The sequence below is a fragment of the Sorex fumeus genome, unplaced genomic scaffold (assembly GCF_029834395.1).
Source record: "Sorex fumeus unplaced genomic scaffold, SorFum_2.1 ptg000063l, whole genome shotgun sequence".
Taxonomy (NCBI): domain Eukaryota; kingdom Metazoa; phylum Chordata; class Mammalia; order Eulipotyphla; family Soricidae; genus Sorex; species Sorex fumeus.
Genome location: NW_026606120.1, coordinates 21,570,906 through 21,713,757, shown reverse-complemented (window position 1 = coordinate 21,713,757; position 142,852 = coordinate 21,570,906). Strand labels below are relative to the sequence as shown.

The following is a 142,852-nucleotide window of genomic DNA, read 5'->3' as shown; positions in this document are numbered from 1 at the left end:
AATGGAATTCCTCTGCAGGTCTGTTTTGCTTCGCCAACACCAGTTGTTGGCCTGTAGCTCTCCCCGAGGCCCCACCACGATACTTCCATGGCAGGACTTCCTACCCGGGCTGTCACAACAGGGGGCTTTCCAGGGCAGAGATGAAGTCAGGCTCCACTTCAAACTGGCAATTTCAGGATCATTCCCTGTATGGTATGTGTGTGTGTGGGGGGGGGGGGGGATGGGGGGGTTCAGAGTAATCCCCGGGCCCAGGGGACGCTGGCAAGTGGGGAAATAGATCCAAGTTCTTCTATTGCAGAAAATACGAGAGTTAGGATCCACCTTCCTCGGAAAACATATAACATGTCACACGCTATTAAAGTCAAGAGTGGATCAAAAATCTCCAAAGTAGGAGCATACTCGTGGGTCTAATTATGGCCGGTGAGCACGGTCCTCTGATCTGCAGGCTGATTTCCTTCATTCATTCAGCAGCTTTTATTTGGCATGGAGCATGGAATGTGTTTTGTCTAATGAACGAAGAGATGCGGAAGAACAATAGTGCACAGATAGTGGTGTAGATCAGGATGCCCGCGATGTCGGGGTCTCAGCTGCTGTGCGTGTGGTCAGGGCCCAGCGTGGCACTGGGGGAGAGGACAGCGGGGGGGGGGGGGCGTCTCCGACAGACCAGGCACATACTTCCCTGGGGGTACTGGGGGGCAGTAACCCTGTGGACCAAGTTAAATAATCAGAGTTTGTTTTCCTTTCAACAGCCCAAGTCCAGATGTTTGTGCTTCTAGTGGGAAGGAGCTTCTTGAAAGAGTGCTTGGCTTGAGTCATAGAACAATTCTGTTTTTATTGTTGGTATTAACTGTTCTTTACAGTGGTGTTCTGTGAACCTTGCTCACAGCATCCCTGGCATTAAACGATCGTTACTTTGAGAGCGCGCAGGGCAGGGGGAAGCTCCCCCCCATGGAGGTATAAGTGGTTTTTTTTTTTCGGCATATTCGAAAATATGATACAGAATTGCTTAAAATTGGTCATCAGTGGCAAATCTGCATCATCTTGTAGGGTGCATGAAATAAAAGTTAAACATGCTGACATATGAGTCTTTTCCCCTCCTCCTCTGATGTGTGCACTTTCAGCATTCAGTTTCCTTTCTCTCTTTGTCTGGAGGCCCTATCTGGGTGTGCTCAAGGCTTCTCCCGGCTCTGCACGGGGATCGGAACTGTGGCCCGCCACTGCAGGATAAGCACTTTAGCCACTGGACCATCGCTCCGTCCCAGCGTTTAGTCGTTTTAAAATTCAACATGAAAATATATATATTTTTTATTTTATTATTTTTTAATTTTTTTATTTTTATTAGAGAAGCACCACGAGGTACAGTTGTAGGCTTACAAATTTTTGTGCTTGGGTTTCAGCTATACAATGATCAAGTACCCTACACCAGTGTCCATTTTCCACACCACGGGTCCCAGTATCCCTCCCACCCCCCATCCCACCCTGCCTCTGTGGCAGGGCGTTCCCTTTTGTTCTCTCTCTCCTTTTGGGTGTTGTGGTTTGCAAAAGAGGCATTGAGCGGCAATCATGTTTGGTCTATAGTCTGCTTTCAGCATGCTTCTCCCATCCTGGGAGGATCCTCCCAACACCCTTTATTTGGTGCTCCCTTCTCTATCTGAGCTCCCTTTTCCCCTAGCATGTGTGGCTGGCCTCCGAGCCATGGAGCGAAATTCCTGGTACTAATCTCGGCCATTCTTGGGTGTTAGTCTCCTATTTTGTTACTTTATGTTCCCCAGATGAATGCAATCTTTCTACGTCTATCCCTCTCTTTCTGACTCATTTCGCTTAACATGATACTTTCCATGTAGTACCACTTGTATGCAAATTTCATGACTTCATCTTTTCTAACAGCTACATAGTACTCCATTGTGTAGATGTACCAAAGTTTCTTTAATGAAAAAATATTTTTAAAAAATAAAATCGGGGTCCCTCCTGTGATGCTTGGTCTTGGGTTGCAGTGATATTTAGTCCTGCGGTCCCAGGTTGTACCTGGGGATGGACGGAATCAAAATCAGGACCTCATGCATATCACACGCGAGCTCTCCCCTAAGGCCCCAAGTCACTCCCCCACCCCCTCTTTAGACATCATAGGTGTGGACAGCCAGAGCAATGCAGAGCAATGCAGAGCAATGCAGCCATCCCAAGAGTCAAGATGCTGGGCAAAGCCAACATCAGCCTGACTTCTCTGTGCTTCCCCAGTCTCTGGAAGCCCTTGGTGACCTCTGCTCTCTTCTGTGTCTTTTATTTTGTCTTTTCAGGCATGTCCCAACACAGAATCGTTGCTAGGGATCAAACGCAGGCCAGGCTGTGTAAGGCAAGAAGCACCCTATCCTTTGTACTATCTCTCCAGCCCTGAGTTTTTTTAAGTAATTTTAATAAGTATATGGTTGCATATGGATTTCTTTTGAGTTTTTATTTTTAAGAATACACTAAGTTTATTTCATGCATTTATATATTTTGCCACATCTAGGCAAACCCGGCAAGCTACCAAGGGTATCCTGCCCACACGGCAGACCCTGGCAAGCTCTCCGTGGTGTATTCGACATGCCAAAAACAGTAACAACAAGTCTCACAATGGAGATGTTACTGGTGCCCGAAGGAGCAAATCGATGAACAAGGGGAGGACAGTGCTACCGTGCTACCACATACAGGAAAATTTTAGTAATTTTACCACTTTTAAACATCTGGGACAGGGCTGGAGAAATAGTACGGTGGGGGGTGGGGTGGGGTGGGCATTTGCCTTGCATGTGACTGACCCGGGGTTCAATCCCTGGCATCCCATATGGTCCCCCCGAGCACTTCCAGGAGTAACTTCTGAGCGCAGAGCCAGGAGTAACCCCTGAGCATTGCTGGGTGTGACCCAAAAAGCAAAATAAATACATAAATAAGTAAATAAACATCTGGGACAGTTGGTGTATGCAATCATTTAATTTTGTCTCTTGAATCTATAATTTTTCAATATTTTTACTTTTTACATCGTAATTTTCATTGACACCGTAATCTCAATAGTAACATCAGTTCCATCCACAGAATTGAGATTTTTTTTTCCTACATCCATTGTGCATTTTTATGATAAAGCTTTGGTGTTTTTTTCCTTTGGAAATCTTTGGTTTCTCTGCTGAAACAATCCATGTTCCTCTCCAAGTTTATAAACACCTCTAAGGGTTCAGTCTCTGAATTCCCGTTCTTGCTCTCCCTTTGGTAGTTCTGGATCCCTGGGGATCCTATCTTGAATCTTGTGGCACAAATCCCTGGGCTCCGTTTTCTCCTTTTCTATGTCTCTGCCCCTTGACTCTGCCCATGACCAAGGCTGGGCATTTGGAGGGCACAAGAGAGGAGAGGGCATTTGACCACCTCCGGGAACCCCAGCTGCCCAGCTGGGAATACAGCTTCTTCTTCTTTATTATTTGCAGTCGGCATTGGTTGCCGCTTCCAGGCAGCCTGTGGCACAGGGAATGGAGGATGGAAAGGAAGATCAGAACAAAACAGCAGGTTCTCTATGCTGTGCTACTCACGAGCCATGCATTTCCCTCTCTGTGCTCGGGAGGTCAGAGTCTTGACCCCCTGAGCCTCTTGTGGTGGCTCACTTGTGGTTTTGAGTTCCATTTTGAGGAGCTCACGGAACCCTCCAGCTCACTATTCTTGACTACTGCCCTGTGGGAGCAAAGGGCCCTGGGTGCCCACTCTGTCCTATGCAATCCCTTGGTGCTCTGATCATTTGTGGCATTTTCCCTTCTTTCTGTTTTTTATTAATTTATTTTTTTAATTTTAAGCATTCAAGAATAAGGGGCCCGGACCAGAGCAAGAGTACAGCGGGAGGTCGTGTGCCTGGTATGAGCTGACTCAGGTTCGATCCTCGGCATGCCATCTGGTCCTCCAGGTGCCTCCCGGAGTAATTCCTGAGTGCAGAGCCAGGAGTAACTGCTGAGCATTTTTGAGTGTGACCCCCAAACAAACAAAATAAATAAGGGGCCAGGGATGTGGCTCAGCAGTAAAGCACATGCCCTGCATGCCTGAGACCTGGGTTTTGTCACCAACACAGCCAAAAAGGAAAAGAGAAGGAGAGCTGAGGCTTCCGTGCAAATCTGACGCAGCCTGGGAAGCTGAGGTGGGCGGGAGGAGGGCCCCCGGGCTCGCGGGCATGTGTGGCAGTGTTTGACCCTCCCGCACCCCCAGCCCTCACTCGGAGTAGGATTTGCTCTCTCAGGTTGTGGAAAAAGATCCCATCCTCTTGCCTCAAGTGAAAACACCGACATGCCATGTCTCATTTGGGTTTGTTCCTTCGTCAGTCCTGTCCCGTGGAACCTTCTAGATGATGGACTGACTTCCTCTCCACATGTGGCAGCCATTAGTCTCCTGCAGCTGTTAAGCACTTGACTGGAATTGTGACTGATTGGGCTGATTGTTCAGTCTTCTTTAATTTGAATTAATTTCGGCTTCAGTAACCCCGCGTAGCTCCCGGCTCCTTCTCTGGGGCTGGGTGCGTGAGACGGGGTCTGCGGGGACAGAGTACCCCAGTCCTCCCCGTGCAGTTCACGGCGAGCATTTTCCCTGTGACCCCACTATTGTGAAGTCCTAGCTGGAGTGTTTGGATTGAGGTAATTCAGGAAGTGGCTGTTTTTTCAACATATGTCGCTAAATTTGGATCCTACGTTAATGGGCCCTCCTCTGGAGCTGTTTCAAGAAAACATCTTGTGTAGCACATTGTGGGGTGGGCGCGCAGCCCTGTTCAGCCTCCTGCTGCTCTCTGATCGGGCTTGTTTCAGGGGTCACTGTTGGCAGACTGATCTGGCCCAAAGACGCCAGGGTGCGTTTAGCCCCCCTCCCCCCCAGCCTTTTCCAAGTGAACTACCAAAGTAGTGTTTAGCCCACCATCTCATAATTGCTTGTTTACTCCAAACCTGTGTCTTGGACCATGTTTTTTTTTAATTTCATATTACTTTTTTTTAAAATTTTTATTAGTGAGACATCATGAGGTACAGTTGTAGACTTACATTTTTGTGTTTGGGTTTCAATTATACAATGATCAAATACCCATCCCTCCACCAGTGCCCATTTCCCACCACCACGGGTCCCAGTATCCCTCCCACCCCCCATCCTCCATCCTCCCCATCCCACCCTGCCTCTGTGGCAAGGCATTCCCATTTGTTCTCTCTCTCCTTTTGAGTGCTGTGGTTTGCAAAAGAGGCAATGGGTGACAATCATGTTTGGTCTATAGCCTACTTTCAGCATGCTTCTCCCATCCTGGGAGGATCCTCCCAACACCCTTTATTTGGTGCTCCCTTCTCTATCTGAGCTCCCTTTTCCCCTAGCATGTGTGGTTGGCCTCCAAGCCATGGAGTAAAATTCCTGGTACTAATCTCGGCCATTTTTGGGTGTTAGTCTCCTATTTTGTTACTTTATGTTCCCCAGATGAATGCAATCTTTCTATGTCTGTCCCTCTCTTTCTGAGTCATTTCGCTTAACATGATACTTTCCGTGTAGTACCACTTGTATGTAAATTTCATGACTTCATTTTTTCCTAACAGCTACATAGTACTCCATTGTGTAAATGTACTAAAGTTTCTTCAACCAGTCATCTGTTCTCGGGCACTCAGTTTTTTTTTCCAGATTCTGGCTATTGTAAAGAGTGCAGCAATGAACAAACAAGTGCAGATGTCACTTCGACTATACCTTTTTGCCTCTCTGGGATATATTCCCAGGAGTGGTATTGCTGTTGGACCCATGTTTTGAACTATTATGTACCTGGTTAATTTTTTAAGGGTGGATATCTCTTTCTGGTTTGAAATAAGATTTTTCCCCTAATGGCTCTTGTTTACTTGGGGTGCTGTTAAATATGAAATATGCCCCACCCTCTGCCCATCCGTGTACATCTATTCCTGCAAAGTCAGTGCCTTGATATCCTAATTTCTAAAAGAGGAGGAAAGTTAATGTGATTAAAGTCAGACATTTTTCAACTAAGTAAAAAAGAAAAGAAACAGGTTTCACAATGGAGCCTTTGGTGTCTCTCTCTCTAATCTGGGTGTCCCTGGCGGAGGTGTCACTGTCCATTCAGGGGGCTCTGTGCTGCCGTGACGGGAGATGGCTTGTGCAGGCGGAGGGTCCTTCACATGGCTTCCCCAGTGCTGTCCCCTTCAGGGGCCACTGCAGAGCCTTTAAGCCTCTTATTGCCATATAGAATTACTAGACTTCAAAACTAGACTGGAAAGAACTGAAGTCTTAGCTCTACTCCGGGGATTTGGTGGAGCACAGCCCACTGAGTTGATTGACGACGAGGCTGATGGGGGCAGTATTTGGCAAAGCACAAAAATGACAGCTAAGAAAAATTTGTGTTCATTTTAAATGCCTTCCTTCCTTCCTTCCTTCCTTCCTTTCTTCCTTCCTTCCTCCCTTCCTTACCTTCCTACCTACCTTCTTAACCTTCCTTCCATCCTTCCTTCCTTCCTTCCTTCCTTCCTTCCTTCCTTCCTTCCTTCCCTCCTTCCTTCCTTCCTCCCTTCCTTCCTAACCTTCCTACCTACCTTCTTAACCTTCCTTCCTTCCTTCCTTCCTTCCTTCCTTCCTTCCTTCCCTCCCTCCCTCCCTCCCTCCCTCCCTTCCTCCTCCCCTCCCTCCCTTCCTTCCTTCCTTCCTTCCTTCCTTCCTTCCTTCCTTCCTTTCTTCCTTCCTTCCTTCCTTCCTAACCTTCCTACCTACCTTCTAACCTTCCTTCCTTCTTTCCTTCCTTCCTTCCTTCCTTCCTTCCTTCCTTCCTTCCTACCTACCTTCTTAACCTTCCTTCCTTCCTTCCTTCCTTCCTTCCTTCCTACCTTCTTAACCTTCCTTCCTTCCCTCCCTCCCTTCCTCCTCCCCTCCCTCCCTCCCTTCCTTCCTTCCTTCCTTCCTTCCTTCCTTCCTTCCTTCCTACCTTCCTAACCTTCCTTCCTTCCTTCCTTCCTTCCTTCCTTCCTTCCTCCCTTCCTTCCTCCCTTCCTTCCTCCCTTCCTTCCTAACCTTCCTACCTACCTTCTTAACCTTCCTTCCTTCCTTCCTTCCTTCCTTCCTTCCTTCCTTCCTTCTTTCCTTCCTTCCTTCCTTCTTTCCTTCCTTCCCTCCCTCCCTCCCTCTCTCCCTTCCTCCTCCCCTCCCTCCCTCCCTCCCTTCCTTCCTTCCTTCCTTCCTTCCTTCCTTCCTTCCTTCCTCCCTTCCTCCCTCCCTCCCTCCCTCCCTCCCTCCCTCCCTCCATTCCTTCCTTCCTTGTCTTCTTTCTTTCCCCCCAGCTGTGCTCAGGGCTTTTGCATGGCTCTGTACTCAGGAAACACTTCTGGCAGTGTTTGGGGATTGATCTGGGGTCTGTCACATGCAAGACAAATGACATAACCTTTACTATGTCTCTGGCTCCTGTATTTCCCCCTTTCACTGGGAGTCTCTGTTACAGAGCTGTGAAAGCACCGTCTGAAGGATCCACAGCCTGACCCCTTTCTGAGCAAACAGAAGGAAAGGATGAAACAGATGGTGCACTTGGTTCCCCGCAGTCTGACTGGCCCGGTGACTTTTCCTGTGCTCCTCTGTGAATGTTTCTCCGCCCCCCCCCCCCCCCCCGGCCAGGGCTGCCCCCGTGGACTTGGGGAACAGTAGAGTCTTAGCTCTTTGTGGACAGAGAAGTGAGGGAGGCAGCCACTTTCAGTGAAGGGGACCCGGTGTCCTGCAGGCTTTGATCCCTGTGGCTCTGCCCGCCCAGGCCACGCCTTCTTCTGGCTTTCATCTCTGGCAGTGTTGCTCTGAGACTCTGGCACAAGAATCACGGCGCATCGAGGCTATCACACATGGTTGTCAGACAGGCACGGAACGTCCACTCTGTGGGCTGTGCCCCCATGACTTTGCTCTTCTGCTGTCCTTTGCCTGTGCCCCAGTGTCCAGAGACACTCAGTGGTCTGCACTGGCAATCAGGTTTCCTGTCCTGGCCCAGAGCCACTGGGGTGTGACCAACCTGAGACCCATGTCCAACATGTCACACACATCCCAGGACTGTTGAGGTTCTGTTTTGTGTTCTGAGGAGCACTGTGGGCCAAGCAGGGCCCGGAGACGCATGGGGCACCTGGCGTCTTGGTGGGGGACCTGCAGTCACGGCCAACCTCAGCCTACCCATTTTTTTTTTCTCTTCCGCTTTTCCAGAAATCACCTGTTGGACACTGTGGTCTGTATTTCCTTGCTTTTCTGTCCTAGCTCAGATAGAAGTCAATCTTGTACCCCAACCTTCAGTGGAAGCGTTCTTACTGCTGCCTTGGAATGAGGTATAATTGATATACTGATGTAGTTCACTGTTCAAAGTGCACAGTTCAGTGTTTTATAGCATTTTACGGCATTGTGCAACTATCTCCACAATCAGCTTTACTGTTTTCAGTTTTTGTTTGGGGGCTACACCCAGCGGTGCTCAGAGATCACTCCTGGTGCTCCCCTCAGGGATCACTGCTGGTCACTGAGTGTCCCCTGGTGTGTGTGTGTGAACCCAGGTCAGCTGCGTGAAAGACAAGACCTTACTGCTATACTATCACTCAGGTTCTTTTTGTTGGTTTTTTAATTGATTTTTTTCTAGTAGGGGCCATGCTCGACTGTGCCTGGGGGACCATGCAGAGCGGGGAATTGGACCCAAGACCTTACATATTGCAGGCACCTCTCAGTCAATTCCAGAACATTCTCATCAGCTCAGAAACACATTCCTTTAAGTCATCACCCCTTAACCCATCCTCACCCTGCCCAGGGTGAATCCCTCAAGCCTGCCCAGCTGCCCATGTTGTTTTTTGACTTTGTCTGTTCTGGACATAAGTAGAATCCCACGGGGCTGAGCCGTGGTGACTGGGGTCTCTCACCCAGCATTTGAATGCGCTGTTCCCTTTGATGATGAGTCCTGTTTCCACACGCGAACAGGAAACGTAGCTTAGGTAGTTCCTACCGGTTGATTATCACACCATTCCCATTCTGCTCTCTGAATGGATGTATGTTTTCATCTTTCTTGGGCAAAAACCTGGGAGTAGAATTTTTGAGTTCAACATGGTTCTTGGAGGAGAACCTTGGAGAAGCTTCCAGACTATTCTCTGCAGCGGGGCACACTGTGTCCCCAGCAACCGATTGGGAAGATGGTGGTGTCACCACAGCCTTGCTAACACGTGTTCCTGCGTCTGTTTGGTGTGGTGTGCCTCTCTTCTCGCTGATACGGTGCAGCATCTCACTGTGGTCATGACGAACTGCTCGTGACTCACTGAGTGATGTCTAGCATCCTTTTCGTGGTCTTATCCGACACTTAAAACAACTCAGATTCATTGACCATGGTTTTGACCAAGTCGTCGTCTTTTGTTATTCTGAGTTTGTGCTTGTGTTCGTCACCTTGGGCTGCCAGAACAAAACACCAAGAAGCATAGACATGGCAGCGGAAGCACAGACATTCGCGTCCCACAATGTAGAGGCACAAGAGGGTTGGAAACTGTGCCTGCTCATGAGTCCTCGCTTTGGGGGATGGGAGGAGAGAGAGGGAGAGAGACAGGGAAAGGGAGAGAGAGAGGGAGAGGAAGAGAGAAAGGGAGAGGGAGAGGGAGAGGGAGAGAGGAAGGGAGACAGAGGGAGAGAGAGGGAGAGGGAGGGAAAGGGAGAGGGAGAGAGGGAGAGAGAGAAGTCCAGGGTCGGAGAGATAGTCCAGCAGCAGTTAGGGCATTTGCCTTGCACATAGCCAGCCCTGCTTGGATCCCGGACGTTGCCTCTGTCCCTGAACCCCTCAGGAGTGATCCCTGAGCACAGTGCCAAGTTAAGTCCTGAGCACTACTGGGTGTGACTCAAAGACCAAAAGAACAAAACGAGTAGAAGGACCCAAAATGGGTCGCTCTGCCCCCGCTGAGTCTGAGGGCTTCAGCACTGCAGCTTTGGGGTGATGCAGATGTTCCACCTGTGGCCGCAGCTTTCTGTTCTCCCCATGGTCTCACTACAAGTCTCTCATCAGAAAATGTGATTTACGATATACTTTTTTGCCCACCTTCCAGGTCTTGACTTTCCTGATGATGTCCACTGATGCACACATTTTCAGTGTCAGTAGAATCTCATTTGTGTAGTTTTTCAACCCTTACTTATTGGTGTCGTTTTACGCCCCCAGAACCCCTGGGCCTGGGTAGCTCCCATGATTCCATTGTCCTCACCTGTGCAGGCCTCCAAGGGCCACTGTGAAGGTTCTTGAGTTGTTCTGGGTCCTGCTGGGACTCTGGCTGGCTTTGGGGTACTGAGGAGACACCGGGCACACTTCTTTCTTCCTGTCCTTAGCGCTACGAGCACAGAGGATTGTGTGAAGTCAGACAGTCACTCAGTTGTGATGGGTGCGGTGCTTTCCGAGCACCTTTCAGCCCGCAGAATCGCCCCATGTCCCTGGCCCCACCCAGCGGTGCACTGGCGGCCCCGTTTTGGCACCCATTGCCAGGGGGTGCGTTTGCTGCTTGTTAGTGAGCTACTTGAATCCACCAGGATTTCCCAGACTCCACACTAGGGGGTTTGGGACAAAAGTAGAATGACATCTCTCCAGCCTGTGAGTATCACGTGACCCGAATAGCTGCACAGCCTCGCAAAATCCTCTCTGCTCCCGCTCTGCCATTCCACGCCCACAGCCGCTGATTCTTCAACCCCCTCCATAGTTCATTCTTCCACAGAGTTTTTGTAACTCTGCTGTGGGCAGCTTGGCAGATTGACCTTCTTTTACCTAGGAATTTGCGCTGGAGAGTCTTCTGTGCATTTTCTCACTAGCTCACCGATCTTCAGTGCTGAATAATATTCCATTGTCTGCTTGACTCTCTTATTTTTCAAAACAGCGCTACCTTTCAATGTGGGTGTTGCAGTGCTTCTGCAGTGTTTCCCTAGGGAGCTGGTTCAAGCAGATTGTCCAGGGACAGGAGAGATTCACCCCAATTTGATCCTGGGCACTGCAGATTATCACTTGAGCACCACCAGGAGTGACCCCTGAGCACAGAAACAAGAGTAAACCCTGAGCATTGCTGGGTGTGGCCCCAAAATAAAAGAGAGAGAGAAGAAAGAAGGAAAGAAAGAAAGAAAGGAAGGAAGGAAGGAAGGAAGGAAGGAAGGAAAGAAGGAAAGAAGACCAATCCAGCCCCCCCATCCACGGCAGCTTATCCAGTGCTCCCTGAAGCCTTGATTCTGTGGGCTTGGGATAGGGCTGGGGTTCAGCACCCCTCACAGTCTCCTGGGACCACGACAGCCCAGACCTGTTGTGAGCTGCTGCTCACGTGGGCATACGTGTGCATTCGTGTGTCTCATGACGTGTGTGTTTCTGTGTATATGGGTACACACGTGCACATGTATTTGTGCTGCCCTTGTCACTAGTGGTGTGCATGTGCGTGTCTCTCCATTACTCGGGTGGGCTGTGGAACAGGGTCTCGCTGTGGGGATGGCGGGGGGGCGGGCGGCAGGGGGTGGTTACCTTTGCTTTGCTCCAAGGGGCTGCTCTCCGGCAGGTGCATGCAACCTTCCTTTCCTTCCTTCTTTCCTTCCTTCCTTCCTTCCTTCCTTCCTTCCTTCCTCCCTCCCTCCCTCCCTTCCTTCCTTCCTTCCTTCTCCTTCCTTCCTCCCTCCCTCCCTTCCTCTCTCACTCTTTCCCTCCCTCCCTCCCTCCCTCCCTTTTTTCTTCTTCCTTCCTCCTCTCTCTCCCTTTCTTCTTCCTTTCTCCTTTCCCTCCCTCCTTCCCTCCCCCCCTCCCTCCTTTCCCTGTGCTCATTGCTGGCGTTGAGGGGCTCAAACCCGAGTGTAAGACAGGCGCTTTTCCCACAGTCCTGCGGCTGGGCCATGCCTTGTTCCTTCCTGCTGTGCCAGACTGAGTGTTCAGGGCAGACCAGCCTCCCTTTCCACTTTCTGGGCCCCGTGGCTGCACCCACCCACTTCCTCCCGAATCCAGAGGACCCGTGCGAGAAGCATCCACCCTCTCCCCGTTCACCCCTTTATTTTCTCATGTTCGTTTCGACAGGATTCATGCCTGATTAAGTTACTCCCTTTTATCATAATCAAAGAAAAATGTGCTGGGGAGCTCTTCCAGCTGTGCGCAATGAAAACCAGATTGTGGCTGAGAGGCGGGCGGCGGGGTCCCGTGGGCCCTGCAGCCGCCTCGGGGAGGCCGCTGGCCTCTGCCGGGAGCCGAGTGCCAGTCACTGTCCAGGACCGGTGGACACAGGGTCTGGCCATGGCGGCTCAGCGCTCCCGGGCCCCTGCTCCTGCGGGAGCTGCCCGCGCAGCTGTCTCAGCTGGTCGGCAGGATCGGGGCGTCTGCCCGCTGTGCTCCATGCTGGGGCCCCAGAGCGTTCCCCGGGGACAGGGCAGGAGCTGCAGGATGCCCCTCCGGCTGGCACTGCTGGGTGGGCTCCGAGATGCAGAGACCGCCTGGGCCGGGGAGCCGTGGGTGCTGGGAAGGAACGAGTCCTGCTATGGTGGGAGTGTGAGTGAGCGGGACCCTGTCTTGCGCGCCCGTGTGACTCGTCCGGGCTGCTCGGGACATCATGTGACTGAGGGGCAGGACAGGGGGCGGGAGTTAGCATTGGCGTCCCTGCCACATGCCCTGTGCCTGGACCCATGACTCTCTCTGTCCCTCCCGCTTGTGCCCATGGCCACTGCGCCACCCACCAGCCAGCCCATGGTGCCCGGAGTCCAGTGGAGATCCCCGGGGGGCTGAGGCTCTTCACTTCTGCTGGGCACAGCCCGGGGGTCCCAGCCCTGAGCAGTGGTGGCCCCCTCCCCACCCTGGGCTGCTGCTGAGCTTCCTGGGAGCACAGAGCAGAGCAGCCCCTGACAGTGAGGCTGATGCTGTGGCTGACGACTCTCGGGGGCCCTGCAGTACCTACAGAGCATCCTTCAGCCCGAGGGTCTCGGTGCTCACGTGGAGGAAGGGTGCCCTTGCTCGGGGTTGGCACCTGAGTGTTGATGCCACTCAGAGTCCAGCTGCTTCTAGAGGAGACTTAAGCGAAGGGCTGGAGGGATAGTGCAGAGGTTAGGGCCCTTGCCTTGCATGCAGCTAACCTGGCACCCCATAAAAGCGCTCTGAGCTCGCCAGGAGTGGACGGTCCCCAGCTCAGAGCCAGCAGCTCCATGTGGAAACTGTTCCTCTTTTCAGAAAAATCTTACTAAGCATTTTGGAAATCTCAGTTGTAAATATTACGCATTTGCCTTTTCTTCCATCTTTGCTACGTAGTTACTGGCCGTTTGTACGTGAAGCCCTTCTGAGCTCCCAGGCACTGTCCAGGCTGAAGGGTGGGAGTGGGGGGTGGGGGTGGGGGTGGAGGGTCGGTGGGACCACGTGCCGCTCTCAGCTCCACATTTCCGACTTTCCTCTGGAAGGGTTTGCACTGGGATAGGACTTGCTCCATCATGTTTCAGTGTGAGGAGCTGGAGAGAGGGTACAGTGGGGAGGGCACTTGCCTTGTACGTAGAGGACCCAAGTGTGAGCCACAGAACCCCATAGTGTCCCCTGAGCCCCACCAGGAGTGATCCCTGAGTGCAGAGACAGGAGTCAGCCCTGAGCACCACCAGGCATGGCCCCAAAACCAAAACCAACAAGCAAAGTATGGTCGTGTGAAGGGCTGGAGGGTCTTTCATGCCGCTGACCTGGGTTCAGTCCTCAGAATCACATATGGTCCCCTGAGCACTGCCAGGTGCAACCTCCAAACCACCAAACAGAGAAGGCCAACAAGCGAAGGGACTCCTTGCTCACTGATTTCTTAGCAGAGACCCGGATCCTGTGTTCTAAGGCCACAAAACTTGGGCTCCTATCACAGTGGCCCCTGCTCTGACTTGCTTTTTGCCTTTTCCTTAGAGTTGTTGTTTTTGTTTGGAAGCTACACCTGGCAGTGCTCAGGGCTTCCTCCTGGCTCTTCACCGAGGGATCACTCCTGGTGATGCTTGGGGATCATATGAAATGCTGGGGATCGAACCCGGGTCAGCCCCATGCACGGCAAGTGCCCTCCCCTCTGCCTCTCCAGCCCTTCATAGAAGCTTTGGTAACAACCGGATCAGAGCACAGCCGTGCCCCCTGGGTGGCTCTGTGGAGTGGTGGGAACTTTTGTGAGGATGCCTGTAAGGATCCTTGACTCTGATCAAGTCGGACAAGTGTGTGTGTGTGGCTTGTGGGCCCAGTGCTAGGCCTGGCCTCTGAGGGGGGTCCTCCCATGAGTCTGAGCCCTGTGCACCCCAATTGTCTCTCTGGTTAGCTTAGGTGAGAGGTGAAGACGTCTCAGGATGCCTGGGGGTGTCCCGGGGGTGGGGGTGGGGGGTCTTTGCGAGTGGGGTCATGGCCAGTGGCCTGGGCCCGTGGTGTCAGAAGTGCTGACCCAGGAAGCAGTTTTCCTGGGTAGGGCTGCCTGGCTCATCTCCCCAAAACACAAGTGCGACAGACCAGCCCCGGGCTGTAGACGGTGCCACTTGGCAGACCATGACTGAGACTGTCCACCATGTTTCGTGAACCTTTGCTTCGCCGACACCTCACCCTCTTCCTCCTTTTTTTTTTTTCACTTTTTGGGTCACACTTGGTGATGCTCAGGGGTCACTCCTGGCTCTGCACTCAGGAATTACTCCTGGCAGTGCTGGGGGAACCATATGGGATGCCGGGCATCGAACCCTCGTCAGCCACGTGCAAGGCAAATGCCTTCCCTGCTGTGCTATCGCTCCAGCCCCCCTCTTCTTCCTCGTGTGTCTGAGCCACCTTTCGGTTGCTGCGTCAGGCCTCACGACTCCTCCATCACTCCGTGGTGCTGACGGAGCTGCCATGGGCCTCGCCTAGGCCTTGTCACAGAGGACATGGTGACTGTGCCCCGTGGCACTGTGGGTGGCCCTGCGTGCAGCCCACGCCCTCCGGCTCTCCCACCCATGGGTGGGGACAGGAGCAGAGGCAGGGCACTATCTAGCCATGTCCCCCGGGGGTACGCGTGCGTGCGTGTGCGTGTGCGTGTGTGTGTGTGTGTGTGTGTGTGTGTAGTATCTGAGGACAGACTCAGCTCTAGGGAATGGCCTTCTGCCTCCCTCCACGACAGCCGCTGCCTGCTCTAAGCCCAGACTTGGGGCCTGAGCCGACCTCTCCTCATACTCAAGGCCCGTCCACAGCACCCCGGGTGCTCACCTCCTCGGGGCTTGCCCCCATACCGCTAGGCTCTCGCCTGGGCTCCTTTTGTCCTGGAACCATCTGGAGCAGCTGGCCGTGGGGCCTGACCCCAGGCCCAGGCAGCAGGCAGAGGGTGGATGGCCAGTCTGTGCCATGACCTCCGTGTCGTCCACTCACCTCCCTGATGAAGGCTTCGCCCTTCCTTGCTCTCTCCGCATGGTCATTTGCTCTCGCTTTATTTCTGGTCCCCCCCAGCTGTGCTCCTGACTCTACACCCAGGCGACCATGCAGGTGTTCGGGATCGAACCCAGGTCCTTGCCCGTCTGCGGCTCCATCCCTGCCTGCTGTCTAGCACCTAGCACCGGCCCTGGATCTCTGCAGGTGGGAGCAGGCCAGGGCGTGGACAGCGGCTGTCACCCAGCGGGTCTCGATGCCTCTGCTCCTTGGGCAAGGCAGGGTGGGAGGCCACGCTGGCACCTGCGGGGTCTGCTTCGCCGCTTCCTCAGCACTGTCCCTCCTAAGGAGAGAGAAGCTTTCTTTCTTTTTTTTTTTTAATTTTTATTTTTTTGCTTTTTGGGTCACACCCACCGATGCACAGGGGTTACTCCTGGTTCATGCACTCAGGAATTATTCCTGGCGGTGTGGGATGCTAGGAATCGAACCCAGGTCAGGCCTCATGCAAGGCAAACACCCTACCCTCTGTGCTCTCACTCCATGTCCATGGGAGTCTCATTCCACTGCGCCGCCGCAGGTGATAAACTCTTCCACGTTTCTGCTTGCTCTGAAAGATTCCAAGATATAAATAGACTTGCTTTTATTTTTTCGGTGGGGGTCAGAGGCTCATCTGTTTCCTATTTGGAAGCATTTTTTCAACACTGCTGGGTGGTGGGAGGAGGCCAGCCTGGGGATTGCTGGGAGGCCAGAGCTCATGTCCTTCCACTGGGAGCCGGGCGGGGAGTGCTCTCGAGATCAGAGACGCGCCTCCATGCAGGCGAGCGGAGCCTGAGCTGGGGGGGCGCATGGTGGGCCGCGTGACGCCACGTGGGGCAGGAAGGGGCTGGGTCTCTCTGGCTCAGGAGCATCCTGGGGCTGTTGGGAGAGTGCCCCCTCACGTGCTGGGGGTGGGGGGTGGGTCTGCTGCTCCGGGGGTGTTGGGGCAAGGTATCTAGCCAATCTGGGAGGAATTGGGTGAGGGTTGGGGTGGGGGGAATCTATAGTCAATTTGGGGGGTTGGGGTGAGGGTTGGGTGGGGGGAATCTATAATCGATTTGGATGGGGTTGGGTGAGGGGCTCTCTAGCTGCTCTGGGGGAGAGTGGGGGTTTGGGGTGCGAACACAGGTTGGAGGAGTTGGTGTTGAATTATTATACGCCTAAAGCACAACTATCAGGAACTTTGCAAATCATGGCTCTTTGATAAGAATTTAAAATAACTATATATATATATATTTTTTTTTATTAGTGAAACACCATGAGGTAGAGTTGTAGACTTACAAATTTTTGTGCTTGGGTTTCAGTTATACAATGATCAAGTACCCATCCCTCCACCAGCACCCATCCTCCACCACCACGGGTCCCAGCATCCCTCCCACCCCCCCCACCCCGTCCCCCCATCCCACCCTGCCTCTGTGGCAGGGCATTCCCTTTTTTCCTCTCTCTCTCCTTTTGGGTGCTGTGGTTTGCAAGAGAGGCATTGAGTGGCAATCATGTTTGTTCTATAGTCTACTTTCAGCATGCTTCTCCCATCCTGGGAGGATCCTCCCAACCCCCTTTATTTGGTGCTCCCTTCTCTATCTGAGCTGCCTTTTCCCCTAGCACGTGTGGCTGGCCTCCAAGTCATGGAGCAAAATTCCTGGTACTAATCTCGGCCACTCCTGGGTGTTAGTCTCCCATTTTGTTGCTTTATGTTCCCCAGATAAATGCAGTCTTTCTGTGTCTATCCCGCTCTTTCTGACTCATTTCGCTTTACAGGAGCAGCTTCCCCGCTTTTCTTAAAAATATAGTTATTTTAAGAAAAGCAGGGAAGCTGCTCTGGCAGAGGTCATGCAGGTGGCCACTTGGACCACGTCCACCCGGTGCCATTGCTCAGGCTGGGAGGTCTGGGCTGCTGACTGTTCTCCCCACCCTGCCCCAAGTCCAGCCGTGGAAGCCCTAATGACCCCCTCCCCACACCGTGGTGCTGGGGGTGGACCTGCAGGAGGGAGTGACCACTGAGGGCATGTGGGAGGGGCTGGGCTGGTGTCATGCCCTGAGAACAGAGGAGCCCCCTCCTCCCCCCAGTTCTTGAGGGCCCTGGGCCAGAGCGCCAGCCCAGAGCGGAGTCCCAGCCCAACGTGAGTGAGGGTCAGCCTGGGGAGCTGACGCTCTGCAGGGGTGTGGTAACGGCCAAGCTGTGACACTGAGCAGGTTAGGAAGTCCTTGCTGTCGGCACACTCAGCCTCTGTGGGTGGGCAGCTCTTCCTTCTCTCCCTTGGGTCTCCGGGCGCCCTGCGAGGAGTGAACAGCTTCGACCCCGCGGGCAGAGCCCCGTGCTCTGGCTCCCATGCGTCCTTGCACAGAAGGGCAGGGGGTGAGCTGAGCACTGGGCAGGGGAGCAGGAGCCTGCAGGAGCCAGTTAGAGGGACAGTGCTCTCTAGGGTCCTGCCCCCTGGCAGCCTTGCTGAGGCCCGCCTCCTGCTGTGGCCACTGTCCCTCCTGGCCCCAGAGTGCAAGGACTGGAGAGAGGACCAGCCTTGGTCACTTTCCCGATGGTCATCACCTTTGAGTGTCCAACAGCATCTGGGCCCAGCTGGGCTCATTGCATCGAGCAGGCCGTGAAATGGGGCCTTGAAGGCCACACACAGGCGGGAAGTGCGGGATTCCCTCCAGGCCCCTTTGGACGCAGCCTGGACCCCCGGCAGCAGCTGGGGTACGGAAAGTCACCACCGAATGCAGCCACTCTTTGGTTGTTGGGTTTGGGGCCACACCTGCTGCTGCTCGGGTCTGACACTGGCTCTGAGCTCAGGGGTCACTCCTGATGGTGCTCTGGGGACCCTGTGGGATGCCAGGGGTGGACCCGGATTGGCCACATGGCAGGCCAGCACCCTCCCTGCTGTGCCGCTCTGGGCCCAGCGATCCACCCCTGTCATGGTCTTGTCCTTTCCCTCATCCCAGCCGGGCCTGCTGTGGGGGCGGCAGGACCCCCCGTGGGCAGCAGCCCCTCGCCAGTCTAACCGCAGTGTGTCACAGCGCCTGGCGGGCAGGGGCGGTGGCAGGGCCTAGGGCTTCGATGCCCGCTCGCCAGACACAGAGCCGGTCTGTGGAGGAGCCGAGCCCCGAGCAGCCAACAGTGTGTCTTTGTGCAGCGGCCGCAGGACAAACGGCCGCAAGCCGGGAGCTGCAGTCTAGCCACCAGGCAGCGGTTTCAATCCAAATAATCACTTTAAGGAATGGTAAGGAGCTTTGCTGGGGAACCGTTTCCTCCGCCTCAAACGACTCAAACACCGTGATTTATGCAGTTGGCCTGGGCCTTCCGAGCTCCAAGTTATACCCCCACTCCCTCCCTTCTCTCCGCTGCCTCCCCCCCCCCCCCCCCCGACGAAAACGCGCTTGGGAGGGAGCTGGCGGAAAGCTGTTAGTGCCCAGGAGTGGCTGTTGAAAGGACGGGGCCTGTGGAGAAGTGGGCAGGCCGGGTGGAGGCCGGGCCCTGCGGGGTGAGACAGTCCAGCTCTCCTGTTGGGCCCGAGGTGGGAGGTGGACGGGTAGGAAATGGGGTCAGCACATTTGCAGCTGGACGCTGCCTCCCCTCCGACAAGCAAAGGCCCCACTCTCGCCCACGGTCCCCAGGGGCCCGGATGGCTGTGCCCCCACCAGCCCCATCCAGGGGGTCGCCAGGGTGTTTGTTCGCCCTGCGTTTCCCTGGCTGCTGTGGACAGTGGGGGCGAGTGTGGACGCCCTCCTGGCGGTGGCCAGCACTGGAAGAAGCTGCCCACAGCAGGCTCCTGCCTCCTTGCGCTCTGCACACAGGCTGGAAGGGTGGTTGGGGGAAGGGTCCTGGGTTTGGGGGTTCCTGGCACCTCCTCCCTCTGCCCCCCACCAGCTGAACACACACAGCCCCTTGTGCCTGCTGTCCTTGGTGTCAGGGCTGTGTGCCCCACTGTCCCCCAGTAGCCCGTGAGGCACAGTGAAACAGTGGAGGGTCCACGGCTGCCCAGCAGGCCTGGGGGCTCATTTTCCTCGTGGCTATGACGCCCTGAGTGGGCCGTGTTGTCCAGGCAAGGCGGGGAGGTGGCCGGGAGGTGGCTCCAGCAAGGGCACGGCAAGGGAGATTTTTGTTTTTGTTTTTTGGTTCACCCCAGTAGTTCTCAGAGCCTCCCCCTGGCTCTGCACTCAGAGCTTACTCCCGGCAGGGTGCGAGAACCATGTGTGGTGCTGGGGATGGATGGAGTCTGGTCGGCCGCGTGCAAGGCAAGCACCTCCCCACTGGACTATCTCTTGGCCTAAGTCTGGGATTCCTGAGTCTGCATTTTTAAACCAACAGAGGCCTCTGTGGGGTGGGTTGGTGCATTGCTGAGTCCAGAATGGGACTCCCTGAACTGCTCCCCCCCCCCCCCCCCCATCGACCTCTCACCTGATACCTTTACACAACCCCAGGGAGTAAACTCGGCCTACAGAGCCAACGTTTCTGATTCCTTGCGAGTTTATTTCCAAGCATATATGATGGCCATGTTCAGCCACAGACCCACAGAGTGAGAAGCCGGGATTCAAAGCAGGGCTGGGCCCTTTCCTGCTGAAGGACCCTGGGGTCATTCCCTGGCCGGATGGGCCAAGTGTCCACCTCCATGTTCTTCCGGTCTCATCCTACTGTGGGCGGATCCCCTCAGCCCAGGCCTGCAGTGGGCGACACGTTCTTGTCTGATCTTCCCTCTCGGCAATGAACTCAGTCCCCCAAATTAAAAAAAATTTTTTTTTTAAATGGTACATAGTGTTGACTACAGATGTGTCACGTGGCTCTTATGAAATTACAGTGCATGGCATTAGCTGATATTCCAAACATTCATGGCAATTTGATGGGTCATTTCTAAGCAAACCAAAATAAGAACTCAGGCCTGGACATGGGGGGAGGGTGGGAAAGGCAGTGGCCTGTGGTCACATGGCCTCGTGGTGGGCCCGGGAGAGACAGCCTGGCAGTGGGGTCCCTGCTCTATCACGCCCTGTGGTCACGTGGCCTCTTGGGGGGGCCCGGAAGAGATAGCCTGGCAGTGGGGTCCCTGCTTCATCGCGCCCTGTGGTCTCCCAGTCCACTTCCGCAGGGACCTTGTTCTGCCACGGCCTGTCCCCAGCTGCCACTACCTTCTCCAATGGAGCCACACTGTGCAGGTCCGTCCCCCAGCCCAGGGGCTGCCCTGGGCCATCCTGGGTGCTGGTGTGGGGACAGTCCTGTGAGAGGTGTTGGGGAGCAGCTGCCAACACCCAGACCTCCTATGGGCTGAGGTGGAGGAGTGGACATGGGCTCCTGCAGGGCGTCCAGGCCAAGTGGCATCAGCTAAGATGGGCACTCCGCACACAGACCTGCCAGGGGACGCTCACGTGCACGCACAGGCCCGCAGGCCGCGGGAGGGCTGGTCCTGTGTGGTGTGGGGAGTTCGGTGCCCATGTCCTGTGTCATATATGTGCCCTGCTGGGTCATCTGTGTCTGTGTCTGTATCTCTGTGTGTTTGTGTTTGTGTATGTGTGTCTGGGCCTGTGTATCTGTGTCTGTGTGTCTTTGTCCATGTTTTGTGTGTCTGTATCTGTGTGTCTATCTGTGTCTGTGTGTCTGTGTCTCTGTTTCGTGTGTCTGTGTCACTGTGTGTGTCAGTGTTTTGTGTGTCTGTGTGTCTGTGACATTGTCTGTGTCTATGTGTGTCAGTGTGTTGTGTGTCTGTGTCATGTGACTGTGTCCATGTGTGTCAGTGTTTTCTATGTCTGTGTCTGTCTGTGTCCGTGTGTCTGTCTTTGTGTCTGTGTCTGTATATCTGTGTCCATGTGTCTGTCCATGTGTCTGTGTCTGTGTCAGTGTTTTGTGTGTCTGTGTCTGTGTGTCTGTTCGTGTGTCTGTGTCTGTGTCTGTGTGTCTGTGTTCGTGTGTCTGTGTTCGTGTGTGTGTCAATGTTTTGTGTGTCTTTGTTCATGTGTCTGTCTCTGTGTCTGTGTCTGTGTGTCTGTGTCCGTGTGTCTTTGTTCATGTGTCTGTGTTCGTGTATCTGTGTTCATGTGTCTGTGTTTGTGTGTCTGTGTCCGTGTGTCTGTCCATGTGTCTTTGTGTGTGTCAATGTTTTGTGTGTCTGTGTCCATGTGTCTGTCTCTGTGTCTGTGTCTGTATCCGTGTGTCTTTGTCCGTGTGTCTGTGTCCATGTGTCTGTCCATGTGTCTGTGTCTGTGTCTATCTGTCCCCTCCGTCCATGTGCCTCTGTTCTCTGGTTCTGCCAGGGCTGTGGTCTGGCTTCACTGTGCCCACACGGTAAGGATCTACTTTCCATCAGAATCCACAGAGAAACCTCCTCTCGATCCTGCTGCAGGCCGGGAAGCGTTTTCCTGTTCTTTGTGCTCTTTTATGTAAGGCCGGAGCAGCCCTTGGCTTTCATGAATGCTGGGTTTCCCGGAAATTCATAACATCTGTCGCAGTGAACTGTGTGAGTGCACAGTGCGAGCTGCGGGTCTGAGGGGCTTCAGAGACATCCCTCTGCTGATCGCTGCATCCTGCAGTGGCAGAGCCCTGCAGGGGTCTCCTGTGCCATCCTGGCTGGGCCCCTGGCAGCACAGCCAGCTCAGAGGTGCAGACTCATTGGCTTGCTTGTTCGGGTAGGTCCTTGCTGCTGCTCGGGGCTGTTCCTGGCACTGAGCCTGGGGGACGGCTTGCAGCAGGGGGTGGGATGGGCCTCCTGCACAAGCCCTTTGACGCCAGACATGGAGACGTTTATGTGTGAGGCCTAAGTCAGAGCGGAACACCCAGGGGCTGGGCTTGGTGTTTTGGAGTCCTGTTTGATTTTTTTTTTTTGATGATTTATGATAATAGCATTGGCAAGCTTTTGGAACAATTGGACCTAAGTTGTGGTTCTGGAATGTTCTGGGTGGAAGATGGAGAGTTGTGGCTGAGGAGAAAATCGGGCTGGGGAGTGAACCCACAACGTCAGCATGTGAAGCATCTGGGGAGAGAACCCAGGACTCCAGCATGTGAAGCGTGCTTAGCCCTGGGGCCGTCTCCCTGGCCCATAGATAGTGGGCCCCAGTTGAGGGACCACAGAGGGTCAACGTGTTTCTGCAAGGGGGCCAGGGGCAGACCCCTGGGATCTGCTGGACCGGCCCCCCAAAACTGACTCCACACGGCTGACTCAGCCAAGCAGCCCAGGGCAGGGTCCTGGCCCCTCCCCCGCCCACTGAGCTCTGGTAAGAGCTTCTGAGATCGCAGCTGTCCCTTAGATAACCGGCCGCTCTCATTCCATTTGCTGCCACACACGGTTTGGTGAGGCTGCATTTTGCAAAGGATGCTTTTGCATCTTCCTATAGACACATCTGTAGGGATGCAAAAATTAATTCTGTGGCAGCCATAGGTGCATGGGAGATTTCTGTTTCTGTGTGTGCATGTGTGTGCGCACACGTATGTGTGTATGTGTATGTGCATGCGTGCCTGTGTGTGTGAGTGCAAGTGTGTGTGTGCATGAGTGCGTGTGGCGTGTGTGTGTGCTTGTATGTGTTTGTGCAGTGTGCGTGTGTGTGTGTGTGTGTGTCTGTATGTGTATATATAGGCATGGGTGTGTTTGGTTCGGGGCTACACACAGTGGTGTGCTGAGCACGCCCTGGTGGTGCTTTAGGAAAGAGATGGTGGTGGGGAGCGAACCCAGGACTCCAGCATGTGAAGTGTGTCCAGCCCGTAACCATCTCCTTGGCCCCTCGATAGGAATTATTGTCACCACTTGGCAGTGAGACCCCACGGGGGGCTGTCCCCGGATGAGCCACTGTTAGACTGTGTGAGCAGGCCACACTTAACTTTTCTGACACCTGTTGCGTCATTTCAGGTGAGAGGGCCGCAGAGGTGGTCCCAGTGGTCCGTTCAGCTCATGTGCAGGAGGCCCATGTTCCATATCTGAGACCACAGGCTCCTCTGAGCACCACAGGGAATGATCCCTGAGCACTGAGCAAGGAGCAGTCCCGAGCATGACTGGGTAGGGCCCCCCAAAACAAAAAAACTAAAAAATGAAAGCTAAGCTAAGAGAGTATTCCGCCCACATGGCAGAGCCTGGCAAGTTACCCGTGGCGTATTCAATATGCCAAAAACAGTGAAAACAATGGGCCTCATTTCCCTGACCCTGAAAGAGCCCCCAATACGGCAGTGTTAAGAAGGATGAGCACGAAGAGGCTGATAAAATCTCAGGGCTGAACTAGGCTGCCAAAGCGAAGAAGGACTAAAGTGACTGTACTTTCAGCATGTATACTGGTATCGGAAGCATCCATTGAGGACCTGATCACCAGGAATACAAGTGCAGAAGATCACCAAGAATACTCCATTCAGCTAGATTATCATTCAGATTTGAAGGAATTGTACAGCGTTTCATGAACAGGCAACACCTTAGGGAATTCATAGCCTTGATACCAGTTTTGCAAGAAGTGTTAAAAGCGGGGCTGGAGCGATAGTCCATCGGGGAGGGTCTTTGCCTTGCATGCAGGTTCGATCCCCGGCATCCCATATGGCCCCCAAAGCACTGCCAGTAGTAATTCCTGAGTGCAGAGCCAGGAGTAATCCCTGAGCATTGCTGAAAGTGACCCAAAAAGAAAAAAGAAAAAAAAAGAAGAAGAGGAAGCATTAAAAGAGCTCCTTTAAATGATAGGAGAAACTTCCCCTCATGTAGTATTGAGTATGGCACTCACTGATGTTGTATATGATTGGACTATACTAAATTAAGAAAGGTTAAAAACTTAGCAATTCATCATCACAAATTGACTTTCATTGATTTATTTTCTGGTAATTCTGTTTGCCATTCCTTTGAGTTTTTTTGGACCAAGTAATCTGAAATAAATCTGTTATTTGCCTGCAAAGGGAACAGGCTGGGTCGCGGGAGGGAACCTCAGGACGTTGGTGGTAGGATTGATGTTGGAAAGTTGAGGGAAAAAATTATAAAAAGTTTTTTAAATTTTAGATAAAAAAAATCTCTGCATTAGTGGCAAGCTCATTACGCTCTTACCTTTATATTCAAATCGGTTGTTTTCTGAATATTTAACAAAAATCTTAACAGCATACAATTTTAAGACCTTGTTTGGTTGAAGAATCTTAATATTTTCTATTTATTATAAAACCAAGGACAATCTCATCACATTGTTTTGTTCACAACCATTACGCATAGGCCAATCTGTCTTTAAGTAGAGATAAATTGCTCTAAAAGAGATGAATTCTAGTTTCCCTTTCAGTCAAACACCTTGTCACTTAAATAAATTTTTTCATGAAAAAAAATTAAACAAAGACAACAGCTTAAATAAACTTGTGTTGTGGGGTAAAATGATTGAACCATAGCGGCACCTTAAAAATAGTTTTCTCCTGGGGCCAGAGAGAGAATACAGCAGGTAAGGCGACTGGCTGGCATGTAGCCTAGCCGACTGAGGTTGATTCCTGGCACCTCCTAGGGTACCCCAAGTCCCACCATAAATGATCCCTGAGCACAGAGCCAGGACTAAGCCCTGAGTATGCCAGGTGTAGTCCAAAAACCAAAAAACAAAATTTCTTTTTGCCAGAAGCATATAATCTAAGAACTTGATCCCTGATGGTTTTTTTGTGCACACATGGAATTTCTCTTCCTTTAAACTGTTTACGTGTATGGAAAATGAGACAAGTGGGAAATGAACAATTTCTGAGGACTGTGAGCTGAGGGCGGCCTTTCACACAGCCAGTCACACCGCACACTGACAGCCTCTGTTGGTCCGTCCTTTGGGTGCTGCCTAACCCTGGGGTGGCCCTGGCTGTAATCCAAAGTGGCTTTTACCTTCTGGGTGCAGATCCATCTCAGTTTCTGGTAGCTGGTGACTTCCGCTTGATTTCTACAAATTCCAACTTTTTAAGGGTGGATCTGGTCCGTTCGAATGACCCAAAGCAGTGCTCAGTCCCGTCCGTCCTGCGTGCTGGGTTGTGCTTTGGGAAGATATATTTTTGAATGATGTTCTTCAAAGGACTGGAGAGATAGTAGAGGGGTTATAGCACATGCTCTGCATAGCTGACACCAGTTAAAATCCCGGCATCACAGCAGGTCTCCAAGCCCTGCCAGGCACGATCCCTGACAAAGGCAACGCCAGGAATAGTGCCCGAACACGGCCAGGTCCAGCCCCAAACCCAGATCCAGCCGCAGTTCTTCACGCAGTTCTCAGAGACACGCCAGCTTCAAGCGTCGCTTCATACAGGAGATGTGTCCCACTCCTGTACTGCACAGCAGAACCAGCGTCAATCCCCCGCAGTGCATGTGCTCCCCTGAGCCCACCAGGAGGGACCCCAGAGCACAGAGCCAGGAGTTTGCCTGAGCACTGGCCAGTGTGGCCCCCAAACCAAAAACATAAAAACTAAATAGAAATAATAAAGTGTGCTGTTTGGGGAGCACTGTAGCACCGTCCTCCCCTTGTTCATCGATTTCCTCGAGCGGGCCCAATAACATCTCCATTGTGACACTTGTTACTGTGTTTGGCATACCGAATACACCATGGGTAGCTTGCCAGGCTCTGCCATGCGGGCGAGATACTCTCGGTAGCTTTCTGGGCTCTCCGAGAGGGGTGGAGGAATAGAACCCGGCTCTGCCGGGCCAGCTGTGCACAAGGCAAACGCCCTACCGCTGTGCTATCCCTCCACCTATGGTAAAAGAATGTGCAAAGGGAAAGAGGCGTCGTTACATCATTGCCAGGCAGCAGGAGGCTGGCTGCTGGCTGTCCCTGACAGAGGAAAGACCCATGGAGGGGGTTCTGGGGGGGCTTCCCGGACCTCGGAGCTGTGTGCAGTGTCTGCAGTGGGCTTGCCTCCCTGCACCCCTCCCCTCCCTCCTACAGACTTTGCATGTCACAGGTCTAACCAGGAGACACCCCCTCCTGCTAACACGCTGTGCTCAGCTCCGCCCAGTGACTCCCCTGGAGGAGGAGGGCAGGGGTCAGGCTTGGGGACAGCCCTTTGGCCCAGCCTGAACTCCCATGTCCTCTGCAGGAACAGCCCCCAGGACAAGGAGGGGCAGTGGTTTTGTGGGTCTTAGGGTCTCCCTGGCATCTCACGTCCACCGTGTGAGTCCCCAGCCAGTGCTGGCCCCTGTCCCCTCCACGAGAAGGACATTGGTGGGGTGGGCAGACTCCTGGGCTGGCCTGGGCTGCAGCCAGCCGTAAACCTGTAGCAGAGCCAGCGCTCTCGAGTTTTACTGGCCTGTGGAGCCCTGAGCCCCATGGGAGTTGGGGCTGAGGCTCGAATGGAACATTTCGATACAGCCTCGGGCTGCTCCGCTGAGCCCCTGGGTTGCTCATCATAAAACAGCAAGAGCTTTAAAACTTGGACTCCACTTCAGGGTTTCTTTGGGGACTTGTAAGTGTTTTTGCAAGAAGGCTCCATTGCCCAGTTCTCTTTGGGCTGTAACAGTCTGGCATTTGCTGGCTCCACACGGGCAGCCAGGCTGAGCATGCATCGGGCCGGTCAGAACCGGTGTCTCTGAGGGATGGGTGGTGTGGAAAGCAGGTCTCCTGATTCTGCCGAGATGTCACAGGCTTGCAGACGACGCTCGCGCCCAGCCAGCATCTCTGTCGTCTGCTCTGCGGACTCGGATTCCAGGCAGCCCACACAGCCCCCCTCGGCTTCGACGGCAGTGGCGCTGGAGTGTCGTGTGGGCCGGAGGCTGGAACGGTGGGACGTGGTCCTGGAGCAGGTGAAGTCTGGGGCATTGAGAGTGACTTCCTGGATACCCTGGGACGTTCCAGAGTCAGCAGCTGCTCCGACTGTTTTCCTGCCAGACCCGTTCCTGCTCTCTGGGGAGTGGAATTGACTGGCCAGGGTCTTGTGCTCACTTTGAAGCCAGAGAGAATCTGTTCTTCCCACTTTGAAGAGCAGATTCTTGCCTGTTCAGCCCCGGAGGAGCCCCAAAGCACTGGCCAGTGCCCTGCACCCCCCCGCTGGCTCTCCCTCCCACCTCAGCCAGGGTTTTCCAAGACTGCCTTTTTTCTGTCTTTGGGTCACACCCACCCGTGGACAGGGTTTACTCCTGGCTCTCTGCCGAGGGAGTCAGTCCTGGCGGAGCTCTGGGCCCCCTGTGGGGTGCTGGGTATTGAGCCTGGACTGGTTGGGTGCAAGGCAAGAGCCCTGCAATACTGTTATGCTGTGCTGTACTCGGAGCTTCTAAAGAGACTGGTGGAGGGAAGGGGCACTGGTGTTGGAACATGATATGCTTGAAGCCCAATCATGAATAATCTTGTAATTCACAAGGACACAATTTTTAAAAACTAGGAGAACCACCGATAGAACCGGACCTTCCTGAGGGAGGCGCTCTTGTCCGCCCCCTGGTGGCCGGGCAGCATCAGGGCAGCAGTGGGTCTGGAGTCCAGGGTGGTGGTCTGAGTCTCTCTGCAGGCTGGTGAGGGGGCCCGTGGGCGGTGGACGCCACCCCAGCTGGCTTGCCGCTAACTGAGCTGCGGGCTGTCCGTGGGGTGGCACTCAGGGCTCCGGAGTCTTGTGGGCCCTTGTGTGGGGCCTTGGATGGGGCTGGTTGGCCTGTGCTGGGTCTGGGCACTGACCTGTCCAGGGGCTCCCACTGGGAGCAGCTGTGCACGTGGGGCCTCGCACAGGGTGTCAGGGCCCTCAGGCCCCCCAAGATCAGGGCTGCAGCATGTCAGGTGACTATAACCCCGAGTTCCCCCTCCGTGGTGTGGACGGATCTGGGGCGGGGGGGGGGGGGGGGAGGCAGCCTCCCCTGGTGAGGGCTGGGCGTCCTCATCCCAGGGCCTGAAGGGACCTCGGCTGTCGGAGTTGAACAACAGACAGAGTAGTGGACGGTGAGCACTGAGCGTGTTTCCCTGGAGAGTTGCTTTCGGGACTGCGGGGTAAGAGGACAGCGCGTGGACAGGGCCCCCACCACACAGTCCCTGTATAGCTGCTGGGCTCCCCATGCAGACCCCCATCTCACCCTCCTCCCGGCCAGCTGCTGGCCACGTGGCACAGGGACCACACCGGCCTTCATTGCGGGCAGTAGCCGCGTGGAGCAGTTGTTTGGGGGCCCAGGGTGATTTCCTGTGGGGGTGGGAGTGGTTGGGCCCCACCCAGAGCCATTCCTGGCCTGAGGCTGAGGGGTTGCCTGGCGGTGCTGGCGGGTTGGGGGTGGGCATCGTGTGGCCTGGGGGCAAGCTCAGGGCCTCCTGTGTGCCCGTCAAGGTCCGTGGCCCAGGCCCTGTCTGCCTCGTCAGAGCCTCGTTGCATCTGAACAGCTGTGTGTTCAGGATTAGCTGTTGACCTGTGTGGGTGGGTGTGATTTTTGTGACGATCTCCCACGTTACGTGGTGGGCTCTCATGGATTAGCCACCCGTGCACCCAGTGGCTTCGCTTTGAAAGTGAAGCTGAAGTGACTCAGTGCCTTCTCTTCACTCTGTGCTCAGGGGTGGACAGTCTCCCTCCCCGAGCCCCACCGGTCCTCCTCCCTCAGCTGGCCAACCGCCAAGGGGTGTCGGCGACCCAGAGTACATGTCCCGGTGGCTCACACTTGCAAGGACACAGAGGGTGCTTGCTGACCCCCATCTCTCATCCTGAGCACATCTGATGGGAGTCACTCACGGCCGCCTGAATTTACAGAGGAGGAGGGCAGGTGTGTCAGTGCCGGTTGGTGGACAGTTAAGCTGTCCTTGAGGACATTGTCTGCTCGTGTTTACTTCGTGTTGATTGTGATCATTGTTTTCACGTTTCAATGATGATCCATGTGATACGCAAAAAGCTTTTCAGAAAGTTGATCATATATTTTTAATTAAAAAAATAGGAAACTAGAGATAGGATATTTTCTTTTTAAAAAATTTTTATTAGTGACAAACCAAGAGGTACAGTTGTAGACTTACAAATTTTTGTGCTTGGGTTTCAGTTATACAATGATCGAATACCCATCCGTCCACCAGTGCCCATTTTCCACCACCATGGGTCCCAGTATCCCTCCCACCTCCCATCCCCTCCAGAGATAGGATACTTTTGTGTCGTGCTAATGTCTGTGCCAAATGAAACTATGAGTGTTGTAAACTAGATATTTTCATTAGTTTCAAGCCAATGTAAAAAAGCCATGTGTGATGTTGTTTTGCTGCTTTTGCCGATAAGACACAAGTCAGAAACAAAGGGAAATTTTGTGAATTGTGTAAGAAGTATTGGAGAGCCCGCAAGCTAGTGAGAGTATCCCGCCTGCACAGCAGAGCCTGGCAAACTACCCATGACGTCCTCAATATGCCAAACACTGTAGCAATGATGGTCCTCATTCCCCTGACCCTGAAAGAGCCCCCTATGTGCCATCGGGCTACACTAGCACGTGACAGGGATGAATGGAGACATCACTGGTGCCTGCTCGAGCAAATTGATGAACAACGTAGTGATGGTGTAAGAAGTAGGCATTGTTGATTTTATGAGCTTGTGAGTTTTAAGGCCTTAAAGCAAACAGAATAGTTTATTGAACTCAGTATGTTTGAGTAAAACTTTATATTTTAGATCAGGAACTGTAAGGGGAAACAAAGCAAATATTCTTGAAAAATGAGTAGGCCCTGTTGAAGTATCCTGAAAGTTTCACTGAAGGAAAATGTTGGGATGTATGTGGGATGATGACATTTAAAAAAATGATAATTTATTTATGCTTTGAAATGCCAAACCTCTTAAATATCTCAGATTTTCCCAGAGTAGAAAACTTTTGAACTCATCTGCATGTGTGTCCTGCTGAGACTCGAGGGGACGCTTCTGGTGATGAACATAGTGTGACCTATTAATCAGAACAGGCTGGCCCTGTGAAACCTCTCCGTGTCTCAAACCAGTCTTCCCAGAGTTGGGGAGACAAAATCCAGATTTCCAAAGAACAATTAATGCTACAGCGCAGCCTTTATATGTAACATCCTATAACGATACAGGAGCAGTCTTACAACTTAACAGCGACTTTAACTAAGACACACTATTTTGCATGTACCAGGCTGTGTGCCAAATGCCTGGCCTCTGCCTGAACTCTAGAGCAGGGAACATTTTCCCATTTATGGGGGCATTACGGTCCAGGGAGGTCTAGAATATGGTATCGTTCACAAGCAGCGTAACGGAAAGTCCTGTCTCTGGGTCAGAGTGATTGTACTCTAGGTTGGGCTTTTTGCCTTGCACATGTCTGACCTGGGTTTGATCCTCGGCATTCTCTGTGGTTCCCCAAGCTCTCCTGGAGTGATCCTTGAGCTTAGGACTCAGCCCTGAGCACAACCAGGTGTGGGCCCCCCTGAAACAAACCGAACAAAACTCCCTCTCCAGAACAACGCTGGGATGAAAGGAGTGTCTAAAAGGGGTCTGTCCGATGCAGTGCCATCTTGCCTGGGTCCACCCAGGACAGGAGGATGCTGTCGTTATGCCTTCCACTCATTTCCCAGCTTCTACAAAAGCTGACATAGTTACTAACCAGCGCCCCAGATGGTCCCTGGAGCCCTGTCAGGAGTTATCCTTGAGCACAAAGCCAGGAGTAAGCCCTGAGCACGGTCTGGCATGGCCCCCCAAGCAAAGACAAATTAAACAGAACTTCCAGTGAATAGTGGCTTGGGCCTGGATTCCGCCCAGCATTACTGGTTCCCTCCTCACCTCCTGTTTCTAGGGTACCCTGGGCCCTTGCTCCTTGGAAGCAAGGCCTGCGCCTGTGTGAACGGAGGGAGCAAAGTCTTACTGGGTACTGGCTGCAACTTCCTGTGGAGAAGCAGGTTCCCCGCACAGGGACTTGCCCTGGTGTTACCCGCCTCCTCCAGCCCATTGGCGGCCGTTCCCCACCCTCCTGCCTCCAGGTGAATGTCACCGTGCCTGGCAGCTGCGCTTATGTCCGGCGGGACCCTCTCCTACCCCGCGCCCAGCTCAGCCATCAGTCCGCGTGTCGAGTCGGCAATGTGTGGGGTGAAGACCCCGCGGCTCTGCTCAGCGACACGTCTCCTTCCTGGGACCCGTTTAGAGCTGACGCTCAAGTCCAGTCACACTACCGTGATGTGTGGTGACCCCAGGGCACCATATTGTGGTGGGTGTGTTTCCTCCCGCCGCGCGCAGATGTACCCACCAAACCCCCAAGGTGGCTTCCCAGGGGCGAGCATCTGTGCTCACCCACATCCTAGGACGAGAATGTGGAGAGTAGCAAGGGGCCGGGAGGGCGCGGCCTGGCTCCCCTGTCCTGCCCCTCTGCTGGCTGCTGCGGCCTGGCCGGCCCGGCTCTGCCTGCATCCCCAGCTTTACTGCTCACAGACGTGCTAGGGACAGTCATGTTTCTCTTTCTGTCCTCAAACAGCAGGGCACAGGTGATTCGTCAGTGGCTGAGAGGCCACAGAGCAGCATCCCGGGTCATGGGCACGTGGTGGACCAGCCTGGTGCAGGAGTCACGTCTTGTGCCTCGTGTCTCTGTGTCTCTGTGTCTCGGTGAGGGGGACCAGGGTTACCTGGGACAGCACCGCTCTCGGGCTTGGCGGAGGAGCAAGCTGCCATGGAACACCCTAACTGCAGACCGGGGTCTGGGGAGCCCTGAGTGTCCTCGTGCCCAGAGCCCCGTGTCTCGGCCCTGCCAGCCTCGTTGTTGTCCAGGAAACAAGGTGTCATGTGCCAGACAGAGACAGTGCAGACAGGGCATGCCCCAGTGTGCCCGCCCCAGGCATTCGGGGCCACATCAGTGGAGCTGGAGTTGGGGTGTGTTTCACTCATCTTGGGGCTTCCCCTCCTGGCTGCTGTCTCCCCAGGCCGCTCTACTCTGACCCGCTCGGCTGCCGCCACCCCATCGGGCCCTCCTGACTGCGGACCTCGAGCTCCCTGGGACACCACCGGGCCTGCATCGTGCTGACTTCAGAGTCTCATGCTGTGGCCTGGTGACTGGGCTCGGCGCAGAAGTGACCAGGGAGGGGAGAGTGGACACCTCCGGTCTCCTCCCATCTAGGGCCCACGGGTGGGTGCACAGTCTCCCCGGAGCATGGAACAGCAGCAGGGCCTGCTCTGCTGTGGGTCGGGGTGAGGCTGCCCCCACACTCACTTCCTGCTGCTCTGGGAGTTCCTGCAGGGCAGGGCCAGGCCCAGCTCACACCTGCCGCCCCGCAGATGGGGCGGAGAGGAGCCTGCCTGGGCGGGAACTGTTCATGCGAGCCCAGGGAACTGTGTCCACCCTTCAGTAAAGGGGCCCACACTTCTGGAGGGTGAGACAGTGGGGTGGGGTCACAGCTGCAGCTTACGGAGCCGCTGTTCCTATGCAATATTTGTGTGTGTGTGTGTGTGTGTGTGTGTGTGTTTCTGTGTGTGTGTGTAAGTCTTTGTATGTACATGAGTATATGTGTATGCACAGTGTATATGTCCGTGCAGTTCAGTCTTTGTGTGTTTTGTGTCTGTATGTGAGAGGATGAGAACGCTATTTGGATACATACAAAAAGGAATACATATCAAAGAGGAATTGAAAGAGCTATGCTTGGAGTAACCCGCTTCACTCAAATGAGAGAAAGAATCCGGAGTTCCAACCTCCGTCGACGGTCAAGAATCAGGGATGCTGTCTTGTTTGCCCAGGCGTCGAAAATCAGATGGGCTGGACACGTAATGAGATTTGGAGACGACTGCTGGACTAGAGCCGTTACCGACTGGATTCCATGGGACGTCAAAAGATCGCGTGCCACCCACCTACGAGATGGTCAGACTTCTTCGTCAAGACCCTAAACGATCAGTTTGAGGCTCTTTGTGTTCCTAGAATGAGCAGACGCCATTGGGCTACACTAGCACGCAACAGGGACGGATGGAGATGTTACTGGTGTCCACTCAAGCAATCGATGAGTAACGGGATGTCAAATGATCAAGTGATCAAGTGATGTGTGTATTTACCTGTATCTGTAAGTCTTGTATATGTATGTGTGTATGTCTGTGCATGTGTGTATGTATCTGTGTATTGGGTATGTCTGCTTGTAAGTCTTGTGCATATATGTGTATCTCCACATAAGTTTATGTATCTGTGTGTGTCTATGTATCTATGTCTGTCTAAGTATTCTGTATGTATATGTGTGTCTGTGTCTGGATATGTGTGTTTGTGTATGTGTGTGTCTATGTATGTATGTGTGCCTGCGTATGTGTGTCTGCATGTGTGTCTGTGTTTATGTCTGTCAGTGTGTGTCTACACATGTGTATGTATGTTTCTGCGTGTATGCATGTGTGTCTATGTATTTGTGCAGGTGCCTCCATATTTGTATGTATGTGTGTCTGCATATTTGTATGTATGTTTGTGTATATGTGTGTCTGCGTGCATTATGTCTCTGCATTTGTGCATCTGCGTATACATACATATGTGTGTATCTGTATGTATGTTTGTGTGAGCACGTGTGTTTGTGTGTATATCTGCATATCTGTATTTGTCCTGGTGTCTTCATGCATGTATATCCTGTGTACCTGTGTCTGCACATGTCTGTTTGGGGATCTCTGCACTCAGGGCAGCCAGCAGCTCACGTTGCTCCACTGGGACCCAGGCAGTGTACTGCACCTCCTGCAGCTGGAGCAGGGAACTATCAGGGCAGTTTCACAAGAAGGTCATGATGGCAACTTTGGGGAGGGGACACAGGCCAGGAAGCTGCCACTGTGTTTGGGGCAGGAGTTAGGCCCTGGTCACTGAGGGGATGCTGATGTTCTCCACTTCACACTGGCAAAGCTGCCCGATGGTGGGGGCTCCCTGGTTAGCCAGTTGTCAACCCTCTGGCACACACCATCAGAGAAGCCCTCCCCGCCATTCTGATTCTGGGCTGTGCTTCACAGTAAGTGTGTCTGCATTGGCCCTCACCTCCTGTTCCTCATGGTGGGGACCGGGGGAATCATTCATCTCTCTACTTCTAAATATTTTTTTCTCTAAATCAAAAATGTCTGTAAGGTAGTATATTTCGAGAGAGGCAGAGGAACACCAGTGTCCTCAAAGGAAAGAAATGTGGGAGCTGGTCCGTGAGAGTGGTAGGGAATAGCGTCGAGGGAGAAGCCGGAACTGGAGTCTGGAAGATGTGGGTGTCCAACCTGCTGTCCAGGCCGAGGCTTTGTCAGCCGGGCAGGTGGCCCCAGCTTGCTTCTCTGTTCTGCAGGAGGCCCCTGTCCCTCCTCGTCCTGCCTCTCACCGTGTGTCCACACACAGCTGCTCAGATGCCCCACCTGAGGGGTACACCAAGATCAAGTGCACCTGTGACCTCGGCCCTGGTCCCAGCTCCCAGGGGTGCTGAGTGATGGTGCCCAGTGTGCTGCTGGCAGATAATGTGGACTCTGAGTCCTTGCTCCAAGGTCAGTGCGTGAGGGCCAGCCCTGGGGCGAGCTGCGTGGGAAAGCAGCAGCTCTGGTCACCTGCACCGGCTCTGCACCCCAGCTCGGTTTGCCTGGGTGTGCTGACCTACGCCCGCAAACTAGCAGGCAGGCCGACAGGAGAGGATGATGGTCAGCCGAGGGCAGTTTGGCCAGCAGGGCTGCCCATTAGGGTTCCCTGAGCCCTCCAGGAGTAAACCCTGGGTATGGTCTCAAAACAAAAGCAAAACAAAGAAAGAATAGGATTCTGCATGTTCTTTTGCTATGTGTCCATGCCCTCTCTCCGGCTTCCTTTTTTGTGTTTTGGGACCACACTTGGCGGTGATCAGGGCTTCTTCCTGGCTCTGTGCTCAGGGATCCCTCTTGGCTCTGTGCTCAGGGATCAGTCCTGGCAGGGTTCCAGGGGTCATAGGGTGCTGGGGACTGAGCCTGGGTGAGCCCGGGTTGGCTGTATGCACTGCAAATGCCCTGCCTGCTGTGCTATCACTCCAGCCCTTGTTTTCAATTCTTAAAAAAACTTTCCTTCAAATTTTGATTAAAAAAAAAAAAGAAGAAGCAGAAATAGTCACTGGGACAGAGAGTTCAATGGGCTGAGACGTGCCCTGCACACTGCAACTCTGGGCTCCGTCTTTTCTCTGCATGTTGCTCTGAGCACTGCCAGGAGTGGGCAGAGTCGGGAGTGAGCAGTTAGGAGTGGGCAGTCAGGAGTGGACAGGGTCAGGAGTGGGCAGTCAGGAGTGGCTTCTGAGTCCTGCCAGCTGTGGTTATCACCAAAGTCAAATAGTATGTACTGAAAAGCCCGGCCACTTCTCTAGACTTGAGTGAGGCTTCCTCCTGGTTTCTGGCTTGAGGACGCAGAGAACTAGACACATGAACCATACATATACACAGATATGCCACTCTAGAGTAGTCACAGCAGGTACCCACCTGCATAGACACATGTGACCCTTACGTGCACACGTACACACAGACAGGCCTATCCTGTGGGCACACACAAAAGTAGATACACCCACATAGAAAGACACGCATGGACCATGCATACACACAAACTTGCCACACAGAATGGATACACACAGAGGCAGACACACTCACATACAGACCCATGCATGCACACGTGTACACAGACAGGTTGATTCTGTGGGCACACACAAAAGTAGACACATCCACATAGGAACCATGCACATATAGAGTCATGCCAATCCTGTGGGCACACAGAGAAGCAGACACCCGCATACACAGACACGTGACCCCTAGGTGCACACGTGTACATTGACATGCCAGTGCAGTGGGTACACACAGCTGCACACATCGTGTGTGTGTGTGTGTGTGTGTGTGTGTGTGTGTCTGGTGGGACACAGGTGCGACTGAGGCTGAGAAACACGGCTGCCCAGCAGGGAGGTCTCTGCGAGGGCCGTGGGGAAGGAGGCTCTGCGGCTGAGGGCTGTGGACGGCTATCCTGCGGCCGCACAGTGCTGACCAGGAAGGGAGCTCTAGGCAGTGCCGGAGTCTCATGGTGCCCTGTGTGCTCCCAACCCGTGGCCACCCCAGCAGCGTCTGTCCCACATGGGGCTCTGTGAGGTCCAGGGACTGGGTGGAGTCAGCAGACAGGAGGCCACAGCTCCCAGAGCTGCCCAGCAGCTGTCTCCCTGAGTGCAGGGATGGGGTGGGGTGGGGGAGGCTGTGCCATCCCCTCAGAGACCTTGGCACCCCCCACCCCCTTGCTGCTGACACTTTACATTGGCCCTGGGCTCCTGCCTTGAGTGTGGAGGGGGCCTGGCTCTTCATGTGCCTGCAGGGACGCCCTGGGGACCGCCCCATCAGTCTGGTTCTGGTTTACCAGAACGTCCACAGCCGTTCGGGGCGCTGGGCCAGCACCTCTGCAGTGCTGCACACATGCCCTTCCTTCCACAGGGTGGGGACTTGGGGCCGCCGGTGGGTTTCGTGATTGTGGTGAGGGTCCCAGAAGGTGACTCCAAGGACATGTGGCCTTTTTGTTTTGATCAAAATGCTGCAGTTGGGTGGGGCTGGAGCAACGCTCAAGGAGGAGGGTGCTGGCCTTGTATGTGACCGACCTGGGCTTGATCCCCCCCCCCCCCCCCACACACACACACACACACACACCGGCATCCCGTATGGTCCCTCAATTCCTGCCAGAAGTGACCCGGAGCACAGAGCCAGGAGTAAGTCCCGAGCATCCTTGAGTTTGCTAGCCCCTGCCTCAAAAAAAAAAAAAAAGCCAAACCCAAAACAAACAAAGAACCCAAAGATGCTAGTAGGCCCCCAGTCCTGGGTTGCTCTGGGTTGCTCTGTGGGAACCAGCACGTGCTCTCCCGGACATGATGGAAAGAGGCATTTAGCTGAGACATCTGCCACCTCCGAGGTTGTGCCTCCACGGCTCTGCACCTCCCGGATCTGAGTCATTGATGGATGGTCAGTGGGCATGGGGACCCCACAGGGCTGGTCAGTGTTCACGGAAAGCAGTGTGGACCCGCGGGAGGGCTCGGGAGCCTTTCAAGATCACCACAGCTGAATTGATTTAGTTTGGCAGAAACTGCAAAAACAAACATGGAGTTTAGGAAAGCAAAGGCCCACGTGATCGTGATCCCTGCCCCGCCTCGAGCACAGGAAATGCTTTGGGAAGGCTCATGGGCCTGGCGCTCCCTCCTCCACGCCGTGACTTTAGGATTGTCTGGAAGAGCGATAAGCAAACCCCAGAACCCCGAGCCAGCCCCGGGGGCTGCCTATGAACTGATCATTGGACTGGTGGTTTCTTCCTGGGTTGGCTGCTGATATGTGGCTGCATCTCGGCCCAGGAAGCCCGGGCATCCCTCCATTCCCACAGATGCCACATGGGGGGTGGTTACGTGATCGGTGACTGGCCAGACCTTGGGCGGGCTGGGGGGCGGGGGGGGGGTTGCAGGGGCGTGTCCAGCTTCATCTCCTTTCTTTAGCTTCTTGCAGTGCCCATGGGTTCGTCTCCAAGCCCCTGGCACAGCCATGGCCACGTGACTGGTCCTGACTTGTGTTTCTGCGCAGGGATGGGATAAACCAGGTCATTGGGTGTTGCTGGGACAGCGGAGACCCCTTGAGTCTGGGAGCAGTTCCCCCCCCCCCAGCAGTCCCAGATGCCTTCGTGACTTCTCAGCTCACTCACCAGAGGAAGGAGGGGGCGCCACCCTCAAGCCTGACCCACACTGGCCGGTCACCTTCCTGCTGACATCACCTCCAGAGTGGAGCTGGATGTCAGGGTAGACACCAAGGGCTTCCTGATGCACTGCCCTGGGGGTTAGGGGCCTGCAGGGGTGCTAGCTGCAGGGGGCACCCCCCAGAGGCCATGTATAGCAACCCACAAAGCTCCACCCCACCCCCAGAAAAAAGTGATTGGTTAAAGCAGACGGTCGGTCGGTCGGTTGGTCGTGGGGACTGCAGCGATGACGCAGCAGGGAGGGGCCTTGCTCAGTAGGAAGATCCAGAGTCTATTCCCAGCACCACATAGGGTCCCCCCAGCCCCCACCAAAGGGATCCCTGAGCACAGAGCCAGGAGTAAGCCCTGAGCACAGTCAGTTTGGCCCAAACAGCAAGGGAAAAAAAAAATCACAGTTACCCTTAGGAGTTCTGATGGTGTTAACTTAAAATGGTGCTATTTGCAAGTGGGTAGATTTCCCAAGGCCTTAAAAAAAAAGTGTCTGACATGGGGCTGGAGTGATAGCACAGCAGGTAGGGCATTTGCCTTGCACGTGGCCCGGGTTCAATTCCCAGCATCCCATATGGTTCCCTGAGCACTGCCAGGAGTAATTCCTAAGAGCAAAGCCAGGAGTAACCCCTGAGCACTGCCAGGTGTGGCCCCAAAAGAAAAAAAAATAGTGTCTCACCAAGAATAAACCTGAGTTTCAGCATTACTCTCTCTGCCTGTGCTTCTAGATTTCTTGTCTAAGTTCTCTGTGGAGGATTTCCTTTCTCTCTTTTGGTTTTTGGGGCCACATCTGGTGGCACTGACTTACTCCTGGCTCTGTGCTCAGAGACCACTCCTGGCGGGTCTGGGGACTGGATGGAGTGCCAAGGACCAAAACCAGATTGATGGTGTGCAAGACCAGCTCCCTCTCCTCGATGCTATCTCACCGACTTGCCTTCTTTCTCTCCACCAAACCAACCAATTCTGGGAGGGAGAAGAACAATACCCTGAAAAATCAGCCATGTGCATACTCGGGGTGGGCAGAGGGCATGCCCTTGGGGCAAAGGCCCTGGGGGCACTTTGCCAGAGGAAGATTTTTTTTGGGGGGGGGAACAGGACCCCCAAGCTCTTTCCTAAGCAAGGAAGGAAGGTGGAACTGAGTATCTGATGTGGCCGGTGCAGCGTTTACCAGCAGATGGGCGGGTGGGTGCGTGGGAACGTGGGCGGAGGCCGGGTGAGTGGCCAGCACTGCCCCTGGCATAGCACAGTACAGCTAAGTAGGAGAGAAGAAGCGGCCCGTGGCCTGCATTGAGAGCAGAGCTGAGTTCTGAGCGCCAGGCCTGGAGGCGGGTGGATTGAGCAGAACAGTGGCTAGAGCTGTCTTGACCTCCAGGTTGGGGCCCCTGGACATTTGCTGAGAAACGGTCTCAAGGACAGGGCTTCTGGGAACTGCTCTTGGTTGCCTGTGTTTCTGCACATCCCCCGGGGGAAGGGGCGCTCTCTGCATGCCAGGCTGAGTATTTCCAAGGGGCACCCACCCCTCTTGGTGGTGTTTGGGAAACATCTCCACATTCCCCTGATGTTGGCAGTGATCTTATGGTTTTGCTGTGATCAGCGGGAAACGCCCAGAGCTCCTCTGCCTGGCCACTGGCATCCGTTGGCATCTCATCAAGGCGTTTGGTTTATATTATTGTTGTTTTGGTTTTGGGGCCACACCCAGCCATACTCAGGGCTTACTCCTGGCTCTGCACTCAGGACTCACTCCTGGCGGTGTGCAGGGGGCCCTATGGGGTGCCGGGGATCAAACCCGGGTCAGTTGTGTGCGAAGCAAAGGCCCTCCCCACTGTGTTACAGCTTCAGCTTCCTCGAGGCATTCGGTTTTGCAGGAAATTTCCAGAAAGACCATGCATCTCTCCAAGGCTGTCACTTTCATCAAGAATACCCCTCCATTGCCAGCGGCACTTTCCCAGCAAAGAACAGTATTTAGGCTGTTTATTTGAGGATTAGTGAAAATCCTGTAATTCTCTATAAGCCTGTCAAAAGCAAGAGGTGCTTGATTTAATGCCTCAGTCATGAGTAAAACACACTCATTTTACCTGTAAATATTTAATGTTCTCTTTCAAGCACCTTTTTTGACCCCTCGTATTCTAATTGCCTTGACGTTTATTTTTTAAACTCTGTGATAATTTTTATGATGAATGAGAACGTGTGTGGTTTCTTGCTGCCGAGAAGCAACCGGGCTGTTGTCCTCGTCAGAGAAGAAGGCGTTTTCTTGATGCTGAGAAGCTGCTGTGCCCTTGCTGGAGCGGCAGAGCCTCTGAAATGCCGTGCACAGCATTTTTAATGGAAGAGACTCTGACATTCCTGGATTTCCTTCTTGAAACGTAATCTGCATAACCATGAACTTCTTAATCCCTCACCCAAGTAGACCTCCGGAATGCCCTAGAAGACTCACATTGCGCGCATTCCCTGAGCCCCGGCTGGGACCCATCACCGTTATTTTGTGCCCTGTGTTTTGAGCTGCTGGTGACAGGGGATTTTGCCGGGTGGCAAACACTTGACAAGGCTCTTGGCAGGAAGATGCATGTCTTGCCTCTGCCGTGCCTTGCGGGAGGATTGTCAGCAACTGCCAGTCCCTTGGATGGGGTTTAGCTAAGCCCTGAGAGCCCCAGGGCAGTGTCTGAACATTGTTTCCTTTGTTTGCTCTTTTTAAAAAATTAATTAATGTGTTGTTTGGGGACACACCTCATGGCCGTGCTCAGGAGCAACTCCTGTTCCATCCTGTGGGGTTGGGAGGTGGGGGGGGGGTGTGGAGAGGGGTGTGGGGGCCCAGCCCAGGCCTCCTGCCCTTTGAGTATCTCTCAGCCCCCTCCACCTTTTCTTTGGCCACAGTGACAGTGCTCAGGGCTCCAGGATCCCTGCTGGTGGGCTCAGGGGACCCTCCCAGGGACAGGGTCTTTCCCATCGCACCACACTCCAGCCCCCTCTGGCCCTCTGCTTTGCTCTTTCCAACCGCAAACCTCACCCTGCTGCTAGACAACCCCACTACAGGCATGTACCGGTCAGAACCACCTCCTCATCTCTTCCTACCCCCCGCCCCTCACCGCCCCTGCATATGCTCGAGTGGAGTTTTTGTCCTCCATGGGCAGGTCTCAGGAAATGTGATGGTCACAGTTTGCATGCATGGAGTCTCCTGTACCTCACAGCGGAGCTGGGGGTAGGGGGAAAGTTGAATCACAAAACACACAAGCCTGTGTGTGCACCCGATTGCGGTGGGGCTGCCGGTCCCCTTGGTGGCGACTCTCACCTCACGTTCCGACGAGTCTCTGAGGAGTCAGATGTTAGGTAGAGTCCATGCCCCAGTGGGGGCCCCAAGCGGTGACAGGACTCTAGAATGATGCTTCTGTTCTGGGCCTCGGACCATGCACACCTGTGAGGGTGAGGGGACCCCATCCTCACCAGAGTGCACAAGGCCAGCCCTAAACCTAGAACAAGCACACTCCCACACGCATGCAGACATACACAGCTCAGACAGATACATATGCACATACACACCTGAAGCACACACACATACTTGCACACCTCAAACACACGCAGACCCACGTGCACATCACACACACACATGCACATCTCAAATACATACCAACATATGCACACCTCAAACACATGCACACCTCAAACACATGCACACCTCAAATACAAACCGACATTCATGTACACTTCAAACACATATTCTCACCTCAGACACACACAGAAACACACATAGATACCTCAAACACACATGCGCACACACACACTCCTTAAACACAGACACACATACCTCAAATACGTGTACACTTCAGACAGACACATGGACATGCACATCGCAAACATACAGACACATGCACACCTCAAATATACACAGACACATGCATACCTCAAACATGCACACACACACATACACCTCAGACACAGAGAGGCACATATGCATACCTTAAACACATTCACACTCACACTCTCACACGTGCATACTCACACACATTCACACAAATACACAAGCATGGACACGCTCGCACAGACTTAGATGCACACACACATGCAAACATTGAAACACATGTAGACGCGTGCAAACTCCTACACACTCTCCTACACACACAGCCGCACACACTGACCATTCATTCACAGGCACACTCTCTGACACTGGTGCACGCGCACCCACATGCACACGCCTTGCTTCTCAGCACGCAGAGCTGTGGTGCCTTCTTTGCAAGAGTAGAAATCAGCCGGGATCTCTGGGCCTCTGTCACTTTGACATTTCTTCCCCTTGAATTTCTTTGTCTTGTTTTGGTTTTCTTGGACCCAGCATACTGTTATGCAATTTCATCCCCTTTTAGAGAGAGTACCACACACGGACTGGAGCGATAGCACAGCCTGGTTGAGCCGGGTTCGATTCCTCCACCCCCCTTGGAGAGCCCGGCAAGCTACCGAAAGTATCTCACCCGCATGGCAAAGCCTGGCAAGCCACCCGTGATGTATTCAATATGCCAAACACAGTAACAACAAGTCTCAAAATGGAGACGTTACTGGGCTCGCTATTGATGAACAACGGGAGGACAGTGTTTCAAACAGTGTTGTTTGACCGCGCACGCTAACCAGTTGTGCCACTGGGCTTGAGCAATAGCACAGTAGCACAGTGGGTAGGGCGTTTGCCTTGCACGAGGCCGACCCAGTTTAGATTTCTCTGTCCCTCTTGAGAGCCCAGCAAGCTACCGAGTATCCTGTGTTTGATATGTAACAACAACAACGAACATTAACAAGTCTCACAATGGAGACATCACTGGTGCCCGCGGGAGCAAATTGATGAACAGGAGGACAGTGCTACAGTGCTTGAGAGAGAGAAATGCTGAGTAATTCAAACTCATCACTGAGCGTTGTTGGGGGGTGGGGGTGACTCCTATTCTGCCAGCTCCGACTTTCCAGGGGGCAGTGGGGCTCCTTCCTGGAGGTCAAGGTCAAGGCCTTCTTCGGCCTGGGCAGCCTCTCCCCGACCACACCCTCCTCGGGGAACTGGGTGGGCTGGTGTGCGGGAACCCCCGCATGGCTCGGAGCGGTCGGGCGGCCTCGGGAGGGTCCCGCCATCTCCCTGGGACGAGCCAGGTGTGTGTGCTGATGCCGCTGACGCCCTCGGGAGCCGGCCAGCAGCGCCCACAATGCGGGCCTATTTGCGCGTACAAAAGCCCCTTTCTCGCTGGCCCGCTCCCCACTGCCGCCTCCTTGGCTCCTTTCACATGTGGCTTCTGAGTGGCGCTCCACAGACAGCAAGCCCCGCCGACCCAGACACACCGGCCCCAAACAATCTGGTTACTGTTCAAACAACCGGGGTAAATAATGAGCCCCTCCATGACCGAGAGTATAAATACGCCGAGACAAGTAAGAGTTCTGTGGGCTGAGAGTTTAGGATCTGTGCAAACGCAAGCAGCTGTAATTTGTAGGCCCGCGGGGGTGTGGGGGTGGGTGAGGTGAGCTGCTGTGTGTTTTGTCCTAATGCCTGGGGCTGGCCTGGGGGACCAAGGGTTTGCAGCACCTGCCAGGATTTCCCTGGGAGCCAACCAGGCTTCCACGCTGGGCTCGTGTTAACCAAGCCGGTTGGGGGCCCCAACACTGATGTGTGCCCGGAGCGTCCAGCCGCCCTGTGTCCCGCTCTTCTCCTGGGGCCCGACGAGTCGCTTCAGGAGCCCCATGAAGCAGGTGGTCAGGATGGATTCACCGCGCGGGACAGGGAGCACGTGAGAAGGAGCTCCAACCTGGCTGGAGACTAGAGCCGCCCGCCAGCTCAGGAAGCTGCGTGCTGTAAGCCAACACGTCTCTGGTCGGACCTGTCGGTGAAAGGAGGGGGACAGCCCTCTCTTTGGCATTTTTATTTCAGCCAAGGTGGGATGTCTCTGGAGCTCTGTAAGGAAGTATTTCTGGCTCCCGGGAGAAACAGGCCCGGCTCGGAGCCGCGGGGCCAGGCCTGACGGACAGCTGCGTTCGCCTAGACACCGCAGTCCTTAGCCTGACCTCGGCCCGTCTGAGCACCCCTCTGAGCCAGCCCCCCACGTGAAGCAGCCGCGTGGGTGCCTGTTGGCAGCTGATGTCTGCAAAGAATTGATGTGAGTTTTCACGGTCACCCAGTTCCAGAGCCTTTCCGCCCCCGGGGACAGACCCAAACTGGCAGAGGAGCCGAGGGTGTACTTGCTCCCTGGCGTCTGTCTGGGGAAAGGTGAGCTCTCAGCTCCTTGCTAAACCTGCTGGTTTTTCTCCCGGACACTCGGAGAGGACACTGAGGCATGGATTTCAGGGTGCAGGAGGTGGCTGGGCGGTGTGGCTGGTCGCAGAAATGAAGAGCTGAGTGCGTGGAGCCAGGGGGGTCAGAGCCAGGGCGGCCGGTACTGGTGACAGGCAGGGGGCCTCAGCTGAGGACAATGCTTGCTTTGCCGACTTGACTGGGGGCTTGGGGTGCTCCGGGGCTGCTGTGCTCTGAGACCAGGGGCCGCAGGGTCACGCTCAAGCTCCCGCGGGCACGGCTATTCCCAGGGCCTTGGGGTCTTCTCCCTGCCGGCCCCTGCTTGAGCGTGCTGAAGCTGGTTTGGGTAAGGCACACTGACCACCACGACACAGGACACTCTTCCTGCTACAGGTCCTGGGAACAGGAGGCTTGCCCTGCAGGGCTGTGCAGAGATGCGCCAGGGCAGGCAGAGGGGACGGGTCACAGTAACCTTCCCTGGAGCTCTTGCTGGAAGAAAAGAGACAGAGTGAGCAGACCATGGAGCAAATTGTACCCCATTCTGGGATGGTGCCAGGCTCTGTGGCTTCTGGGGACAGCCCTGTGGGGAGCTGAGGCCAGCAGGGGGTGGGGCTCCATGGCTTCTGGGAACAGCCCTACAGGGAGCAGAGGCCGGGGTGGTGTGGGCAGCTTTGCTGTCCTGAGTCCTCTGGGTTTTTGCTAGATGCGCTAATGCAAGTGCTGGAACACTGGTGGGAGATCACTCTGAAACACTAGGGCTAGAATGTTCTAGAATGCGGATGCTAGAATGCTGGCAGGAGAATGCTCTAGAACACTGGTGCAAGAATGTTTTAGAATGCGGGTGCGAGCACACTGTAGAGCTTTGGTGCTAGGTTGCTCTAGAACGCTGCTCTGGCCCTTCCCGCTTCATCACCCACCCAGTAGAGCTTGTGCACTGGGCAAGTGCAGACTCCAGGGGCTGTGCAGGGGGTCCAGGTGTGCCTACGCCCTGCTGCTCGCGTAGGCCACTGCTTTGGAGAAGAGTAGGGAGGAAGCCCACCCGCAGGGCCATGCTGGGGCCACCGGTCTGCTCGGCATGAAAGGTGTGGGCAGCAGGAGGGTCTGTGCTGGGGAAGGGGCATCTGAGGACAATGTGTGTGTGTATATGTGAGTGTGTGTGTGTGTGTGTGTGTGTGTGAGAGAGAGAGAGAGAGAGAGAGAATATTTACTTTATCTAGGAAATGTGCTTATGTGCATTTTCTTTATTTTTGACTTTGGGGCCACACCAGCAGTACTCAGGGCTCACTTCTAGCTCTGTGCTTAGGGATCCCTCCTGGCAGGGCCCAGGGGGCCTCCTTGAAGTGCTGGGGGTGGAACCTGGCTCAGACACATGCTAGGCAAGCACCGTCCCATGCTCCTACCACTCCAACCCCAACTGGCCTACTTAGGGGATTGTAGTCAGATGCCAGAAATGAGTCACCAGCTGGGTGTCGGCGTTCACCTGTGAGTTCTTTATTGAGTTCTTTATTACGCACACAGTAAGGACACAGACAGAGCTGTGAGCCAAGGGCCTGAGATGTGATTTTCCCCAGGATACTCAGCACTCGGGGCTGCCTGTCCCCCTGGGGCGTCTTTCCGAGCTCCTTCCTACGACACTGACATGAATGACAGTGTGACCTCCCTGGTGGAGGGCCCCAGGGTCCAAGTGCCCCTGTCCCCTTCCCAGGGATGCCTCTGCATGCCCAGCCCTGACACGCCCCAGTCAAGAGCCTGTAGCAAGGCCAGCTGTGGGGAGGCCAAGGGTGGGGGGGGGGGGGGAGGTGGGGGCAGCTGCCTGGCCTACACCACTGCCCACCTTCTTCCTGGCATCTGTGTGTGTGGCCTGCTCAGAGCTGAAGCCACTGAGTGTCAGCCGCCGTGGACGCAGGACGCTGGGAGCAGCCCTGGTCCCCAGGGTTTACACTCACCCTTGGATCTCAGGTCAGTGATCCTGTGGAAGCATCTGCATCAGCACAGAGCAAACCACACCTGTCCATTGACAAGCCTTGGGGGGCTGCCGACGCCCCCACGCCCCGTCTGCCCTCCTGGTGCACTGGTGTACCCGGTGTTCCCTGGGAAATGGGCTGTACAGCCACAGGCTTTCCCGTGGAGTGAGTGGGGTAGGAATGTGACAGGAGACAAAGGGTGAGTGAAAGGGGGCTCATGGTCCAAGGCCCCACCTCTGGGGACTGTTCTGGGACCTCACTTGCATGTCCAGGCTCAGGAGTAGGGTTAGTATCTGGGGAGTGGGTGGGTGTCTGTCGGGGCATCCTGAGCTTGGGGTAGGGATGAGTATGGGTGTGCAGGGACCCTGCGCCTGGGGTAAGGGTGAGTGCAGATGTGCAGGGACCCACTGTGCTGTCCCAAGCCTGGTGGTGGGAGTGGCCCCAGGACAGCTTGTGTGTTTGGTTCTGAGACTCAGGGGGATATCTGAGGGGATTCTGGGTGACCCGGAGTCATTTACTAGGTGGCAGGTATTGGGAAGTGTGCTCAAGCATTAGTGTGAAGTGCTCTGGAGGAGAAAGTGATCCTTTGGAAGCAGGTGGATTTAGGGCACAGCTGTCAGTGTCGTGCTCTGAGCTTCCAACTCACAGAAGAAAGGAAAAAAGAAGCTTCCTGGCCGGGGCACAAGTGGGTCCCCGCAAGGGGGCAGCCCGAGGGACAGGAATCAAACTCACTCGTGATTCTGTTAGTGTCGAGTCACTGGGTTGATGAACTGATGAATTGAAGCGCCACATCTTGCAGTCCCCGGAGCTCAACCCACGAGCTCTTCCTTTATTATTTAGGTCACACCTAGCGATGCTCAGGACTTACTCCTGGCTCTGTGCTCAAGAATTACTCCTGACAGGCCTGGAGACCATCTGGGACCCAGGCAAGGCGAACGCCCTCCCTTTTGCACTAGCGCTCCTGCCCCGTGTGTGCTCCGCTCACAGCCTGCCCGTCATTCCTTCCCTGAAGCTCTGCCCTCGTGGGCAGGTCTCAGGGCTGGGTTCATGCCTCCTCAGAGCCCTGCTGGCAGCTGTGGTTGTTCTGGGGGACAGTGACCTCAGAACTGGGGACGGCCCAGGCTGCCCAGTGCCCACCTGAGAGGCCAGGCTCCCGTTTGCTCCGTGAGAACCGATGGCTGCACTGGTGCCGATCTCACTCGATGTCACTGTCTTTCTCACACAGGACACTTGGCTCCCCTCATGTGTATACTGGGTCTTTCTGGTTGGTTCTGGAGCATTCTGCCATGTGTACCTGTTCTAGTGAGGGCTGCCTGAAGGCTGATGCCTGGGCGCCCACCGTTGCAGCTACTGAGAGGAGACTGCAGAGCAGATTTGCTGGATGTCCACATCTCAGGATATTTACTTGTTTATTTGTTTGTGTCTGGGTCACACCGGCATGTTCGAGGCTTTCTCTGCTCTGTGCTCAGAGATCACTCCTGGAGACGCCTGGGGGACTATGTACAGTTCCAGGGACTAAACCAGGACTAAACCAACATTCAAGGCAAGCACCTGGCCATTGTACTATCTCTGGGCTTCAGAAGTTAACTTTTTAAGGCTGACTAATAGTCTGTTGTGTGTGTGCACATTTTGTTGATCCATTCCTCCACTGATGGGTCTTGGATTATTTGCACCGGTTTGGCTTATGTGTAATGTGACTATAAATAAGGGTAGACAAATATCATTTTAAGAACCCACTTTGGGTTCTTTCCGGGTAGATACCCAGAAAGTAGAGTTGCCGGTTTATATAGTAATCTGTTGTGCCTTTCCTAACAGTGGGAGAATGTTCTTAGAAAAGCATTGTTAGTGATTTGGTTGCATGGATGTCATAGAACGTCATTTCACGACCCTCTGTGGTTTAACCTACTGCACCTGGAGGACAGCCTTCAGGGTCGCTCAGAGTGACGGTTCCTTACTGACCGCTTGTCCCTTGTTGGGGCCCTCACAGCCTCTCCACAGCCCCATGACACCACTCCTGCAGTCACAGGGACCCCTCCGCTCGTTCCTTGGAATCTCAACTTTGTTCCGCATCTCCTCTGTTTGCCGACTCCTCTCTGCCCTGTGCCCATGCTTGCCAGCTGCCCTGAGTGGCAGCCCTGTGTGGTCCTGGAACAGGCCCTCATGCCTGGAGCGATGCCTAGCTGCTTCCTTGGCTGCCCTGGTGGCCGCAACCCCACATTCTTTCCACCTCCGCTCTCTTGGCTCCTGTCACCTGCTCTGGGCTGGCTTCACTCCATCACCGCCGGTGGGAGGGAGGCTCTTCCGGCTCAAGGAGGCTGGGTGGACCCTCCCCTCACTCTCTCCTGCCGGACCCTGACATTGAAACTGGTGCTCCCTTTCCCCCCCGCCCTTGACTCCCGGCACTGTGGCTCATGGTGGTCCTGTAGAGGGCTCCATTCCGTCCGCACATGAGCGGAACTGGGCAGGGGTGCCAGCCGGTCCCCAGGCTGGTGACGAACTGGGCCCAGCAGATGAACAGCTTGAGTGGGGAGATTTTTGCTGCCCCCATGCAAGGCCTTCGTGGTGATGACTGCAGACCTTAACCCGGGAGGAGACGGGGGTGGGGTGGGGCATGGCCTGTCTGCCCAGGAACCCACTCTGTCCCAAAAAATGAAGGAAAAATAATTTGGAAAGACAGTGAAAGACATAAAGGGGTGCTTCGGGAGAGACTTGGGGGTGAGCTGGGCTCTGTGGGCCAGCCTTTACGGGCACCCAGCTTCTGGGATGTAGAGTCTGCTCTGCCCTCCTGTGCAAGCAAGCTATGGGATACGTCTTAATGTCAGGTCATATTTACCTCTGAGTTCAGCTGCTTAGACAGCAAAGGACAGGGCATCAGAAATGTAGAGTCACGGTACTCTGTGTGTGTGTGTGTGTGTGTGTGTGTGTGTGTGTGTGTGCGCACGTGCGCGCTTACAAATCATCCCTGGATATCCTGTGTGTGTGTACATGCATGAGTGTTTTTGTGGCAATGAGAGAGAGGTTTCCAAGAACCGTTTGGCAGCCAAGCAAAGCGCTTTAAAGTACCCAGCTGAGTGCACACCTGCAGCTTTCAGAGACAAAAAGGCAAGTCGGCACGGCGGTAATCGCCCGTGACATGGTTCCTTGATTGATCAGTTTAGGGCTTCTGGCTGTGAAAATGAGAAAGCCTCAAAGGAAAGCCTAAAACAACCATAATTTATGAGTTTCAGAGTCTCAATTAGGTAGGACAATATATTGAAAATGTCTGTTTTTATAGGGGTTGAGAAATAAGTAGGTGTGCTGATATGATTGTCTCCTTGAAACTTCCAGTGAGTTCGTTAAAAGAAACTTAAAAAGAGACAAAAGCTTTCATGGATAAGAAAAACTTCAGTGGGGTAATCATGCATTTTTAATGATAGCAGCTGATGGAAATGTCTATTGTTTTATTATAGGCAATAACAGTGCTCTAATGTTGTAACCAAAATACAAAAAGTTTTGTTGACATAGCAAAATTCTTGCTTTTGGGGTTAAAGAAATCACACATCATTCAAGTATACTGTATGAAGATGGTAGATTGAAATTATTTGCAAAATGTAATATAAAAGTCTCCAAGTTTATAGAGCAGGAAGGGAGGTTCAAATGCAGCTATACCTCTTTTCATGCAGTAGCTATAACATTTAACAGACAACCTTACCAGTCACAGGATAGCTTCAGTCCCAACCTCACACCTTTTTTTCTTGGTTTGTTAATTTTTTTGAAAAGAACTCAACTGAGTTTCCATAGTTTTCTCTTTCTTATTACTTTTTTTTAATGTCTTTCCAGTCTAACATTTTTTTTCTTTCCCCTCCTGGTTTTAAGTCTAGTCTTTGGCTGACACCTTCAGATGTAAAATCAGGCTGTTGATCTGAGATCTTCCTTTCTAACCTATATACTTCTATGAATTTTCCTCTAAGTGTTGATTTAGCTGTACACTGTAAGCTCTGAGACACACTCTTTCATCTGAAATTCTTTTCAAATCTCCTTTGTGATTTCTTCTGTGGCTCATTAGTTTAATTTCCACATACCTATGAAAGCTCTCAATGTTCACATGTTGTTGGTTTCTAAAGTTATTCACTATTTGTTAGAGAAAACATCTGTGTGCTTTTATACCTTTAAATATATAGCAGCTCATTTTATGGCTTAACCCATGATCCACCCTGTGTACACTTGAGATGATCGTATATTCTATTGTTGTCACAGAAGGTTGTACTCATGTCAGTTTTGGTTGGTTTGTAGGGTGTTAAAAACCTTTGATTTTCTTGTTGGTCTGCCTCCTTCTTACATCCACTATTAAAAGTGGGGTATTAAAGGCCCCGGTCACTGCTGAGTTATCTAGTTGTATCTTAATGTTTGCCTGTTTTGCTTTGTGTCTGTCCCGACTTTGTTCTTGATGTCTGCTTGTCTGTAAGAGGTTGATGTGCTGAAACCCATCCCTGTGTAACACCCTGTGGGCCCCGAGCACATACAGGAGTCAAGTCACACCCTGGCACTGTGTGGCTTCATCAGCTGGGTACAATCTTGGGAGTCCCAGGTACTCCCAGCTGTGCCTGGTTATCCTCAACACTGGGGTGTCAGCTCTACGTGTGAATCAGAAATCCACCACAATATCCGTCATTTCATCTTCCGTGACTCTCTTACTATGTCAGGTACAACAGTTGGCTGGTGCTTTTCTCATTATTTTTCTGGAAGTAACCTAATTGTTCCTTCATTTTTGAAGAATACTTTGAGTGTAACCTGGTATCTGGTTGGCAGTCTTTATTGAAGAGACATTGGCATGTTGTTCTTTGCTTGGGTGTGTCATTGCTTGACATCACTGTGCTGTGACAGCCCTCAGTCTTAGTGAATTGCTTCTCTTGCTGCTCTCAAGGTTTTGTCTTCGCTTTTTCATTTGCTTGTGATATATCTGGTTGATGTCCTTGGTACCCTTATACATAGGATAACCTTAGATGTATTATTTAGAACTTTAGATTTTCTTCAGTGTGTAAGTCGATAATATGGTAAGTTTTAAAATATTGTTTCTTCAAATATTTTCTGCTGCTTCTTCTGATACTCTGGATTATGTCTCATTGGTCTCAGTTCATATCGTTATTGTTATTACTGCAATTATTATTGTTTTCTTCTGCAGACTGGTTTATCTCTATTGACCTGTCTTCCAGCTCACTGAATCTTTCTTCTGACAGTCTCTATCTGTTGCTGAAGCCATCAGTGTATTTTAGTTATTTTAGTAGGGTTTCTGTCTTGCTCTTTAAATTTCCGACTGAGGATACTCTGCTATGATAGCTATGCTATTTGTCATTTCCCTTAGTTCTTTTGGTAGACCTTTCTTTTTTCTTTTTTTCTTTTATAAGGTAGTTCACAATATTGATTACATTTAATATTCAAGCACCAATCCCACTACCATTACACCTTCCCACCACCAAATTTCGGATGTTTCCATCTCGAGTCCTGATCCCTAACCCAAAGCACAGCCAAAATAATGTGTTTTGTATTGTCTGTTATGAAGAACCACTGAAAATGCTTACAAAAAAGTATCCATAGAGGAAACAGTGCAAAGATTATTCTATTTTGGCAGGGGCCATTAAGACATTTTTTTGTTTGCTTTTTTGGGGGGGTCACATCCGGCGATGCACAGGAGTTACTCCTGGTTCGTGCACTCAGGAATTACTCCTGGAGGTGCTCAGGGGACCATATGGGATGCTAGGTATCGAACCTGGGTCGGCTGCGTGCAAGGCAAATGCCCTACCCACTGTGCTATTGCTCCAGCCCCAAGACATTCTTAAGGATATCACTAACATGTTGTTAAAGGTTGAGTGATGTGAGCTTTCATGTATAGAAAGATAGATAGATATAGATATATATGAACATATGTATACATGCATAGATATATTCCCTCTATGATTTGTTGCCTACTGTTCGAACCCCATCAAACGTGGTGTGGTACTTATGGAGAATGGGTAGGGAGTGTCTTATAATGTGTTGTGCGGCCGCAAATGCAGCCACGTGATTGGTAGACCTTTTTTAGGCTCTCTGATATTTATGATAATCTTGCCCCCTGTGGGGATTTATTGGCTTAGGTTTCTTTCCTTCCTTCCTCTGTATGTGTACGTGTGTGTGTGTGTGTGTGTGTGTGAGAGAGAGAGAGAGAGAGAGAATGTGAGAGAGAGAGAAAGAGAGATTCATCTCCTTGCTTTCCTTTGCAACAAAGTGGCCTTTTAAAACAATATTTTAACAGCTCAAGGGTGGCCGTTTCCTCCACCCTTCAAAGTTTGTTGCTGCCCTTATGGTTTTGCTTGCGTTTATTTTGTTTTGGTTCATTTCTTATACTTCTCTGGTTCCTGTAATTGTACAGGTCCTATCTTTCCTGAAATGTGTGACTACTGAATTAGCTGCTCTTTTTTGAAAGCCCTTTTAATTGTATTTTTAAGACCACTTTTGCCTTCCAAAATCTTTAAGCAGACATAAATAGTGCTTGCTATTTCACATGTATAACTTCATGAGTTTAGAGATAATTGTACGTTGTGAAACCCGCTACAAATTCATTCTCTGCACATATCCCTCACTCTATACCTGTAACACACATTTCCACCCCCACACCCTTGGCCCACATGCCCATCACCTCATATCTGTCTACACACATGCTCAGGATGTGCATATCCATCACACATGCATGTCCATCACCTCCACACCCACCACCCACGCTTATCACTTCACATCCACCCTTCCATCTAGTCTGGTTCTTATCTTGTATGGATACAAGATCACTTAGACAAAGACTCTTTGCATTCTTTTATTTCTTTGCAGGGGAGAAATCTCTTAAGTGGTGCTCAGGGTTACCCAGGGCCCCTCCTCACTGATCCTCAGCCCTGCGCCCCACAAGTCTGGATATTTCCATGCTTAGGTGCAGTGATTGGGTGAAACTTTGATCCTAGGGTGCTGGGCTCATGAGACAGTGCTCAAGGGGTGGCACAATGCCAGGGATCCAACTCAGGTGGGCCTCTATGTGCAAGGCATGTGCTCCAATCCTTTGAGCATCATTTCTGGCGTTTCCTTCTTGAGGTCTGACTCTGGGGCCCAGTGTCAGCTGCTGTACCTATGGTTGGGTGGACAGTTGCTGGGCAGTATTTTTCCTTCCTTGCTTCCTTTTCTGGCGCCTTCCACGAAGGGCTCTCTGTACACAATATGGCTGACTGCACCACCCCTTCCCTGAGTGCTGGAGCCTGGGACCTTTTCCTTGCCCGGTCTTTCTTGCAGTCATTGTTCTCGTGCCATCTTCTTGAGCCTGGAGCAGGCGGGTGCTCCTGCAGTCCCTGTGCCTCTGTGGTTCTCTGATTCCTTTCAGATTGCAGGCTGGGTTCGTGCTCACTGCATGGTAGGCACAGCATCAGCAGCAGAGGTGTGACCAGCAGCTCGTAATTCTGGTGATACGCGGGACAGCCCCCCCCCCCCACCCCCTTCCCTCTTCCCACAACTCTACCTCCAGCGATCTCTGAGCCAAGCCCGAGGTTCCCAGGGTGCAGCAAGCCCAGGCAAGACCTGGACTGTGTGAGGGCAACTTTAATGGGGCTGCAAAGCGTCAGGTGGTCAGATGGTCTGTGGTGCTTGCTCACGGCAGCGGCACACACCTGCCGCCCGCTGACATCAGCCCTTTCCTTCACCCTTTCCCAGGCTGGGAATCGCCTCTTGGTTCTGTGACTCCGGTTAGCGCACACTCAGTCTTTTCCCGGGCTGAGGAATGGCCCACTTGGTTCTGTGGCTCTGGTTAGCTCACATTCAGTCTTTCCCTGGGATGAGAACGGCCCACTTGGTTCTGTGGCTCTGGTTAGCCCTGCCAGTCCTGAAATAGTTGGTGCTGGTGGTTTTACCCATATTTGGGGATTTTTTTTTTGAGGGAAAGTATATTCATCATTCTGCAACGTGATATCTGCATGGCTTCCTGAGCTCATGTAGCAGGATCCGTCTGGGTCTACCTGCGGGCAGCGGGGTGAGACCACACCGAGTTCCGGGCAGTCTCTGGGAGGGGAAAATCTTTTCTCGTCCCCATGCAATGGTGACTCGGGTCTTCCTGCTGAAAGGGCTGCTTGTCAGAGTCCATGCTTGGTGGCCAGAGGAGGTGGTGGCCCAGCGTGTCTCAGAGCTGTGGGCTGTGGGCTGCTCCGTCTGGCCAGACAGGTCCTCTGAGCACTGAGTAGTGATGTACTTGGACGAGGAAGAATGCCCGCAGTGAGCAGGTGCTGGCTGGCGCGCACTCGCCGCCCCTCAGGGCAGCTGTGGGTCACTCAGGGTCCTCCTACAGCACCTCAAGAGGCTTCCCAGCACTTGCAGCGTCCCAGACCTGGGTGTGGGGTTGAGGGCAGGACTTTCCCCGGCCTGCCCTTGCGCAGACACGAGATGGCATGTGCTTGGAGAGAAGCTCAGGACGGGCATCGATAGCCTGACCATGAGCCCACCGCACAGTGGGGGCTGGGGAGTGAGGCTGAGCTCCAGCGAGGAATGGGGGTCACTATCCAGGGGTGCTGTGAGATGCGGGGGGTGGGGTTAGGATCTCAGAGAAAGATGTGCAGATCCAGGCCAGGTGGTAATCCAGACCGGACAGTGACCCAGACCTGACCCAGACCGGACGGTGACCCAGACCGAACAGTGACCCAGACTGGATGGTCACCCAGACTGGACAGTGACCAAAGATGGAGAAGATGGTGAGGAAGAGTGGGAGACTCACCCGCAGTGGAGGAGGGAGGAGAGGGCCTGACCTACAGGGAGAGGGGTCTGTCAGGAATCCTGGGGTCTAGGTGCGGTGGCTGATCCCTTAGGACTGGGTGTCCTTGGAGGAGCCACACATTGATACTCAGGGACCGACTGTGGACGCAGAGGCAGGATGGCTGGCTGTGTCTTGACCAGGACAGAAGCCAGCGCAGCTCATTTGTCCTGGCCTTGCAGCCTGCTTAGGCCCAGGCAGAAACCCTCACAGCTGCCCTGAGCTCTGTGCCACCATGGCCCATGGGGCAGATGTTTGAGCCTTTTCCATGGGTAGGAAGTGCCAGCGGCCCACCAAGGCCAGGAGGGCCCAGACCCAAGAGCTGCCTGAGCCTGCAGGGCTGCCGTGTGGGTCCCCCGCCCCCCACACCCCCCCTCCCCCTGCCCCGGGCGGTGCATCCTCAGTCATCACCAGGGAGCAGCCCCAGAAGTCTTTCTAATATGATCGTCCTCTTCTTGGCTTGTTTGTTGATGTTATTTTGGTTTAGGGACCAAAATAACACCCAGCAGTGCTTAGGGTTTACTCTGGCTCTGTGCTCAGGGATGACTCTTGGCAGGGCTGGAGGACTGTTTGGAGTACCCGGATGGAACTGGGGTCAACCACATACAAAGCAAGTACCTTAACCTCTATACTGCCTCTCTGGCCTTTGTGTGTTTTGTTTGTTTGTTTGTTTTATTTTGGGGGCCACACACAGTGTGGGCTTACTCCTGGCTCAGCACTCAGGGATCACTCCTGGCAGTGCCTGGGGGACCACCTGGGGTGCCAGGGATTAAACCCCCTGTTGTCAGCATGCAAGGCAAGCACCCGCCCTGCTATCCTATTATTGCTCTGGCTGCCTCTGTTTTTTTTTTTTAAAAGGAATTTCCTCCCTTAAAGTTCCAGATGAGACAGGGATCCAGTGCCTATACTAAGACACTTGCGTTCAGACCCTTCCTGAGTGGATGGGACAGGCAGTGAGGGTGGAGATCACCTGGTATTATCCTGTGCTTTCTGCCTATTTTGCTATAGTGACAAAGGATACGTTAGCAAAAGAAGGCCTTGGGGCTGTGTTCCAGTGAGAAGCTGTGTGTGTGTGTGTGTGTGTGTGTGTGTGTGTGTGTGTGGTATGTGTGTGTGTGTGGTATGTCGGGGTGGGGGTGTGGGTGTGGGTGGGTGGGAGCTGTCTCACCTTGTGTGCTGTGGGTGGGGTGGTGCCTGGTCCGGTTCGGGGGGGCTAGGGCTTGGCAGTGTAGGGGACAGATGTTGGATGAAAGACCCCAATTCAGCCTCCAAGCAGCCTCCCCCCATCAGACCCAACAGTGGGGTCTTTGTCGGGGCGCTGGGTGTCTGATCGGAGGGAGAAAGTGCCTCCTGACGAGGCAGTGCTAGAGGGAGCCTGTTCCCTGGCGCCCTACGGGCCGGGTCTTACGTCTCTCAGGTCGAGTGGGGACTGATCCTTCCTTCAACAAAGGGGACCCGCAGGCCACCTCTGGCTGCTCTTGAAGGTGAACCCGCCAAGTTCCAGGCTGTTGAGACTCCTGGCCGCCCCACTTGAACTGCGTGTGCTTTTCTAGCTGACAATTAAGGCACGGGGTTTCCGTGGTTTAATGGGTGTGCTCCCGGTACATTCTCAACTGTCTTTCCTACTGACACACTTTCCCTGGCCCACTTCCCAGGCCCATGACTCCCTCGCAGGGTCTCAGCCCTTGCGGCCCTCACTCCTCACTCTCCCCTGACTTGCATTTCCAACAGGGGCTGGTGGGTTGTTTTTGATGTGCTGCCCCGAGCCAAGAGGCTGTTTTGAAACTTATGACTCACATCTCTGCAGTCCAAGTGCTTGGGTAGCCAGACTTCAGGGGAAACCTTTTCCTGCTTTTCCTGAGGCTTCTGCCCTCCGAATACTCCCCCACTCGTCCCTGCTCCTCCCCTCACTCCTGTCTGCTGGTCTTTCTCATATCCTCAAAGTTCTTTTCCTAAAAGTAACCAAATTGAAGAAAGCCAAGTTCTGGTGATGAAAATATTAATATTCACTAATTAAAAGGAGATGGGATGGCTTTGAAGTTGTCCAGGTATGACCCTAAGCTGCATCTAATTAAGTCACAAGTTAACTAAGGCGAATCAGCAGGTAGAGAGCAAGAGAAAGAACAAGATGAACAACACAAACCAGAAACAAAAAATGATGCTTGTTTATTTCCACTCCGTAGAAGCCGGTGTTCTCCCGAGAACAGCTTTCCCCTCTTTCTCTCCTCTCACATCTTTCTAAGCAAGTTTCATTTAAAAAACTAGCTTGCTTCAACACCAAATGCAGAAATACAAGGCCCCACCCAGAGAGGAGTGGACCCCTCAGAAAAGGAGAAGCTACAAAAGAATCCAGGAGATGATAAAGAGACCATCAGCAGTGCAAGGGATGAGATGATGAGAAGAACAACAGTGCAAGGCTTTCCTGGGACAACGCCCAGATTTATTTTTATGTGTGCAAAACTAGAAAACGCCATTGAGAAGAATTCTATTTTTTCTTTATATTTGGGGTCACTCCTGGTGATTCTCAGGGGTTACTTCTGGCTCTGCACTCAGGAATTAGCCCTGGCAGTGCTCAGGGGACCATGCAGGACGCCGGGGATTCAACCCAAGTCAGTCACATGCAAGGCAAACAGCCTATCTGCTGTGCTATCACTCTAGCTTGGGAAGAACTATATGAAAAGTCCTTCTGAAACCATTTGGGGCTTGCTCTTCAAGCGCACATTCTCCCTTGAACACACACCTCACTTGCTTGTCTCATTTCCGCTCTGGAGAAGTCTGTATTCCCTCTTGAATACTTGCTTCGACGTCCTCTTACAACTTTCTAAGCAAGTTTCATTCAATAAAATCTAGCTTGCTTCACTAAAATAGGGAAGCAAATAATGCCCTGAATTCAAGTCTCGGGATATGGGTTGAAATCTTATTAGTGAATTCCTGCTTAATAATGTTCCTGGGGTTAATGAAACAGCTAGTGTTCTAAGACTAGAGAAATCAAGGCAGATCCCATCACTGCTTGGTGGGCAGACAATTCTTTTATCTCTTTGATTGTGTTAGTGTGAAGTAGATTTTCCTGAGCTGCTGGGTTCTGGTGTGAAAGAGTTGCATATAAAACTTGAAGGGTTAAGAAGTTAGATTTTATTGTGCAATTTAAGTAGATGCGCCTATGTCCCTCCCCAAATGTTCTGGCCCATTCTTCACCCGTGTGTGGTGCTACTCGCTCTGTCTCACCAGACCTGGTCCCCTGTTCCTAACCACTCAGAATTCACACCCACTGGGTGCTACGAGTGCACTCCCAGCACTACGAGCCTGGACCCCTCAGCAAGCATCATCCACAGGATCCACTAGCCTGGGGTTGAGTCTTTGAATGATGTATAATATATCCAGTGACCCCATGTGCATTCTGCACACGTGCTTAATTCCTGTGCCCAGCTTTGGGGTTCAGCTGATGATTGAGTCATTAAGACTGTAGCTGTTTAGAGAGACTTTTCCTTACTTGTAAATGTGGGTTAGGGCTTAAACAATGGGATATAATGTATAATTGTTTTTCAGTAAACTCTTTAGTTAAAAAAGTCTTACGTTTATACAAGAGTTGTGATGATGGTTGAGAGTTCTAATATGCATTACTGTTTCCCTTAGTGTCCACACCAGATGTTTGTGTGGGCCACTTTTCACGGCAGATGTGCCAACATTGATGTATTACTCTTAACTAAAACCTGCACTCTTTAGACCTTACCAGACACACTTGATTTTTCTGTTCCTGGGCCCATTCAAGCCACATTACACTTAGTCTTTGCTCTGGTATTCAGAGTGTAATTTTGACACACATCAAATGATGTCATTGTAACGAGCCACACTTAACTTTTTGGTTCCTATTCAATGTTCTCTATTTTTAGATCTCAAAAGGGAATAGACTCTAATCAGTCACCACAACTAGCTGGTACTTGCTTCTGTGATTCTGCATTGTCTTTCCAGCGTTTGCTCTGACCATTCACCGAGTCTGTGAAGACCAGTTAGTGTCACATGCTCCACGCTCTCTGTAAGAGATTTGCTGAACGCCTTCCAGTCTTGGCTTAAAATGAGTATGTCGTGTGCTGTTAGCACTTGGGACACAGTATTTCCTTGCTTTACATCTCCCACTCTTGTCCAGCAGTAAATTTTTAAAATATCAGTGTTTATAAAAGGAAAGGGAGACAAGTTGCATATTTCAGAGAATCCAGTTCTCTGGGACTCAAAAGAAGAAAGCTTAGCAGGGGCTGGAGGGACAGTGCAGCGGGTAGGTCATTTGCCTTGCATGTAGCAGACCCGGTTTGATTCCTCGCATCCCATATGGTCCCCCAAGCACTGCCAGGAGTAATTCCTGAGTGCAGAGCCAGGAGTAACCTCTGAGCATTGCTGGCGATGTGACCCAAAAACCAAAAGGAAAAAAAAATAAGGAAGTTCAGTACTGGGGCTAGAGAGAGAGTGCACTTGCATGCAACTGATGCCAGTTAGACTCCAGCACTGTACATCAGAAGCCCATCAGGAGTAAGCCCTGAACACCTCTGGGTGTGTGCTGCCCGATATACATGCACGCATGAGCAGACTCAGGCACACATGCAGAGACACATGCAAATGCATGTGTGTGCACTGGCACAGAAGAGCACATGAGTGCTGATGCACACAGTGGGCGAGATGAGGAGATGTGAAGAGCCCCCTTGCCTGCGGTGCGGGGCTCATCCAGTGAGGCCCAGGTTGTCATGCGGGAGGCGTTGAGGGCCCACATGACCAGGGTCTAGCTACCAAGCAGGAGAGTGGGCTGCACAGGAGGGTGGAGGTGGCGTGTCCAGCTCCAGGCTAGACAGGGAGGCAGCTCGGCCAGATTCCCAGGCCTGTGTCCCCAGCCGGGCTGCTCAGCTCCCTGGGGCCGTTCTTTGCAACTCTCGCAAGTCTTGCCGCCTTTCTGTGTGGAAATGTTGCTCTGTGTTGGGGTCTGTATGCCGCGTGAGCCTTCCTGCTCCTGCCCCACGTGTCTCCTGCCCAGTTGTCTGGGGCTTCTTCGGTTTTCAGCATTTATGTCCCTTCTGGGCTCCCCATTGTTATGGCGAAAGTGGTTTTTCCCGAGCTGGTGGGTTCTTGAGAACCGTATGAAAGATTTGTGTACAATCATATTTGCTTTAGAGACACGGCTTGTTGTCTGTACCTGCCCTGGGCGACAGGCGTGTTGCAGGCGGGTGGAACAAGTCTCTCCAAGGTTTTGTCAATCAAACATCATCAGAATTTAAGGTTAAGGAATTACAACTTATTGTGAGTTCAAATAGTGGTGTCCGTGTTGCTCTCAGCTGTCCAAACCTCTCCTTTGCCTGTGTGTGATGTCACTCATCCTGCCTCTGTGCTGCTAATCTGTGTGACTTCCTAGGGCCGATCGCTGCTCATGTCTGCTTGCCTGGTCTGGTTCCTATACTGTTCTCTATCCAGGGTCTGCTTTCCTGGTCTGAAATCTTGTCTGGGCCTCTCCCAGACTCTGTCTCAATGGTCCCCTGACAGCTCAGCTTTCCTAGTCTCCAGCCACGTGCCCCTGGTGGGCATGGGCGAGTTCCTGTGCTCAGTACCTCAGGGCTCATCGGAGACCCGCCGGAATCTGCCGCCAGTCCGGGCCGGGTCCCTGGGCCGTGTCTGCATTCTCTCACCTCTTTGGGCGCACAAGCCTGTCTGATCCTGCAGTCCACCTGGACGAAAGTGAGTGTGCAAGCGAGAGACTGGCCGAGGGGCTTCTTTATCTGCTGTCATCTCCCACCCCCAGCCATTCCATTATCTGTTTTGACTGGCTGCTTGTTCTGGGCGAGATTTAAAGGGATGGACTAAGTTCACCTGACGCTCCCCCCTAACACCCACGGCAGTCCTGTCTGAGGAGGAAACTGCGCTCCCGACCCCCCACCCCCACTCTCCTGCCTTCTCTTCTGCCCTCCTTCCCACTCCCATGTTTTGACTATGACTTGAGCATACATTTTTTTTCTTTCAAAAGCTCTAATAATAAAACATATATTTGGTCACAAGAAAATGTCCAGGATAGAGACATTTGTCATCAGAAAGTAACTTTATGATCGCCAGGAATTGGGGCGATAAGGATCCAGAGATTCAGGTGTTCTATGGGGGAAAGGAGTGACAAAATGTGTCAGAGTGACATGTGGGAGAACCCCTGTGAGTATACCTCGAACCCGGAATATAGTCGCACTATATCCCTGTGAATATACCCTGAACCGTGGCATTTGGGATAGTTTGAGACTAGCTCACGATAGAGATGTGTATAAGCCAGGTAAACAATTAAATTTACCTGGGTTAAAATCCAGGTAACGAATATGCACGTTTTGAGGTGCACCTGTCCATTCATCTTGTTGGGTTCGTTTAGTTTTGGGGCCACATCCAGTGATGCACAGAGCTTGCTCCTGGCTCTGCGCTCAGGATCATTCCTGGCAGAGCTCAGGGGACCATATGGAATGTCGGGGAATGAACCCAGGCTGGCTGCTTGCAAAGCAAGCACCTTCCCCTCCTGTATTATCTCTGTGAAAGTCTTATTTCATCTTGTCTTTGTGTCTTCTTTGGATTTCATTGTGAATTTTCTTGGAAAAGGAGGGTTCTCACAGGAGTTGAGAGGAAGAAGGGAACATTTTTTTTTGTCTCTTTCTGCAACATCATATTTTGCTGATAAGTTTTAGGAGACAGACTGCACTGTCTTGATTGACGATAACAATTCACTGCTTCAGCTTTATATAAAGATGATATGTTTGAATTTGCCAACAGAAGTGTTGCCTTTAGCTCTCAATTAAAGCTTTTCAACCACCAGTCGATGCACGGTGCCTTCCACAGGTGGAGAAGGAGTTGAAAACCACTGGTCTTGGCTGAAATCCAAGGTCTACTGCCCTGGCTATAACTTCTGATCCATGGCCTGGCGTACAGGAGAGAGACTGGCCCACGGTGTGGAAACGTCCTTATTACAAAGGACACGTTTGTCCATGTGGACACGCAGAGGAAATACACACAACCTCAGCCTGAGGATCCTGCTTCCTCCCACCCAAAACTTGTATCAGCTGAATGGGCTACTTGAATTATTGTTCATTTTTTCTAGTACATGAATAGCCATGACTTTGCTCAAGTACCCAAAGGAAAAGTTTCCTAGCACAGCGCAGTGGACTGAAAGAAACCAAAAACCAGCTTCCAACAGTGGTACCAAAGATCACAACCCATTCCCAGAAAATCTCAGCATTGCTGACATCAACCGACTCTGCCTGCCCAGGTGGAGGGCTGTCTGCTAGGTGTGAACAGACGCCTGCAGGTCACTTCCAGCTCTCCTGCTGGGAGTGTCCCGGGTCTGCCCCCCCAGCCCTGCTGCCGGCAAGAGTAGCTGTGCTTCCAAACTGAGCACTGTTTGGAAGAGCTGGGAAGCCTTCACCCAGGGGAAGCAGACTGATGGCTGCTTATTTTTCTTTAGCATGTGTGTTTATTTGACTGTTTCACACCATTTGTCAATTGCTCAGCAGTTAATAATTTTTCTGCCCCTTTCAGATGTATGTATATAGTGCAAGTGTGTTTGATTTCCTGTGGTCCCCCTGCGTTTAAACAGTGATGAGTGATGTTATATGGAATATGCCAATGTTCCAACTTCAACCCAAACTGAAGTCTGAGTCATTAGCAAATGCAGCCTCTGATGCCTTCTGCACTTCTCTGCAGCGGGTTGGGACCGTCTGTTTCAGCGCGTGGACCCTGAACTCTCCCAAGAACCGTTTGATCCCTGGACAGCTTACCTCACCCGGGGGAAATTAGAGACAGGCCCCCTTTAGCTAGCTGCTGTGGGCTCTGTGGCTAGGGATCGGGTTCTCAGAGCTATCTCTGTGTTGGCCAGGTGCCTACCCCTACTCTTTCCTAAGTCGTGTCAGTGATTCCACTGTCTGTGCCCTGCTAGCTGATGTGCTTTGGTGCCCGGCACCCCACTGCATCCCGAGGCATCGTCAGGACCCCCACCAGGGCCCAGACCAAGTCCTCGATGGGATCTGCGGGCAGGGGATCTGTGCCCGGCTAAGAGAGCCTGGGTGGTCCTGACCGTCAGCTGGGCTGCGTCGCTTCTCTGGGCTCCAGGGTGCAGATTCCATCTCTGGGGCTGTGTCTCCTGAGTATTCAGTGCCCAGGACCAAGGGCCAGTTCTTGCCCTTGGTTGTGGGTGGGACTGGATGGGGCGGCTTCTTTGGGTTGTCTCCAAGGGATGAAGCTGCTGGTGTGAAGACCAGAAGCTTCTGTCCTTGGGGTTCTAAGGGAGACTCTAAGGGGAGATCTGGATATCTGTGCTTCTCTCCCTGTGGGTCTGAGGACCCAGGCTAGGCAGAATAAACTGCTTAGGAAATTCACCCATCTTAATCCATCCCTCTTAAAGCTGCTAAGTGTCTACAGATGTTTTATTTTGCCGGAGCTTTCATGCCTCCCTTTCTGTCTGGTTTGTTTTGATTTGGGGGCTACACTCAGGGATCTGACTCTGCACTCAGGCGTTACTTCTGCTCCCAGGACCCTCTGCAGTGCCAAGGATGGAACCAGGGTTGGCACGAGCGAGGCAGGCGACCTCCCACTGTTATCAGGCCCTTCTCTTGCACTGCCTGACGAGGCTCCGGGCTTCTGCATGCACAGTTGCTTCCACTGCCAGCCCTGCTCTTGGGTGGAACATTGGGATGACCCTTCCTCCAACTCCATGCTGCAGAAGTGCCCGGATGCCCCCCCATGCCTTTGGGGTCTCTGTAGCTAGTGTGGAGTTCTGGGGAACACCGTTGTCCTGTGGGAGGGGCCAACCTTACGCAAAAGACACGACCTGAGGTGCCATCTCTCTCGTCTCACCCTGACATTCTCTCTTCCCAGGAGACATGGAGGTTCCTGATCCCAGTGACCCTTTGGGACAGCCCGAGGGACACGACGGCCCTGTTCCGACTCTGAAAGGTGAGCTGAGAGGTGCGGGGCAGTGTGAGGGTGGGGGAGGCCTCATTGTAGCCCGCAAGGTTGGACCTGCTGGTGCTCCCGTCTGGGCTCAGGGTCCATGCTGCCCAGTGTCATGCCTGTCCCCACAGGGCGTGAAGGTTGGTCTGGCTGAGGGGGGAGGGGCGCTGAGCACACCCCGGGGAGCTATTCTCCTGACGTGGCTCCTTTGCCTCCTGCTGACAAGCACCCCCTCTTCTGGGCTTCTCTGTCCAGTGTTGCGACTGTCCCAGTTGGCAGGTGACGGGGTGCCCGCTCCACCCCAGTGATCTCTGACGGGCAGAAGTGATAATCCGTGCTTCCCTGCAGGAAGGTGTGGGGCAGTTAAGGGGGGTTCTGTTTGTTTTGTGTTTTGGGGCCATGCCTGATGGTGCTCAGGGCCCTGTGTTCAGGGATTACTCCTAGCGGGGCCCAGGGAATTGTGCAGGATGCTGGGGATCGAACCAAGGCCAGCCATGTGCAAGGCACGCTCCCTTCCTACCTACTATCTCTCCAGCCTCAGTTAGGTTCCCAAGTCATGACCCATGCATGCACGCCCGCCAACAGCCTGAGGCCAATGCAGTTCCTGACTGCTCCTCCTCCTGGTGCTGAGTGCACCCAGCACAGGCTGCTGAGTTTCTCCAGCAGAGCTGACCTGACTAGGGAACCAGAGTCAGAAGGGAAATGGGTTCAGTGACTATAATATGAGAGAATGGGAAGTGGCCCCAGGAAGGAGATTGAGGGTTGGGGAGAGTGGGAAGGAAGAGAAGGGGCATCTTGTCTGGGCACAGCTGCGGGGCTGAGAGCATCCAAGAGAAACAGGGAGACACATGTGAGGGCTCTAGATGTAGCCTTTGCAAAGGCACTGAGGCCAGGAGGACTCAGTGCCCAAGTCAGCTATGAGATGGAGGTGACTGAGTACTGGGGGGTCCCGGGGGTGGGGTCAACCCCTCAGCCCTCTTGGTTCCCTGTCAAGTACCATGGAATTCTGTGTGTCTAAAGACCACCAGTGCTGCTGGAACCTCTCGTGCCCACTCGGAGCCCCCTGGCGAGGGTTGGGCAGTGTTGCAGACCCCTCTGGCAGCTGGAGAAAGTCCCCTCTGGTGTGTGGAGAAGGGCTTTGCCCCCGAAATCGGGTACTGCCACGGGAAATGGGGCTCATCTTCCTCCAGGGCACCCTAGGACGTGGACCAGGCTCTGCAGGGCCGGAGGCTCCTGAGGGCAGTGTGCCCAACACAAGGTGCTGGTTCTGGAAGCTGAGTGCATGCATCCAGGTGCCCCTGGGAGCAGCCCCAGTTGCAAGCCTTGCCCCGGTTGAGAGCCCGTGCTAACCGAGGGCAGAGGTGGACAGGGCTAAGCGCTTCTGCCTCCTTCCAGACATGAGTCTGGTGGGTATTGTGCCCTGCGGTTAGTCTTTAGGTAACTTTGCACACCTGGAGGATCATTTTCCAGTGTCCTTCCTTTGTGTAGCGGGAATTCCGTTGCTCAGATCTGTCTGTGCTTTGCTCTGGGCAGGGAAGGGAAGGCTGCAGTAAGCACTCTAAATGGCTGATGTCTAGGCCAGTCAGCCGCGCACATGCGCGCGCACGCATGTATGTGTGTGTGTGTGTGTGTGTGTGTGTGTGTGTGTATGTGTGTTGGTGTGTCCATATGGGCATGTGTGGCACTTTTGCACGTGTGTGTGTATATGTGTTGGTGTGTCCATATGGGCATGTGTGGCACTTTTGCACGTGTGTGTGTATGTGTGTTGGCGTGTCCATATGGGCATGTGTGGCACTTTTGCACGTGTGTGCATGTGCTTTCATGTTCCCATACGCATGTGGTGTGTTTGCGCTTGGGAGTGCATCTGTGGGGGTGTACGTGTGTATGCATGGGCACCCACGTGATTGCCTAGCCGTGAGTCATGGGTATGTGTGTGCGTGTGTATGTGGCATGTGCGTTTGTGCACATGACCCTCTGCTCTCTGGAAGGAACCAGAGAGTCGGTTCGCATTCCCGGGCTCCTGGCCTGGCACTCGGGAGCATCAGTAGGTTGCGAGGGGCACAGTGGGTTGCCTGTGGCCAGAAGACAGTCCTGGACAGAGGGGAGCCTGTGCTGTGGACAGGGCACTGCCCGTGTGTGTGTGGGGGGGGGGGGAGGGATGAGCCTGCGCTGTGGACAGTGCACTGCCTGCGGAGGGAGCGAGCTCTCGCTGCCCACAGGGTTGGGGGGAACGAGGCTTGGCACATGGCAGCCACATGTGCCACTTTCTGGTACTTCCATGTCCAGCCACGGAGACCTGAACAGCTCCCGGCTTAGGTCCGGCTTGGTCCCTGGGCCCGGATCATCTCAGTGACCCATTTCTCTGTCCTGTCATGTGAGTTCACTCCTGAAGGTGGGGTGGGAGCAGGGACTCTCCTGACCCCTGCAGCAAGGGGAGAGGCTCCTGCCTGTGTCCCCGGTTCTTCCCCTCACATGCTAGTTCCAGGGGCTTCAGGGTGCTGCTGCACCTGGCTGCCACCATGTCTGAGAAGGGGCCCTGCAGGGTCGCCTCGCTCCTTCCCGAGTGCACCATCCAGCAGTGGCGCGGCCGAGCCAGGGCCGTGGTGATGGTGCCCATTGCTTCCACCCCGGCTCAGGCCAGCAGGCACTGAGGTCAGCTGGGAGCTGGGAGCTGGGAGCCAGGGATATGGGGGGGGGGGGGAGGGAGGGGGAGGGGAAGGGCGAGAGCCCTTGTTTCCTGGCCTTGCTGATGGGACAGAAGAAGGGGCTTCTCCGTAAGGGCTTTGCCGGTGGGGATGGTCCCCAGGGGTCCCTCCTTGGCCTCGGTGAGCCTCCTGCTGGTGAGCATGCTGTCTGAATTGCTTTGTGAAAAAATGAGTCCATTTGGGGGGGGGGGGTCTGTGCCCAGTTTCGCCCAAGGTCCTATCTACAGTGCTTGGCAGCGGTGTGGTGCGGGGCTGGAGCCTGGACCGCCTGCTCGCAGGCTGTGCCTTGCCTGCCTTACTGCTTCCTGGGCTGGGGTCTCTCTCTGTCTGTTTCTCAGCTCTGTCTGCTTCTCAGGCAGCCACAGGGCCAGCGACACTGTCCCCCCCCCCCCCACCGCCAGACACCCCAGGGATTTCACCAGGTCAGGCTGGTGCCTTCTTGTCACCAGAAGCCCTGACCCTGGCTCTGGAGGCAGGCCCGGCCCCTGGGAAGGCGCCTCCCATCATTTCCTGCTAGGCTTGAACCTCCGTCAGCTTTCAGGGTGCGGGAGACTGCCGACTGCAGCCACTAGAGTGACTGTTGGGGAGACTCAGAGCCCGCGGGCTGGGCTGATGCATGACAGGGGTCCTCTCAGCACTGTGTCCAGGGACGGCTCCTGGCCGCCAAGTTCTTGTTGCTCCATCATGTCTGCAGACATGGTTTGGGAAACCCCTTGGGTGTCCTTGGGGGCCAGGGCAGAGCTGAGGGGACATTTCCTTCCAACCCTATGTTGGTGTGTGTGTGTGTGTGTGTGTGTGTTTTTCCGGGGGGAGGAGGGGCGGGCCAGACCTAGCATTGCTTAAGGCTGACTCCTGGCTCAGTGCTCTGGGATCACCCCTGGCGGGGTTCAGGAGACCCTGTGCTGGTGCTGGGGGTGAAACCTGACTGTGGGCCTGGCAAGCACCTTACCTGCTGCGCCATCTTCCCTGCCCCAGCCCTCTGCTTTACACACAGTGGGATGCAGCCCAGAGAGGCTGAACAGGGCCCTTGTGACATCCAGCCCCTGCAGGACTCTGCCTGCTTGTGCCCACTGCGGCCCCAAGAGAGTTAGAGGTGTTGAACGTGGTCGAACCAACAAACCTTCCAAATAAAGAACTCACGAGAGCTCCTTATGGCAGAATATGGGTGTGCAGAGATGCCCTTGCAGGAGCAGGCAAACAGGCCAGCAGCAGACCTGGGGCCCGGGAACTGAGCAGAAGCCTGGAGACGGGCGCGCCAGCTGGCTCAGGCAGCTCTGGGTGCTGCAGGGGTCCCTTGGGTCTGCCACAGGCCCCCAGCCGTGAAGGGACTGGCCGCCACGTGGCCTCGTATCCATTGGCTCCACGTGAAGGAGTAGAGCGAGACGTGTCGCAGTGCCGATCCCAGGCTGCTTCAGACAGCGGTGGATCCCACAGCTCTTTGAAGCTGAGTTGCCCCCGAGCCCAGCTGCCGCAGCGGAGGGAGTCCCCGGAAGCGGGAACCAGTGATTGAAATCACATGAAATAACCACCTTTGAGGCTTGGCTTTCTCTCGGAATCAGGCGCGCTTGTTCCCTTTAATCAGGAGAAGTGAGGGTTGGATGGAAAGCCAAGCATCGTGTTGGAAAAATACAGGGATTTGTGCGTCTTCCATCCTGATCCAAGGCCCAGGAAGTTTCCTCTTTGCTGCAGACGCTGTTTCGCTTTATTCTGTGGAGCTCAGGGCTGTGTGTGGAGCCAGGAGGCTCCGGGGAGTTGGCTAGGGTGTCTTAGCTGATCTGGGAGACTCGAGGGGGCCGGGGCTGGGCTTCAGTCATCAGCCAGGGGAGGTGGAGGGGCCTCCGGTGGGGTCACAGTTTGAGGAAAGCACCGGCTTTCCCATGAGAAGACTCTCAGAATCACACCCAGGATGCAAAAGTCACTTGGCCTGATTATAATGGGGAAATCCCAGGCAGAGGTCCCTGGCATTACATATCATCAACCATCACAGGGACCGACCCAAGGATGCCCAGGAGCAACTCTCGCAGGAGAAATCACCAAGTCCACTCAGAGGGGCCCTGGGGGAGACATGAGGGAATGAGAGCCACACAGGGGGAAAGGAACCTTTCAGAAATGAAAATTGCATCCTGTGAACGCCAGAGCAGGGAGCTCTCTCTGCACGTGGCCCCAAGGGCATGGTCCTAGCACCACATGTGGGCCTCTGAGCGCCACCAAATGGGGTCCCTGAGGGCAGAGCCACAAGGAAGCCCTGAGCACAGCCAGGTGTGACTCAACTCCCCTCACTCTGCCCCAAAAAAGCCAAAAAAAAAAATGTTCCCTACAAAATGAGAAGTTTGATGGACCAGTTGGGGTGAGTATGTTGACTAGATGAAATGAGCCGAGGGAAGTTCAGTGTATGTGAGGAGTGTGGGGTCTTCTCAGAGGGGGGGCAGCAGCCTGTACTGAACCCCCTGTACTTCCTGACCCCGGCAGCCACGCCACATTCCACAGACAGATGCTATGTAAACTCACTGCCTGGTTAAATATTTGGGAGTTGCTGGAGCTAACGCTACAATATTGACATCCCAGGAGGAGATGGGAAAGTAGCGTAGACGCCAACGAGGCACAGTGAACAAAAACAGTCACACAGAAGGCTCAGCTAGCAACAACAGCTTAGTGAACCCTCAGACCAGGACTTAATGTCCCCATGGTAAGATAGGACAATTTTCACAAATTTTCTTTCACTGAAGTCTTTTTTGACATTTCCATTAACCATTTAGTTGTAACAAGCTGTATAAAATAAATTACTTGGGGGCCTGCTTAGGGGGGCAGGCTTGGGAAGTAACTGGGAAAATGAGTTCAGTGGTGGAAGGAAGCTCACACTGGTGGAAGGTCTGGTCCTGGAATATTGAAAGCCTGTAATAAATGCATCACAAACAATTTTATAAACCGTGGTTTTTAAATAAGTGGGGGGAAAAGAGAAAGTTCAGCATATGCTTGGTAGTGTAGATGAGAGAGACAGGTGGCAGGAGATACTGGGAAAGAATTTTTACAGAATTGGGCTGGAGAAACAATACAATAGGTAGGTACTTGCCTTGTACACAGCTGACCTGGGTTCCATTCGATTCCATATGGTCCCTTGAGCCCCACCAGGAATGATCCCTGAGCACCTCAGGTGTGCCACCCCCACCAAAAACAATTTTTTTTCCAAGAATTTTGCAGAATTAGAGAAAGATTTGACTCTTCAGATGTGAATGAACAGCACTGAAGCCCAGGGAAGGTGAAAGGAAACTTAGTTCAAAGCTTCTTCAGAAGATCAAAGCCAAAGGGGAAATGTGAACCTTCTTCTGAGGGGAAAGACCAGGTCCCCACATGGGGATAAGAATGGACAGGACTGGTATGACTGCACACCGCACTCAGCACTGTCCCTCCAGCAAGTCACTCCTAAGCAGGAAGGGAGCAGGGAGTTACAGACCAGGCCTGGCCGGATGTGCTCCCTTGGCCCAAAGAATCCCCATGGCTCAGGATGGGCTCGGCTGAACCCGCAGGGGCGTGTGTGGTGCCAGCAATATTGGCAAGGAAAGAACTTGGCTGTTGGGTTAGCAAATCTAAATGAATTAGTAAAACTCTTTACAAATAAGTACCACAGCAGGGGGTGGAGGTGGAAGGGAGACTTGGACGTGGCGTAGAGCTAGCCAGAGAGAAGCCATAACTCAGAGCTGGGGTGATGGGAGGTGTGATGCCCGTATTTCGGGGTGCTCGTGTTTGCTAGTATGTGGGCGAGTCTGCCAAGTTAGGTCTGATCCTAAAAAATAGCTAAACTGTTTTTATATGTTCCAAGTAAATGAAGGGAAAAATGGAAAATGGAATAAATGTGGTGGCAGAAGATAGAAAAGGAGTATTAAGAAGAAAATCACTCGATCATTTGATACTTGATATCCTGTTACTCATCGATTTGCTTGAGCAGGAGCCAGTAATGTCTCCATCCATCCCCGTCCCGTGCTAGTGTAGCCCAGTGGCGTCTGCTTGCTTCAGGAACACGAAGAGCCTCAAACTGTTTGTTAAGGGTTTTGACGAAGAAGTCTGACCATCTCGTAGGTGGGCGACCATGCGATCTTTTAACGTCCCATGAAATCCAGTTGGTAATGGCTCTAGTCCAGCAGTCGTCCCCAAATCGCTTTATGTGTCCAGCCATTTTTATTTTTGACATTGGCAAACGAGACAGTGTCCCTGATTCTCGATCATCGACAGAGGTTGGAACTCCGGATTCCTTCTCTCACTTGAGTGAAGCATGATACTCCAAGCATAGCTCTTTTGATCCCTCTTTGGGAGACCCGAATAGAGTTCTCATCCTGTTTTTGTAGGGCGCAGGTCTCTGAGGCGTATGTTAATGCAGTCAGAGTTCCCTGACTGTGGCCCTGTCAGCTTCTTATGAGAGACCCCTGTCCTACCAGTTGCCCCCCCCTTGTCTGGTGCTGTGGACCCTCAATCAGAAATTGACTTTGATGAGTAATGTTACAATAAACCTTAATTGGGTGCCACGAACAACATAGCTTTTATATCACAGCATATTGACCCAGCATACTCACTAATAGCAGCTTGGCAAATGCAGAATCAAATATTACATCTCACTGAGAGCAGTCAACAAATGTATTAAATATTTGTGCGACAGAATTTTCTTTTTTTTTTTCATTTTATTGAATCACTGTGAGAAAGTTACAAACTTTCATGTTTGGGTTACAATCACACAATGATCAAACACCCATCCTCCACCAGTGCACATTCCCCACCACCAGTCTCCCCAGTATACCCCCCTTCCCCACCCTCCCCCTGCCTCCATGGCAGACAATAGTCCCCATACTCTCTCTCTACTTTTGGGCATTATGGTTTGCAATACAGACACTGAGCGGTCATCATGTTTGGTCTTTTATCTACTTTCTGCACACATCTCCCAACCCGACTGATTCCTCCAGCCATCATTTTCTTAGTGATCCCTTCTCTATTCCATCTGCCTTCTCCCCTCCACTTATGAAGCAGGATTCCAGCTGTGGGGCAATCCTCCTGGCCCTTGTATCTACTATCCTTGAGAATGCGACAGAATTTTCAAGCTTAACCTAATTGGCATAAAAATGCCTGTTCTGAGCAAAACCATATTTGAGTGAACAAATGTGGAACATTGACAAGAGTTGACTATCCTTGAGGCTGTAAAGCAAATTTCTGTGGTATCAAAGAATCGTTTCTTGGACCAAATTGTGCAACAGTTGTGCAACCAGAGCACACTTTGAAGAACTCATAACTAAAAGGAAAATTATGATGCCGACTGCAAGCGTGGGTCTTGCCAACCACATGAGATCAAATAAAATAATTTCTTAAGTGGGCAAAGGAGTTGAAAGGAAATGTCATGTGTAATGCATATGTTAGAAAAGGATAAAGCAAATCCAGGAGCTTCAGAAGTTAGAGAAAGAGGAATAGAATAAAGATCTGACCTGGCAGTTGACAGCGGGGGGTCCCGTTGACCTGGAAACTCTTCCAAAGATGCTCCAGCTCAGAAAGGAATCTCAGACAGAGACTAAGCCAGCAGCAGTACTTCATGCCCATCGGATTGGCAAGCACGGAAAGGCCCCACAATACCAAAAGTTGGGAATGTTGTGGTAGTAGCAGATCAGTGTGGATATTGTGAGTAGAGTGAAAACTGGTTTTGAGGCCTCGTAAGACTGACATCAATAAGGGATTTCAGGGCCTAAGCTCTTAGCACTTCTGCATTCAGGTGGGTACCAGGGCCTTGCTCTGTGTGCTGACTCAGACACATATACAGACAGACACACGGAGACACAGACACTGCACCAGCCACGTTTGGAAACAATTTACTCAATGGAGAAACTGCAAACAAATGGCAGATTGTATTGGGGAACATTATACAGAAATTAAAATAAACGAAGATATAAACTTAGATAAATCCCAAGCTGACTTAGGTGGAAAAATAGCAACTAACAAAGATGATCCTTCAGGAAAACTCAGTGAAACAAAATAGTAAAATGTGCAACTGAATTGTGCAGACTGGCTTTCTGGAGAGGGAGGGAGGGAGGGAGGAACAAGGGAAGCATGGACTTCACATTCTAGAATGAATAATTTTTTAAGTGTTTGAAGTTGAATATAGTAAATGCTAGCATCTTTGGAAGAGTTTCCAGGCCAACAGGATGCTCTTGATGCTAACCCCCTTGAGGATATATAATTGTGTTTTTACCTGTACTTTTGTTGTGATATTATTATCTGTGTTTTTGCATTGTGTCTGTGTTGACGTGGTTCAGTTCAGAAGAATTAGTATTGATCAAAAAAAAAAAACGCAGAAGAGAGCTGAGCAAAATGAACTTTGAAAGCAAACATGCTATTATTTGAAGCGAAGGAGATCAGAAACAGCCACAAACCATTATAAATATGATTTATTAAAGTAGCAAAATGAGAGAAAAATATGCATGATGAGCAGAGCAATGGCCCCGTAGGTCCTTACCCTACTCCTAGGATTATCCAGATGGCCCCAGTGTAATTGCAGAGGTACATACATGGGGGACAGGAAGGCGTTGACTGGTCAGAGCTGTGGTGAGGGAGGCGTGGGGGGGCCCTGAACCACACACAGAACAGATAAGGGACTGTTTTCCTTTGCCTTATACAAGAACTGAGAAATCACAGAAATAAAACTAGTGCACAATAGTTAGGAGAATTAGGGGCACCTCCTAATATCCCTAAACAAGTGGGGAGTTCAGCCTCATGAAAATGATGAAGCTTTTCTGAATGGAGCAGAAGGCCTGCAGCTGACGCGTGGAGCTCGCCTTTCCAGTGCTGCCGTCGAGAGTGCTTGGCTAGGCAGATCACCAGTGCATGCAGTGCACCCCATCCACACTCCTCTCTTAAAGCAGAACTTACTGAGATGATTCTAAACAATTTGGGAGAGAGAAAGAGCAGCGAATTGAGAACTCATGAACTCACCCTCTCACTAGTTCCCAAAGAAAGCTCTATACTTTTATATCAGGTATATCATCCCTTGAGTGTCATAATGTGATAAATGTGATGTTGCCGTAGCAAGAGGCCACACCAGTGATGTCAGTGTTGAGTGACAAATAGAACTTGTTTCAGTGGAAACAGCCAGGAACATCCTCTGTAGTGGTGATTCTTTCCACAGATTTGCTCCTAGAGAAATAGAAACACCTTAAACCCGCCCCCCCCAAATAAATTGGGGTTTCAGTTGTTCCCAACTTACTGCACGAGGCCCCAGTAGGATCCCTTGCTCTGCCTGGCGAGAGATTTCCTTCCAGTGGGTATGAGTGGGAGGCATAGGGCATAGCCCTGGCCATGAATGAGCTTTTCATTATAATTCTTGTGTCTTCTGGGAGTTTAGTTTTACTCAGCTCCTTGTTGCTATGAATTTAGGGTGCAACCGAGTTATCCCGCTGTGATTTGGCCTCAAGAGTTCTCAGGAGAGAGTGAAGGACACCGACTCCGGGGGTGGGTCAGGAGTGATCCCTGGGTATCATTCGTGGGGATTCTGCCCTGCCCTTCCTGGATGTTGGTATGTGTGGTACTCTGGGGGAACCATCCCAGCAGGGCATCTCACTGTGGTGTCCTCTCTCTGTTCTTGCTGAACTTGACCAGGTTCACTGAACCGTCCACCTTTTCTCCTTGGCCCTTTAGAGCAGGGTTGCATGGGAGAAGGTGTAGGTGCTCACTCAGAATTCTCAACTGTGCCTTGGGGCCGGCCTTGGCTGCGACTTCATTGACACGGCAGACATCTGGGTCTTCTTTTCTGCAAGCTCCGGGGAACCCAGAGGAGAGGGATGAAGAGTTGGTCCAAACTCAATGCAGAGATTCATCACCTCTCCAAGAGTTTTCTTTTGTTTCCTGCCAGCCGAAGGTGGTGTGGATTCAAAAGTGAGCACTTGCCAGAAAATGAGAGCTAAGCAATTTGGGGTGCCCTGGGCTTGGAGAAACCTAGTGAAAGCCTTACCAGAGGGTGGATCGTTGCTGGGAGTGTTGGCCGGTGTCTGAGGTGGATGTTTTGGCAGAGAGGTTTGGCCTCCAGACCTCAGCACCTGCTCCTGCCCTTCCCACCTGCACTCACCTTGTCCAAGCTCCTTAAGGGGGTTTCCCCTACCCAAGCCTGGGTTTGGGCTCTGCCCTGTGCCTTCCTAGTCAATGCTTATTCCCATTTCCCTCCATCAGTTAGTGATTTCGTTGTCATGAAATCCACATCCCATGCAGTCTGTTAAAGCATCAAATGTATTTACCGTTGTCAGTCATCACCACCTCCACTTTCCATCATGCAGAAGAAACACCCTTAATCCCTTTCCCCCGAGGCCTCCGACAGCCACTAATATGTTTTCTGAGGATTTACTTCTGTGGGGCATTTCTTAGGCACAGCATCGCACGTGATCACATCAACCCCAAGGTGCTGAATTCCAGCACTTGGTGGTTCTTCTCACCTTCAAGCCCAAGACAGTCTCTGACATGTAGATGGTCACCAAATGGGGTGGAATTTGATGATGACGCTGAGTTGGGGGGAGATGAGTGAATAGCGGGTGCAGTTAGGATGTGCCAGGTCAGACCGTGGGGGCATCCCTGGCGGGGTAGGTGGTCTTGAGGTCCATAGATCACCGCTCTGGGTGGCTCCTTCTCTGCAGAGCCAGGATCGTGGCTCTGATCTCTGAGCTGGTCGCTGTTCCTGGAACAGTGTCTGAAAAGACCCGCCCCACCTCTGAACGAAGCCCAACCAGGAAGACAGCTTCCCAGCTGGACGGGCTTGATGGCCATCTGACCATGAGGGCATCTTTCCCACAGGGTGGGCTCAACACCGATCTCCCTGCTCCCACAGAAGCAGGGGTGCCAGGCTCCTTCTTCCTCCAGTACTCTGCTCCACACAGATGCCTGCTCAGGGCTGCCGACGACACCCAGCAGTTGCCTCTCGGCCTGAGTGGAGAAACTACTGATGGGGAAGGGGGCTGGTGGCCCATAGCCATACAACGTAAAAACATCTTTTTTGTTTGTTTGGAGACCACACCCGGCTGTATTAGGGGCTTGCTTCTGGCTCTGCGCTCAAGGATCACTTCTGGCAGGCTCAGCGGTGCCTGGAACCAAACCCGGGTCAGCTACATGCAAAACAAGCACACCCTTTGCTGTACGATCACCCCAGCACCCTAAAAGGCCTCCTGGTAAAGGAGTTGATGCTGAGGAGGTTTCTGGTGATGGGACAGTCCAAATCCAGGCATCTCTCAGATTTGCGTGTGGGGAAAGGAAATTCTGTCTTTATGCCATCCATGGAGACATCAAGAGGAGGTGGTGGAGACAGGTGACCTCCGAGCAGCACCGTGGTGACTGAGCCCACCTGTCCTGGCCCTGAGACCACCCCTCCTCGCACGTGTCTGCTGGTCAGTGTGGAGACATGCGTGGCACAGAGTCCCCCTCGCACGTGTCTGCTGCAGACAGCCTGTCACCAACAGAGATGGCAGTCGTGGTGGGTCGGTGCCAGGAGATGCTTGTTCCTTACACACGTCAGGGCTCTCTCAGATAGCAGCTTGGCACGGCAGCGTGTGCCCTGCTGTGCATTTCAGGTTACGGAGATGTTGAGGTGCTTGAGTTTTAGGCAACTCCCAGGTGTGAGCCTCCCAGTTAAGGCGGGCTCTGGCCCAGACGGTGACGTGGGGGCTGTCGGGAAGCTGCACAACTCAATTCACTGTCTCAGACTCCAGATCAGACTTCAGCCCAGCCACGTGCGGGACTCAGGAGCACAGAACCCAGAGCTGAGCTTGGAGTTCTCAGGAAGGGGCTGTGCCAGGGATGCTCCCCTGCTCTGCAGCCCCTCCCCGACTCTCCCCTGCTCTGCCACACCTCCCTGACTCTCCCCTGTTCCTTCGCCCCTCTCCACCTCTCCCCTGCTCCACCGCCTCTCTCCGCCTCTCCCCTGCTCCACCGCCCCTCTCCAACTCTCCCCTGCTCCGCCGCCCCGCTCTGACTCTCCCCTGCTCTGCCGTCCCTCTCTGCCTCTCCCCTGCTCTGTCGCTCCTCCCTGACTCTCTCCTGCTCCATTGTCCCTCTCGCCTCTCCCCTGCTCAACCACCCCTCCCCGCATTTCCCCTGCTCCGTCGTCCCTCTCCACCTCTCCCCTGCTCTGCCACCCCTCTCCGATCCCCTGCTCCGCCACCCCTCTCCAACTCTCCCCTGCTCCATGGTCCCTCTCCTCCTCTCCCCTGCTTCGTCACCCCTCCCTGACTCTCCCCTGCTCCGTTGTCCCTCTCCGCCTCTCCCCTGCTCCACTGCCCCTCTCCAACTCTTCCCTGCTCTGCCGCCCCTCTCCAACCCCCTGCTCCGCCGCCCCTCTCCTACTCTCCCCTGCTCCGTGGACCCTCTCCACCTCTCCCCTGCTCTGTTGCCCCTCTCTGCCTCTCCCCTGCTCCGCCATCCCTCTCCGCCTCTCCCCTGCTCCGTCACCCTTTCCCGACTCTCCCCTGCTTCGTTGTCCCTCTCCACCTCTCCCCTGCTCCGTTGTCCCTCTCCACCTCCCCCCTGCTCCGCCACCCTCCACCTCTCTCCTTCTCTGCTGCCCCTCTCCGACTCTCCGCTGCTCTGATGCCCTTCTCCCAACTCTCCCTGCCCTGCCAGCCCCTCTCCCAACACTCCCCTGCCCTGCTGGCCCCTCCTTCCCATGCTGTCCTCCACAGTGGACATGCTACCTGGAGGGGTGCCCTCTGGCAACTTCATCTAGTGTGGCTCAGAAAGAAACATGGTAGAGCCTGACTGCGTGGTTAATCATCTCGAAGAACAGTCTACGGGGAGAGGAGCCTCTCTGGGCAGTGTGACCCCACACTCTCCCTTGTGAATGAAAATTGCTCCTTTATGTTGAAATCCTTCTGCCTGAGCCAGGGTGCGAGCATGGGGTGCATTCCGTGCCTGTGTGAGGCCCCGCATTAGAGGAAGAGGTGAGGGAGAAAAGCCCAGCACTGCCCCTCAGCTACCCGCCAGGCCCAGCTTCAGGGGTCATTCCCATCCTGCAGGACTGCTTTGAGAGCATACTATCAATCCTCGTGATGGCATCGGTCATAACACTTCCAGAACACGACGAATTCTATAGTCACTTTCAGCTTTATGATTTTAGTTTCACCGGGTACTTTAGTTCATCTCTTGATGGTTGATGGAGTTCTGTTTAGCCTTAGTTTTTCTCCTGTTACATATTCTTAGTGTGTGTGTTTAACTTCAGAGAAACACCAACTTTGACCTGTATTCTCACTCAGACACACAGCTGCCTGTGCTAAAACGTGCACAGCACACATATCACACATGCACACTCACACACATAAACACCACCTGCACACACATGTGCATGCTAATGCATAGCACACAGAATACCGATGCATACTCAAACATACTCGCACACACACTGCTGCCATGTGTGTCATCCTTTCATTCCTGTGTCACAGCTGAGAGTTTCTGCCTTTGCCGGGAAGGGCCCCACCTGCAAGGCAGTGCCTCGCCTGACTGTGCTGTGGACCTGACCAGTCGGGCTCTGGCCCAGCAGTGCTCAGGGGCCACCTGGGCTATGCCTGGGGGTGCTCCAAGGATTACACAGTTCCAGGGCTCCAAACCAGGGCCTCCTGCATCCTGGGCCTGTGCTCTGGCATGGAAGCCACCGCCACACCCCCTGTCATGTGTCCTTTCCTGCTTTCCCTGCTGTGGCTCTGTGTGGCATCCAAAGAATAGAGTTTGGCCTTTCCTTGCAGGGACAAGTGGGCAGGTCTCATGCTTGCATGGAGCACTGGAGTGTTTGTGAGTTCCACGACTGAGCGGTTACTCACTGCCCAGGGTGTGCTTGTCAGAAACCCTAAGCCCAACCCTTGGGATGCTGATATGGCCGTTCCTAGACCTTTCCGGACCATTGGGCATTGCCACTCGCCCTGTTTGCACAGCTTGGGCTGAGGGGACACTCTGCCTTCCAGTTTCAGCCCAGACAATACAGAAGTTTTATTTCCAAGAGTCTCAGACACCTGTGCTTTCTGATGGTGATTTCCTTGTTTGGAAACATCCCAGACATGCTGCTGAGTGATGCTCAGCTGAGAGGGTCATGCGCTGGCCTTGTGGGGGGTGTGTGTAGGGAAGCCCCTCCCAGCTGGCCTGAGCAAGACGCTAATGGGCTGCACACAGAAGTCAGGAAGGCAGCCCCCCTCAGACACAGACTCGGGCCCATCCATCCTGGTGAGGAGACCATCCACAGAATGCTCTCAGCCTCTCTGTGTCTCACTGTCAGCTGGTCAGTGCTGGTGACCTGCTGGTACCGGTTATTTCCAGTAACGGGAAGGGACTGTCAGTGGCTGAGAACACGGGGACCCTGCAGAGACCCTTCTCCTTGCCTCCACTCTGCTGAAGGGCCTCCACTGTCCTCTCCCTTGCAGGTTACTTCCTGACTTTCCTGGAGCCGGTGAACAACATCACCATCGTCCAGGGCCAGACGGCCATCCTGCACTGCAAGGTGGCCGGCAACCCGCCGCCCAGTGTGCGCTGGCTGAAGAACGACGCCCCTGTGGTACAGGAGCCACGGCGTGTCGTCATCCGCAAGACGGACTACGGCTCGCGGCTGCGCATCCAGGACCTGGACACCACCGACACCGGCTACTACCAGTGCGTGGCCACCAACGGGGTCAAGACCATCACGGCCACCGGCGTCCTGTTTGTGCGGCTTGGTGAGTCTGGGCTCCCTGCAGAGGCCGGGGCGACCCATGGAACACTCATGTGAAACAACCCGCAGAGGCAAGGGGGAGTCAGTCCCCATACCCAGCCCCCTGCACCATGGGGGGGGGGCGGTCAGTGTAAGCCACTGGCCCATTAACTAGCAATGAAAGAAAAGACGTTGTCCCCGAGCCGAGGTGAGCCTGACGGGGGGGGGCAGCAGGCCTCTTCCAGAGGGGCTTCCATGGTCAGGCTGGTAGTTGCAGCGGCTGTGGGCTGCTCCCGGCACAGACCCGGACCCAGCCGGAGGAAAGTCGGGCACCGTGAGCGAGCTGGGCTTTAGTGCTGTCCTGGGTGGTGATGGGGCTCCGTGCTGGAGGGAATGTGTCCCTTCTCCTTCCACTGTGAGCCATCCCTGGCACACCCGGGTCCTGTTCTACAAGCCCCTGACCTTTGTGTCGCAAGGTCAAATCTGTCTTGTGTCACAAGGTTAGGGAGAGATAAAAGAGCAGAGACTCCAAAAATAGCTCCCAGAGTTTCTGCAGAAACAGACTTTCTTTCAGCCTCGCGGCAGTTTTCTCCCATCTGAGCATATAATTGTGGGCAGGGGCAGAGCTGAATCAGGGACGGTTGGCCACAAATGAGCACCCGGACTGTGGCCTCCTTTCCTGTGGGTTGGGTTGGGGCAGAGCTTGTGCCAAGTTGTGAAATATTAATAACTTGTCTTTTTTTGTTGTTTTCATCTCTTCAGGTCCAACGCATAGCCCAAATCATAACTTTCAGTAAGTATCTGTTCTCCCTAACCATTTTCTCATGCGCCGAGAGTTTCCATTATGTAATAACTCGGGTCCTGAAGCCAGCGCGCGGGCTTTGCCGGATTTGTGAGCAGTTGGCAGGACTTCACACGAGGATGGCAGAGGGCTGGGTTGGGACTGGACAGCATTTTCCATGTTTAGGATGAGGAGGGAAAGTCCGAAAACAAACACTGGTCATTCCTCAGAGAGTGTCTGGAGGGATGAAGCACCCAGCTTTTTTTTTTTTAATTTTTTATTTATTGAATCACTGTGAGAACAGCCACAAAGCTTTCCAGTTTAAGTCTTGGTCGGTCATAGGCACTGTCTGTCACGGTCCTCCCGTTGTTCGTCGATTTGCTCGAGCGGGCCCAGTAACGTCTCCATTGGAGACTTTGTTGTTACTGTGTCTGGCATATCGAATACGTCACGGGGAGCTTGCCGCGCTCTGCCGGGCGGGCGAGATACTCTCGGTAGCTTGCCGGGCTCTCCGAGAGGGGCGGAGGAATCGAACTCGCATCGGCCACGTTGGCTGCGTGCAAGGCAAACACCCTACCGCTGTGCTGTCGCTCCAGCCCTACATACAATGTAGGGTCGGTCATACAATGATCAAATGGTCGGTCATACAATGATCAAATACTCATCCCTTTCATCAGTGCACATTTCCCACCACCAAGAACCGCAATATATCCCCCCTCCCACCCCTCCCCCTGCCTGTGTGGCAGATTTCCACTGTACACTCTCTCTCTACTTTGATCACATTCAATATTACAACAAAAGACCCACCATTATTATTTGGAGTTTTCCTGAACAATTAGACCTGCCCCAAAAAAGGCATCATTACATCATTTGTTTTCTATTGCCGATTATGAAGAGCATATGATGTCACGTGGCTGCTATCACGGTGGCGATGTTTTTGGATTTCTGATATTTTAGTAATAAGTCTAGAGGGATTTCTGCCAAAAGCTGCTGGGTTCTGAGGTTGGTTTGTGTGCCTTTGGGATCATGGCTGTTCAGGATCCCAGTTTTTGTCTGCTCCGAACCCTGGAGGTGCTTCTCCCTGAAGCCCAGCCCTGCTGGCTACAGACTCTGTAGCCTTGGGCCACCGACGGGGTCTCCAAGCAGCTTCTGGAGTGAAGAGACAGGAGCTGCCCATAGCTTCTGGCTAGGAGTCTGTTCTCCTGTTGCCTAACACAGGTCCCCGGGGCTGCCTGTCATAGAGGCTCACGTCAGCCTCGCTGCATATCACATATGGGTGACAGTGACTTTTCTTGGGGTCTGTGTCTGAGACCCAAGAGGCTGTAGGAACCCCTCAATCCCGTGTCCCGGCTCTCCCCAATGTGCTACACAACATACGGGCACCCTGAGGCCGGGTATCCAAGGCCTGGGGAGAGGGGTCAGGCAGGACTGTCCCCAGCTGGAGGCCGCCCTCAGAGGCAGGCTTGATAGCTGGTTCTGGGCTTGGTGCTGGCACAGGCTGCTCCTTTACATCATTGGTTCTGAGGAAAGAAATTGCATCGAGGGCACATTTGTGAGACTTCAGGAAAACTATTAGTTCTTGCAAAGGTTGCATTATCACTTACTCGCTTTCCTTTCATAGTTGACTGTATATGATGATAGAACCTTTAGTTTATATAAATATTGTTAAAATAGTCATTACAGTGACAGATATAAATAATCATGAAATAAATCAGACTGGAGGTCAGAGAGGTAGTACAACAAGTAGAGCACTTACCTGACATGTGACCACCCCAGCCAGGTTCAATCCCTGTTAGTCATGTTGTATGCCACATACTGCCTGAACACAGAGCCAGGAGCAAGCCCTGAACTATTGTACTGAGTGCAGCAATGAACACTGGGTATACGTATATCTTTCAAATGAATGTTTTTGTGTTTGGGAATAAAGGCAAAAAATGGTATCTCTGGGCCATGTTCTATAGAACTAAACAGTTCTATTGCTATTTTTTGGATAGATCTTCACACTGCTTTCCATAGAGGCTGAACCAGATGACATTTCCTCTACCAGTGGATGAGGGTTTCTCTCTTGCCATAACTCTGCCAACACTGGATCTTTCCAGACCTTTTGATATGTGCCATTCTCACCAGCTTGAGATACTGCATTTCTCTCACCATCATTGATGTGAGCACTTTTGCATCTGCCTGTTGGTCATCTGTGTATCTTTGGGGAAGTGTCTGTTCATGTCCTTTCCACATTTATGGATGGGGGTGGTCAGATTTCTTGTTGTTGAGTTTTGTGAGTGCTTTATAGAGCTTGGGTATTAACCCTTTATCTGGTATATTGTGTGCAAATGTTTTCCCCCATTCAGTAAAGTGTTATTTTCTTAGAACTTGAGTTCCTTTTGCCGTGCAGAAATTTTTAATTTGATGTAGTCCCATTTGTTTGTTTTTGTTTTTGTTGTCTTTTCCACTGTGGTCATCTTATTGAAGATTCCTCTGTGGTCGGTTTTCTGGAACATTATGTCAATGTTTTCTTCAATGTATGTTACGGTTTCTGTCTAATCTCAAGATCTTTAATCCACTTTGTGTATACATTTGTCAGTGGTACAAAGTCTGGTTCTAATTTAATTTTTTTTTTTATAAATTGTTATCCAGTTTTCCCAACACCATTTGTTGAAGAGATTTTCTTTGCTCCACTTCATATATTTTCTTTGTTATAGATTAATGCCCCTAAGTCTGGGGATTTAATTCAGGGCTCTCAATTCTTTTTTTAAAATTTAATTTGATTTTTATAAAGTAGTTCACAATATTTGATTACATTTAATATTCAAATACCAGTCCCACCACCATTATACCTCCCCACCACCGTATTTTGGATGTTTCCATCCCAAATCCTAATCCCTGCTCAAACCAGAACCGAAATGATTTATTTTGTATTGTTTGTTATGAAAAACCGCTGAAGATGCAACAGAAAAGTATCCTTAGAGGAAAGAGGGTGAAGATTGTTGTATTTCACCCAAGGTCCCTTCTATAAGATATTACTAAAATGTTGTTAAAGAACAAGCAGGTGGGGGCTGGAGCAATAGCACAGCAGGTAGGGCATTTGCCTTGCACGCGGCTGACCCAGGTTCGATTCCCAGCATCCCATATGGTCCCCTGAGCACCGCCATGGGTAATTCCTGAGTGCAGAGCCAGGAGTAAACCCTGTGCATTGCCGGGTGTGACCCAAAAAAAAAACAAAAAAAAAATAAAAAAAAGAACGAGCAGACGCCATTGGGCTACACTAGCACACGACAGGGACAAATGGGGACATTACTGGCACCTGCTCGAGCAAATTGATGAATAATGGGATGTCAAGTGATCAAGTTGTTAAAGGTTGAGCCTTGTGTGCTTATATATATATAAAGGTAAAGGTAAGGTAAAGGCCCTCCCGTTGATCGTCGATTTGCTCGAGCGGGCCCAGTAACGTCTCCATTGGAGACTTTGTTGTTACTGTGTCTGGCATATCGAATACGTCATGGGTAGCTTGCCAGGCCCTGCCATGCGGGCGAGATACTCTCGGTAGCTTGCCGGGCTCTCCGAGAGGGGTGGAGGAATCGAACTTGGGTCGGCCATGTTGGCTGCGTGCAAGGCAAACGCCCTACCGCTGTGCTATAGTGAGTGGTCGCAAGGTCAACCTAAAGTCAACCTGCAGCAAACTATATATATATATATATTTATATTTATATATCTGTAAAAATATATTTCCCTCTAAGATTGCTTGCCTTCTACTTTAAACCCCATCAAATGTGGTGTACTACTCTTGGAATATTGAGGTATGAGATGTTGGGTTCACTCATGGGTGAGGTACTACCCAAGCATGTGGAGAATGCTCATGAGCATGGCAGTGGTTGAGTTATGGAGGTTTTCGGCTGCTGGGGCGGGGAGGGGCCTCACCCACCCCTCTCTGAAACAGCCTGGCACAGGGCCTGGCAGCATGGCTGTGGCATGTTGGTTTATGCTTTCTTCCGAGAGATTTATAATGAGTCTCTGGATCATGGCCATTGGTGAATTTATATGGTGCCAGACAGAGGTGGATTGTGGGTGTGATTTCCAAGTTGCCAGAATCAGAGGAAGATGGGGGAAGGTCACCCAGTCCCAGTTCTGTTGAATCTGGAGTTTTGAGTCACAAGTCCCGCATACTTGAGTTTTCTGCAGATTCACTCGTGGGTGAGGCTCAGCCTGAGCATGTGGAGAGTGGCCATGAGTGTGGTGGCAGTTGAGTTCTAGAGCTTTTCACCTGCAGGACTTGGCTCTGTTGGCGCAGGGGGTGGGAGGAAACTCACCCGCCCCCTCCAGGGTGACCTGGATGAAACAGCCTGGGGTGGGGTCTGACAGCATCGCTATGGTGAGTCCAGGCCTCTCAATTCTTGTTTGATTTTAGGTATTTCAGCAGGGGATGGGGAGAAGATTGAGCTCCTGGGTCTTGTCCTGAGCATCATTCTTTTCTTCTTTAGAATTTAAACTTACATGGAAATGAAAAAAAGTCTTTTTAAATTTTGCTTTGTTTCGGGACTATACCCAGCAGTGCTCATGACTTTCTCCTGGCTCTTTGCTCAGGAATCAGTACTGGCGGGCCTTGGGGGATGGTGCGGGGGATTGAACCCAAGTCGCTACATGCAAGGTCACTGCTCTATCTCTCCAGCCCCCTGAAATGCACAGATCTTAAATATACCATTAAAAATCTTTGAAAAATGTAAATAACAAAAAACCCTTTGCCGTCCCGACCACATTTCCATCTCACCCAGAAATTTTGTTTTACAACTTCCTAGCAGTGGCTCTCCTTTCCAGGCAAATACTCTTCTGATCTTTTAATATAAGAAACTAGTTTTACTTGTTCCTTAACTTTATAGAAATAAAGCCGCACAGCTTATGGCCACTTAATCTTAAGTTCTTACACTCAGCATCATGTTTCGAGATCTACCTTTCCGGTGCATGCCTCGGTGAGTCACTGCTGAATGCATTCCATTGTGTGACTCTTCAGGCTGGCTTATCCACTCTTCTACTTGGGCAGCTTCCAACACTTGATTCATGAGTGAACTGCCAGAGACGTTCTCAGACAGTTATTTTTGGTGTGGATTACTGTCATACATCGTTTAACGACATTTTGGTCAACAACAGCACCACATACCTCTACAACAGCAGTGTAGAATAGTATGAACCATATAGCCTAGAGGTGCAGTGGACAGTACCTTCTAGGTTTGCGTACTTAGACACTAAGACACATGGACAGAATCATCTACCAACTCCTTATCCCTTTTATCAAAAATCCGAGCAAGTTTCACTTCAGTGAGGTAAATTTCTAGGCATACGTTTGCTACCTATTATAATAATGATTTGGTAAGAAATAAGAGACCTTTATCGAAGGTGATTTACCAACTGTCACTGTGGCAGGCAGCAATTCTAGTTGCTTTAGTTTGCCAGCATTTGGTCTTAACGTTCCTTGCAAGTTGAGCTATTCTGCTGTCTATGTAGAGGTATAAGTGATTGTCAACGTTGCTTCTTTAAAAAGTTTCTGTGCGTCATTTGACATTTCAAAATGCACACATCCACAAGTCTCCAGAGTTCCCTTGGAATACTATTTTGGGTGCATTCCCATTCCACCTCCATGTTGACAGGCTTGTATTTTTAGTTGTTTTCTGAGTTTTGTTGCCCTTGCATCATTGAATTTGAGACGTGTTTTACTTTTGGTGATTTGCTAAGATTTTGTGTGTGTGTCCAATTAGATGTATTTTTGTGACTCTTCTCTCTGTTTCAAGACACTTTGTGCTCTGAGGACAGCCTTATTTCTTCATGCATATGATCACCTATGTTAAGTGTATTATTAAAAGTGTCCAGTGAAATGGCACAATAGACACCAGCAAGCAAAGTTCCTTTCTGAAGTACAACCAGAAATCTACTACGGATCACCCACTCCCAGTAGCCTGGTTTTCCTGAGCTCTCCGAGTAGCGAATTGCAGTCAGCATTCCCATAAGCAGACCTGATGAGACGGTGATAGGGACAAGACTGTAGAAGCAACCGTGTACCTTTACGTTTGGGCCATCGGAGGGAGGCCATACTTGGCAAGATCAGCTCTAGGATTAAGACACCAAAACCTGAGTCCTGGAGTTACAGGCTTTCAGCAGCTTAGCCTGCTCTTCATCGGGGAACACCACAGCATCCAAACCACAATCCAGAGACAGAAAGTGAGAAGAATTCTATAGGCAATCATTGCAGAATTAACAGGAAATTCCTTAAAGAAAAGACTAAATCTAAAAAGGCAAACTTTAAAACTCGAAGGAATTATACGATGGAGAGCAGAGGAGAACCATTATGACAACACATAACAAATTTGAGGAGCTCAACTAGCAGATGGAAGCAAGTCCAAGATACTTGAAAAGAACTATAAGAGGACAAGGAATTCTTCATCAAAGAGATTAGAGATGAGAAAAATTGCAATCAGGCTTTTCAGAGGGTTAAAATAAGAATTATGGGAGTATGGGTAATGGAAGGGGGGATGAGAAAAAGAAAAGTAGGGAGGGGAGGAGGGTGAGGAGAGTGGACTTACTTCTGATTTTGTGTGTCACTCCAGGTGATGCTTAGGGAGGCATATGGGGTGCCAGGGATAGAATGAGAATCAGCCACACGCAAGTCAAGAGCTCTAATCCCTGTGTTTAGAGGGATTAATCTCTAATCTCTGTGACCCCGCTGTAAGGAATTGAAAAAATAGAAGAGATGTTCACTCTCAGCTAAAGATTGGCCCCATCTAAACCTGAGATCTGCTTCCTGCTTTCTTCGCTCTGGAGAAGTTCATGTCCTTTTCTTGAACACATACCCCCCCCTCTCTTTTTCTACCTTCATTTTTAAGTAAATTTCTCTAAAACTATCACGTTGCTTTTAAAGGGAGAAGGGAGAAGAGGGGAAGAACTAGAAAAATGCATCAAAAAATAGTATGCTCACAAACTGGAAATGTTTTTATTTTTTTATTTTTCAAATTTATTGAATCACCATGAGATACAGTTACAAATCTTTCATGTTTGAGATTCAGCCATACAATGATCAAACACCCATCCTCCACCAGTGCACAATTTCCCTCCACCAATGTCTCCAGTAACCCCCCACCATCCCAGTCTTCACCCTGCCTATATGGTAGACAATACTCTCTACTTTTGGGCATTATGTTTTGCCTGATTTTTCCCACCACCATTCAAGCCTGCCTGCCAGGGGCAGACGCTAGATAATTTATTTTCTGTTGCTATTTTGAATATCATGAGAGTTTGCTTCTGGAATCCTAGATTGTAGATGGTTGGGTTCCAGAGACATCTCTGTAGGGCACTAATCTATTTTGAGATTCAACTGGGAGTCTCTGGACCAGAGCTGTTGGTGTGCTAAGATGGCGCCCAGTGGAAGCTTATGGGCATGACATTCAGGCTGTGTAGTCGGTGGGGACCTGGGAAGGGACAGTCCAGTGTCTCTGTTGCCATGCGGCCTGGAGATTTAGTCCTGGTACCTGCATACCTGGGCCTTGCTTGTGGAAGCTCTTGGACACCGAGATTCCATCTGGAGTAGGCAGGGGGACTGAACCTGCTCCATCTGGGGTGCCCCAGTGAAATTGGCTCAGTATGGGGCCCAGAGGGATCTCTGGTGCTATGGTGCCACCCAGGACTCACTGCTGTCTTTGGACCAGGGCTGTTGGTGCGCCAAGAGCTGCAAACATTCTTTTATTTTTTTGCGTCATACCAAGCAATGCACAGGGGTTACTCCCGGCTCATGCACTCAGGAATTACTCCTGGCGGTGCTCGGGGGACCATATGGGATGCTGGGAATCAAACCTGGGTCGGCCGCGTGCAAAGCAAACGCCCTATACACTGTGCTATCATTCTAACCTTGGAAACATTCTTAAAATATGCATTACCTTAAAAAACAAACCACAGGGGCTGGAGCAATAGCACAGCGGGTAGGGTGTTTGCCTTACACGCAGCCAACATGGCCGATCCAGGTTCGATTCCCAGCATCCCATATGGTCCCCCGAGCACCACCAGGAGTAATTCCTGAGTGCATGAGCCAGGAGTAACCCCTGAGCATCGCCGGGTGTGACCCAAAAAGAAAAAAAAAACCACAAAGGACCCGGAATAGCCTAGGCAGTTGTAAGAGAAAAGAAAAATGAAGCTTTGACTTCAAAGTATTGCAAGGCTGTGCTTATTAAAGCAGGGTGGCATGGGAGCACAATGCCACATGGATGGTGAAATAGAGAGCCCAGTCATACAGACACAAACTCCACCATCCATCTGTGAGCTAGACGACAAGTGGATAAAATGAAGAAAGGAAAACCTCTTCAGCAACTAGTGCTGACAAAAGTAGACAATCACACTTTAGAGGATAAAAACTTTGATCTGTGACCACATTCACAAAAATTAGTTCAAAACGAATTACATACTTGGTTATCAGACCCAAAACTAAAATACATTCAAGAAAATTACATGACACAGTTCATGACCTCAATATGGAGGTCAGGGATGTATTTATAAAGATTCTGGGAGGGGCTGGAGCAATAGCACAGTAGGGTAGGACGTTTGCCTTGTGCGCACCCAGGTTCGATTCCCGGCATCCCATATGGTCTCCTGAGCAGTACCAGGAGTGATTCCCGAGAGCATGAACCAGGAGTAACTCTTGTGCATCGCTGGGTGTGACCCAAAAAAGAAAAAGAAAAAACCATCAAGGGAAACTAAAGAACAAAATAAGGTCATAATCCAATTTGTATATTTTCACACCAGAAGAAACTGTCAGAAAAGCAAAAAGGAAACCTAGTAATTGAGAGATTTTTATAATTGCATACCAAACTTACAACAAAGTATTTATATATGAAATATAAAGAGAGCTCTATAACTATATATTATACAGAGTTAGATAACTCCACAACACAAAATTTAAGCAGCTCAATTAAAAATAAATTCTAGAGAACAGAACACTAGATGAAGGACAACCATGCGAGCAAGCTGGGTTCCGAAAAGGATTCAGCACCATCGACCATATCCACACGATAACCAAGCTCATTGAGGTTTCTCAGGAGTTCAAGATGCCGCTATGTTTAACGTTCATTGATTTAAAGAAGGCCTTTGATTCTGTTGAGACGGAAGCGGTCATTGAAGCCCTAGCCAATCAGGGCATTCAAACTCAATACATCAGGATCCGCCGTGAGCTGTATTATGGATTCACTACCAGGATCTCACCATTCTACAAAGAAGTGATCATCGATGTCAAGAGAGGGGTTCGGCAGGGTGATACCATTTCACTGAAACTCTTCAGTGCCACCCTCGAGAACATCATGCGACGACTGAAATGGGAAGGAATGGGAGTGAAGATAGACGGTTGGCAACTACACCACCTCCACTTTGCTAATGACATCATTCTAATAACACCAAACATTAGCCAAGCGGCCCAAATGCTGGCCGACTTTGACCGTGAGTGTGGAAAGGTCGGACTACAACTGAATCTTACGAAGACAATGTTAATGAGAAACAGCCTCGTTCCTGATGCTCCATTCGCTCTCAAGGGAACGACCATCTCTGAATGCAACAGTTATGTGTACCTAGGTTGAGAAGTCAACATGAGAAATGACCTGGCACCTGAGTTGTGCAGGAGGAAGAGAGCAGCTTAGAACGCCTTCAAGAGCGTCGAAGAAATAGCTAAGAGGACAAAGAACCTCTGGCTCCGGGCACATCTCTTTGATTCCACTGTTCTTCCTGCATTAACATATGCTTCAGAGACCTGGGCTCTACGAAAACAGGATGAGAGCAAAATTCCTGGTACTAATCTCGGCCATTCTTGGGTGTTAGTCTCCTATTTTGTTACTTTATGTTCCCCAGAAGAATGCAATGTTTCTATGTCTATCCCTCTCTTTCTGACTCATTTCGCTTAAGATGATATTTTCCATGTAGTACCACTTGTATATAAATCTCATGACTTCGTCTTTTCTAAAAGCTACATAGTACTCTACTGTGTAAATGTACCAAAGTTTCTTTAACCAGCCGTCTGTTCTCGGGCACTCAGGTTTTTTCCAGATTCTGACTATTGTAAAGAGTGCTGCAATGCACAAACAAATGCAGATGTCACTTTGACTATACTTTTTTGCCTCTCTGGGATATATTCCCAGGAGTGATATTGGAGGCCAACCACACATGCTAGGGGAAAAGGGAGCTCAGATAGAGAAGGGAGCACCAAATAAAGGGTCTTGGAAGGATCCTCCCAGGATGGGAGAAGCATGCTGAAAGTAGACTATAGACCAAACATGATTGCCACTCATTGCCTCTTTTGCAAACCACAACACCCAAAAGGACAGAGAGAACAAAAGAGAATGCTCTGCCACAGAGGCAGGGTGGGATGGGGGGACAGGGGTGGGAGGGATACTGGGATCCATGGTGGAGGGAAATGGGCACTGGTGGAGGGATGGGTATTTGATCATTGTATAATTGAAACCCAAGTACGAAAATTTGTTAGTCTACAACTGTACCCCATGGTGTCTCACTAATAAAAATTAAAAAAAAAAAACAACAGGATGAGAACGCTATTTGGGTCTCCCAAAGAGGAATCTTGGAGTATCACGTTTCACTCAAATGAGAGAAAGAATCCGGTATATATATGGAGATTCTTAATCTCCATCGACGATCAAGAATCAGGGATGCTGTCTTGTTTGCCAAGGCGTCGAAAATCAGATGGGCTGGACACGTAATGAGATTTGGAGACAATCGCTGGACTAGAGCCATTACCAACTGGATTCCGTGGGACGTCAAAAGATTGCGTGGCCGCCCACCTACCAGATGGTCAGACTTCTTTGTCAAGACCCTGAATCGGTTTGAGGCTCTTCGTGTTCCTAGAACGAACAGACGCCATTGGGCTACACTAGCACGCAACAGGGACAGATGGAGACATTACTGGCGCCCGCTCAAGCAAATCAATGATTAATGGGAAGTCAAGTGATCAAGTGATAGAGAGCACTCTATATCTAACTATATATTATACTGAGTTAGATAACTCCACAACACAAAATTTAAAAAATAGCTCAATAAAAAATATAAGGATCTTGAATAGACACTCTCCAAAGAAGGCATAATTGGTCCTTTAGCAGTTGAAAAGATGCTTATCATTGCTTATTATTAAGAAAACACAAATATAAACACTATACAAATAAAAAAACCGCCTCAGACCTATGAGAATGACTTGCATCATAAAGATCGGCAGCAACTAGTGAGATTGTGGAAAGGAATTCCAGTTCCAAACGGAAAACCATTAGGAAATTCCTAATAAAATAAAAAATGGAAATTCCATATGATCTAGTAATTCCACTCTCAAGCCGAGTTTCAAGTTCATTTTAATCTGGTTTGTCTTGAATTCCATTTTGCCTAACACTAATGTTGCTAGAGCTCCTTTCTTTTTATTTGCATGTGCCAGGAATTCAAATGCCAACAATATTTTGCTAATCTTGTTAAGTTTTCGACGTTCTTGTGTCTATATTACATTAGGCTCTTGTAAACAGAGTTGTATCTTGAAAGTTGGTGAGAATTTTCCTCTACTAATTCGTGAAGGGCAACAAGCAAGCAGTTGTTCCAGCACATTCATTTTGGTATTCTGTAGTCAGTTCCACTAGCCCTTGTGCATTCCTCCTGGGAGAAGGTCCGTGTTTTTATGTCCATGGATCTTCCTCTGTAACTCTGTCCATTGTCCCCCTGCCCCTGTCAGAGAGACTTGTCTGGCAACAGAGCCCCAGGGTTGGACTTGCTGCTGTGTTTCCTCTGGGGAGGGTCCAAGGAATCTCTCCACCTGCCAGGAAAGCAAAGGATTTATAAAGGAACCTTTCTTTCCCCTTAAATCCCAGCATGTGGGTATCAGAACTCAAAAGCTTGCAAGTGTCCAAGGTGTAGAGGAATTTAGATTTTCCCGATAGATGGGAAAGTTGATGATACAGCCATTGCCTTGTCTCTTCCGGTAGAGTTGATCCCTCATTATTTGAAGATTTACTTTCTAAGTTACCTTCTCACTCACCTCCCAGTTGAGGTCAAATGTGTGACTTTCTGCCTTTTGACTTCCTCCCTCGGGTTATTCTGTGGACAAATGTCCTTTACAGGATCTGTTTGGTGCCAATCGTATTTATGTGTGTGTGCTTGTGTGTGAACTTCTTGTTGAGGATTTCACTGTTTCAGGGGCCCCAGGCACAATGCTGAAGTGCTGTCTATAATGTCCTAGTTACATGGAGACTGGGACACTCCTTTGGGAGAAACCAAGTTCTAGAGAGGTTTTGTCTAGATGTCTAAAGAGAGTCACTGTTTAATGAAACTTCCACACTCAGGGACCAGAATACAGTGGGAAGAGCATTTGCCTTGCACGCAGCTGACCCGGGTTCGATTCCCAGCATCCCATATGGTCCCCCGAGCAGCCCTAGGTGTGATTCCTGAGTGCAGAGCCAGGAGTAACCCCTGTGCATTGCCAGGTATGACCCCAAAAGCCAAAATTAAAAAAAGAGAAAGAAGCTGCCACATTCAGTAAACCAAGTGTCTTTAATCAGAGACACACATAGAGTGAGATTGTGACACACATAGAGTGAGATTATGTTTTGACCAGTTGATGAAAATATCACCTGGTCCCAGAGGCTTGTATCTCCTGTCATTGCTATGGGAACTATTCAGTGATTCAGTGTTTACAACAACTTGATAGAAAATAACAACTGCAAATTGAATTTTATCCATTTTTTCTATTGAGATATTTGTCTTTTGGGTATTGGTTTGCTGGAGTTTTAAAATATGTATTTTTCCCTTGATTTGGGTGTGTGGAGGCAGGCAGGGGAGGAGGCCTCCAACTGATATTCAGAGTTTCCGGGTCCCACCAGTGATCCTCTTCCAACCTGGCCCGTGAGTCAGTGCAAGTGCCCGAAGATGTGGTACTGCTTGGACCCTGCAGTGCCAGGGTCAGCCTGGTGGTGCCCGGAGTGGGATAGGGGTGGGGGGGGGCTTTCAGGGTTTCACCTGGCGATGCTCAGGGAACCACGTAGTACCAGGAATCAAATTCAAGTTGGACACATGCAAGTGCCCTCACCAGCTCCTTGAATTATATTTTATGTGCAGACTTTATGTAGGTTTGATTACAAGGAATCAGTTTCCATGTAAGTTATAAGCTAGAGCTCTGCTCTAACCTTTTCCACTATCGATACTTTAAGGCCTTGTTGTCTTCTCTGTAATCGTTATATTTGCTGTCACTTGCCATCTGTGGGCCTATTTCTAGGAGCTCCATTTTGTTCTTGTAGCCTTCTGTTCATAAAATATTACCCTGGAGTACTCTCTTATTACACACAGAGACATAATCACACCTGCTGCTGTGGGTTCAATCATGTCCCCGATTCTTAGGGTGGAGTCTTAACCACCACAATATTCCAGATGGAGCCTTGGCAGAAGTGGCAGCCAAGTCCAGAGTGAGGCCTGCCACGGCTGGGTGGGGTTCCAGGAAGAAAACAGCCAACCCGAGTTCTCCGTCTCGTCCTCTCTGCCAAGGAAGGGCTTGGCAAAGGGTGTTCATGCAGGCTGAAAACTGAATTGACTGGCAGCTGGCAGGACTGAACTCAGCCTCTGGAACTGAAGACTCATACCTGCTTTCTGTATCGCCCCTCTGCTGCAGTAGCAGGGATGGGTTCATCCCCCTGATGACTAGATTGTTTCCTACATAGCCCTGACCAGTGCCTTGGCTCCTGCAGCCACCTGGTGTCTTCAGCCATGGTTGTCTTGGGCTTTTGCTGCATGAGTTTTATCGTGTGTATTTCATATTAGATGTGCAGAGAAGCTCTGTCTTTTGACGATGATCATATAGTTCTTTCCTTTCACGAAGTCAGTGCTGGGGCTCCTGGGAAGGTCTTACAACTCAGGCCGGAACCCGGGCAGGTGGAGGACTCTCTCTCGCTGGCCAATGGCCTTTCCTTGACATCTCCCCTGACCTGTCCTGTCTTCCCAGGTCTGTGATCTTGTCCCTCCCCCCGCCCCAACCCTGCTGGACTGTGTCTGCATATCATGATCTGACTCCCCCTGTGATGTTCCTCTGAGAGTCAGCCAGAATGAAGACAGAAGATGGAGGCCCTAGGGTTTAAGAGAGGATGGTGCACAGTTCCTGTCACTGCAGTGTCACCCACGTGTCCTTTGTGGGATATGCAGCCCTGCTCTTGCTGGCCCTAGGCAGTCCCGTCTGGACTGGAACACTGGGAATGGGAACAGTGCAGGTGTGGCCTTTCAGCCTCGGACATGGAGCTCTCGGTTCCTGCATCCGCACATGGCTTCGTGTGGCTGACTCATGACTCCTTGCTCCTGCCGGGTCCCCACTCTACACCGTGGCCACCAGCGTGTGCTATGAGGATAGTGGCAGTCCTCGGCCGCCCCTGCAGCTGCAGCGCGGCTTTCCCTTCCATTCGGCGAAGGAGTGCGGAGCGTGGGGGATAGAGAACAGAGCTGCGTTTGTCTCTGCGGCCTGGTTCAGAGACGGGTTATTAGAGCTGACGCAGAGAGCATCTGTAATGCGGAGGATTAAATGTGGGTTTCGGCGTCTCATATTTCCTTTTTTCCCCCCTTATCTTAAAAAAATACTTTCACAACTACGGGACCATACACTTGCACATCGTGCCGAGGGGAAGGAGGTGAGACGAGGCAGTGAGGGGGCGGGTGACGTGGTACAGCAAGCAGTGTGGCTTGGGAGTGGGCTGGGGGAGCGACGTGGTTTCGGGGTATCTGAAGGTGACTTGCTGGTTAGTCTGATAAAGAGAGGATGAGGGGAGGCTCCCTAAAATTGAGCCCCGGACGTGCTTCAGCAAACCTTTATGAAGGGATGCACAGCGATCTCCTGGACAGTGGAAATGCTGTTCACTATTGGCTCTAGGAAATCACCTTCCTTGGGGCCACACCCAGAGGTGTCTCGTCCTGTTACTTAACAGACCAGGGGTGATTCTGAGCCTCTGCACTGCTTCACTGTGTGCTTACCGCCCTGGAATCTCCATTTGCAGTCTGACTTCCTTCTTTGCCTCCAATCCCCTTCACAGCCCCCTGGCATGACTCAGAGGCCCCTCACTCCTGCGTGTTGAAACTCAGTCTCCACTACTGAGACTCCTTCCATCCTTATTTTTAGGGAATTGTCCGGCGTCTTGTTCAAACTTTAACCTAATTACAGTAAAATAGCACTATTAAAAATGTCTAGGTCTGCCAGCGGGCAGGCCTATAATTAAACATGACTGCAAGAGAGAGCATGCACTTGGCTGCTGTGAAGTGAACAGAGGCAGGCAATAGGTTGACTTTGCCCCCATGGATGCTGGTGCCACAAGCCAATGGATAATGAACAGGGATGGGGACACTCTGTTGTTGTCAAGAAAACAACCTTTTGTTTTCTTCACCACTTTTTTCTCACGATGGGCTCTGTTTTCCAGAAACCAAATATCTCCTTGAATTTCATAGCACGGAGCCTGAAGAAAGCACAGAAATTTAGCACACTTGGCATTAGGCAACATGAGACATTGGTGACAAACCATTGGCATATTAGAGTATGTGCACATGCCCTTCCTTTGGAAGGTTCAGGGAAGCACGCGAGAGAAAACGTCTGTGCAGGGATGATAGCCGTGCTTGGCATGTAGGAACTTGCTTAGTGCTTTCACCAAGTCTTTTTGTTTTCCCGTAAGCCCACAGTTATTATGCATTATTACGCCTGGGAGAGCTTTCACACACCTCGCTCTAAAACTGCCTAAGGGAACACAAGACGCTCAAAGGGAAGGGGTGTGTGGGACCTGGGAGGGAGATGCTGAATACTGTCAAAGAGAATGCCAGCCGCATTCCCAGAGAATACCAGAATACGAGGCACCTCCCTAGGATGTCAGAGACATTGGCTTATGCCTCGTGCTACTTGATATGAACCTTGCCTCAGAATTTATGAGGCTCAGTCTCATATATGCCAACAACTCAAAAACAGTTTGCTGAGATTCCCGTGACATGAACCTTGGTGTTGGGAATGGTCATCTGGACCAAGTGCACTCCCAGTGACCACTCACAGCCATGCTCTGGGGCTCACACTTGCGAGTCATGTGCTCTGCCACAAAACCTTAGCCCAGCCACAGAATGGACAGTTTGTTTCATTCTTTTTATTTGGTTCTGGGCCACACTCAGTGGTGCTCGAGGCTTGCTCCTGGCTCTATGTTCAGGCATCACACCTGGTGGTGCTCAGGGGACCATACGGGGAGTGGGGAAGCACATGTGTCCATCAGCAGGTGGGCAGAGGACTGTGGTGCTCTTCTCACACAACAGCCCAGCACCAATGGACCTGCTGCCACGGGAAGACTGTTCAGATTTTACACCCGTGAAAGAAGCCAGAGCAAGAATTTCCCAAGGGAAAGCGGGTTCTACTTCATTCACTGTTACAGCCCGGAATGTGGTTGCCTTGACTGGTTTAACCAAGATCACCTTGAAAGTCAGGCACCATGCGTTCTGATTCCAGGATGAAATGTTTCTGTATCCTGCTATGCTGGTGTTAATTTAGAATGTGTCGAACCGTGCAGCCTGGGAGAGGACAGGGCCAGCATCTGGCCTTGTGTGCAGCTGACCTGGCTTCATATCTCGCACTGCATCGGGTCCCCGGAGCACTCCCAGGAGTGACCCCCGGCACAGAGCCTGTCCAGAGAGCCCCAGGCCCCTGTTTTATCCCTAGCAAACGGCAACCTCGCTGATCTACCAAGGGCCACTTCTCAAGAGCACCTGCCTTCTTAGGTTGAGGAGGCCGCTGCTGACGGCCACATCGACAGACAGCAGAGACCCGAGGGCACCTGTGCAGTGCTCCCTGCAGCCCTGGACGAACATGCTCATGGCAGCCTCGCTCTCACTCCCAGGCTGCTCTGGCTAGAGCACTGGCCCTGGAGTCCAGAAAACTTTTACACATTACATCTTAAGGATGTTCTGTAAGACTTTCCTGGATCCCTGCTATTGCTTCTCTCTTTTGAGGATTCTTCTGCCCTACAAATTTACTTTACAAGTTACCATTTTCAGAGACGCCTTTCTTTTGGTTTAGTAACCAAAGTACACTCTAATGTTGCTGCTGGAGTTTAAGGATAAGGCTACACATGTTTGACATCAACATCCTCTGTGTTCCACATTAACTTCGGGGGATTGACTTCAGAAGTGAATACAGACACACACACACACACACACACACACACACACACACACACACACACACACACCCCACACCCCCCACCATCCCACCCCACAACACACCACACCTTTGGGGATGCCAGAATGCTCAAGTGCCCCGTAAAAAGTGGTGTGATTTTTCAAGGAACCTATATAATCCTCCTATATATTTTCATCTCTAGATTACTCACAGATACACAGCAAATAATGTATAAATAGTTGTTAGGATGCTACTTCAGGAATGACTCCCCCCCCCCCCCAAATTTTTGTACATGTTTAGTACAGATGTAGCCAAATAAAAGTACTGCTGGAGAAAATTATTTTCTGAATGTATCACAGTTTAGTTATATCCTCAGTGTTTCCCAGTTCTGGCCCTTTTTGGAAAAAGGTGCTATGAACATCCAAAAGGAATGCAGGTCTGATACATTTTAAACTCTTTTTTTTTTCATTTTAAACTCTTTAAAAAGTATTTTGGCAGGAGGTTAGGTGCTTACCTTGCAGATGACCTAGGTTCGATCCCCGGCACTGCCTATGGTGCCCCAAGTTCAACCAGAAGTGAACCCTGAGCACAGAGTCTGGAGAAAGTCACAACACAACTTTGTGAGACCCAAACAACGAAAATACGCCCTTTATTGATGGCCTTGACTCTTTGATGCTGCCACCAGTCTGGTCTCTGTGTCCATAATGTTGGGTTTTATTAGCTTCCACCAAGGGGACTGGGGACTTCAATGGAAGAGTGCTGACACTGGGGTGGCTTCAGTGTGGGAAGATTGTATTCCTGAGACAGTATTATTCACAACTTTGTACACATCACGGTACCTACACTTTTTAAAAAGTTACACAGTATTTGTCTTTGTCTTGTTTTACTTAGCATAATGTCCTTAAGGTCCATTGATGTCACAGATGCCAAGATTTTTTTTATCTTTTTGATGGCTGAATAGTATTCAATTGTGTGGGTTTTTTTTTTTGTGTGTGTGTGTGTAAATCCACCTATCTGTGGATACTTAGGTTGTTAGTATTGTGTGAACATGTATTTTCAACTCATTTGGATTAACACGTGACACTATCGCTGAGCCAGAAGGTGCAGCAATAGCGTGATGGGAAGGATAGGAAGCCCCTCTATGGGACATTGACAGTCTGTGTTGTCCCCAGAGATGACTACCACGAGGACGGCTTCTGCCAGCCGTACCGGGGCATCGCCTGTGCGCGCTTTATCGGGAACAGGACCATCTACGTAGACTCGCTGCAGATGCAGGGGGAGATCGAGAACCGGATCACAGGTAGGCCCCGGCCCCAGCATTGGAGCACCCAGTGGCCGTGACTCCAGGCTCGCCGTGCTAGGCAGCCAGCTAGTGCCTCAGGCAGCGAGTCCCTCTGAGCTGTCCAGCCCCACGAGGTCTGGGCCATGGCCAGAGCAGCCACGCCTTGCTCCCGCTGCCCGCCACTAACTTCTCTCTGCCTCTCCTCACTCGTGTCCCCTCGTGCAACAGTGACCAGGGGATGTGACAGAGAGCCCAGACCTGCGTCTGGCTTGGCAGGAGCCACAGATCTGTTTCCTGGTCCCTCTTTTCTGCCCAGCAACGAAGGTCACTGTGGAAAGAAGGCTCTGAGGAGGGGCCACATGGCGCTCAGCCTCCAGGCTCCTCTGGGACTCCCTGAGAGGGGAGGAATGAACCAGACTAACCCCAGCAGAGTTCCCTCCTGCGTGCAGACACACACATGCGCACACACCATCACAGCTACACTGCACATGCCGCACAACACATCACACTTCACTGTGTACACTGCAGACACACACCACAGTACACTAAACACACTCCGCGCATACACACACCACACGACCCACACACCATATAACCACACCATCACACCTATACTATACACACCTCACATATGACACACAACACACTACCACATCTTACTGCACACACTGCATCATACCACACATACACTATACACTATCCACATACACATCATACCCCACACACATGTATCACCACACCTCACCACACACTGTGTACCATACCACCACACTTATGCTACACTCCCATCTAGACTACAGATATCACATAAAAAATATATAACTCACACACACACTTCTCTCCTGACTCGAAGGAGCAAGAAGGGGCAGTGGAATGCCTCAGTTTCACCAGGTTCTGTTGATCCAGCAGACCTTGAATGCCAGACTCTCTATGTTTTTCCTTCAGGAATTGTTTAAAGGATTTTTAAAAAGCCTGTTTTTGTAGGACTTTTAGATAAGACTTTAAAAGGTAAAAAAATGGTAAAGGCCCTCCCGTTGTTCATCGATTTGCTCGAGCGGGCCCAGTAACGTCTCCATTGGAGATTTTGTTGTTACTGTGTCTGGCATATTGACTACATCACGGGGAGCTTGCCAGGCTCTGCCGTGCGGGCGAGATACTCTCGGTAGCTTGCTGGGCTCTCCCAGAAGGGCGGAGGAATCGAACTCGGGTCGGCCATGTTGGCTGCGTGCAAGGCAAACGCCCTACCGCTGTGCTATTTTGTGGAATTTTTTAAAAGCTAAATTTAAGGCCATAGGCTGGAGCAATAGTACAGCTGGGAGGGAGTTTTCCTTGCACGTGGCCGAGCTGGATTTGATCCCCGGCATCCCATATGGTCCCCAAGCACTGCCAGGTGTAATTCCTGAGCACAGAGCCAGGAGTAACCCCTGAGCACTACTGAATATGACCCAACAAGCCAAAGCAAAAACATTTAAAGTCGTTTAAACCCAACTTACATTTTATGTTTGTTTTTATTTTGAGGCCACACCTTGAGGTGCTCAGGGATTACTCCTGGTCAATACTTGGGAGTCCCTCCTGACAGTGCTCTGGAGGCTATGGGGTGCTAGGGATTGAATCCAGGTCCTCCACATACACAGCAAACTCCACTGTCCCGGAGCCCTTTCTCTGCACCTGACTGTGTGTCCCGTAGGTTATGGGGTGGTTGGAGCAGGCTTGGTCCAGGTGGTCTCTTGGACTCTTGAGGCCGCTGTGGAAGGCCCTGGAGACCTTCGGAGTAAAGTTCTGGGTACGACAAGAGCTTGGCTTGAGCGTCAGAGAGGAGCCTGGAGTCGGCCAGCGCAGGCCGTGCACGGTCCCCTTGGGTCTTGCTTTGGTGTCTCCCAAGAACCACCAGGACACCAAGAAGTGCTGGCCAGTGAAATTACCCCAGGGTGGTGGGGGGGGAGAGGGAAGGTGGGGAGGAGAGGAAGGAAGGAAGGAAGGAAGGAAGGAAGGAAGGAAGGAAGGAAGGAAGGAAGGCAGGCAGGCAGGCAGGCAGGCAGGCAGGCAGGCAGGCTTGGGAAAGAGGAAATAGTTAGCCACTCCTTCTCTTCTAGCCAGTGACACACCCAACTCAGGACTGGCCTTTCTAAGGCAGTGTCCCTCTTAGAGGATCCCGGGCACTGAACAGCCCCCACAGTAGTGCCCACGGTGGGGTCGGGTGGGAGGGAACCCCCTCTGACTACTGCCTTCCTCCCTCTTCCTCCACTGGGGCTGGACCGAGGGGGCCAGGAGGCCCCAGGATGAGAGGCACGTGCAGGGCAGAGGGCTCCACCTGCGCTGCCCTGAGCTTTAGTCCCAGGGGCAGCTCCCGGCAGGAAAGAAGGGGGCGACTCTCCGCTACCCCCAGGTCAGGCAGCCTGGCAGGGAGCTGGTCCCTGCACTGGCCCTGCGTGCTGCTTGCAGCGCCACCTGCTGGTCGCGGCTCGCATGCACCCCCAAGTCCTGGTGGAGCTGGCGGGCCTAGGACTCAATTCCTGTGTCCTTGGGGATTCAGGAGAAACAGCCACAGCGGGAGGTGTCAGCCCGGGGCCTCTGTTCCCTTCTGTCCACCATCATGTCGCTGCCCGCGGGGCTCTTGCACTGACAGGTGAGGTGGGCTCAGAGCTGGCTGCCCTGTTCTGGCAGCTGCATCTGGGGACGGCCCAGTGGAGAGCCTCACGCAGGCCTGCCCCTCACCCAGGCCTCACCTAGCCCGTGTCCTGCGCCGCTAAACCAGCTCACAGAGGCAGCAGCTTCTCCCCCAGGGCTGCCTCCCTCCCAGCCACCCCGGCCAGCCTCTGCCTCTGCACCAAAATAGCAATCCAGGAGCTGCGGTAGCGGATGCTGCTGCCCACGCTGCTCTCTGCCCCGGGTTCCAAAGGCCAGCAAGAGCCTTCCTGGAAAGGAACCTCCTGCAGCTGTTTGGGACTGCCCCTTCTTCCCCCTCCTCCTCCTGAAACTTTCCTCCTGCCCACTGCTGCAGACTCCTGTCCTTATCTTGCAGAGCAGGGCGTGGGTGGACCCAGCGCCCGAGATGCCCCCTTCCCCCCTTGGACCTCTGGGGTCTGAGCTCCAACAGCCGCGGGGGAAGCGGGCCTAGATGTGCCGGCGGCCTCGTCCAAGGAACTTTCTGGTCTGGGAATTCGCGGCGGCTCCAGTGGCCCCAGGGCCAGAGGGCGGAAGAGATCGGCCGGGCAGCGCAGGGGTCAGGCTGCCGGGGTCCGGTCGGAGAGCGGCTGGGGGCGTTGGCAGGGGCGAGCCCAGGCCGGGGCCGGGAGCCGGGGTCGGGCGGGCCTCTCACCCCTCTGTCCCCGCAGCCGCCTTCACCATGATCGGGACGTCCACGCACCTGTCGGACCAGTGCTCGCAGTTCGCCATCCCGTCCTTCTGCCACTTCGTCTTCCCGCTGTGCGACGCGCGCTCCCGGGCGCCCAAGCCGCGCGAGCTGTGCCGCGACGAGTGCGAGGTGCTGGAGCGCGAGCTGTGCCGCCAGGAGTACTCCATCGCGCGCGCCGACCCGCTGCTGCTCATGCGCCTGCAGCTGCCCAAGTGCGAGGCGCTGCCCCTGCCCGAGAGCCCCGCGGCCGCCAGCTGCATGCGCATCGGCATCCCGGCCGAGCGGCTGGGCCGCTGTGAGTGCCCGCGACTGCGCCGGACCCCGCGCTGGGCCCCTGGACCCCGCAGACCCCCGCCCCCGCGCCCCCAGACCCCCTGCGACGGGCCCCCGGACCCCGCAGACCCCCGTCCCCGTGACCGGACCCCGCAGGCCCCCGCCACCGCGCCTGGACCCTGCGACGGGTCCCCGGACCCCACCACCGGGCCCCGGACCCTGCAGACCCCCGCGAAAGGCCCCCGGACCCCGCGACCGCGCCCCCAGACCCCCCAACGGGCCCCCAAACCCCCGCGACCGCGCCCCGGACCCCGCGACGGGCACCCGGATCCCCGCTACCGGTCCCCAGACCCCGCGACTGCATCCCGGACCTCGCAGACCCCCGCGAACGTGCCCCCGGACCCCACGACGGGCACCCAGACCCCGCGACTGCACCCCGCCCCCGTCCCCAGCGGGCCCCTGACCCCCAGCAGAACCCCCCAGCGGGCCCCTGACCCCCAGCAGAACCCCCAGCAGAGCCCCCAAGTGGGCTCCAGGCCAGCTCACCCCAGCAGACCCCTGCAGGCTGGGAACCTTTGGCAAAGTCCCTGGTGGCCGGGTGACCCCCAGCAGAGTCCCCAGCTGCCCATGCTGACCCCAGCAGGGTCCCCAGTGGGCCCTCAGTGGGTGTCCTGTGCCAGCCCCAGTGGACCCCAGTGGCCTGTCCAAGGCAGCTGATGCCAGCCCCCAGTATAGTCCCCCCAGCCAGGCCTCTCCCCGGTGAGAGCCTCAGTCCAGCAGAGCTGCCCCACCCCCGCAGATCCCTTTGCTGACTAGGCAGCGGGGGCTGAAGGACAGTGCCCAGCACCTGAGTCTTCAGCCCCTGGTTGTGCTCAACGCCCCCCCCCCCCCCCCCACCTCCCAGGCTCTCTCTCTGCCTTGGCAAGACCCCTGAGGGCTATAAGGTTCTTAGAGGGGGTCCAGCCCATGGTGGGCTGGGGGAGGGGGGAGCAGGACAGGGCCATGCACATTTTCCCCAGCCAGGACTTTAAACTCTGAACCTTCAGGGATCGGCTCAGGCCACTCCAGACGGGATGTGTCTCTGGGCTGGGCAGTGCCGGCCATCAGCAGGGAGATCATTGGCACGGAGACAGCCACCTCGCACCAGACAGCTGTCCTCAGCCCTGGCTGGGCCAGGCCCGGGTGCCAGCAGGCCTGTGGAGCCTCCCCCCATGTGACTAGCAAACACCCCCTGTTCGCCCAGCCCTGTGCAGTGTAATGACAGCATTGGGTCCTTACTTGTACAGATGGTCAGTGACACGCACTCCAGTCACCTGCTGGCCATGGTTCCATGGCGCCTAGCTCTGGGGAGCCCCGCAGCCTGGGAGCAGGGCTGACCATGGCATGTACACCTTCAGAGCACTCTGTTCCTCTGGGAGCGAGGGTCCCCCCCCCCCCCCCCCCCAGGCCCCCAGCACCTGCCTGCTGAGTTAGGCCTCCCGGAGCTAGTGGCCAGACTGGGGCTTTACTGGCCTCTTGGTTTCTGGTGTGAAGAGGGAGAGGACATTCTCCCCCAGGGTCCTGCAGGCACTCAGGGTCATGGAATCATTTCTGGCTTGGGTCTTCCTGGCCTTCAGCGTAGCGTGCGGACTGGGAATTGGACCTAGGCGTGACCCACCAGAATCAGAGAGGTCCGAATCCTAAGCAATAGACCACCAGGGAGGTTCCCCATGACAGGAGACACGGCCCATTGTGGCCTCTAGGCCTGACACTCCAGTCTGCTGAGACTCGGCATGGGGTGGACAGGCCCTGGGCTCTGCAGAGGGGGCACGGAGCCTCTGACTCTGTTTCCCTTGCAGACCACCAGTGCTACAATGGCTCGGGCACGGATTACAGGGGCACCGCCAGCACCACCAAATCCGGGCACCAGTGCCAGCCGTGGGCCCTGCAGCACCCCCACAGCCACCACCTGAGCAGCGTGGACTTCCCCGAGCTGGGAGGGGGGCACGCGTACTGCCGGAACCCCGGCGGGCAGATGGAGGGGCCCTGGTGCTTCACGCAGAACAAGAACGTGCGCATGGAGCTGTGCGACCTCCCGTCCTGCGGTACGTCTCCTCCTGGCCCCTTTCCCTCCCTCTGCCTCTCTCTCCTGCTCTCTCTTCCTTCCTCTCCCTCTCTCTCCCTTTCTCTTCCTCAGATTCCCTCTCCCTCTCCCTCTCTCTCTCCCTCTCTCTCTCTGTGCTCTCTTTCTTTCCTGTTCTCTCCTCTCTCCCACTCTCCCCTTTTGCCCACTCTCCTCTGTCTTGCTCTCTCCCTCTCTCTCCCTCTCTGCCCTTTCCTTTTCCGCCTCTGTTTCTTCCCCTGTATCTCTCCCTCTCTTGCTCTCTTCCTCTTTTCCCTCTCTCTTCCTTTCCCTTTCTTCCTCCCCCCCCCCACCCCCCATCACTCTCTCTCTCGGTTGGCTGTCGGGCATTCACTGCTCTGATGCGAGTGATGTGAGACCAGCCGCCTCGGGTCTGGCCCTGTCCCCATTTCATGGTCAAGATGACTTTTTTGTTTGTTTTGCTTCTGTTGGGGCTTGGGCAGTGCTCAGGCCTTACTCCTGGCTCTGCACTCAGGAATCGCTCCTAACGGTGCTTACGGGGCATTGTAGGATGTTGGGGATTGAACCTGCATTGGTCATGTGCAGGGCAAACACCTTACCCACTGTATTATCTTCCCTTGCCCCCAGGATTACTTTTTAATTTTACTATATTTTATTTTGATTTTTGGTCCACACCTGGTAGTGCTCAGGGCTTGCTTGTAGCTCCCTGCTCAGGGATTACTCCTGGAGGGGCTCAGGGGACCATCTGTGATGCTGGGGATCGAACTGAGGTCAGCTGCATACAAGGCCTTCTGTTCTGTACCATCTCTCCAGCCTGGAATTGTTTTAAGCCAAGCTATTATAGTTTGTTGGCATATGAAAATAGCAACAGTTATTCTAGGAATCTTGAGCTAGAGAAGTTTGAAGAATAATGTACCAGTTACCTCTGATTCCAGCAGTCTGTGGAGAGGAAATTCACATCCTAGCACCCTGCCACCTGCCCTTTCTCCCCTGTAGTTCTAGCATGTTCAATAAGGTGTCTTGTTTCTCCCGCAGTTTTGTCCCAGAAGTTTTTCCCTGATGCTTCTTCCTGATGCTTGAACCCGTCCCCACCCCTTGCCTCCCCGCCTCCTCAGCTGACTTGCAGGAACTGCACAGAGGGAGGAGAAAATAGAACTCTGTTCCCCTTGTAATTTCGCTGTTAAACTGTAAGCAGGAGGCCCAGAGAGACAGTACAACAGGTAGGGCGCTTGCCTTGCACGCAGCGAACTCTGGTTCGATCCCTGGCATTCCGTAGGGTCCCCGGAGCACAGCCATAAGTAAATACTGAGCACAGCGGGCACGGCCAGTAAACAAAAATTAGGTAAATTAAATAGATTCGCAAGCAGAAGATGTGGCGAGAGTCCTGGCGGACACAACCGTGCATCCCATTCTCTCCAGCTCCAAGCACCCCAGCCTCAGTGGCGCCTGGAGCAGAGGGCTGGTGGGGAATTCTCTCTCGTGAGGGCTGATGAAGAGAATTAAAAGGCCATGGAAACCACGGCTCTCCTCTAGCTGGGGGAGTTCTCAAGTGCTCTTTCCCTTTAACCCCGTAGTCACTGCACATGTGCGTGGGGGGACCTGGGAGGGGGGGTGGAAAGCCAGTTGGCAAATGGAACTGGCGATGTTTCTTTCGCTTTTGCTGGAATAGTGCAGTTGTTCAAAGAGTTTCCTAAAAGAAGTATACAGTGGGGCCGGAGCAACAGTACAACGGGTAAGGCACTTGCCTTGCATGCGGCTGACCCAGGTTCCAGCCCCAACACCCCATAAGCTCCCCTGAGCCCCACCAGGAGTGATCCCTTATTCCTGGCAGAGAGCCAAGAGTAAGACCAGAGCATCTCTGAGTGTGACCCAAAAATACAAAAAAATATATATTTTTTGAAGAAGAGAATCATACACCAGTCACTGTGTTCTTTGGCCATCTTTCTTTATAAAAAAAAGTCAAATGACTGAATGATGTGTGTGTGTGTGTGTGTGTGTGTGTGTGTGTGTGTGTGTGAACGCGCGCATGTGCGTGTGTGTGTCTGTCCAGAGGAACACTTGTAACTTATATTTTATGGAAGAATTTTTGGAAAGTTGCTGCAAACAAATTTTTTTCTCTGTAAAGTGTATTTTCTTATAGAATTCAAAGGGACTTTAAATGAATTTCAATAATAAGAGCACAATAAAAAATAAATTAAAAAAAACAAAAAAGAAAATAAAGTAAGAAAGTAGACTAAAAATTGGGGCTGGAGTGATAGCACAGCGGGTAGGGCATTTGCCTTGCACGCGGCTAACCCGTGTTCAATTCTCAGCATCCCATATGGTCCCCCGAGCACCGCCAGGAGTAATTCCTGAGTGCAGAGTCAGGAGTAACCCCTGAGCATCGCCGTGTGTGACCCAAAAGCAAAAAAAAAAAAAGTAGACTGAAAAAATCAATAAGAATACTGACCCTCGTTTTACAGCAAAAGGTTGCAGAAGTTAGAGCATCTCACTCAAAGTGCAGTTTGTGGAAATACATGTACACCTAGTGTCTAAGTTCTGGATCAGTTGCTCGAGCGGGCCCAGTAACGTCTCCATTGGAGACTTTGTTGTTACTATGTCTGGCATATCGAATACTCTCGGTAGCTTGCTGGGCTCTCCAAGAGGGGCGGAGGAATCGAACTCGGGTCGGCCATGTTGGCTGCGTGCAAGGCAAACGCCCTACCGCTGTGCTATCGCTCCAGCCCCTGGATCAGTAATCATTTTTTTAATAGATTTGTTTCCCCATAACCCACAAGAGGTTCAAATAGAAGACATTTTTACGAGTGATTTCACTTTGCATCATGATAAATAAATCAAAATGTAAAGAGGGGCCAGAGCAACAGTAGAGTAGGCAGGGCACTTGCTGACCTGGTTTCCATCCCTGGCACCCCTTAGGGCCCCCTGAGCCCCTCCAGAAGTAAGCCCTTAGCACTTCCGGATGTGGCTCAAAAAAACTAAGTAAATATAAAGAAAAACATCTGAGAGCTGGAGCAATAGTACAGTGGGTTGCAAGCACTTGCCTTGCATGTGGCTGACGTGATTTTGATTCTCAGCATCCCATGTGGTTTCCCGAGCACTTCCAGGAGGGATCCCTGAGCACAGAGCTAGGAGTGACCCCTGAGCATTGCTGGGTGTGGTCCTCCAATTTTTTCATTGGGGTCTCCCAAGCAGGGCTGCAGGGGTCTGTCCTAGCAATACTTAGCCAGTGGGGCCTTGGGTTCAGTTTGTGAATCCGAGGACTGCCTGCTGTCGGCCCAGAGGGACCCCCAGCGCTGCCCTGGCAGTGCTCAGAGGCCACGTGGCAAGCACATGGGGGGCGCTTGCCAGGCATGTGTTCAAACCCCTCTCCGTCTCCAGACACTTTGTCTTTAAAATCTGGCAGTTCCAGAAATCATATCGCAGAGCTAGCTTAACTTCCAGGACAGAACTCCAAGGATGTTTGTTGCAGAATCACTTCTGACATGAATAGGAGCCAGGCTCATTGTTTTTTCAGGAATGTTGGCTGCTTGGTGTCTGTCCATCTACTGGCGAGCTGGATTCTGGTGTGTGCAGTGTCACCTGAGATGCATTATTCTCCCTCAGAGCCAGGCAGGGGAAGATAGGGGCCGGATGTGATTGAAATGAATTGTTTTAAACAAATCTATTGGTTATTTCACACTCAACTTCAAATCAACTTAAAACTCTGGTGACCCGCCAGAGTCACCATGGCCATACTGTTAGCAATGGGGGTGAAACGGTCATCAGAAATAGCCGCAGTCTATGAAATTGCAGCAAAGCCATACGTGGACGCTCCTGGCCATCTCCCAAAGAGAATGATCAGCTCAAGTGGGCCCAGGGGACCATATGGGGTGCCCAGGATTGACCCTGGGTCAACTGTGTGCAAAGCAGGCCCTGTCCGCTGTACTATCTCTCCAGCTGCTCACCTTTGAGCCTCTCCCTATCCCCTCACCAGCAAAAGGGCCGAGAGAAGCGCCCTCAAAGGGCAGGGGTAGGACTTTCGCTCTGGAGTAGAATATCGTGTGGGAGCCACGAGGGCCGACTGGCTGGGGCGATGCTTCCCACTAAGTTCCGACGGGTAGAAACGAACTCCTTGCCAGAACTGGCTCTGAACCCCAGTGGGCCTCCATTCCTTGCTGGCTTCAGGGACTGAGCTCACTTCCCCACCCAGGGATTTGGGGTAGGAAGGGGCCTTCTGGAGCCTCACCACCCTGCCCCCGTGGAAGCCCACCTCTCACCCTAGCCCAGTGCCCTGTCACTTCCCTGCACGTCCTGTAGAGGGCAAGAGAGCATCACTCCTGCAGCTCACCAGCTCTTACCCAGAACACGCTGCAATGGGGGAAATGCACTGGCTGCTGTGTGCTTGTTCAGTCACTGGCGTCCTGAACAAAAGGATGCCGTGATGGATGGATGGGAAACCCGAGACGCTGACAAAAGGAGCTCCATCCAGGGCCCACACCTGGGACAGGTGGCGAGGTTTCGCCAAGTGAATAGAGGTGCCGCCTTCCCACGACTACTGAGCGTGAGGGAGAGCATGGGTCAGAGGCAGCAGGTCCGTGGCCCTGTGCTCCGTGTGTGCAGGGGCAGCAGGTCGTGCACCGAGAAGTGGATTTCAGGGCCCTTGTTTTTCAGAGGTGGGAGAGATTGAGTGTGGTGAAGCTGACCAGATGCTGGTGCCTCAGCATTTGGGTGGGTGATGGGAAGGCTAGCGGCGGGAGTGTGGCATTGGGAGGTGGGAAGGCTGGCCGGAGCATGGTATGGATGGAGGGAAGACTGACAGGAGTGTGGCATGGATGGAGAGAAGGTTGGCGGGAACGTGGCATGGATGGAAGGAAGGTTGGTGGGAGCGTGGCATCGAGAGGAGGGAAGATTGGCGGGAACGTAGCATGGATGGAGGGAAGGTTGGCAGGAGCGTGGCATGGATGGAGGGAAGGCTGGCGGGAGCGTGGCATTGATGAACACTTCCCAGGAGGCTCATGAGCACGGTGTGTTCCCAGGCCCCCAGGACAGCAGCAAGATGGGAATTCTGTACATCTTGGTCCCTAGCATCGCCATCCCGCTGGTCATCGCCTGCCTCTTCTTCTTGGTCTGCATGTGCCGGAATAAGCAGAAGGCCTCGGCCTCCACGCCCCAGCGCCGCCAGCTCATGGCCTCGCCCAGCCAGGACGTGGAGATGCCGCTCATCAGCCAGCACAAGCAGGTCTGTGCCCCCTGGCCCTGCCATCCCCACTCTGCTCTCGAACGGGGTCAATGTCCAACGCTCAGCAGATCCCCGGCTCATCGGCCTGCAGGGCTGGACCTCCTCCCAGCCGACACCAACGCTGTGGCCTGGTCTTGTGGCGCATCAGCTGACCATCCTCACCAGCCATCCTGGGGACGCAGATGGCCTGGGAAACTAGAGCAGATTTTAGGGACCCGGGTTCATTTCCTCATCCATCTGGAGTTGGGTTGCGTCACTGTTTTCCTTTCCAGGGTAGAGCTGGGGTGTGGCTGGCCAGACAGGCTGTACCCCCTCGAGTGGTCTGGGCAGGCAGACACGCGTGACTGCAGTGCAGGGGGCCATTCCGCCCCGTCCAGCTGCAGCTATGGGCCCTTCGCACTCCTAGGGGAGAAGTAGAGCCAGGAAGCGCTTCTGGGCAGGCAGGGGACAGGGACTCACTGGCCTGAGGTTATTGATTCTTGGCTGGAATGGAGCAGTGGGGTCAGGTGCCAGGGAGGGAAAGTGTGATCGGGAACCACTGGCCTCTCATACCACAGCCGAGAGCCCGCGGGGTGCTTGGGGACAGTTGGTGCTCCGGATGACTGGGGAGCATGGCTTGGAGCGAGTCCAGATGTGCTTTCATTCATTCTTCCCTTGGCCGTGGTATCTAGGCCTGGGCACAGTTTCCAGTAGTCTCATGGCCTCAGAGTTTAGAATCCCAGGTAACGGCAAGTTCAGGGCAGCCAAGACCGTGCCCACCCCAGGCCCCGGCTCTGGCTCCCTGTGCCCCCTCTTGGCCCCAGCAGGGATTCACTGGCTTCTCTCCCCAGCAGGGCAAACTCAAAGAGATCAGCTTGTCCACCGTACGCTTTATGGAGGAGCTGGGGGAGGACCGCTTCGGCAAGGTCTACAAGGGCCACCTGTTCAGCCCGGCCCCCGGGGAGCAGACCCAGGCCGTGGCCATTAAGACGCTCAAGGACAAGGCGGAGGGGCCGCTGCGGGAGGAGTTCCGGCACGAGGCGCTGCTGCGGGCGCGGCTGCAGCACCCCAACATCCTGTGCCTGCTGGGCGTGGTCACCAAGGACCAGCCCCTCAGCATGGTCTTCAGCTACTGCCCGCACGGCGACCTGCACGAGTTCCTGGTCATGCGCTCGCCGCACTCGGACGTGGGCAGCGCCGACGACGACCGCACGGTGAAGTCGGCGCTGGAGCCTCCGGACTTCGTGCACGTGGCCGTGCAGATCGCCGCGGGCATGGAGTACCTGGCCAGCCACCACGTGGTGCACAAGGACCTGGCCACCCGCAACGTGCTGGTGTTCGACAAGCTGACCGTGAAGATCTCGGACCTGGGGCTCTTCCGCGAGGTCTACTCGGCCGACTACTACAAGCTGGTGGGCAGCGCGCTGCTGCCCATCCGCTGGATGTCCCCCGAGGCCATCATGTACGGCAAGTTCTCTGTGGACTCGGACATCTGGTCGTTCGGCGTGGTGCTGTGGGAGGTGTTCAGCTACGGGCTGCAGCCCTACTGCGGCCACTCCAACCAGGACGTGGTGGAGATGGTGCGCGGCCGCCAGGTGCTGCCCTGCCCGGACGACTGCCCCGCCTGGGTGTACGCGCTGATGATCGAGTGCTGGAACGAGTTCCCGGGGCTGCGGCCGCGCTTCAAGGACATCCACAGCCGCCTGCGCGCCTGGGGCAACCTGGCGCCCTACAGCAGCTCGGCGCAGACCTCGGGCGCCAGCAACGCCACGCAGACCAGCTCGCTGAGCACCAGCCCCGTGAGCAACGTCAGCAACGCGCGCTACGGGGGCCCCAAGCCCAAGGCGCCGCCCTTCGCGCAGCCTCAGTTCATCCCCATGAAGGGCCAGATTCGGCCGCTGGTGCCCCCGCCGCAGCTCTACATCCCCGTCAACGGCTACCAGCCCGTGCCCGCCTACGGCGCCTACCTGCCCAACTTCTACCCGGTGCAGATCCCGCTGCCCCTGGCCCCGCAGCAGGCGCCCGCGCCACTCGTGCCCAAGCCCGGCTCCCACCACAGCGGCAGCGGCTCCACCAGCACCGGCTACGTGACCACGGCGCCGTCCAACACCTCGGGCGCTGACCGGGCCGCCCTGCTGGTCGAGGGCCCCGAGGACACGCCGCACGCGGCCGACGAGGCGGCACAGAGCCCCGTGCAGGAGGCCGCGGAGGAGGAGGAGGACGGCTCCGTGCCCGAGACGGAGCTGCTGGGCGACAGTGACCCGCCGCAGGTGGACGAGGCCCCGGCCCCGCTGGACGCCTGAGCGCGCCGGAGCCCCGGGGCGGCCGCCGGAGCCCGGGGGCTAGCGCCTGCGTGCGAGGCGAGGGCAGTCCGTCCTCGGACGTGACGTTTGTCCGGCTGCCAGGATGCCACGCGGGCCCGTCTCGCAGCAAGCAGGGCAGCTGGCAGCGGCCAGCAACAGGACACTTGGCCTCCCCGCGGGCGCATGGACGGGCCGTGTCAGCGGCTGAGAAGCCGTCTGTTCTGTCCGAGCGCCGCGTGTGTCCTGCGGGACTGCGCCAGGACCGGGGCATAGGGGCGCAGGTTGGAGCTGCCCAGCCTGCGGTGCCCGGCGGAGGTGCTGCTGGTCTCGCTGGACCGGGATGCAAGTCGGAGCGGCCCAGCCTGCAGTGCCCGGCCCTGCGGAGGCGCTGCTCGGCCCCCCTGCCAGAAGGTGGCCCCTGGGATGCAGAGATGAGCGGGCAAGGATGTGGCCTCCACCGGTGTCTAAGGAAGGGCTTCTCCGGAGCGACTCCTGCATGTGAAAATGTGCCTTACAGGAGCAAGACACCGGCCTCTGCATTGGGAAAATGACGATCCCATCTCCTACCGGTGTCTTTCTTCTGGAATTCAAGGGAGCGTGTTTCTGCGCTTTGGAATGTTACAAAGGAAGCATTATTGTACAGAGCACAGTATTGTCTTGTTTTGTTTTTTTCTTCCTCCCTCCAATCATGTACAGACCTTAAATGTAATTTATATGATTTTTGGATGCCATTTTCATTGAAGTATTTTGAGCTTAAAATAATGACTTAGTAATTTAAGTGTTTACATTCCCTACTCGGGATGTCCACCTGATTGTATTTCTCTCTGGCATGTAAGTGAAGTCCGTTCATTTCAGAGTTCCCCTGGCCAATATGCCTGCCCTCCCCCTCCCCGCCCTCACCCCTCCACTGGCCTCACCTGTCACTGTCCCAGCCTCGCCTGTCACTCCCACCCCCCTGGTGTAGCAATAAAGGAAATGGAATGTTTGTTCTGTCTCTGCCACAGAAGACCTGGGGTGACTTAATTGGGTCAAGGCTTGCAGGGGTCCAGGGGCTTGTCCCAGCCCAGCAGGTGTGTCTGAATGAGACTGTGTCCTGGCAAACATGAAGAAATCAACTTCCGGGGCTTTTTCTCTGTTACATCTCAGGGCTGAACTAATAGCAGAAGGTGGTTTGGGGTTTTAAACCCGTCTCCAGAGATCTCATGCTCTTGACATTTGGGCTTGGGGGGAGAAGGGTGTTGGACTGCACCCAGTTGTGCTTGGGGCTGACTCCTGGGTCTGCTCAGGGGTCACTCCTGGAGAGATTCAGGGCTCCCTGGCCTGGCTTGGGTTGGTCGCATGCAAGGCAAGTGCCCTACCCTCTGTACTATTTCTCTGGCCCTGAAATTCTTTATCTTTTCCTTTGGGGATTTGAGGCCACATCTGGTGGTGCTCGGGGATCACTCCTGGTAGGGCTCATGTGTGAGTGTACGCAGTGCCAAGATAAAACCTGGGCCAGCCGCGTGCAAGTCAGATGTCTCTCTGACCCCTCTCGATGTTTTCAGCCTGGAACCTGGTGCTTCCTAGGGGGTGGACGTTGGGGCAGGCTGGCTCTCCTCCACCTGGACCAGGGCACTGCAGGATTTACCTTGGTGCTCAGGCTCCTGAGTTTACCACTGGGGAAGGGACGTGAAGAAGCACAGCCTGGATGAGGCCCAGCTGCCCTGGGCTGGCCCTTCTCCAACCCCTATCCCGCAACACCTGCCCCCAGCACACACAGACATGATCTGGAAAGGTTCCGTGTCAGCTGCAGGGGTCACAAGCCTGGAGCCCTGGGGCTCAGCTGGGAAGTTTGTGTTCCTAAGGCTGTGTACAGATCTCACCAGGTTTGTCACCAGCCTTCTGCTTTCACATGGCCTACCACACTCCCTGCCACTGCTGACAGCCTTTCTAATTGTGTGGAGACATTTTTCCTTGGCGTGGGGAGCTAGCTCACCACGAAAATCTCAGGACTCATTTATCCTGTCTGTTCCAGTGTTGTGTGTGTGCCCTTGACCACACAGCTGTGCCATGTGGCTGCAGCTCAAATCCTGGACTTTTGTTGGCTTTCTGAATTGATGAAGACACTGTAAGGTGACAATGGTTTGGGTAGAGGGACGCCGGTACGTGCAGGGGCTGATGGTGGTGGCCTGTCGGACTGTAGTGAGCAAAGGAGCTCTGTGGCAGGCACGTGATGGCTACTCGTTGTGTGAGCAGCGTGGTGTGAGAGCAAACATGAGGGACGCTCAGCACTCGGTGACTGGGGAAAGGGAGTTTCATTTTACAGAAGTCACCAATGAGAACACAAGTGAACGAAGAACTGTACTCCTCGGGGTGAAGAAAGAGGGGGTGTGGGTGTGGATGTATGGTATGTGATGTGGAGAGGAGTGTGTATGTGGTATCTGTGGGACGTGGGTGTGGTACTGTGAGCACTGTAGCACTGTCCTCCAGTTGTTCATCAATTTGCTCAAGCGGGCCCAGTAACGTCTTTATTGTGAGACTTGTTCCTGTGTTTGGCATATTGAATACGTCACGGGTAGCTTGCCAGGCTTTGCCGTGTGGGCGAGATACTCTCAGTAGCTTGCTGAACTCTCTGAGAGGGGCGGAGGAATTGAACCCAGGTCGGTCTGGTCGGCCGAGTGCAAGGCAAACACCCTACACACTGTGCTATTGCTCCAGCCCGGTACTGTGAGGCGGTAGGGAAATGTGAGTAGTGTACATATACCTGAACTGGTAAGGTGTGTGTGTTCTTGCTGTGTCTTGTCTGTGGTATGTGTATGTTGTATGTGAGGTGAGAGGTATGTGTGTGTTATCTGTGGGATGTGTGTGGGATGTGAGGTGGTAAGGGCTAAGTGTGGAGATATGGGGGTGTGGTACTGTGAGATGGGGAAGGTATGGGTGTGTGTGTGTGTGGTGTTATGTGTGGTATTGTGAGTATTGTGAGGTAGTGAGATTTGTGTTGTGTGTGGTGCCTGGTATGCATGTGTGGTATTGTGAAGTGTTGGGGGTTGTGTATATGTAGTCTCTTGTGTGTGTGGTATATGAGGTAGTGAGAGGAGGTGTTTGTGTCTATGGTGTGTGTGGTATGTGAGGTAGTGAGGGCATGTATGTCATCTGTGGTGTGTGTGGTATGTGAGGTGGTGAGGGTGTGTGTGTCTGTGGTGTTTGGCATGGTTTGCGTGCTGTGTGAGGTGGTGTGTTGGCAGAAAGTGTGGGAGTAGGTCTCTATCAGACCTTTAGCTCTCTTAGAGGCTCCAGGGAAATGGGGGGTGGCAGAGAGAGGACAGAGGAGACAGCGCTGAGTTCAACTGACGCTCGAGAAAGGACTTCTGTGAGACCTGCTGTTCCTCTGGATCTCACCTGTCCTTTCACTGATTCTTCCCCCACAGTCCTGGGGCACATTCTGGGTGACTTTCAGAGCAGGCATCCTTGTGGTGAGGAGCACACCTTCTCTGGTCTCTGAAATTCCTGTGTGACTGCCAGGGTGCAGAAGATGCTTCTCGGGCCAGACTGTTCCAGGAACATTCAGTGACTCTGGTCACCTAGCTTAAACCAGAGCTGCTGAAACATTTCTCACTGGCAGTTGTGTTCACCTGAGACATACAACACGGAATATCAGTCTTAGCATGGAGAAGGTGACATATGCCAGAGAAAACCAAAGTCTTGAGTACTTCACATGTTTGTGTGAATTCAGGCCAGGACTCCACAGCAGGGGCAGCAGGGAAGTGAGGGATGAGGCCTGAGGCTCATCCGTGGGGCACAGAGAGCTGGTTTGTCCCTGGGATCAGGCATGGACACAGAGAACCTATCTTTGTGGTTTCTCTTCATCTGAGAATGGAAGGGACAGACACTGCAGTATTTCCTGCACAGGGACCTCCCGGGCCACAAACAGCTGCAGGCACCGGGGCCAGCTTTCTGCATATGCAGGGGTTGATGGGGGAACAGGCTCCCAGAATGGGGCTGGCATTGCCTGGCATGGGAGGCCCCAGGACAGTGGCTACTCTGAATGTCCCTCTCGGTACGGCTCCATCCATGCTCGGTCACAATCCCATGCGGCCACCAGCCTTACTCCAGCAGGGCATGATGTGCCCCACCACCAGATGATGTCACCAGCACAATCCACCATGTCCAGCCAGCCCGGCCTGATGAGCTGCACTTGTGGGCACGATCCCTGGCAAAGATTGGAGTCCAGCTGGGCTCTACAGCCACCCCGGGCCCATGGGTTCCCCGGGCATGATGATGTCCGTGCAGGGCATGATGGGTCCCCAACAGAGCATCATGATCTCCCCGCAGATGCAGCCCCAGAGCATGGCGGCCCAGGAAACATGTTTTAAGCTGCAACGGTTAGATGCACCAGTTCTTGTGGAGACAAGATTGTGGACCCTGAGCTGTGTCAAGGGCGTCCCAAGAGCACTGCTGCGTCCCTCCGCAGAAGGAGAAAGACTGGGGGCTGCTGGGGGAAGGGAGCACTCAAGAATATATGGGTCTGCGGGAATAAACGATTCAGTTCATCCAAAAAAAATAAAAGCATACTCATGGGTTCTATGGCGACTTGTATAAGACAGTTTTAGGCATCAATACTGTCGATGTAAAAAAAATCAGACTTAGTTCCAGGCATGATGCTTCATGCATTGTAACAAAGTAGTCAGGTTTTAATCTAAGTTTTATATTTATTGACGAATGTCTGCCTGTCAGTGGACCAACACGATTCATAGCTGCCATTTATGGTCCTACAGTGTATCTCGGTTAGCTTCCTCTTGAGCAAATGACATGGTTCTTCCTCCCTTGTTCACCGTTGAGTCCAGCAGGCAGCACCTGTTCTAGATCCATTTGCTGCTGGGTTGTATGGACAAAGAGATTTGGAAAGCATGATGTCCTATAAAAGAATATAACATTTATTCAAGCTTTAAGTTGACTGAACTACACCAAATTTTGAGTGAACTAAATTTCTATCTTCTGAAAATCTTGTGCCATGATAACAGTTATTCTTCACATTTATTTTTGTGCACATGGTCACTAAAGAGAGTTTATTATGTAGAAGTGGAAATGCCTATCTGATCAATATTGCCTAATAATGATAATAATAATGGTAAAATTACCTTGGAACTTCAGATAGTAGGTTTTAAAAGGGTCCAGTGCATTTATGGAAACTGACCTTGCTGAGAACAATTTGGTAAACTACCTAGAAATATACACAACGTTTTAAAAAAATCAGTGTACTAGGCAGAAACATTAACTTGCTGGGTAAGTGCACATGAAAATTCACTGAGATAATTTTTAAGAAGCCAATGCAAATGGTTTCTGTGTAAGGAGAAATGTAATTGTTTGGTTGTCAGAAACCGCCTTTCCACTTGGAACTACAGGTGGGTGGGAGGTGGGAGTGAAGGTCTTCGCAACTGAGGGTGCCTCTTGGTCCCCGCCAGGAGGCGCTGAGAATCTATCCTTGAAACCCTGCATGGCATCCGTTTGTAGCTGCACTGACTCACTGTCTCACTGTCATGGGTTTCTGTGAGAATCACAGGCTGAGAACTGCGGAGGCCTGAGTTCCGAAGCAAAAGCATCAGATGGAGCCCTGAGTGACATGTGATCCTAGCACTCCACCAGCTCAGCAGCACGAGCAGGGCCGGCCTGGCAGTCAGCAATTAGGGCGCTTGCCTTAATGCGGCAAACCACAGTTCTTTTCTAGCACCACATGGACCCCTGAAGACCTGGAGCACCTTGGGGGTGGCCCAGCTATCACCAACACTTGGGGTTCCAAGCAGCAAATGTCTTTGGGGTCCCTGTGCTGACGCTCCAGTCCAGTCTTTGGGCCTCCTGAAAATGACTTTTGGAGCTTGAAGTAGAGGTCTGTGTGAACATCTAATTCGGTGGAACTATAGGTCAAACTGAGATTGGGCGCATGAAAGAGCCAGGGAAGGCCCCATGTATGCGTACCAAGCATGACAAAAATCTACTAAGAGTGGGTTTCCAGGAGTGAGTGGCTGTGGTGGGAGTGGGGTCCCCCCAGAGAGGCAAAGAGGGCCCCGGAAAGACACAGGCTCACACAGTAGCCTGTCAGCCCCAAGACTTAAAACTTGGTTCCTTCTGCAGAGTTCAACCTTTGCACAGCAGCCTCAACCGCATTCCAGAGCAAAGCCCCAGAGGGGGTTTTTGAGGCTGTCACCCCATCACAGTGAGGACAGCCCCAGGTTCTGACGCCAGCTGTTCTAAGGTCCGACTTCCTCCGTGGATTATGCAGCAGTGAACAGAGGCTTGGAGGCCTGGAATAACCTTTGGATTTAGGCTTTGGGGGTTGGGGGAGGGAGACATCCTGAACGTGGCTTGGAGGTGGGTGGGGGTGCTCAGGGAGCATGTGGTGCCATGAACCCACCTCTCTCTCCAGTCAGAAGGAAAATTATAATTCTTTTTAGTGATTCTAAGAGCCTGTAACGACATCCCCAGAGTGGGTGGGACCTGCTTTCTTCCTGCTTCTCAGTTCCACTCAATACAGGACCTCTGGACCCTCCGAAAGCTCAAAACTTCTCTCTTCCTCACAGGAATGATCAGGAGGTGATGGAAGCAAGGCAAAACCCCAGGACTGTGGGCCTGAGCTCTGTGTCCCCTGCCATACCAAATACCCCGGAAGGACAGTGAGGCCTAAGGAGAGATCCAGAGCCACACCTGCCCCTGGACTCGGGAATTCACCTCAGTGTAATTGTGGTTTTTTTCTGTCACCACATTTTATTGGGCATGTTTCATGGTTGCTATTTTTGAAGCCCCTGGTGCAGACCCTTATCACTTAATCACTTAACTTCCCGTTAGTCGTCGATTTGCTCGAGCGGGCGCCAGTAATGTCTCCATTTGTCCCTGTCGCGTGCTAGTGTAGCCCAGTGGCATCTGTTCGCTCCAGGAACATGAAGAGCCTCAAACCGATCGTTCATGATCTTGACGAAGAAGTCTGACCATCTGGTAGGTGGGCGGCCACGCGGTCTTTTGACATCCCGTGGAACCCAGTCGTTAACAGCTCTAGTACAGCGGTCGTCTTTAAAACCCATTTGGATAAAATTGCTCACCAGCTTTTATGGTTTTTTTTCTCCCCTCGAAGAGAACCTAAGGTGAGATTAACTCTCACTCTCCACACATCTTCCAGATTAAATAGGGTGTCCCCTCAAAATCTTCTCTCTTTCCTTCCTTTCAACCCAGGCCTGGGTCTGATCAGGGTCCGAGACTGGAAGCCAGTGAGATGTGGGTGAGACAGGTACAGGTGAGGGCAGCAGGAGAGTTTCCGGATCTGCAGAACTGTCAAATGTCCCCTATTAGCACAAAAGTGGGTTTTCTTGTGCTGGTGCTTTCTTGAGAATTGTATGAAAGACTCACATGCAAAACTCGGAAGATTAAAACTTAGTTTATTGTCCAGATTAAATAGATGGGTCCAGGTCCCTGTCCAGATGTCCAAGCCTCTCCTTCATTGGTGAACAGCGTCACTGCTCTGTCCCTGACACTGCCCTTCCCACGACCAACCTCCCCATTTCCTCTCGTGTGCTCTACTTGCCTCTTGAGAACGGCAGCCAGGCCCTGACCCTGCCTTGTTCTCTCCATCCCATGGACACTCTCCTCAGTCTCTGGCCATGGCCACCTGCATGTGGGTGAGATCCCTGTGCTCTGTGCTGCCCCTCGGCCTCCTCACTCTGCCTCAGCAGTTCCTGTCATCCTTCTCCCACTCTCCTAGCCTCCGGCCACATGCGCGTGAGTGAGACTCCCATGGTTGGTGTCCATCCCTGCCTGGTCGTCCAGTCTGAGCTTCCCTGGGTATCTGGCCCTGCCTGTATTCTGAGGTCTGCCTATTCCCGGCATCTATCTGAGCTGGGCACCCTGCCTGGTCCTGCAGCCTGTGGACAGTGAGAGAAGCCCATCGGAAAAGGGAGACATGGGGCGGGGGGATGGGGGCAGGAAGGCTCCTTTTATCTGCTGCCAGATCCCACCTCCAAAATCCCATTCTCTATTCTGATGAGCAACCTGTTCTGTGGGTGAGGTTTAAAGTGACCCAGCACTGGGGGACCGTCTGCCCCATCACTCCGCCCATCCAGAATGAGAATGTGAAGCAGGTCCTGAGGGGACAGGTCAAGAAAACACATGCAAGGGGAATCCTGCCTGGGTCACAATGTGGGGTCACCCCCACTTCTGTGGGTAACCCAGCCGCAGAGCCACATTGGGTGATCCTGGTGCATGGAGGAACTTCGGGGCTGCAGCAGAGGCACAGTTTCAGTGACCCACAAACACTTGATCACTTGACATCCCGTTACTCATCCATTTGCTCGAGTGGGCACTAGTAATATCTCCATTCGTCCCTGTCACGTGCTAGTATAGCACAATGGCGTCTGCTCATTCTAGAAACATGAAGAGCTTCAAACCGATCATTCAGGATCTTGACGAAGAAGTCTGACCATCTCGTAGGTGGGTGGCCATGTGACCTTTTGACATCTCGTGGAATCCAATCGGTAATGGCTCTAGTCCAGAGGTTGTCTCTAAATCTCATTACATGTCCAGCCCATCTGATTTTCGACTCCTTGGCAAACGAGACAGCATCCCTGATTCTTGACTGTCGACGGAGGTCGGAACTCTGGATTCTTTCTCTCACTTGAGTGAATCGTGATACTGAAAGCATAGCTCTTTCGATTCCTCTTTGGGAGACCCAAATAGCATTCTTATCTTGTTTTCATAGGGCCCAGGTCTCTGAGGCATATGTTAATGTAGGAAGAACAGTGGAATCAAAGAGATGTGCCTGGAGCCGGAGGTTCTTCATCCTCTTAGCTATTTCTTTGGTGCTCTTGAAGGCATTCCAAGTCACTCTCTTCCTCCCACACAACTCAGGTGCCAGGTCATTCCACATGTTGAATTCTTGACCTAGGTACACATAACATTTGGAGATGTTCGTTCTGTTGAGAGCAAATGGTCCTGGGTTGAAACAGACTTCTCCCAACTCGTCAGCCCCACTTGTGGTCATCAAACTGTGTCTGGGTCCCTCTTATTCTGGCTGGCATGGGAAACAATCCCTGCACCCAATCTGTGGGACCCATGCTGGAAGCAGGGAATTGCTCTTTGCAGGAAAGGAAACACAACAACAAGAAACACTGTCCTCCCATTGTTAATCGATTTGCTCGAGTGGGCCCAGTAACATCTCCATTTCAAGACTTGTTGTTACTGTGTTTGGCATATTGAATACGTCACGGGTAGCTTGCCAGGCTTTGCCGTGCGGGCGAGATACTCTCAGTAGCTTGCCAGGCTCTCTGAGAGGGGCGGAGGAATCGAAACCAGCTCGGCCGGGCAGGAAAGGAAAGTCAGTCCTAAATCTTACCTCAGCACCACAAGTCTATCTTTTTGTCTCACAAAAAAAAAATTTCAGGAGGAGATGAATGGTGAAGTCACTGTCACTGTCCTCCCGTTGTTCATCGATTTGCTCGAGCAGGCCCAGTAACATTGTGAGACTTGTTGTTACTGTGTTTGCCATAACGAATATGCCACGGGTATTGCCAATGCCAAAGCATTGCCAGGCTTTGCCATGCGGGCAAGATACTCTTGGTAGCTTGCCGGGCTCTCCGAGAGGGGCGAGGAATTGAACTCGAGTCAGCCATGTTGGCTGCATGCAAGGCAAACGCCCTACCTGCTGTGCTCTTGCTCCAGCCCAATGTTGAAGTAAAAAAGTTTTATCTAGAGATTATAAAAAAGAGGGACAGAGCAATAGTACAGCAGGTAGGGCACTTGCCTTACATGTGACAGCCCCGGGTTCGATCCCCCAGCAGTCCACATGGTCCCCTGAGCCCTTACAGGAGTAATTCTTGAGTGCATAGCAAGAGTAATCCCTGAGCATCACCACATGTGGCCCAAAATCAAAAGAAAAGAAAGAGTAACACGTTCAGGAGAGGAAGAGAGAGCTGAGTGTGCTTATCTCAGATGGAGAGGTGGCCCCTCCCCTCAGAATGAGGGAGCAACCTCTGGTCTTTGCAGAATTGGTTTTATAGCTTTTCTCCCAAAATTCCCCCATGGAGGGCTTTCTATGTAAATAATTGTCCCTTGCTCTGATGTTGTCACGGGGAAGAACTTGGCACCTTGCTGGCCCACCTTCATGTCCTTATCACAAACCTTTGTTTTTTCTGGAGCTTCTCTCTGGAGGGGGCATCCAGCCCTCTCTCAGCTTGTTCTGGTGCTAGTTATTCTTAGGAAAACTCAGTGTCTGTGTCCACAAAATGGTTTCAGCCTTACTTCTTTTTGGTTATTTTAAGGCTAGGGACAGTAATTTCTTTAAAGCCTGTCTAGGTTTAATTACTTCCCTAGAACTCATTGCCAAGGTTCTGTCTACCTACCTGCTCTTCCTCCCTGCCTTGTAGATGTTATCTTTGTTCATGTATCTTCTGATTGTGAGGTAGAGGTGGCTCTACCTGTGTCTGTCTTGATCTCCAAAATCCCCTTTTCATGCAAACAGCAGTTCTAATGAATGAGGACCCACATTGCCCCCCTCGCCCCCCGTGACCTCGTCTTAAGTCACACCTGCCTCACTTCTGTTTCCAAATAAGGTCACATTCCAGGCCCCAGGAACTGGGATTTGAATTTATCAATTCAGAAAAGACACAGTTCAAGTCATAATGATAAGCATTTTTTTTAAAATACTAGGATTAATAGTACTTAGCACAGAACCAGTTATCTTAATTTGTGAGGATGAGTCCTCGTTCTAATCAGGAAAATGTTCCTGTTTTCTCAAAGCCCTATTCTTTATGTTTATCCTACTTCCCTCATCCCCTCTCTGTCTGTGTCTCTCTTGGTTTGGAGACCACACCCTGCAGTGCTCAGGAGTTACTGCTGGCTCTGCACTCAGGCATCATTCCTGGTGGGGCTTGGAGGACCTCTCACAAGCCAAGTGCTCCCCTTGCTGTGCTATCCCTCCAGCTCTCCTTTATCTTTTAAAATTATTTTCAAACTCTAGCCTCTTGCAGTTCTCCTTCAAGCCTTTTTTTTGTCTTTCTTCTCTCAAGTTCCTCTTTGTGCTTTTGTTTTGTTCTTGAGGACATGTCTTCTGCTTTTTCAATAGAAGATTAGAACAGGGATCTTATTTTCCCAGTCATGAACTGAAGTTTGAAACCCAGTGGCTCCATTCTATGCTCTGGTGCTGCTCCCTGATCTCTCTCCTGGAGACAACCTGCATGGTGACTGTGCATTCTCTGAGCACGACACATTAATTTCACACATCGGTTTTCCTGGCTTTCTCCCTCCAAAAACTGAGCATCCTGCAGGGATCCTGTCCCTTCTTTCTTAGTCAGCATCACATGGCTCTGCAGAGAGAAGCGCTGACAGTTTCTTAAGTCACATGCATGCCTCTGTTGGGTTGAAGGCAAAGAAGCTTCACAAGTCTCACAGTTCCATTTGGTCTCCCTTGAACTTGTATGAACAAACCGATTGGTCAGTAAGAGAAAAGAGGAATGTAATAATGGATTTGTGGAGCATCTGGATGTCTCTAAATTCTAGAGAACACGGGGTAGACTGGGGTTTATTTCTTGGACTAAGGACAGGGTCAGAGTCCTATGCACTGAGGGAGAGGGAGGAGTTGCAATGCAGAGAGAGGACTTATTGTTTTGCTTTATTGTATTTTGCCAGTCATTTGCTTGTTATTTATACTCCACATTTGAATGAAACTATCTGGCAGTGGTCTTTCAGTTGAGAGGACTTCTTAGAGTAAAGTCTTGCCTCTAGATGCTTCCCCACTTAAGACAGGTTTCTTTTTCACATTTTACTTTGTATATTTTCCAGTCATTATCTCCTCTAACCTGGTGTTCTATAAATAGCTGTTTGTATTTTCTTCCAAAATTTTATGATTTGCTTTTTACACTTACGTATTTCTGGGAGTTCTCTTCTTAAACTTTGAAGCCCTTTCTCCCCTCTCTGTGAAGTAGAATTTTGCACGAAGAAGACGGTGGTCTGATTCCATTTGGAATTTTGGCACACCAACAACATCGGTCAGGCAAAAATGTCAATTGAATGTGATGGGTCAATTTTGTTGTGGAACTGTCCACCGGGAGATTCCCACGTCCAACATTTAGATTCGGCCTTCTGGAACTGTGAGTTACCATCGATGGTCTTGGTCCACATGATGAACTCAGACAGTCTCTCACCCTGTTTGTTCCATTCTAGGCCATGGGTCCCGATGTGGAGTTTTTCGGGCAACCTTCTCAGTCCTATCTTGGCATTAAATTAACTGACAATGATCTTGTAGAACGTGTGACCTTCTTTATACAACTTCTCCAGCTCCATGTAGAACTTCTCCATTTCTTCATTGTAGTTGGATGTTGGTGCATAGATGGATGACAAAGATAGAAATTTCTGGCAATGAGCCACATCTATTCAAGCGTAAGCATCTGATTCACGATGTTAGGCATTTGAATGAATCAATGCTCATGGCCAAGTTCGTGTCGACAAGGACACCGACACCACCAACGCCTCTACTGTCACATGTTCCTAGGAACAATTCTTCTCCAGTGTCAAAAGTGGCGTGGTGTGGTTGACGCCTTCTCATCTCAGTCAGGCCAATGATGCCGTACTTGATCTTCTGAGCTTGTGCCACCTGGTCCTCGATGAATGCCTCTGATGCCAGCGTATGTGAGGTGACAGTACAGACAACCATTTTAGACCTTCATTTTGGCAGCCTAGTTTGGGCCTGAGATTTTATCAGCCTCTCCTTTCTTGTCCTTCTTAATGCTGCCATATTGGGGGCTCTCTCAGGGTCAGAGGAACGGCTGGTTTTGGCATACCAACTGTTTTTGGTATATGAAATACGTGAAGGGTAGCACAGACTCTGCTGTGCACTCAGTAACTTGCTAGGCTCTCTGAGAGGGATGGAGGCTTTTAGGGCGGCCTCCAATCACCCTTACAGATGCTCCTAGTCTACCAAATACAAGCGTTTGGTTGAGTGGAATGTTGTAACGATCTGCAGCACCTGTTGGTTCACTCTTCGTCTGTCAGCACCATTGCCACCCCTGTCACAATGAGGTGCTAAACCATATGGTTCGCGACCATATTTGAAATCCATCGAGTACGACGTGGTAATTATTGAAAATGGATAGGAAGTGTCTTATGATGTGTGTCTTATGATGTGCAGTCCAGAAAGCTGCCTGGAGTGAGGTGGCTATTGGGTAGTGGAGGTCGGCCAATGAGGAGATTATCTGGTGCTGACAGAGTGTATTATGGGTGTGAGCCCTGGGTCGCCAGAGAATGGGGGAGGCAGGCAAAGGATCTCTGGTTCTGGGTTCTGTTGAGTCCAGAGTCCAAGGTCACAATGACCAGAACTACCACCAACTGGGAGCTCTTTGGCACTATTGCGGCAACATGGGAAGATGCCATTGTTGATGACAATGACGAATAGTACAATCAACTGGTTCAGCATCTCCATGATTGTGCAAGGAATACTGAAAGAGAAAGTCACAAAAAGACACCTCTCTTCGGAAACTCTAGAGCTCATTCACCAACGTGGCTTGACGCGAGCCTCAGGCAAGCACAAGCTAATGTCTGAGCTTGCAAAGAAGTGCAGAGAAGCGATAAAGCAAGACCTCAAATAGAGAAGAGCAGCAGTGCTGGCAGATGCAGCAGAAACTGGGAAAAGCAGTCACACCGCCCGCCTGTCCTTCGCCAACTACAAGACGAAGATGACTGCCCTCCGACGTCCTGATGGATCTATCACATCTTCCAGAAGGGCAATGGAGATTATCCATGACTTCTACTCGGATCTATTTGATAGCCACGTCCACCTGCCTAATACTAAATTCCACAGAATGGATATGTCATTCCCAACGTTCTCCCTTCCGAAATCCGAGACGCCGTTTCATTGGTAAAGAACCGAATAGCACCTGGCCCAGACAAGGTCAGACCCAAACACCTGAAGAAACTGTCATCAGTACTCATCAATACACTGGCTCGGCTCTTCACACATTACTTGTCTGAATGCAAGGTTCCGTCCCAATGGAAAACAAACAGGACTGTTCTACTGTACAAGAGGGGAGACATCCACGACATTGGCATCCACGACATTGACCATGACCCGATCTTCCTGTTGTCTGTCTTCACTTGGGTTATCCCGAATAGGATTGGCAGTACACTAGATGAAGGACAACCACGCAAGCAAGTCAGGTTCTGAGATTCAGCACAATCGACCATATCTGCACGGAAACCAAGCTCAAGCTCGGGAGTTCAATATGCCACTCTGTCTAACGTTCATCGATTTAAAAAAGACCTTTGATTTCTGTTTAGACTGAAGTGGTCATCAAAGCCCTAGCCAAGCAGGGTGTTCAAACTCAATACATCAGTATCCTCTATGGGTTGTATTATGAGTTAATACTATAAAGATCTCACCATTCAACAAGGAAGTGATCATCGATGTCAAGAGAGGGGTTCAGCAGTGTGATACTATTTCATCAAAACTCTTCAGTGCCACCCTTGAGAACATGATGCAATGACTGGAATGGGAAGGAATGGGAGTGAAGATGGATGGTCGGCAACTACACTACCTCCACTTTGCTGATGACATGGTTCTAATAACACCAAACATTAGCCAAGCGGCACAAATGCTGGCCGACTTCAACCATGAGTGAGGAAAAGTCGGACTATAGCTAAATCTCACAAAGACAATGTTCATGAAAAATGGACTCATTCCTGACGATCCATTTGCTCTCAATGGAAGGAACATCTCCAAATGGAGTAGTTATGTGTATCTAGGTCAAGAACTCAACATGATGAATGACTCGACACCTGAGTTATGCAGAAGGAAGAGAGCGGGGTGGAATGCCTTCAAGAGCGCCAAAGAAATAGCTAAGAGGAAGAAGAACCTATGGTTCTGGGCACATCCCTTTGATTCCACTATTCTTCCTGCAATAACATATGCCTCAGAGACCTGGGCCCTACGAAAACAGGATGAGAATGCTATTCGGGTCTCCCAAAGAGGAATCAAAAGAGCTATGCTTGGAGTATCACGTTTCACTCAAATGAGATAAGAATCCAGAGTTCTGACCTCCATTGATGATCAAAAATCAGGGACGCTGTCTCATTTGCCAAGGCGTCAAAAATCAGATGGGCTGGACACGTAATGAGATTTGAAGACGACCGCTGGACTAGAGCCATTACCAACTGGATTCCACGGGACGTCAAAAGACCGCATGGCCGCCCACCTACCAAATCGTCAGACTTCTTCATCAAGATCCTGAACAAATGGTTTGAGGCTCTTCGTGTTCCTAGAACGAACAGACACCATTGGGCTAAACTAGCACGCAACAGGGACAAATGGAGATGTTACTGGCGCCCGCTCAAGCAAATTGATGATTAACGAGAAGTCAGGTGATCAAGTGATCATATGTATGGATAATGTATCTGTAAGTCAGTTTCCAAAATATTTTCTCAACTGATTTCTATATCTACATACGTTTTTAAAACAAGTACTTCTCTAAAACCAATAATGCTCCATCTTTAAAGTTAAATTTTCATGTTTAACGTTCACCTATTTGTACAAATAACACCTTATGGCAGGGTGAGAGTGTAAGAACCTACACCCTGTGTTCTTGGGTCACAGTTCATCCTGATTCTTCATTCTCATTTGTCTTGGTGGTGGAGTGGAAGAGGGAGATATGTGTTCACTGTGTTCCTGAGGACCACCTGGACAGTAACACTGTCTCCATTGACTAGGGGTTATCTCAGAAAGTGTTGTAGCCAATCAGCAAATGTCTGCTTGCTGGTGAGTTTGCTCTTGCCTGTAAGATATCTTCCAGGATATGCAAGGCATGCGAATGCAAGTCAGGGAGTTCTATCACGGCTCAGTGATTTACTCTTTTTCTTTTAGAGCAATCTGCATTTCTTAGATGTAAAATTTAGCCTTGCAGACTCTGCCCTGTGCTCTACACCCAGTCCCCAGCGCTCACACGCAGAACCACTGTGGACAGAGATGGAAGAGAATGCTTGAGTTCATCTTATCTTCTGGAATAAGACAACCTGGGGAGATCACTACTGTTTTTCTGTTTGTACTTTATCTGTTTGGGGAACTGGATGTGTGGCCAGACCCCCAAGTGTTCTCTCCCCAGCAATGCTGTCCTTGTACTAGCCCTTTCCCCTGAGTGTGGGCAGGACCAACCAACTTGTCCCAATCGGTAATAGTCACACAATGAGGTGGACATGTGGGCATATTGTCTGGTGATGGCTCCAGTCTCTCTCCTTTGCCTTCTGATTAGACAACTTCTAGAGAAATCCACAACTGCAAGGGAGCATGCCCTTTGTTATCCCAAGGGAGGTGACAGTCCAGTGTGTGGGGATCCAGCCTGGTTGAGAGCCCGATGAAGCCCTGAAAGGACCCGAGACAGGGACTCAGGCAAAAGCCTTGAGAAACTAGACAAAATGCACGTGTCATCCAGGCTGCTCTATAGTTAAGAGGTGGTGATGTAGCAACGGAGAACCAATGTATCAACTAGCAGGTCAGTTCTGAAATCTTGCTTCTGGCCCTGCATTTGGCTGGAATGTTTCAGAGCATCTCCTCCTGTTTGTAGTTATCCCGATAAGATGTCTGAGAAAGTTTATGTTTGCTCTCTCCCAGAGCCTGTTCGTAAACTCAGGCAGAGGCTTCAAAGCAGTTCTAAAACAAGCAGCATTTGACTGCTCTCCTGCCTGCACTTTCTGGGCCCTCAGAGCGAGACCCCTGGGCAGGGCTGGGCTCTCCTCTACTGCTCTCCCCCTGTGCCCAGCAAGCCACGGGCTGGCACGCAGTGGGCACAGCACACATTTGCTGGATAAATAGACACATGATCCCATTCTTGCTGTTACCGTAATTCTCTGCCTCAGTCTCGCAGACGTCATTTCAGTGAATCATTGAAATAGCTTTGCGGGGTTAGTGCTAAGGTTTGGTTTCACAACTGGTGTTCTGGGAGTTTTGTGATTGCCCAAGACTGAACCAATTCAGTAGCAGCGCTGGGTTGGGCCTTTCCTATTTAAAATATTCTCAAACACGTACATACACCGATTTCTAGCTACTCATGTACGTTTGGGTAAGTGGCCCTCTTGTCTAAGTGTGTCACTTCTCTCCAAGGGGATTCCAGTTTGGAAAGTCTTAGAGATCTGGGTGCGTGTGCTCCTTGACCACCTGTGACCACCCATGTGGGCTGTAGGTGGCGCTGGAGGACAGTGACAAGGCGAGTGTTCCTCAGAAATGTCTGAGTTTGTTCCCAGCATCCTTGGCTCCTCGGAGAGCTTATTTTCTCACAATTAATACAGAAGGGGGGGTCCCATTATGGCTGATTCTTCATCTGAGAATTATTTAGGATGAAAAAAGTGCTTGCACAGGCTTAATTTCCAGTTGTGATGGAGAGGCCTTTCTGCTCATCACTCGAAGAGAAAAAGGAAAAGCTGAAAGGCTTATTACAAACCAGGTTTTCCTGGTGAAGAAAGGTGACCAGGGATGGAAATGTGTGTGTGCAGATGCTTGCTCTGTGGTTTAAAATTACTTACTTTGCCTCATTAAGCTCTTAGAAATCTCCTGCTAAGGAAGGTAACTTTCTGATAACCCTTATATAGAAGAAAAAAGAGAAAAAAAACAGACCCAGAAAATAAAAGTATTCTGAAGGGAGGATCAAGGGTTGATTCTAAACATTTTTTTTTTTTTAGTGAAGCACCTTAAAATACGCAAGTTACAAAGTTGCTCATGAATGGGTTTCAGTCATAGCACATTTCCCACCATCAGTGTCCCCAGTTTCCCTCCTGTCCCCACCCCTAGCCTGACTGTATTGCAGGGACTTTCTCTCTCTCTCTCTCTCACTCTCTCTCTCTCTCTCTCTCTCTTGCTCACTCTACCCTCTCTCTCCTTCTTGGCATTATGGTTTGCAATGCAGGTACTGAAAGGTTGTCAGTATCTTTACCTCATTACAATGCTTAGTTCTGGTCCAGAGTGATCATTTCCAGCTAGCATTGTCTAGCTGTGGTCCCTTCTCTATCCTAACTGTCCTCCCTTTCCGTCTCCCCTGCCCCCACTTGTGGCGAGCTTCCTACCATGTACCAGACCGCCTGGCCCTTGTTTCTACTATCTTAAGTGTTGATTTTGATTTAAAGTTGACCACGGGCCGGAGTGATAGTACAGTGAGTTTTATCTCTATTGTGTGCCTTGCACATAGCCAAGCTGAATTGATTCCTGGGACCACATATACAGTTACTTGAGCACTGCTAGGTCTAGACTAAAAAGATAAAAACTGGAGTCTGAAGAAATAAATATGTTTTAAAATATTAATTACAATGATGATTATGATGATGATAAAAATGAAATAGTAAATTTGACCTCAGAGGTCAAATTCCACTAGGTCCTCCCCTGACCCCCTCCCACCCACAAGTCAAGCACTGGAAAAAATAGATGAAGATCACTGTGGAGAATTTTTTTTGTTCTATTATCAACAACAAGAAATCTGAAAATGATAGAAATGAGCTCAAGACTTATTTTGGAGTCAGCAGTAGAAGGAATGCATGGCCCGAGGCCCCCATGGCACAAGTGTCTACACCTGTGGGCCGAGCTGCGTTGTGGTGAAGGACTGTTGGTGTAGAGCAGCAGTGCCCCCCAAGACCAGAGCTGGTTCTCTGGGGAGCGAGCAAGGTGCCGGGTGAGTGTGAGGGAGGAGAGGGAAGGCAGAGGTGGTCCCTACCATCCCATTAGCTCTTGCAACTGCCATTGTAAAGCACAGCCATAAAGATAGGCAAGTCTATTGGCCTAAACAAATCAGACTGGAGCTTTGAGAAGCGAATTGCTTAAGTTTCCATCAAGATTAGCAGCCATAGCTCTGAACTGGAGTCTGTGGGGTCTAAGGAAGGGCAGACAAAAACACCACGCCAGTCTCTTCCTTCCAAGCTAAAGGTACAACAATCTTCACACACTTTCCTCTTGTGGTGGAGAGAAGGTGCATGGTGGTGGAATTGGTGCTTGAATATTAAATGTAACGAATTATTGTGAGCAACTTTATAAACTAATTAAAATTTTTTTTTTCAAAAGCTGAAGGGACAGTGACACTAACTCCTGTTTCATCTGGTTCAGTCAATCTGGGAGTACTAATGCTGGCCTCCGGGCATTGCTCTGGGCATTGTGTAACTAGTTAGTTCTAGAAAATTTAGCATTCCACCTGGAGACAGGGTCTCATTTTCCATTAAATTCATGTTTTCCCGAGCTACCAGTGGTTGAAAATGAAATGAGGAGACAACACTCTGAACTAATTTTAATTTACACTAATTTAATTTTAATTTACACTAATTTTAATTGCAGTCAATTGTCACTTGACTCAGATGTCACTTGCATCTGAGCAGAACTTTGTGGTGCAGAGAGAATGGTCTCTGAAGATGGCATCAATGAGCTGGTCTGCTTGACACTCAGATTTCAGATCATTCTTCCAGGAAGGCGGGGATGATTTAGCACTCAGTCTTGAAGGGTGTAAGTGATGTTGTTGAGTTCATTCTAGATCCTTTGTTCACTGAATGATTTACCCAGAAGACATTTTCACTTCCCGACTCTGCACTTTCCCTGCCTACATTGGTGCCTGGGCATTTCTTTTCCTGGAGTCTATCCAGGTATTTTGTCTCAGTAACTCTGGACAGGAAAACAATGTCTCCCTTTTATCCAGATCATTGTAGGTGAAGGTTGTATTCTGCTTGCTCAGTTCATATTTAGAAAGCTCTCAGTTGAAGCTGATGGGCAGAATTTTAATACGCTTAATAATGGAGCCCAGAGGATTGGGAGACCTTATCTCTCCTGCCCTTTGTCTCAAGAGATGGTTCTTAAATTTTTATTAGGTTCTAAGAGGAAATGACTTAGAAAAACTCAAGAGTGGGACCGGAAAGATAATAGAGCAGGCAGGGCGTTTGCCTTGCTTACATTTGACCCAGGTTTGATCCCCAGTGTCTCATATGGTCATCAAGATCACCAGGAGTATTTCCCAAGTATAGAGCCAGGAATAACCCCGCAGCATCACCAGGTGTGCCCTCAACCCCCAAAAGAGAAAACTCAAGAGTGCAAATATGGCCAAATCATTCAAATTTTTTGTTCTCTTGTTTTTCTAAAAGAATGCAGACTCACACCGCCCCACCTTTTACTCTCTCTCTCTCCTTTAGGGTGTTGTGGTTTGCAATGCAGGAATTAAGTGGCCATCATGTTTGATTTATAGTCTACTTTCAGCACGCATCTCCCATCCTGAGCGGACTCTCCCAGCATCCTTTACTTGGTGGTCCCTTCTCTATCTGAGCTGTCTTTTCTCCCAGCATGTGAGGACGGATTCCAAGCCGTGGAGCAATCCTTCTGGTCCTTATGTCTATTACCTTTGGGTATTAGCTTTTCATTCCACTTTATATTCCACAAATGAGTACAGTCCTTCTATGTCTGTCTCTCTCTTTCTGACTCATTTCACTTAGCATGATAGGATACTGGGAACATTGGTGGTGGAGAATTGGCGCTGGTGGAGGGATGGGTACTTGATCATTGTATGATTGAAACGGAAGCACAAAACTTTGTAAGTCTGTAACTGCACCTCACGATGATTCATTAAAAAACAAAACAAAACAAAACAAACAAACAAAGAAAAGAATGCAGACTCAGACTTTTTTCTTTCCTTTGGGTCTCCTGAGAGGAACTCGGGAAGTTGGGGGTCCATCCCAGCAATTCTCAGCCTACTGGAAGTTTGGGTCAATGAGGATGCAGTGCCACTCAAACTGTGGGGTGCTGCTAGGGAATTTCCCAGGCCACCCTGGAGATACAAGGGTGGAGGGTGATAGAGGAAGGATATACTCAATGGGGACCTCCAGAGTTACATGAAGCAGAGCCCAGGGCGCCAAAGAGAAAACCAGGCGATAACCCCTTTATTATCTCTCTGACCCTCAGATACTATTATTAAAATTCTTTCTCAGGTATTTTTTGTGTTTATTTAATAATATGTTAGGGAACTGTAAGAGATATGGAGAACACAATGGTTGTATTTGCCAGAGTTTTTAGTTTTGTAGTAATGGGCACAGGGGCAGGGGAAGGTGGGAGTTAGAAATAAAGGGTGTTTTAGGAGTCTGTGGGGCTAATGGTCTAGAGTTAGAACTGGGAATGGAAAGGAAGAGAGAGTGGAAAAACCAGGTTGTGTTCTGGGCTAGCCCAGGCAGAGTAGAGATTAGTCCAAGCAAGTGCAATGGGGGTAGGTAGCTGAGGGCCTGAAGGAAGAGATGTAAGCCTGGGAAGGTCTCCCAGGAAGCAAGTCGGGAGGCTGGGGGGTGTGGTGGGGGCTTCAGCTCCTGTAATGGCAGAGTCGATGAGGCTTTGAGCCAGGGGATTGACAGGAACTGTGTCCATCATGAGAAGCTCTAGGGAAGGACACTGTCACTTCTCAGGTCTCTCCTATCCCTGACCACAAATGACTTACTTGCCTTGGTCTTATTTTTACCTATAATCTAAGTGCATTAAAAGAAGAAAGAAAACAAGTGCTTGCAATCTAATCTGTAAGATGGTATTACTCTGTGAATTGAGTTGTCCTAATAGAGAACCACAATTTAGTTCCATTGATCTGAGATTCCAACTTTATTCTAATACCACACACAAACTTTTTAATACTATAGCTTTATGTATAAAGTTAAGGGCACATAAGACTCCCATATTTTTTATCCCCATGACTGCTTTGACTATGCAAGAAGTTTTACTAATCACAAATAAATTTGAGGATAAGAGTTTAAGGTCACAGTCAATTACACTCACGGCTTCCTCCTGGCTCTGTGCACAGGGATCACTCTGACCATGCTCAGGGGACCATATGGAGTGCTGGGGGTTGAATCAGAGTTGGACACATTCAAGGCAAGTGCCTCCACTCGTCCTATCTTTCTGGCCCTACACCATATAAATTTTTTTTTATTAGTGAAACACCATCAGGTACAGTTGTAGACTTACAAGTTGTTGTGCTTGGGTTTCAGTTATGCAATGGTCGAGTACCCATCCCACCACCGGTGCCCATTCTCCACCCCCACCAATCCCAGTATCCCTCACACCCCCTCTCCCCCATTCCACCCTGCCTCTGTGTCAGAGCACTCCCTTTTGTTCTATCTCTCCTTTTGGGTGCTGTGGTCTGCAGAAGTACACCATATAAATTTTAATTGCACTGAGGCCCTGTCCTTTGAAAATGGAAATTTTTTCCCCATGGAAATTTTTATGGGGACAGCACTGAATCTGTGAGGTGCTCTGGGTAGGCTGGTTGTTAAATGGAACTTGAAATGTTAACACCATTCTACAGTTGGATGTATGTACTCCTTGAGTCCATAAGAGGTAAGAGGTCCCATTAGTTTGGCTATGTATGGCTTCAAACAGAATCTGGATCTTTGAGGAAATTGTACTATATATCTCATGAAATTCCCTAACAAATCTAATCTTTATCTGGAAGTCTTTTATTCTCCCTCTCAACTGACATCCTCATGCACAGTCTTGGTACCTTTGCACCAGCCTACACCCCTTCCTTCTTTCTGACTCTCTCTGACCTCAAACATGTAAACTTTGTAACTCTATCTTATGGTAGGATCAAATGTAGTATCTATTCTTATGGTGATACTATCACTATCACTATCAGTATCCCCCCATTGTTCATCGATTTGCTCGAGTGGGCCCAGTAATGTCTCCATTTGTCCCTATCACGTGCTAGTGTAGCCTGATGACATACTGGGGGCTCTTTCAGGGTCAGGGGAATGAAGACCATCATTATTACTGTTTTTGGCATATCGAGTATACCACGAGAAGCTTGCCAGGCTCTGCCGTGCGGGCGGGATACTCTCGGTAGCTTGCTGGGCTCTCCGAAAGTGATGGAGCCTTTTGGGGCAGCCTCCAATCACCTTTTACAGGTGTTCCCAGTTAGGCATATATGCGGGCATGATACTCTCAGTAGCCTGCCAGGTTCTCTGAGAGTGAGAATTAGAGAATAAGAGGTCTGGGAATAATTAGAGAATAAGCTTCCGGGAGTTTCGTTTTATAGTCTCTGGATCCTGGCTGTTGATGGGGTTACACGGCAGTTGGTGGGTATAACTGTCTAGCTACTGGAAGGTGGGAGATCTGGGTGGAGGGGGCCCAGTCCCAATTTGAGCAGGCTTGGTGATACAATTAAATAATAATGGTGATACAATTTAAAAAAGTGGTGTGAAGTTCATACCCAATTCAATTAGCTTAATCAATGACTGAAATGGTAGCAGTATTCCTACATTCACGGCAGAGCCTGGCAAAATACCTGTGCCATATTCGATATGCCAAAAAACAGTAACAACAAGTCTCACAATTTGTTGTGGGACGTTACTGGTGCCTGCTCGAGCAAATCGATGAACAACGGGAGGACAGTGCTACAGTGCTACTCCTACATTATTTAAAAAAAAAAAAAAAGAAGGAATTGCCTCATAGATTCTCCCTGATCCTGACCACAAATATAACCAGATCATTCCCAAGAATGCAGAACCATCTCTCTCCTTAAAAATTTACATTCCAGAGAAAAATTTATACCTAGAGAACTCTACATGATGTTAATCTAAAAAAATTCTTTTCTGCCTCAGTGCTATTGGCCAAGCAAAAAGAAACAAAAGGAAACAAATGAGATTATATCATATTAAGCACCTTCTGCACTGGAATAGAATGATTGTGAGAATAAAAAAAAACCATTCTGAGACAAAGTATTTGCTCATTACACAACTAGCAAAGGACTATTATCCAAGTCACACAAAGCACTGACAAAATCTAACAGTGACAACAACATAAACACACACAAAACCATCAAAACACGAAAGAGCTGAACAGACACTTCCCAAAGTAGACACATGGCCACTTGGTGTATAAAAAAAAGTGTTCATCACTTATCATTGGGGAAATTTAAATTAGAATAACCAGAAGAAATCATCTCATATCACTCCAGGAATGGAATCTCATTACTTCATGGAATACTACTCAGCTCTAAGAAATGATGAAATTGGGGTTGGAGAGATAGGACAGCTGGTAGCGCGTTTGCCTTGACCTGGGTTCGATTCCCAGCATTCCATTTGGTCCCCAGAGCACCTCCAGGTGTGACCCAAAAGGCAAAAAAAAAAAAAAGAAGCAAAAAAAGAAATGATGAAATCATGCAACTAGCTTCTACATAGGTGGAATAAGAAGGTATGCCGAGTAAAATCAGTTCGAAAGAGAGAGACAAAAGGAGAAATATCGCTCTCCTATGTGAAATGCAAAAGAACAGTGAGGGAGTAACAATTAGATGATGATCATTGGAGTATGCTTTCAGAGCTGGGTCTGTCAAAGGGCTGGGCTGGGGGTAGAGCAGAGGTGGGTGGAGAAATTGGTGGAGGGGTGCTGACAGTCTGGTGGTGGACAGAGTGTTGGAGCACTGTATGGCCAAAACTATTATTAACAGTTTTATAAGTCACTGTGCTTAAGTAAACAACACTAGTGGGGGCGGGGGGGGGATGGTGGTGGCGCAACACTCAAAAGAAAAGAGAGAACAAAAGGGAATGCCCTGCCACAGAGGCGGGGTGAGGTGGGGGGAATGGGGTGGGGGTGATGGGAGGGATACTGGGATCATTTGTGGTGGAGAATGGACACTGGTGGAGGGATGGGTACTCGATCATTGTATGACTGAAACACAAGCACAAAAGTTTGTTAAGTCGGTAACTTTACCCCATGGTGATTCATCAATACAAAATTTGTATATGTAAAAAAACAACTAGAAACTGAAAGAAAAAAAATGGTGGTGGTGGGGGTGGGGCGGGGGTGGGTGGGAATATACACCCTTTGCCTGTTAGACCCAGATGTGTCTTTCAGGGCCTGCCCACACCTGTGTGTGTGCCCAAATACACACCTACCTATTGTTTCTGACTGTGGAAAATTCTTTTCTGAACGTGTCTGTGGCACCAGTAATTCATCTGAGGTAATGGGACTAGGACTTTAGCATAGGAATTTCTGGAGACACAATTCAAAGACACTGAAATAAAATATTTTCCCAAGATGTTACTGTGAAATAATTTCAATGCAAAAGAACCAACACACTTCCCCTTGAAACTTGGGAACTCCACCAGTCAAACGTAATTAAATTCATTTGCCAGTAAGTAAATGCCTTGTACACAATGTGCTTCTCTAAAGGAAACTCTATTTTCAGCAACCTCTGTAATTGGCTGATGCCTCCCTCCTCCACAATCCCCCTCTCCCAGTGGCCCTTCCCTCCCTCTAAGTAAGTCCTTTTATCCCCTTCCAGTAAGGAAAAAAAGAACTCTCCAGGCATGTTTACATTTTATCTTTAAACAGAAAGAAGATGGAATTAGACGTCGTTAAGCCAGGCGTGTCGCAGTCCACGGCACACAGAGCCCAGAATTCCTCATTACCTGAGATGGAGCCACAGATCACTCGTTAGGGAACTGTGACATCATTGCCATCTCTTTGTGTCAATATGGTATTTTATTTGTGACAGTAGGAAGTGGTTGCCCCAAGCGACTTTAGTGCTTTTATTGAATTTACAATGTCCCGCTTTGCCTGAAATACTTTTTTTCCCATTTTTGCTATGATTTACTCCAGACTCCTCCCCCCAAATTACTCTCAGGATCAGAAATTCTTCATTCTGACATCTGTCCAAAAATGTTCCTGTGCAACTTGCAGTCATCACCACTTGTTTTAATACTATCACCTCCTTCTTCCTGCTGTCCCATGCTTGCATGAAAAAAACAAGTGAAAAGAAAACATTCCTCCTGGGAACCCAGGAAATGGAAAATAATTCTCTGTCAAACGTTTTTCTGTATTTGTAAAACCAACAGAAAACAAACACAAACATAAACTACAACCAGTAGATTTTTTTCTGTTTTTTGAGAATCTGTGTTTCCATTTTTTTCCCTCGAAAAGAACAGATAGCTAATTCAAAATTTATAGATTCTTTAACTATAGTGGCATCTTATACAATTCACCAGCGCCTGACTTCAGAACAGATGAGAAAGACTCGGATTGAACCTCTCACTTATGCAGCAAACAACCCTTGATTGATGCACTCTCTAATAGAGTAGAAAATTAGTAGCACCTGCACTACACCACTAAGCCAAAGTGTCATTGCATTGCGGGGCTCAAGCAATTAGGCCCTCAAAAATAAAACACTTACATACCTTTAACTGGTTACACACACACACACACACACACACACACACACACACACACAACCCCCAAAACAAACAAATCTACAAACCTGCAAATTAACAAAGCTAAGTGAATCTCAAACATCATAAACTAAAAAAAAAAAAAATCCATTCAGGGGACACATCAGTCAAACTAACAAAAATTAGAAGGTAAAGGTAAAGGCCCTCCCGTTGATCGTCGATTTGCTCGAGCGGGCCCAGTAACGTCTCCATTGGAGACTTTGTTGTTACTGTGTTTGGCATATCGAATACTCTCGGTAGCTTGCCGGGCTCTCCGAGAGGGAACAAAAATTAGAAAAGAAAATTTAAAGAAGCTGGGGGAGGGGGGTATCGCACATTATGATTACATGCAGGGGAAATACAATTCTATTTAAAAGGTGAGTTTCTGTGACTGGAAATTGAGTATAATGGATAACGTGCATATCTTGCATGCTGTTGATACAGGTTTGATCCCTGGCACCCCACTGTGTCTCCTGAGCCCTGCCGGGAGTGACTCCTGAGTCAGAAATAAACCCTCAGCACCACTAGGTATGTCCCCCAAACCATAAAAAAGGGTAGAAAGGTGAATTTTTCATCAGAAACTGCAAGGGTTAGAAAGTCTACCGATTCTCAATGTGGTGAAAAAAAATATTTTCCACTCAAACATTCTATCTTCAGCAAGAATAACCTTTAGCAGCAGCAAGGTGAATTTAATAAAATCTTAGATGAAAACAGAATTTTTTGTTAGCTACCTACCTAAAAATAATGAGTAGATAAGTTCCCTAAACATACAGAAAATGAAAAATCTCAGACTATCAGGAAGAGGAAGAACATGGTATGATCAAAATAAAAACCCAAACTAAAAAACCCTGTTAAGTACACCATATTCTGGTCACCATAAAGTAAACTCAACAAATTTATGAGACTCGAAATCACACACAGATATGCTTTCTGATTGTCATATGATTACACTGAAAATAAACATCAGAAAGATAACAAAAATTTATCTTTGGGAGGCTCTTTCCTCTAAATGTTTGCAGAAATACTTGGACATAAACAGTATATTTCCAAATAGTTTCTGGGTCAAAGAGGGAGTCTCAGAAGAATGGTTAAGCAATTCTGAGAAAGAGTAAAGTAGGGGCAATCACTCTACCCAATTTCAAAAACTCACTATTTAACTATAGTAATGAAGACTGGGTTATAGAGGAAGAAAGACCAATGTCAGAAAACAGTAGACCTTTATGGAGAGCCGTGATTGACCATTCAATTTTTGACAGTTACAAAAGTAATTGGATTGTGAAGGACAATCTTTCCAACAGAGGGTGAAATACTGGATATCCATGACAGTCTCAACCTAAACGTCAGTCTTTATGTTAAAAAAAATAACTCAAAATGAAATATACTGAGGTGGGGGGGGAGTAAGAAGTGGACAGGAGATGATGGTCAGGAAGCAGAGGCCTCAGACACATTAGTGGGGTAGAGCCATGGTGTATCTATACCTCTGAATCATAGAATCAACACCTCTGGAAGCAGAACATCTGAACTACAACCACCAAACTTAAAAAATGTGCCTGTCAGGGCTGGAGAGATAGCACAGCGGGTAGGGCGTTTGCCTTGCACGCGGCCGACCCGGGTTCGATTCCCAGCATCCCATATGGTCCCCTGAGCACCGCCAGGAGTAACTCCTGAGTGCAGAGCCAGGAGTAAACCCTGAGCATCGCTGGGTGTGACCCAAAAAGCAAAAAAAAAAAAAATATGTGCCTGTCAAGGAGGCAGGCTGAGGTAGGGGGGTGGAGGGTGTGGCAAACTGGAGACTGGTGGAAGGAAACCGACACAGGTTGGGGTTGGTGCTGGAACATTGCATGCCTGAAACTCAACTTTGAAAACTGTGTAAATCATGGTGCCTTAATAAAACTTCTTTAAAAAAAAAACTTTTAAAAAAAAGTGAATCAACTCAAAAAGTTAGAAATTGAGCTCCCATTTGACCCAGCAATACCACTCCTGGGAATATATCCCAGAGAGGCAAAAATGTATAGTCGAAGTGATATCTGCACTTGTTTGTTCATTGCAGCACTCTTTACAATAGCTAGAATCTGGAAAAAACCTGAGTGCCCAAGAACAGATGACTGGTTAAAGAAACTTTGGTACATCTACACATTGGAGTACTATGTAGCTGTTAGAAAAGATGAAGTCATGAAATTTACGTACAAGTGGTACTACATGGAAAGTATCATGCTAGGTGAAATGAGTCAGAAAGAAAGGGACAGGCATAGAAAGATTGTATTCATCTGGGGACATAAAGTAACAAAATAGGAGACTAACACCCAGGAATAGCCGAGATAAGTACCAGGAGGTTTACTCAAAGGCTTGGAGGCCAGCCACACAGGCTAGGGGAAAAGGTAGCTCAGATAGAGAAGGGAGCACCAAATAAAGGGTGTTGGGAGGATCCTCCCAGGATGGGAGATGCATGCTGAAAGTAGACTATAGACCAAACATGACTGCCACTCAATGCCTCTTTTGCAAACCACAGCACCCAAAAGGAGAGAGAGAACAAAAGAGAATGTCCTGCCACAGGGGCAGGGTGGAATCGGGGGAATGGGGGTGGGAGGGTTACTGGGATTAGTGGTGATGGAGAATGGGCACTGGTGGAGAGATGGATACTCGATCATTGTATAACTGAAACCCAAGCACAAAAATTCGTAAGTCTATAATTGTACCTTATGGTATTTCACTAATAAAAATTTTTAAAAAATAGGAAATAGTGAATCAAATAAATATAATAATAAAAATATAAATCAAAATCAAAATCAAAATAATAAATCAAGTAAATCAAAATAAATTTAAAAATAAATAAACTGGAATTAATTAAAAATTAAAATATTCAGTCTTCAAAAGACCCTGTTAAGAATATGGGAGAGTATTATAAAGGGATAAAATATTTGAAAACTTCATCTGACAAAGGACTCAGATCTAGAATGATAATGTATTTTCAGAATCAAATGTTTAAAAATGTCTCATTTGAAAATGGGCAAAAGACATGGGATGATATGTGGCTGGCATATATATATATACACACTTGAAAAATTGAGTGTGATCATTACATTAATTTGCATTAAAGAAACACAAATAAGTCACTACCAAATTGCACTGTATGTATATGTATATACATATATAGGGCTGGAGTGATAGCACAGCGGTAGGGTGTTTGCCTTGCACACAGCCAACATGGCCGACCCGAGTTCGATTCCTCCGCCCCTCTCGGAGAGCCCGGCAAGCTACCGAGAGTATCTCGCCCGCACGGCAAAGCCTGGCAAGCTCCCCGTGACTTATTCGATATGCCAGACACAGTAACAACAATGTCTCCAATGGAGACGTTACTGGGCCTGCTCGAGCAAATCGATGATCAATGGGAGGGCCTTTACTTTACTATACATATATAAAAAACACATTATGTAATGATAACCCCAAATTCTGGCAAGGAGACTGAAAATTAAATCAATCATAGAGTAAGGAAATAAGACTATCCCAGAAGTAGTTTTGCAGTTTCTTGAAAGACAAAACTATTATAGAACCCAGAAAATATGCCTGCAGAAAAATCTATAATTGTTAAGTAGTTTTATAACTGAAAATAACTAGACTATTCCTCAACATATGAATGGTTAATACAACCGCATATATGCCATACTGGAATGGATTATTATATGATAACTTGAATGGCTATAAGCAAGAAGTCAATATCAAAAGGTCATCTAACCAAAATGAGAAGCACATTAGTGGTTAGTGGTTGTGATGGTATTAGAAGTTGTGAGGGTCTGAGCAGATGGTGAGTATGAAAATATATATGGTCATGCAAGGGTGATCTTGATAATGGAATCACTTGATCACATGATATCCAGTTACTCATCCATTTGCTCGAGCGGGTACCAGTAACGTCTTCATTCATCCCTGTTGCGTGCTAGCATAGCCCAATGGCATCTGCTCGTTCTAGGAACATGAAGAGCCTCAAACCGATAGTTCAGGGTCTTGATGAAGAAGTCTGACCATCTCATAGGTGGGCTTCCACGCGATCTTTTGACATCCCATGGAATCCAGTCGGTAAACGCTCTAGTCCAGCAGTCGTCTCTAAATCTCATTACGTGTCCAGCCTATCTGATTTTCGACACCTTGGCAAATGAGACAGCATCCCTGATTCTTGATCGTCGATGGAGGTCAGAATTCCGGATTCTTTCTCTCATTTGAGTGAAGCGTGATACTCCAAGCATAGCTCTTTTGATTTCTCTTTGAGAGACCCAAAGAGCGTTCTCATCCTGTTTTCATAGGGCCCAGGTCTCTGAGGCACATGTTAATGCAGGAAGAACAGTGGAATCAAAGAGATGTGCTCAGAACTGGAGGTTCTTCATCCTCTTAGTTATTTCTTCGATGCTCTTGAAGGTGTTCTAAGTCGCTCTCTTCCTTCTGCATAACTCAAGTGCCAGGTCATTCGTCATGCTGACTTCTCGACCTAGGTATACATAACTGTTGCATTCGGAGATGGTCGTTCCATTGAGAGTGAATGGAATGTCAGGAACAAGACTGCTTCTCATGAACATTTTCTTTGTGAGTTTCAGCTGTAATCTGACCTTTCCACACTCATGGTCAAACTCTGTGAGCATTTGTGCCGCTTGGTTGATGTTTGGTGTTATTAGAATGATGTCATCAGCAAAGCGAAGGTGGTGTAGTTGTCGACCATCTATCTTCACTCCCATTCCTTCCCATTCTAGTCGTTGCATGACTTTCTCAATGGTGGCACTGAAGAGTTTCAGTGAAATAGTATCACCCTGCTGAACCGCTCTCTTGACTTCGATGATCACTTTTTTGTAGAATGGTGAGATCCTGGTAGTGAATCCATAATACAGCTCACGGAGGATCCTGATGTATTGAGTTTGAATGCCCTGATTGGCTAGGGCTTCGATGACTGCTTCTGTCTCAACAGAATCAAAGGCCTTATTTAAATCAATGAACGTTAAATAGAGCGGCATCTTGAACTCCCGAGAAACTTCAATGAGCTTGGTTATCGTGTGGATATGGTCGATGGTGCTGAATCCTTTGCGGAACCTGGCTTGCT

The 142,852-nt window shown here is 51.2% G+C and overlaps 1 protein-coding gene across 1 annotated transcript; it reads left to right on the top strand.

Annotated features, from left to right (window-relative positions):
* Positions 1-63,688: 63,688 nt before the first annotated feature.
* ROR2 (receptor tyrosine kinase like orphan receptor 2) lies at positions 63,689-111,579 on the top strand. Its single transcript, XM_056127376.1, has 8 exons — positions 63,689-63,763; positions 78,873-79,160; positions 79,898-79,928; positions 98,259-98,386; positions 101,704-102,018; positions 103,835-104,080; positions 109,095-109,297; positions 110,131-111,579. Exons 1-8 carry the CDS (start codon positions 63,691-63,693, stop codon positions 111,577-111,579), a joined length of 2,733 nt encoding a protein of 910 aa, XP_055983351.1. The 5' UTR covers positions 63,689-63,690.
* The last annotated feature ends 31,273 nt before the right edge of the window (positions 111,580-142,852 follow it).

Excerpts from the sequence above, each read along its gene's own strand:
- ROR2 (XM_056127376.1), top strand. The coding sequence starts at position 63,691 with ATGGAGGTTCCTGATCCCAGTGACCCTTTGGGACAGCCCGAGGGACAC. Across the intron at positions 102,019-103,834 it reads GGCCGAGCGGCTGGGCCGCT|ACCACCAGTGCTACAATGGC; the intron begins GTGAGTGCCCGC and ends TTTCCCTTGCAG. Across the intron at positions 104,081-109,094 it reads GTGCGACCTCCCGTCCTGCG|GCCCCCAGGACAGCAGCAAG; the intron begins GTACGTCTCCTC and ends GTGTGTTCCCAG.